The sequence below is a fragment of the Pollachius pollachius genome (genome assembly GCF_949987615.1).
Source record: "Pollachius pollachius genome assembly, chromosome: 13".
NCBI classification, from domain to species: domain Eukaryota; kingdom Metazoa; phylum Chordata; class Actinopteri; order Gadiformes; family Gadidae; genus Pollachius; species Pollachius pollachius.
Window position 1 is genome coordinate 15891045 of NC_136946.1, and position 137591 is coordinate 16028635.

A 137591-nucleotide genomic window follows, 5' to 3' on the forward strand; every position below is an offset into this window, starting at 1 on the left:
GTGTTTCTCTGACTTTGAAGTTAGAGACAACAATCTATGATCAACTGAGCGAGATATTATAAAATCTGACGACGAAATATTGCATTGTTGTGTACATCTGTCAGGGGGCACCCAGAGTTGACGTGGGGACCTCTTGATCTGCAGTCAAATGCTCTGCCACTGAGTTATACCCCCTTTCGACATGAGAGACTTTAAACTGAAAATTCCATGATGTTTTTCGGTCAAAACAGCATAGAATACACTTAACACAACTAAAGTCCTCGTGTTTCTCTGACTTTGAAGTTAGAGACAACAATCTATGATCAACTGAGCGAGATATTATAAAATCTGACGACTAAATATTGCATTGTTGTGTACATCTGTCAGGGGGCACCCAGAGTTGACGTGGGGACCTCTTGATCTGCAGTCAAATGCTCTGCCACTGAGTTATACCCCCTTTCGACATGAGAGACTTTAAACTGAAAATTCCATGATGTTTTTCGGTCAAAACAGCATAGAATACACTTAACACAAGCAAAGTCGCCGTGTTTCCCTGATTTTCAAGTTAGAGACAACAATCTATGATCACCAGAGCGAGATTTTATAAATTTTTACGACGTTATGTGTACATCTGTCAGGGGGCACCCAGAGTTGAACTGGGGACCTCTTGATCTGCAGTCAAATGCTCTGCCACTGAGCTATAGCCCCTTTTGATTTGAGTACCTTTTAACTGAAAATTTCATGATGTTTTTCTGTCAAAACAGCATAGAATAGAATTAAAACAAACAAAGTCGCCGTGTTTCGCTGACTTTCAAGTAACAGACAAGAATCTATGATCAACTGAGCGAGAAATTACATTAAAATTAGACGACTCTGTCTTTCACTTCGGTATACCACTTTCAGGGGTCACCCAGAGTTGAACTGGGGACCTCTTGATCTGCAGTCAAATGCTCTGCCACTGAGCTATCAACCTTACTTTCTGTCTGACTTTGAACTGAAAATTCCATGATGTTTTTCGGTCAAAACAGCATAAAATACACCTAACACGAACAAAGTCGCCGTGTTTCCCTGACTTTCAAGACAGAGACAACAATCGATGATCAACTGAGCGAGATATTATTATAAAATCTGAAGACTGAAAATCACATTTTTGTATACATCTGTTAAGGGGCACCCAGAGATGAACTGTGGACCTCTTGATCTGCAGTCAAATGCTCTGCAACTGAGTTGTACCCCGCTTCCATTTCAGGAATTTTACACTGAAACTACCATGATGTTTGTCAGTCTAACAGCATACGGTAGACTTAACACAAACAAAGACGCTGGGTTTTCCTGACCTTCAAGTTGGATACATTAATCATTGATCAACTGAGCTAGATATTACATGAATATAAGACTACTACTTACACTTTAATAAACTTCTTTCAGGGGAACCCAGATGTGTACTGGAGACCACTTGATCTGCAGTCAAATGCTCAGCCACTGAGTTATACCCCCTTTCGATATGATAGACTTTAAACTGAAAATTCCATGATGTTTTTCGGTCAAAACAGCATAGAATACACTTAACACAACTAAAGTCGCCGTGTTTCTCTGACTTTGAAGTTAGAGACAACAATCTATGATCAACTGAGCGAGATATTATAAAATCTAACGACGAAATATTGCATTGTTGTGTACATCTGTCAGGGGGCACCCAGAGTTGACGTGGGGACCTCTTGATCTGCAGTCAAATGCTCTGCCACTGAGTTATACCCCCTTTCGACATGAGAGACTTTAAACTGAAAATTCCATGATGTTTTTCGGTCAAAACAGCATAGAATACACTTAACACAAGCAAAGTCGCCGTGTTTCCCTGACTTTCAAGTTAGAGACAACAATCTATGATCACCGGAGCGAGATTTTATAAACTTTGACAACGTTTTGTGTACATCTGTAAGGTGGCACCCAGAGTTGAACTGGGGACCTCTTGATCTCTTGCAGTCAAATGCTCTGCCACTGAGCTATACCCGCTTTTGAATTGAGTACCTTTTAACTGAAAATTCAATGATGTTTTTCTGTCAAAACAGCATAGAATAGACTTAAAACAAACAAAGTCGCCGTGTTTCGCTGACTTTCAAGTAACAGAAAAGAATCTTTGATCAACTGAGCGAGAAATTACAGTAAAATTAGACGACTCTGTCTTTCACTATGGTATACCACTTTCAGGGGGCACCCAGAGTTTAACTGGTGACCTCTTGATCTGCAGTCAAATGCTCTGCCACTGCGCTATACACCCTTACTTTTTGACTGACTTTGAACTGAAAATTCCATGATGTTTTTCTGTCAAACAGCATAACATACACCTAACACAAACAAAGTCGCCGTGTTTCCCTGACTTCCAAGACAGAGACAACAATCTATGATCAACTGAGGGAGATATTATTATAAAATCTGATGACTAACAATTACATTTTTATATACATCTGTTAGGGGGCACCCAGAGATGAACTATTGACCTCTTGAACTGCAGTCAACTGCTCTGCAACTGAGTTGTACCCCCTTTCCATTTCAGGAGTTTTACACTGAAACTACCATGATGTTTTTCAGTCTAACAGCATACGGTAGAGTTAACACAAACAAAGTCGCTGGGTTTTCTTGACTTTCAAGTTGGATACATTAATCATTGATCAACTGAGCTAGATATTACATGAAAAAAAGACTACTACTTACACTTTAATAAACCTATTTCAGGGGAACCCAGAGTTGAACTGGAGACCTCTCGATCTGCAGTCAAATACTCTGCCACTGCGTTATACCCCCTTTCGATATGATACACTTTAAACTGAAAATTCCATGATGTTTTTCGGTCAAAACAGCATAGAATACAGTTAACACTAGCAAAGTCGCCGTGTTTCCCTGACTTTGAAGTTAGAGACAACAATCTATGATCAGCCTAGCGAGATATTATAAAATCTGACGATAACAGATTACAATTTTGTATTCATCTGTCAGGGGGCACCCAGAGTTGAACTGGGGACCTCTTGATCTGCAGTCAAATGCTCTGCCACTGAGCTATACCCCCTATCGATTTGCGTAACTTTAAACTGAAAATTCCATGATGTTTTTCGGTCAAAACAGCATAGAATACACTTAACACAAGCAAAGTCGCCGTGTTTCCCTGACTTTGAAGTAAGAGACATCAATCTATGATCAACTGAGCGAGATATTACAAAGTCAGACGACAACATATTACAATTTTGTATACATCTGTCAGGGGGCACCCAGAGTTGAACTGGGGACCTCTAGATCTGCAGTCAAATGCTCTGCCACTGAGCTATACCCCTTTTTGAATTGAGTGGCTTCAAACTGAAAATTCCATGATGTTTTTCTGTCAAAACAGCATAGAAGAGACTTAACACAAACAAAGTCGCCCTGTTTCGCTGACTTTCAAGTTACAGACAAGAATCTATGATCAACTGAGCGAGAAATTACATTTAAAAAAGATGACTCTGTCTTACACTTCGGTATACCTCTTTCAGGGGGCACCCAGAGTTGAAGTGGGGACCTTTTGATCTGCAGTCAAATGCTCTGCCACTGCGTTATACCCCCTTTCGATATAATCCACTTTAAATTGAAAATTCCATGATGTTTTTCGGTTAAAACAGCATAGAATACAGTTAACACTAGCAAAGACGCCGTGTTTCCCTGACTTTGAAGTTAGAGACAACAATCTATGATCAGCCTAGCGAGATATTATAAAATCTGACGACAACAGATTACAATTTTGTATTCGTCTATCAGGGGGCACCCAGAGTTGAACTGGGGACCTCTTGATCTGCAGTCAAAAGCTCTGCCACTGAGCTATAACCCCTTTTGAATTGAGTACCTTTTAACTGAAAATTCAATGATGTTTTTCTGTCAAAACAGCATAGAATAGACTTAAAACAAACAAAGTCGCCGTGTTTCGCTGACTTTCAAGTAACAGACAAGAATCTTTGATCAACTGAGCGAGAAATTACATTAAAATTAGACGACTCTGTCTTTCACTATGGTATACCACTTTCAGGGGGCACCCAGAGTTGAACTGGGGACCTCTTGATCTGCAGTCAAATGCTCTGCCACTGAGCTATACCCCCTTTATTTTTGACTGACTTTGAACTGAAAATTCCATGATGGTTTTCTGTCAAACAGCATAACATACAACTAACACAAACAAAGTCGCCGTGTTTCCCTGACTTTCAAGACAGAGACAACAATCTATGATCAACTGAGCGAGATATTATTATAAAATCTGATGACTAACAATTACATTTTTATATACATCTGTTAGGGGGCACCCAGAGATGAACTATTGACCTCTTGAACTGCAGTCAAATGCTCTGCAACTGAGTTGTACCCCCTTTCCATTTCAGGAGTTTTACACTGAAACTACCATGATGTTTTTCAGTCTAACAGCATACGAGAGACTTAACAGAAACAAAGTCGCTGGGTTTTCCTGACTTTCAAGTTGGATACATTAATGATTGATCAACTGAGCTAGATATTACATGAAAAAAAGACTACTACTTACACTTTAATAAACCTCTTCCAGGGGAACCCAGAGTTGAACTGGAGACCTCTCGATCTGCAGTCAAATGCTCTGCCACTGAGTTATACCCCCTTTCGACATGATAGACTTTAAATTGAAAATTCCATGATGTTTTTCGGTCAACACAGCATAGAATAGACTTAACACAAACAAAGTCGCCGTGTTTCGCTGACTTTCAAGTTACAGACAAGAATCTATCATCAACTGAGCGAGAAATTACATTAAAAAACGACGACTCCGTCTTAAGCTTCGGTATAGCTCTTTCAGGGGGCACCCAGAGTTGACGTGGGGACCTCTTGATCTGCAGTCAAATGCTCTGCCACTGAGTTATACCCCCTTTCGACATGAGAGACTTTAAACTGAAAATTCCATGATGTTTTTCGGTCAAAACAGCATAGAATACACTTAACACAACTAAAGTCCTCGTGTTTCTCTGACTTTGAAGTTAGAGACAACAATCTATGATCAACTGAGCGAGATATTATAAAATCTGACGACGAAATATTGCATTGTTGTGTACATCTGTCAGGGGGCACCCAGAGTTGACGTGGGGACCTCTTGATCTGCAGTCAAATGCTCTGCCACTGAGTTATACCCCCTTTCGACATGAGAGACTTTAAACTGAAAATTCCATGATGTTTTTCGGTCAAAACAGCATAGAATACACTTAACACAAGCAAAGTCGCCGTGTTTCCCTGACTTTCAAGTTAGAGACAACAACAACACCAGAGCGAGATTTTATAAATTTTTACGACGTTATGTGTACATCTGTCAGGGGGCACCCAGAGTTGAACTGGGGACCTCTTGATCTGCAGTCAAATGCTCTGCCACTGAGCTATAGCCCCTTTTGATTTGAGTACCTTTTAACTGAAAATTTCATGATGTTTTTCTGTCAAAACAGCATAGAATAGACTTAAAACAAACAAAGTCGCCGTGTTTCGCTGACTTTCAAGTAACAGACAAGAATCTATGATCAACTGAGCGAGAAATTACATTAAAATTAGACGACTCTGTCTTTCACTTCGGTATACCACTTTCAGGGGGCACCCAGAGTTGAACTGGGGACCTCTTGATCTGCAGTCAAATGCTCTGCCACTGAGCTATACCCCCTTACTTTCTGTCTGACTTTGAACTGAAAATTCCATGATGTTTTTCGGTCAAACCAGCATAAAATACACCTAACACGAACAAAGTCGCCGTGTTTCCCTGACTTTCAAGACAGAGACAACAATCGATGATCAACTGAGCGAGATATTATTATAAAATCTGAAGACTGAAAATCACATTTTTGTATACATCTGTTAAGGGGCACCCAGAGATGAACTGTGGACCTCTTGATCTGCAGTCAAATGCTCTGCAACTGAGTTGTACCCCGCTTCCATTTCAGGAATTTTACACTGAAACTACCATGATGTTTGTCAGTCTAACAGCATACGGTAGACTTAACACAAACAAAGACGCTGGGTTTTCCTGACCTTCAAGTTGGATACATTAATCATTGATCAACTGAGCTAGATATTACATGAATATAAGACTACTACTTACACTTTAATAAACTTCTTTCAGGGGAACCCAGATGTGTACTGGAGACCACTTGATCTGCAGTCAAATGCTCAGCCACTGAGTTATACCCCCTTTCGATATGATAGACTTTAAACTGAAAATTCCATGATGTTTTTCGGTCAAAACAGCATAGAATACACTTAACACAACTAAAGTCGCCGTGTTTCTCTGACTTTGAAGTTAGAGACAACAATCTATGATCAACTGAGCGAGATATTATAAAATCAAACGACGAAATATTGCATTGTTGTGTACATCTGTCAGGGGGCACCCAGAGTTGACGTGGGGACCTCTTGATCTGCAGTCAAATGCTCTGCCACTGAGTTATACCCCCTTTCGACATGAGAGACTTTAAACTGAAAATTCCATGATGTTTTTCGGTCAAAACAGCATAGAATACACTTAACACAAGCAAAGTCGCCGTGTTTCCCTGACTTTCAAGTTAGAGACAACAATCTATGATCACCGGAGCGAGATTTTTTAAACTTTGACAACGTTTTGTGTACATCTGTAAGGTGGCACCCAGAGTTGAACTGGGGACCTCTTGATCTCTTGCAGTCAAATGCTCTGCCACTGAGCTATACCCGCTTTTGAATTGAGTACCTTTTAACTGAAAATTCAATGATGTTTTTCTGTCAAAACAGCATAGAATAGACTTAAAACAAACAAAGTCGCCGTGTTTCGCTGACTTTCAAGTAACAGAAAAGAATCTTTGATCAACTGAGCGAGAAATTACAGTAAAATTAGACGACTCTGTCTTTCACTATGGTATACCACTTTCAGGGGGCACCCAGAGTTGAACTGGTGACCTCTTGATCTGCAGTCAAATGCTCTGCCACTGCGCTATACACCCTTACTTTTTGACTGACTTTGAACTGAAAATTCCATGATGTTTTTCTGTCAAACAGCATAACATACACCTAACACAAACAAAGTCGCCGTGTTTCCCTGACTTCCAAGACAGAGACAACAATCTATGATCAACTGAGGGAGATATTATTATAAAATCTGATGACTAACAATTACATTTTTATATACATCTGTTAGGGGGCACCCAGAGATGAACTATTGACCTCTTGAACTGCAGTCAACTGCTCTGCAACTGAGTTGTACCCCCTTTCCATTTCAGGAGTTTTACACTGAAACTACCATGATGTTTTTCAGTCTAACAGCATACGGTAGAGTTAACACAAACAAAGTCGCTGGGTTTTCTTGACTTTCAAGTTGGATACATTAATCATTGATCAACTGAGCTAGATATTACATGAAAAAAAGACTACTACTTACACTTTAATAAACCTATTTCAGGGGAACCCAGAGTTGAACTGGAGACCTCTCGATCTGCAGTCAAATACTCTGCCACTGCGTTATACCCCCTTTCGATATGATACACTTTTAACTGAAAATTCCATGATGTTTTTCGGTCAAAACAGCATAGAATACAGTTAACACTAGCAAAGTCACCGTGTTTCCCTGACTTTGAAGTTAGAGACAACAATCTATGATCAGCCTAGCGAGATATTATAAAATCTGACGATAACAGATTACAATTTTGTATTCATCTGTCAGGGGGCACCCAGAGTTGAACTGGGGACCTCTTGATCTGCAGTCAAATGCTCTGCCACTGAGCTATACCACCTATCGATTTGCGTAACTTTAAACTGAAAATTCCATGATGTTTTTCGGTCAAAACAGCATAGAATACACTTAACACAAGCAAAGTCGCCGTGTTTCCCTGACTTTGAAGTAAGAGACATCAATCTATGATCAACTGAGCGAAATATTACAAAGTCAGACGACAACATATTACAATTTTGTATACATCTGTCAGGGGGCACCCAGAGTTGAACTGGGGACCTCTAGATCTGCAGTCAAATGCTCTGCCACTGAGCTATACCCCTTTTTGAATTGAGTGTCTTCAAACTGAAAATTCCATGATGTTTTTCTGTCAAAACAGCATAGAAGAGACTTAACACAAACAAAGTCGCCCTGTTTCGCTGACTTTCAAGTTACAGACAAGAATCTATGATCAACTGAGCGAGAAATTACATTTAAAAAAGATGACTCTGTCTTACACTTCGGTATACCTCTTTCAGGGGGCACCCAGAGTTGAAGTGGGGACCTTTTGATCTGCAGTCAAATGCTCTGCCACTGCGTTATACCCCCTTTCGATATAATCCACTTTAAATTGAAAATTCCATGATGTTTTTCGGTTAAAACAGCATAGAATACAGTTAACACTAGCAAAGACGCCGTGTTTCCCTGACTTTGAAGTTAGAGACAACAATCTATGATCAGCCTAGCGAGATATTATAAAATCTGACGACAACAGATTACAATTTTGTATTCGTCTATCAGGGGGCACCCAGAGTTGAACTGGGGACCTCTTGATCTGCAGTCAAATGCTCTGCCACTGAGCTATACCCCCTTTTGAATTGAGTACCTTTTAACTGAAAATTCAATGATGTTTTTCTGTCAAAACAGCATAGAATAGACTTAAAACAAACAAAGTCGCCGTGTTTCGCTGACTTTCAAGTAACAGACAAGAATCTTTGATCAACTGAGCGAGAAATTACATTAAAATTAGACGACTCTGTCTTTCACTATGGTATACCACTTTCAGGGGGCACCCAGAGTTGAACTGGGGACCTCTTGATCTGCAGTCAAATGCTCTGCCACTGAGCTATACCCCCTTTATTTTTGACTGACTTTGAACTGAAAATTCCATGATGGTTTTCTGTCAAACAGCATAACATACAACTAACACAAACAAAGTCGCCGTGTTTCCCTGACTTTCAAGACAGAGACAACAATCTATGATCAACTGAGCGAGATATTATTATAAAATCTGATGACTAACAATTACATTTTTATATACATCTGTTAGGGGGCACCCAGAGATGAACTATTGACCTCTTGAACTGCAGTCAAATGCTCTGCAACTGAGTTGTACCCCCTTTCCATTTCAGGAGTTTTACACTGAAACTACCATGATGTTTTTCAGTCTAACAGCATACGAGAGACTTAACAGAAACAAAGTCGCTGGGTTTTCCTGACTTTCAAGTTGGATACATTAATGATTGATCAACTGAGCTAGATATTACATGAAAAAAAGACTACTACTTACACTTTAATAAACCTCTTCCAGGGGAACCCAGAGTTGAACTGGAGACCTCTCGATCTGCAGTCAAATGCTCTGCCACTGAGTTATACCCCCTTTCGACATGATAGACTTTAAATTGAAAATTCCATGATGTTTTTCGGTCAACACAGCATAGAATAGACTTAACACAAACAAAGTCGCCGTGTTTCGCTGACTTTCAAGTTACAGACAAGAATCTATCATCAACTGAGCGAGAAATTACATTAAAAAACGACGACTCCGTCTTAAGCTTCGGTATAGCTCTTTCAGGGGGCACCCAGAGTTGACGTGGGGACCTCTTGATCTGCAGTCAAATGCTCTGCCACTGAGTTATACCCCCTTTCGACATGAGAGACTTTAAACTGAAAATTCCATGATGTTTTTCGGTCAAAACAGCATAGAATACACTTAACACAACTAAAGTCCTCGTGTTTCTCTGACTTTGAAGTTAGAGACAACAATCTATGATCAACTGAGCGAGATATTATAAAATCTGACGACGAAATATTGCATTGTTGTGTACATCTGTCAGGGGGCACCCAGAGTTGACGTGGGGACCTCTTGATCTGCAGTCAAATGCTCTGCCACTGAGTTATACCCCCTTTCGACATGAGAGACTTTAAACTGAAAATTCCATGATGTTTTTCGGTCAAAACAGCATAGAATACACTTAACACAAGCAAAGTCGCCGTGTTTCCCTGACTTTCAAGTTAGAGACAACAATCTATGATCACCAGAGCGAGATTTTATAAATTTTTACGACGTTATGTGTACATCTGTCAGGGGGCACCCAGATTTGAACTGGGGACCTCTTGATCTGCAGTCAAATGCTCTGCCACTGAGCTATAGCCCCTTTTGATTTGAGTACCTTTTAACTGAAAATTTCATGATGTTTTTCTGTCAAAACAGCATAGAATAGACTTAAAACAAACAAAGTCGCCGTGTTTCGCTGACTTTCAAGTAACAGACAAGAATCTATGATCAACTGAGCGAGAAATTACATTAAAATTAGACGACTCTGTCTTTCACTTCGGTATACCACTTTCAGGGGGCACCCAGAGTTGAACTGGGGACCTCTTGATCTGCAGTCAAATGCTCTTCCACTGAGCTATACCCCCTTACTTTCTGTCTGACTTTGAACTGAAAATTCCATGATGTTTTTCGGTCAAAACAGCATAAAATACACCTAACACGAACAAAGTCGCCGTGTTTCCCTGACTTTCAAGACAGAGACAACAATCGATGATCAACTGAGCGAGATATTATTATAAAATCTGAAGACTGAAAATCACATTTTTGTATACATCTGTTAAGGGGCACCCAGAGATGAACTGTGGACCTCTTGATCTGCAGTCAAATGCTCTGCAACTGAGTTGTACCCCGCTTCCATTTCAGGAATTTTACACTGAAACTACCATGATGTTTGTCAGTCTAACAGCATACGGTAGACTTAACACAAACAAAGACGCTGGGTTTTCCTGACCTTCAAGTTGGATACATTAATCATTGATCAACTGAGCTAGATATTACATGAATATAAGACTACTACTTACACTTTAATAAACTTCTTTCAGGGGAACCCAGATGTGTACTGGAGACCACTTGATCTGCAGTCAAATGCTCAGCCACTGAGTTATACCCCCTTTCGATATGATAGACTTTAAACTGAAAATTCCATGATGTTTTTCGGTCAAAACAGCATAGAATACACTTAACACAACTAAAGTCGCCGTGTTTCTCTGACTTTGAAGTTAGAGACAACAATCTATGATCAACTGAGCGAGATATTATAAAATCAAACGACGAAATATTGCATTGTTGTGTACATCTGTCAGGGGGCACCCAGAGTTGACGTGGGGACCTCTTGATCTGCAGTCAAATGCTCTGCCACTGAGTTATACCCCCTTTCGACATGAGAGACTTTAAACTGAAAATTCCATGATGTTTTTCGGTCAAAACAGCATAGAATACACTTAACACAAGCAAAGTCGCCGTGTTTCCCTGACTTTCAAGTTAGAGACAACAATCTATGATCACCGGAGCGAGATTTTATAAACTTTGACAACGTTTTGTGTACATCTGTAAGGTGGCACCCAGAGTTGAACTGGGGACCTCTTGATCTCTTGCAGTCAAATGCTCTGCCACTGAGCTATACCCGCTTTTGAATTGAATACCTTTTAACTGAAAATTCAATGATGTTTTTCTGTCAAAACAGCATAGAATAGACTTAAAACAAACAAAGTCGCCGTGTTTCGCTGACTTTCAAGTAACAGAAAAGAATCTTTGATCAACTGAGCGAGAAATTACAGTAAAATTAGACGACTCTGTCTTTCACTATGGTATACCACTTTCAGGGGGCACCCAGAGTTGAACTGGTGACCTCTTGATCTGCAGTCAAATGCTCTGCCACTGCGCTATACACCCTTACTTTTTGACTGACTTTGAACTGAAAATTCCATGATGTTTTTCTGTCAAACAGCATAACATACACCTAACACAAACAAAGTCGCCGTGTTTCCCTGACTTCCAAGACAGAGACAACAATCTATGATCAACTGAGGGAGATATTATTATAAAATCTGATGACTAACAATTACATTTTTATATACATCTGTTAGGGGGCACCCAGAGATGAACTATTGCCCTCTTGAACTGCAGTCAACTGCTCTGCAACTGAGTTGTACCCCCTTTCCATTTCAGGAGTTTTACACTGAAACTACCATGATGTTTTTCAGTCTAACAGCATACGGTAGAGTTAACACAAACAAAGTCGCTGGGTTTTCTTGACTTTCAAGTTGGATACATTAATCATTGATCAACTGAGCTAGATATTACATGAAAAAAAGACTACTACTTACACTTTAATAAACCTATTTCAGGGGAACCCAGAGTTGAACTGGAGACCTCTCGATCTGCAGTCAAATACTCTGCCACTGCGTTATACCCCCTTTCGATATGATACACTTTTAACTGAAAATTCCATGATGTTTTTCGGTCAAAACAGCATAGAATACAGTTAACACTAGCAAAGTCGCCGTGTTTCCCTGACTTTGAAGTTAGAGACAACAATCTATGATCAGCCTAGCGAGATATTATAAAATCTGACGATAACAGATTACAATTTTGTATTCATCTGTCAGGGGGCACCCAGAGTTGAACTGGGGACCTCTTGATCTGCAGTCAAATGCTCTGCCACTGAGCTATACCCCCTATCGATTTGCGTAACTTTAAACTGAAAATTCCATGATGTTTTTCGGTCAAAACAGCATAGAATACACTTAACACAAGCAACGTCGCCGTGTTTCCCTGACTTTGAAGTAAGAGACATCAATCTATGATCAACTGAGCGAGATATTACAAAGTCAGACGACAACATATTACAATTTTGTATACATCTGTCAGGGGGCACCCAGAGTTGAACTGGGGACCTCTAGATCTGCAGTCAAATGCTCTGCCACTGAGCTATACCCCTTTTTGAATTGAGTGGCTTCAAACTGAAAATTCCATGATGTTTTTCTGTCAAAACAGCATAGAAGAGACTTAACACAAACAAAGTCGCCCTGTTTCGCTGACTTTCAAGTTACAGACAAGAATCTATGATCAACTGAGCGAGAAATTACATTTAAAAAAGATGACTCTGTCTTACACTTCGGTATACCTCTTTCAGGGGGCACCCAGAGTTGAAGTGGGGACCTTTTGATCTGCAGTCAAATGCTCTGCCACTGCGTTATACCCCCTTTCGATATAATCCACTTTAAATTGAAAATTCCATGATGTTTTTCGGTTAAAACAGCATAGAATACAGTTAACACTAGCAAAGACGCCGTGTTTCCCTGACTTTGAAGTTAGAGACAACAATCTATGATCAGCCTAGCGAGATATTATAAAATCTGACGACAACAGATTACAATTTTGTATTCGTCTATCAGGGGGCACCGAGAGTTGAACTGGGGACCTCTTGATCTGCAGTCAAATGCTCTGCCACTGAGCTATACCCCCTTTTGAATTGAGTACCTTTTAACTGAAAATTCAATGATGTTTTTATGTCAAAACAGCATAGAATAGACTTAAAACAAACAAAGTCGCCGTGTTTCGCTGACTTTCAAGTAACAGACAAGAATCTTTGATCAACTGAGCGAGAAATTACATTAAAATTAGACGACTCTGTCTTTCACTATGGTATACCACTTTCAGGGGGCACCCAGAGTTGAACTGGGGACCTCTTGATCTGCAGTCAAATGCTCTGCCACTGAGCTATACCCCCTTTATTTTTGACTGACTTTGAACTGAAAATTCCATGATGGTTTTCTGTCAAACAGCATAACATACAACTAACACAAACAAAGTCGCCGTGTTTCCCTGACTTTCAAGACAGAGACAACAATCTATGATCAACTGAGCGAGATATTATTATAAAATCTGATGACTAACAATTACATTTTTATATACATCTGTTAGGGGGCACCCAGAGATGAACTATTGACCTCTTGAACTGCAGTCAAATGCTCTGCAACTGAGTTGTACCCCCTTTCCATTTCAGGAGTTTTACACTGAAACTACCATGATGTTTTTCAGTCTAACAGCATACGAGAGACTTAACAGAAACAAAGTCGCTGGGTTTTCCTGACTTTCAAGTTGGATACATTAATGATTGATCAACTGAGCTAGATATTACATGAAAAAAAGACTACTACTTACACTTTAATAAACCTCTTCCAGGGGAACCCAGAGTTGAACTGGAGACCTCTCGATCTGCAGTCAAATGCTCTGCCACTGAGTTATACCCCCTTTCGACATGATAGACTTTAAATTGAAAATTCCATGATGTTTTTCGGTCAACACAGCATAGAATAGACTTAACACAAACAAAGTCGCCGTGTTTCGCTGACTTTCAAGTTACAGACAAGAATCTATCATCAACTGAGCGAGAAATTACATTAAAAAACGACGACTCCGTCTTAAGCTTCGGTATAGCTGTTTCAGGGGGCACCCAGAGTTGACGTGGGGACCTCTTGATCTGCAGTCAAATGCTCTGCCACTGAGTTATACCCCCTTTCGACATGAGAGACTTTAAACTGAAAATTCCATGATGTTTTTCGGTCAAAACAGCATAGAATACACTTAACACAACTAAAGTCCTCGTGTTTCTCTGACTTTGAAGTTAGAGACAACAATCTATGATCAACTGAGCGAGATATTATAAAATCTGACGACGAAATATTGCATTGTTGTGTACATCTGTCAGGGGGCACCCAGAGTTGACGTGGGGACCTCTTGATCTGCAGTCAAATGCTCTGCCACTGAGTTATACCCCCTTTCGACATGAGAGACTTTAAACTGAAAATTCCATGATGTTTTTCGGTCAAAACAGCATAGAATACACTTAACACAAGAAAAGTCGCCGTGTTTCCCTGACTTTCAAGTTAGAGACAACAATCTATGATCACCAGAGCGAGATTTTATAAATTTTTACGACGTTATGTGTACATCTGTCAGGGGGCACCCAGAGTTGAACTGGGGACCTCTTGATCTGCAGTCAAATGCTCTGCCACTGAGCTATAGCCCCTTTTGATTTGAGTACCTTTTAACTGAAAATTTCATGATGTTTTTCTGTCAAAACAGCATAGAATAGACTTAAAACAAACAAAGTCGCCGTGTTTCGCTGACTTTCAAGTAACAGACAAGAATCTATGATCAACTGAGCGAGAAATTACATTAAAATTAGACGACTCTGTCTTTCACTTCAGTATACCACTTTCAGGGGGCACCCAGAGTTGAACTGGGGACCTCTTGATCTGCAGTCAAATGCTCTGCCACTGAGCTATACCCCCTTACTTTCTGTCTGACTTTGAACTGAAAATTCCATGATGTTTTTCGGTCAAAACAGCATAAAATACACCTAACACGAACAAAGTCGCCGTGTTTCCCTGACTTTCAAGACAGAGACAACAATCGATGATCAACTGAGCGAGATATTATTATAAAATCTGAAGACTGAAAATCACATTTTTGTATACATCTGTTAAGGGACACCCAGAGATGAACTGTGGACCTCTTGATCTGCAGTCAAATGCTCTGCAACTGAGTTGTACCCCGTTTCCATTTCAGGAATTTTACACTGAAACTACCATGATGTTTGTCAGTCTAACAGCATACGGTAGACTTAACACAAACAAAGACGCTGGGTTTTCCTGACCTTCAAGTTGGATACATTAATCATTGATCAACTGAGCTAGATATTACATGAATATAAGACTACTACTTACACTTTAATAAACTTCTTTCAGGGGAACCCAGATGTGTACTGGAGACCACTTGATCTGCAGTCAAATGCTCAGCCACTGAGTTATACCCCCTTTCGATATGATAGACTTTAAACTGAAAATTCCATGATGTTTTTCGGTCAAAACAGCATAGAATACACTTAACACAACTAAAGTCGCCGTGTTTCTCTGACTTTGAAGTTAGAGACAACAATCTATGATCAACTGAGCGAGATATTATAAAATCTAACGACGAAATATTGCATTGTTGTGTACATCTGTCAGGGGGCACCCAGAGTTGACGTGGGGACCTCTTGATCTGCAGTCAAATGCTCTGCCACTGAGTTATACCCCCTTTCGACATGAGAGACTTTAAACTGAAAATTCCATGATGTTTTTCGGTCAAAACAGCATAGAATACACTTAACACAAGCAAAGTCGCCGTGTTTCCCTGACTTTCAAGTAACAGAAAAGAATCTTTGATCAACTGAGCGAGAAATTACAGTAAAATTAGACGACTCTGTCTTTCACTATGGTATACCACTTTCAGGGGGCACCCAGAGTTGAACTGGTGACCTCTTGATCTGCAGTCAAATGCTCTGCCACTGCGCTATACACCCTTACTTTTTCACTGACTTTGAACTGAAAATTCCATGATGTTTTTCTGTCAAACAGCATAACATACACCTAACACAAACAAAGTCGCCGTGTTTCCCTGACTTCCAAGACAGAGACAACAATCTATGATCAACTGAGGGAGATATTATTATAAAATCTGATGACTAACAATTACATTTTTATATACATCTGTTAGGGGGCACCCAGAGATGAACTATTGACCTCTTGAACTGCAGTCAACTGCTCTGCAACTGAGTTGTACCCCCTTTCCTTTTCAGGAGTTTTACACTGAAACTACCATGATGTTTTTCAGTCTAACAGCATACGGTAGAGTTAACACAAACAAAGTCGCTGGGTTTTCTTGACTTTCAAGTTGGATACATTAATCATTGATCAACTGAGCTAGATATTACATGAAAATAAGACTACTACTTACACTTTAATAAACCTATTTCAGGGGAACCCAGAGTTGAACTGGAGACCTCTCGATCTGCAGTCAAATACACTGCCACTGCGTTATACCCCCTTTCGATATGATACACTTTAAACTGAAAATTCCATGATGTTTTTCGGTCAAAACAGCATAGAATACAGTTAACACTAGCAAAGTCGCCGTGTTTCCCTGACTTTGAAGTTAGAGACAACAATCTATGATCAGCCTAGCGAGATATTATAAAATCTGACGATAACAGATTACAATTTTGTATTCATCTGTCAGGGGGCACCCAGAGTTGAACTGGGGACCTCTTGATCTGCAGTCAAATGCTCTGCCACTGAGCTATACCCCCTATCGATTTGCGTAACTTTAAACTGAAAATTCCATGATGTTTTTCGGTCAAAACAGCATAGAATACACTTAACACAAGCAAAGTCGCCGTGTTTCCCTGACTTTGAAGTAAGAGACATCAATCTATGATCAACTGAGCGAGATATTACAAAGTCAGACGACAACATATTACAATTTTGTATACATCAGTCAGGGGGCACCCAGAGTTGAACTGGGGACCTCTAGATCTGCAGTCAAATGCTCTGCCACTGAGCTATACCCCTTTTTGAATTGAGTTGCTTCAAACTGAAAATTCCATGATGTTTTTCTGTCAAAACAGCATAGAAGAGACTTAACACAAACAAAGTCGCCCTGTTTCGCTGACTTTCAAGTTACAGACAAGAATCTATGATCAACTGAGCGAGAAATTACATTTAAAAAAGATGACTCTGTCTTACACTTCGGTATACCTCTTTCAGGGGGCACCCAGAGTTGAAGTGGGGACCTTTTGATCTGCAGTCAAATGCTCTGCCACTGCGTTATACCCCCTTTCGATATAATCCACTTTAAATTGAAAATTCCATGATGTTTTTCGGTTAAAACAGCATAGAATACAGTTAACACTAGCAAAGACGCCGTGTTTCCCTGACTTTGAAGTTAGAGACAACAATCTATGATCAGCCTAGTGAGATATTATAAAATCTGACGACAACAGATTACAATTTTGTATTCGTCTATCAGGGGGCACCCAGAGTTGAACTTGGGACCTCTTGATCTGCAGTCAAATGCTCTGCCACTGAGCTATACCCCCTTTTGAATTGAGTACCTTTTAACTGAAAATTCAATGATGTTTTTCTGTCAAAACAGCATAGAATAGACTTAAAACAAACAAAGTCGCCGTGTTTCGCTGACTTTCAAGTAACAGACAAGAATCTTTGATCAACTGAGCGAGAAATTACATTAAAATTAGACGACTCTGTCTTTCACTATGGTATACCACTTTCAGGGGGCACCCAGAGTTGAACTGGGGACCTCTTGATCTGCAGTCAAATGCTCTGCCACTGAGCTATACCCCCTTTATTTTTGACTGACTTTGAACTGAAAATTCCATGATGGTTTTCTGTCAAACAGCATAACATACAACTAACACAAACAAAGTCGCCGTGTTTCCCTGACTTTCAAGACAGAGACAACAATCTATGATCAACTGAGCGAGATATTATTATAAAATCTGATGACTAACAATTACATTTTTATATACATCTGTTAGGGGGCACCCAGAGATGAACTATTGACCTCTTGAACTGCAGTCAAATGCTCTGCAACTGAGTTGTACCCCCTTTCCATTTCAGGAGTTTTACACTGAAACTACCATGATGTTTTTCAGTCTAACAGCATACGAGAGACTTAACAGAAAAAAAGTCGCTGGGTTTTCCTGACTTTCAAGTTGGATACATTAATGATTGATCAACTGAGCTAGATATTACATGAAAAAAAGACTACTACTTACACTTTAATAAACCTCTTCCAGGGGAACCCAGAGTTGAACTGGAGACCTCTCGATCTGCAGTCAAATGCTCTGCCACTGAGTTATACCCCCTTTCGACATGATAGACTTTAAATTGAAAATTCCATGATGTTTTTCGGTCAACACAGCATAGAATAGACTTAACACAAACAAAGTCGCCGTGTTTCGCTGACTTTCAAGTTACAGACAAGAATCTATCATCAACTGAGCGAGAAATTACATTAAAAAACGACGACTCCGTCTTAAGCTTCGGTATAGCTCTTTCAGGCGGCACCCAGAGTTGACGTGGGGACCTCTTGATCTGCAGTCAAATGCTCTGCCACTGAGTTATACCCCCTTTCGACATGAGAGACTTTAAACTGAAAATTCCATGATGTTTTTCGGTCAAAACAGCATAGAATACACTTAACACAACTAAAGTCCTCGTGTTTCTCTGACTTTGAAGTTAGAGACAACAATCTATGATCAACTGAGCGAGATATTATAAAATCTGACGACGAAATATTGCATTGTTGTGTACATCTGTCAGGGGGCACCCAGAGTTGACGTGGGGACCTCTTGATCTGCAGTCAAATGCTCTGCCACTGAGTTATACCCCCTTTCGACATGAGAGACTTTAAACTGAAAATTCCATGATGTTTTTCGGTCAAAACAGCATAGAATACACTTAACACAAGCAAAGTCGCCGTGTTTCCCTGACTTTCAAGTTAGAGACAACAATCTATGATCACCAGAGCGAGATTTTATAAATTTTTACGACGTTATGTGTACATCTGTCAGGGGGCACCCAGAGTTGAACTGGGGACCTCTTGATCTGCAGTCAAATGCTCTGCCACTGAGCTATAGCCCCTTTTGATTTGAGTACCTTTTAACTGAAAATTTCATGATGTTTTTCTGTCAAAACAGCATAGAATAGACTTAAAACAAACAAAGTCGCCGTGTTTCGCTGACTTTCAAGTAACAGACAAGAATCTATGATCAACTGAGCGAGAAATTACATTAAAATTAGACGACTCTGTCTTTCACTTCGGTATACCACTTTCAGGGGGCACCCAGAGTTGAACTGGGGACCTCTTGATCTGCAGTCAAATGCTCTGCCACTGAGCTATACCCCCTTACTCTCTGTCTGACTTTGAACTGAAAATTCCATGATGTTTTTCGGTCAAAACAGCATAAAATACACCTAACACGAACAAAGTCGCCGTGTTTCCCTGACTTTCAAGACAGAGACAACAATCGATGATCAACTGAGCGAGATATTATTATAAAATCTGAAGACTGAAAATCACATTTTTGTATACATCTGTTAAGGGGCACCCAGAGATGAACTGTGGACCTCTTGATCTGCAGTCAAATGCTCTGCAACTGAGTTGTACCCCGCTTCCATTTCAGGAATTTTACACTGAAACTACCATGATGTTTGTCAGTCTAACAGCATACGGTAGACTTAACACAAACAAAGACGCTGGGTTTTCCTGACCTTCAAGTTGGATACATTAATCATTGATCAACTGAGCTAGATATTACATGAATATAAGACTACTACTTACACTTTAATAAACTTCTTTCAGGGGAACCCAGATGTGTACTGGAGACCACTTGATCTGCAGTCAAATGCTCAGCCACTGAGTTATACCCCCTTTCGATATGATAGACTTTAAACTGAAAATTCCATGATGTTTTTCGGTCAAAACAGCATGGAATACACTTAACACAACTAAAGTCGCCGTGTTTCTCTGACTTTGAAGTTAGAGACAACAATCTATGATCAACTGAGCGAGATATTATAAAATCTAACGACGAAATATTGCATTGTTGTGTACATCTGTCAGGGGGCACCCAGAGTTGACGTGGGGACCTCTTGATCTGCAGTCAAATGCTCTGCCACTGAGTTATACCCCCTTTCGACATGAGAGACTTTAAACTGAAAATTCCATGATGTTTTTCGGTCAAAACAGCATAGAATACACTTAACACAAGCAAAGTCGCCGTGTTTCCCTGACTTTCAAGTTAGAGACAACAATCTATAATCACCGGAGCGAGATTTTATAAACTTTGACAACGTTTTGTGTACATCTGTAAGGTGGCACCCAGAGTTGAACTGGGGACCTCTTGATCTCTTCCAGTCAAATGCTCTGCCACTGAGCTATACCCGCTTTTGAATTGAGTACCTTTTAACTGAAAATTCAATGATGTTTTTCTGTCAAAACAGCATAGAATAGACTTAAAACAAACAAAGTCGCCGTGTTTCGCTGACTTTCAAGTAACAGAAAAGAATCTTTGATCAACTGAGCGAGAAATTACAGTAAAATTAGACGACTCTGTCTTTCACTATGGTATACCACTTTCAGGGGGCACCCAGAGTTGAACTGGTGACCTCTTGATCTGCAGTCAAATGCTCTGCCACTGCGCTATACACCCTTACTGTTTGACTGACTTTGAACTGAAAATTCCATGATGTTTTTCTGTCAAACAGCATAACATACACCTAACACAAACAAAGTCGCCGTGTTTCCCTGACTTCCAAGACAGAGACAACAATCTATGATCAACTGAGGGAGATATTATTATAAAATCTGATGACTAACAATTACATTTTTATATACATCTGTTAGGGGGCACCCAGAGATGAACTATTGACCTCTTGAACTGCAGTCAACTGCTCTGCAACTGAGTTGTACCCCCTTTCCATTTCAGGAGTTTTACACTGAAACTACCATGATGTTTTTCAGTCTAACAGCATACGGTAGAGTTAACACAAACAAAGTCGCTGGGTTTTCTTGACTTTCAAGTTGGATACATTAATCATTGATCAACTGAGCTAGATATTACATGAAAAAAAGACTACTACTTACACTTTAATAAACCTATTTCAGGGGAACCCAGAGTTGAACTCGAGACCTCTCGATCTACAGTCAAATACTCTGCCACTGCGTTATACCCCCTTTCGATATGATACACTTTAAACTGAAAATTCCATGATGTTTTTCAGTCAAAACAGCATAGAATACACTTAACACAAGCAAAGTCGCCGTGTTTCCCTGACTTTCAAGTTAGAGACAAAAATCTATGATCACCGGAGCGAGATTTTATAAACTTTGACGACGTTTTGTGTACATCTGTCAGGGGGCACCCAGAGTTGAACTGGGGACCTCTTGATCTGCAGTCAAATGCTCTGCCACTGAGCTATACCCCCTTTTGAATTGAGTACCTTTTAACTGAAAATTCAATGATGTTTTTCTATCAAAACAGCATAGAATAGACTTAAAACAAACAAAGTCGCCGTGTTTCGCTGACTTTCAAGTAACAGGCAAGAATCTTTGATCAACTGAGCGAGAAATTACATTAAAATTAGACGACTCTGTGTTTCACTACGGTATACCACTTTCAGGGGGCACCCAGAGTTGAACTGGGGAGCACTTGATCTGCAGTCAAATGCTCTGCCACTGAGCTATACACCCTTACTTTTTGACTGACTTTGAACTGAAAATTCCATGATGTTTTTCTGTCAAACAGCATAACATACACCTAACACAAACAAAGTCGCCGTGTTTCCCTGACTTCCAAGACAGAGACAACAATCTATGATCAACTGAGGGAGATATTATTATAAATTCTGATGACTAACAATTACATTTTTATATACATCTGTTAGGGGGCACCCAGAGATGAACTATTGACCTCTTGAACTGCAGTCAACTGCTCTGCAACTGAGTTGTACCCCCTTTCCATTTCAGGAGTTTTACACTGAAACTACCATGATGTTTTTCAGTCTAACAGCATACGGTAGAGTTAACACAAACAAAGTCGCTGGGTTTTCTTGACTTTCAAGTTGGATACATTAATCATTGATCAACTGAGCTAGATATTACATGAAAAAAAGACTACTACTTACACTTTAATAAACCTATTTCAGGGGAACCCAGAGTTGAACTGGAGACCTCTCGATCTGCAGTCAAATACTCTGCCACTGCGTTATACCCCCTTTTGATATGATACACTTTAAACTGAAAATTCCATGATGTTTTTCGGTCAAAACAGCATAGAATACAGTTAACACTAGCAAAGTCGCCGTGTTTCCCTGACTTTGAAGTTAGAGACAACAATCTATGATCAGCCTAGCGAGATATTATAAAATCTGACGATAACAGATTACAATTTTGTATTCATCTGTCAGGGGGCACCCAGAGTTGAACTGGGGACCTCTTGATCTGCAGTCAAATGCTCTGCCACTGAGCTATACCCCCTATCGATTTGCGTAACTTTAAACTGAAAATTCCATGATGTTTTTCGGTCAAAACAGCATAGAATACACTTAACACAAGCAAAGTCGCCGTGTTTCCCTGACTTTGAAGTAAGAGACATCAATCTATGATCAACTGAGCGAGATATTACAAAGTCAGACGACAACATATTACAATTTTGTATACATCTGTCAGGGGGCACCCAGAGTTGAACTGGGGACCTCTAGATCTGCAGTCAAATGCTCTACCACTGAGCTATACCCCTTTTTGAATTGAGTGGCTTCAAACTGAAAATTCCATGATGTTTTTCTGTCAAAACAGCATAGAATAGACTTAACACAAACAAAGTCGCCCTGTTTCGCTGACTTTCAAGTTACATACAAGAATCTATGATCAACTGAGCGAGAAATGACATTAAAAAATGATGACTCTGTCTTACACTTCGGTATACCTCTTTCAGGGGGCACCCAGAGTTGAAGTGGGGACCTCTTCATCTGCAGTCAAATGCTCTGCCACTGCGTTATACCCCCTTTCGATATGATGCACTTTAAATTGAAAATTCCATGATGTTTTTCGGTTAAAACAGCATAGAATACAGTTCACAATAGCAAAGACGCCGTGTTTCCCTGACTTTGAAGTTAGAGACAACAATCTATGATCAGCCTAGCGAGATATTATAAAATCTGACGACAACAGATTACAATTTTGTATTCTTCTATCAGGGGGCACCCAGAGTTGAACTGGGGACCTCTTGATCTGCAGACAAATGCTCTGCCACTGAGCTATACCCCCTTTTGATTTAAGTACCTTTTAACTGAAAATTCAATGATGTTTTTCTGTCAAAACAGCATAGAATAGACTTAAAACAAACAAAGTCGCCGTGTTTCGCTGACTTTCAAGTAACAGACAAGAATCTTTGATCAACTGAGCGAGAAATTACATTAAAATTAGACGACTCTGTCTTTCACTATGGTATACCACTTTCAGGGGGCACCCAGAGTTGAACTGGGGACCTCTTGATCTGCAGTCAAATGCTCTGCCACTGAGCTATACCCCCTTAATTTTTGACTGACTTTGAACTGAAAATTCCATGATGTTTTTCTGTCAAACAGCATAACATACACCTAACACAAACAAAGTCGCCGTGTTTCCCTGACTTTCAAGACAGAGACAACAATCTATGATCTGAGGGAGATATTATTATAAAATCTGATGACTAACAATTACATTTTTATATACATCTGTTAGGGGGCACCCAGAGATGAACTATTGACCTCTTGAACTGCAGTCAAATGCTCTGCAACTGAGTTGTACCCCCTTTCCATTTCAGGAGTTTTACACTGAAACTACCATGATGTTTTTCAGTCTAACAGCATACGAGAGACTTAACAGAAACAAAGTCGCTGGGTTTTCCTGACTTTCAAGTTGGATACATTAATGATTGATCAACTGAGCTAGATATTACATGAAAAAAGGACAACTACTTACACTTTAATAAACCTCTTTCAGGGGAACCCAGAGTTGAACTGGAGACCTCTCAATCTGCAGTCAAATGCTCTGCCACTGAGTTATACCCCCTTTCGACATGTTAGACTTTAAATTGAAAATTCCATGATGTTTTTCGGTCAACACCGCATAGAATAGACTTAACACAAACAAAGTGGCCGTGTTTCGCTGACTTTCAAGTTACAGACAAGAATCTATGATCAACTGAGCGAGAAATTACATTAAAAAACGACGACTCCGTCTTAAGCTTCGGTATAGCTCTTTCAGGGGGCACCCAGAGTTGACGTGGGGACCTCTTGATCTGCAGTCAAATGCTCTGCCACTGAGTTATACCCCCTTTCGACATGAGAGACTTTAAACTGAAAATTCCATGATGTTTTTCGGTCAAAACAGCACAGAATACACTTAACACAAGCAAAGTCGCCGTGTTTCCCTGACTTTCAAGTTAGAGACAACAATCTATGATCACCGGAGCGAGATTTTATAAACTTTGACGACGTTTTGTGTACATCTGTAAGGGCGCACCCAGAGTTGAACTGGTGACCTCTTGATCTCTTGCAGTCAAATGCTCTGCCACTAAGCTATACCCGCTTTTGAATTGAGTACCTTTTAACTGAAAATTCAATGATGTTTTTCTGTCAAAACAGCATAGAATAGACTTAAAACAAACAAAGTCGCTGTGTTTCGCTGACTTTCAAGTAACAGACAAGAATCTTTGATCAACTGAGCGAGAAATTACAGTAAAATTCGACGACTCTGTCTTTCACTATGGTATACCACTTTCAGGGGGCACCCAGAGTTGAACTGGGGACCTCTTGATCTGCAGTCAAATGCTCTGCCACTGAGCTATACACCCTTACTTTTTGACTGACTTTGAACTGAAAATTCCATGATGTTTTTCTGTCAAACAGCATAACATACACCTAACACAAACAAAGTCGCCGTGTTTCCCTGACTTCCAAGACAGAGACAACAATCTATGATCAACTGAGGGAGATATTATTATAAAATCTGATGACTAACAATTACATTTTTATATACATCTGTTAGGGGGCACCCAGAGATGAACTATTGACCTCTTGAACTGCAGTCAACTGCTCTGCAACTGAGTTGTACCCCCTTTCCATTTCAGGAGTTTTACACTGAAACTACCATGATGTTTTTCAGTCTAACAGCATACGGTAGAGTTAACACAAACAAAGTCGCTGGGTTTTCTTGACTTTCAAGTTGGATACATTAATCATTGATCAACTGAGCTAGATATTACATGAAAAAAAGACTACTACTTACACTTTAAAAAACCTATTTCAGGGGAACCCAGAGTTGAACTGGAGACCTCTCGATCTGCAGTCAAATACTCTGCCACTGCGTTATACCCCCTTTCGATATGATACACTTTAAACTGAAAATTCCATGATGTTTTTCGGTCAAAACAGCATAGAATACAGTTAACACTAGCAAAGTCGCCGTGTTTCCCTGACTTTGAAGTTAGAGACAACAATCTATGATCAGCCTAGCGAGATATTATAAAATCTGACGATAACAGATTACAATTTTGTATTCATCTGTCAGGGGGCACCCAGAGTTGAACTGGGGACCTCTTGATCTGCAGTCAAATGCTCTGCCACTGAGCTATACCCCCTATCGATTTGCGCAACTTTAAACTGAAAATTCCATGATGTTTTTCGGTCAAAACAGCATAGAATACACTTAACACAAGCAAAGTCGCCGTGTTTCCCTGACTTTGAAGTAAGAGACATCAATCTATGATCAACTGAGCGAGATATTACAAAGTCAGACGACAACATATTACAATTTTGTATACATCTGTCAGGGGGCACCCAGAGTTGAACTGGGGACCTCTAGATCTGCAGTCAAATGCTCTGCCACTGAGCTATACCCCTTTTTGAATTGAGTGGCTTCAAACTGAAAATTCCATGATGTTTTTCTGTCAAAACAGCATAGAATAGACTTAACACAAACAAAGTCGCCCTGTTTCGCTGACTTTCAAGTTACAGACAAGAATCTATGATCAACTGAACGAGAAATTACATTTAAAAAAGATGACTCTGTCTTACACTTCGGTATACCTCTTTCAGGGGGCACCCAGAGTTGAAGTGGGGACCTTTTGATCTGCAGTCAAATGCTCTGCCACTGCGTTATACCCCCTTTCGATATAATCCACTTTAAATTGAAAATTCCATGATGTTTTTCGGTTAAAACAGCATAGAATACAGTTAACACTAGCAAAGACGCCGTGTTTCCCTGACTTTGAAGTTAGAGACAACAATCTATGATCAGCCTAGCGAGATATTATAAAATCTGACGACAACAGATTACAATTTTGCATTCATCTATCAGGGGGCACCCAGAGTTGAACTGGGGACCTCTTGATCTGCAGTCAAATGCTCTGCCACTGAGCTATACCCCCTTTTGAATTGAGTACCTTTTAACTGAAAATTCAATGATGTTTTTCTGTCAAAACAGCATAGAATAGACTTAAAACAAACAAAGTCGCCGTGTTTCGCTGACTTTCAAGTAACAGACAAGAATCTTTGATCAACTGAGCGAGAAATTACATTAAAATTAGACGACTCTGTCTTTCACTATGGTATACCACTTTCAGGGGGCACCCAGAGTTGAACTGGGGACCTCTTGATCTGCAGTCAAATGCTCTGCCACTGAGCTATACCCCCTTTATTTTTGACTGACTTTGAACTGAAAATTCCATGATGTTTTTCTGTCAAACAGCATAACATACAACTAACACAAACAAAGTCGCCGTGTTTCCCTGACTTTCAAGACAGAGACAACAATCTATGATCAACTGAGCGAGATATTATTATAAAATCTGATGACTAACAATTACATTTTTATATACATCTGTTAGGGGGCACCCAGAGATGAACTATTGACTTCTTGAACTGCAGTCAAATGCTCTGCAACTGAGTTGTACCCCCTTTCCATTTCAGGAGTTTTACACTGAAACTACCATGATGTTTTTCAGTCTAACAGCATACGAGAGACTTAACAGAAACAAAGTCGCTGGGTTTTCCTGACTTTCAAGTTGGATACATTAATGATTGATCAACTGAGCTAGATATTACATGAAAAAAAGACTACTACTTACACTTTAATAAACCTCTTTCAGGGGAACCCAGAGTTGAACTGGAGACCTCTCGATCTGCAGTCAAATGCTCTGCCACTGAGTTATACCCCCTTTCGACATGATAGACTTTAAATTGAAAATTCCATGATGTTTTTCGGTCAACACAGCATAGAATAGACTTAACACAAACAAAGTCGCCGTGTTTCGCTGACTTTCAAGTTACAGACAAGAATCTATCATCAACTGAGCGAGAAATTACATTAAAAAACGACGACTCCGTCTTAAGCTTCAGTATAGCTCTTTCAGGGGGCACCCAGAGTTGACGTGGGGACCTCTTGATCTGCAGTCAAATGCTCTGCCACTGAGTTATACCCCCTTTCGACATGAGAGACTTTAAACTGAAAATTCCATGATGTTTTTCGGTCAAAACAGCATAGAATACACTTAACACAAGCAAAGTCGCCGTGTTTCCCTGACTTTCAAGTTAGAGACAACAATCTATGATCACCGGAGCGAGATTTTATAAACTTTGACGACGTTTTGTGTACATCTGTCAGGGGGCACCCAGAGTTGAACTGGGGACCTCTTAATCTGCAGTCAAATGCTCTGCCACTGAGCTATAGCCCCTTTTGAATTGAGTACCTTTTAACTGAAAATTCCATGATGTTTTTCTGTCAAAACAGCATAGAATAGAGTTAAAACAAACAAAGTCGCCGTGTTTCGCTGACTTTCAAGTAACAGACAAGAATCTATGATCAACTGAGCGAGAAATTACATTAAAATTAGACGACTCTGTCTTTCACTTCGGTATACCACTTTCAGGGGGCACCCAGAGTTGAACTGGGGACCTCTTGATCTGCAGTCAAACGCTCTGCCACTGAGCTATACCCCCTTACTTTTTGTCTGACTTTGAACTGAAAATTCCATGATGTTTTTCTGTCAAACAGCATAACATAGACCTAACACAAACAAAGTCGCCGTGTTTCCCTGACTTTAAAGACAGAGACAACAATCTATGATCAACTGAGCGAGATATTATTATAAAATCTGACGACTAACAATTACATTTTTATACACATCTGTTTGGGGGCAGCCAGAGATGAACTGTGGACCTCTTGATCTGCAGTCAAATACTCTGCAACTGAGTTGTACCCCTTTTCCATTTCAGGAGTTTTACACTGAAACTACCATGATGTTTTTCAGTCTAACAGCATACGGTAGACTTAACACAGAAAGATGCTGGGTTTTCCTGACTTTCAAGTTGGATACATTAATCATTGATCAACTGAGCTAGATATTACATGAATATAAGACTACTACTTACACCTTAATAAACCTCTTTCAGGGGAACCCAGAGTTGAACTGGAGACGTCTTGATCTGCAGTCAAATGCTCAGCCACTGAGTTATACCCCCTTTCGATGTGAGAGACTTTAAACTGAAAATTCCATGATGTTTTTCGGTCAAAACAGCATAGAATACACTTAACACAACTAAAGTCGCCGTGTTTCCCTGACTTTGAAGTTAGAGACAACAATCTATGATCAACTGAGCGAGAAATTACATTAAAATTAGACAATTCCGTCTTACACTTCAGTATTCGTCTTTCAGGGGGCACCCAGAGTTGAACTGGGGACCTCTTGATCTGCAGTCAAATGCTCTGCCACTGAGCTATACCCCCTTTTGATTTGAGTACCTTTAAACTGAAAATTCCATGATGTTTTTCCGTCAAAACAGCATAGAATAGAGTTAACACAAATAAAGTCGCCATGTTTATCTGACTTTCAAGTTAGAGACAACAAGCTACGATCAACTGAGCTAGATATTTTAAAATCTGACGAGGAAATATTACATTGTTGTATACATCTGTCAGGGGGCACCCAGAGTTGAACTGGGGACCTCTTGATCTGCAGTCAAATGCTCTGCCACTGAGCTATACCCGCTTTCTATTTGTCTGACTTTGAACTGAAAATTCCATGATGTTTTTCTGTCAAACAGCATAACATACACATAACACAAACAAAGTCGCCGTGTTTCCCTGACTTTCAAGTTAGAGACAACAATCTATGATCAACTGAGCGAGATATTATTATAAACTCTGATGACTAAAAAATTACAATGAGCTAATCCCAAATATTTCAAATGCTCTTGCCATTATTACTTGCCACTTAATGCATCAATAAGGTAATAGCAAAACAAAAAAGATTTTCAAAAGGCTAAATTATCAAGATGGGATCACAGTCCTACAGGAAGAGATGCAAACATACATGGGGGCACAGAATGACTCTCTGTCCTCTCACTCCTACACCCATTTCTGAGATTTCAACCTCTTCCCAGACCTACATATATATACACTTTATATATTTATATCTCTTATATACAGTATAAGGGGCATGGCGTGGTCCTCTTGTGAACTTTTAACACCGTAAAAAAAAAAACTTGTCATCAGCCAAGCTGTCTATAATACACGCTCTATGGAGACTTGAGAACCTTGTTCTTTAGGCTCATGTATTGCATTGCCTTGATTATGTTTTTTGAATCACTTCCTTTAGGGCTAGGGGCCCAAAATTTAACCTTGATCCCCTGATTAATAAAAGAGACCATGAGATCTCTATCTCACTCCCAAGTCTTTCTGTGCCCCCACAGGCAAAAAGCATTTGTGTCACATTGTATGTACGTCAATATACATTGAATTTCTACCCGTATGTTGATGTTTTGCCTGCCTTCATCTTTATTTATCGCATTTACGCTTCAAAAACACTTTAAGCGGAATTCATTCGTCATGATTTATTTGTTAAACAAAATGTATTTATAAAAGGAACCATTGGAAAGGATTTCTTTCGGCAGAAGTGAGGCTAAACACAAACTTCTGTTGCCCCCCCAAAAATACTTTTACCTAATCCGTCCCAAATTAGAACAAATAACGTCCCTTGGTCTCTTGTTTTAAAGAACATCATCAGCTACATAAAATAACACCAAACAGCTCAGCTGACGACGCAACAAAGACAGATTCAACACCCCACTCTGCAGAACGCAGGTGGCCTTCTTCTCTTAACGTCTAATTAACTTTTCCGAGCTAGTCTGACGTCACGACCAATGGGCAGCGGCGGCGCAGTTTGTGTGCTGTGGACGTGTGGAGCTCTGTCTTGGCAGCGCGGTGGACTGCGGTGTCCGAGAGAAAGTTTGACTTTTGTGACACTTGGAGTATAATGTTGTGTTCCTGAATCCTCGAAAGCCGGACTTCTGAGTCAAAAGTCGAAGATCTCCCAGCTTTCTTGCGGCATTTCTCGAAGGCACGCCCCCTTTTTGTCTTCATGTTTTGAAAATCTGAGAGTAGACCGAGAGCAGTGATGACGCTCTCAACAAAATGTGAAGAGATTATTAGGGGTCCGAGCAGCGAAGCTGCTTAGCCCCTATTGTTTCTGTAACGTTTTTTTTATCCCTCAAATTCTATAAAAGTCATACTGCAGCCTATACCAGCCTATAACTCTTGAAATTTTCAGGTATGGTTACCAATAACCCCCACTACCCATAAACACAAATTTGTGGTACTGCATCCAAAGGTGGCGCTATTGTAACAAATCATGAATTAGGCTTATTTCTCCTCACCAGATTGACCTGGACTCAAAATTCTTTCAGAATATTAATCTCTAGAATCAGACGCATTTACAAAATCCAAAAATGTATACCTTTTCCACAATTTCGTATTAAAGCTAAACATGATAAAAAGATTCACAGGCTACAAAAATAATCAAAAATTCACCAAAATCATCACATAAAATCTTTAGACCAAGCCTACCAAAAATCATTGAACAGAATTTGTTTTACTTAGTTCCATTTGAGAAATATTAGCCAATAGAGTTGGAGCAGTTAGCCCATTTTTCTTATATGACCATTTTGTTATTGTATATAAAAACATTTGACTATTATTAGGTGGATACCAATACCCCCGACTACTAATAAACCCAAATGGTGGTACTGCACCCAAAAGTGGCGCTATTTAAAGAAAAATATGAACTAGCCTTATTTCTCCTTACGAGATTGACCTGGACTCAAAATACTTCGATCATATTAATCTCTAAAATCAGATGCATCTTTTTCGCCCTGGTCCTCTGCTCTAAAAAGGTTTACTTTTCCCACAATTTCATAGAAAAGCCAAACATCAACAGTCTCAAACCATTTGCCTATATTACCATTTTGTTATTGTATAATTACCATACGGCTATCATTAGGTGGATACCAATAACAGTGCAAATTTTCTGATCTGTACTCTTTGAAGAAAGCCCTTAATTCTCTTGTGAAATGTGTACTTGGAGTTTTCTTGATGTTGTGTGCTTATCAATCGACATTTTCACCATCTGAATGAGGCTTGGTGTAGTTCAGGAATGTCAGGGGCTCAAAGGGATAATGACGTGTACTGGTGATCCTTCGGTTGAGAGTTCGAATCCTGATTAGAGCATTATGAACAAGCTGAACATGACATTCTGTCATTGCCACTCTTTAAGAACCACAACATTGAACAGCACCTGAAATTCATCAGCCAATCAACATTCCGGCTCATTTGTTTCCAAGAATCTGACTGCCAAGACACAGTATGGCATTAAAGGGAACTTCTTCGTTAACCATTTTTCCTTCATAATTAACTCTGTTATGTTTATATTTCTTCCGTTAGTATTCTTAACTACAAATGTTTAATTTCCCCAGAATTTCAAAGATTTTTCAGGTATTTGCTTTTAAGAAAGCCCTTAATTCACTTGAGAAATGTGTGCTTGGAGTTTTCTGGATGTTTCATGCTTATCAATAGAAATTTTGGAATGAGGTTACAGTGAATGAGGCTACAGTTCAGGTATATCAGTGGCTCAATGGGGTAATGCATTGTACACGTGATCCTTAGGTTGAGAGTTGGATTCCCGATCACAGCGTCATCAAGAAGCTCAACATGACATTCGGTCATTGCTTTGCAGCTAACTAGAAAGCCGAGGCACAGTATTGCATTAAGTGGAACATCTTCATCCACATCTTTCCTTCATAATTATATGTCGTATTTATATATCTTCCATTAGTGTGTTCTTGACTTTTAATTTTGATCGGACCCCGTTAATCACCGCTTGCGGTTATATTTTCTTTTGTATTTGTACCACGTAGGTCATTTTAATGTCGAATTTAAATGCTCTTACACACTTGATTACATTGCTACTTCATTCCGGTCACCAATTTATACATTGCATGATCTTAATGTGCGTGCATTACAATGTACAGTTGTGTTTTTTTTTTCGGGCTGGTTTGCTAAAGAGGCTAATGAATCTAACAATAAACAACGACTAGCCAATTTCATGCCCTAATCACTAAGACGAACAGGAACGCTATGAATGCTCCGAGACCGGCGACGTCAATCGTGCAACTCGGAAGGCTGGCGTCCGAGGATTCAGGAAAGCACCATAACGCCCCGGTTTGTGTGGATGGTGAAGCTCCGTCTGAGCAGCGATGTGTTTAATGTCCGCGTCCGAGTGAGGTAGGATTCCCTGATATCTATAGGCCTATAGATGTCACTACGCTACACGCTACGGTGAGTGTGTCGGATTTCATATATTTATTTATATTATAAGTAAAGCTGAGAACAGTTACACAACGACGGTTCTAAAAAAATATACATTTGGCGTGGGTCGTAACTCGTAACCAGTGGTTAAATTGGGATTTTATATGTGGGGGGGCTCTGATCCAGAGGGGCCGCCGCTCCCCATACGCAGAGTACGCAGAGCCAAAATTAAGGTTGCAAAAAAAAAATCCATGATAGTCGTTATATTAGTACATTAAAGAAATTAGCATTTTTTATATGTTGCTTAATATGTACACTGTAGATTTTGAGTGTGTTTGATGAGGTCACATTAAGAGCTGATTTTATTTTCACAAAAACAAACAACAAAAACAATATGTCTTTAAGGTACATTGACATGGATGAAAACAAACATTTGAACAAATAATGGGCAATGGTAATCCCTTTGTTACTACATTTTCTATTTACACTGCATCATGTGCATCTAATTCATCACCTCCCATATGGTCTGATATGGAGATACCACATCATTACTTTCCCTTTTCCTACAGGCCAAGTGATCAGCTGACCTTCTGGTTGCCACCCACTTTCTGACAAACCTGGTAGGCTTCCAAGATTTGAGAGGAGGGCCAACCAGCTTAATGAACATCAAAGCCGACACATTCTCCACATTCAATCTGGATCTCAATGGAGTCACAACATTATTCATCTCTGAAAACCCCCTCTCACACTCTGCACTGCTGACAGAAATGGTATTAACGGAATGTCTAAGTGTGAGAAGGGCCTTTTGCATTGTGTCTGGTTTGTTTTTGTACTCACGGTAAGCTTGTTTCACTCCAGTGAAACCAACTTTTACCTGGTCACAGAGTTCCCTCAACTCACTTTCCCCATACATCACAGGTAGAGGGCTCAGCCATGTTTCGGGATTCAAGATGTTAATCTTGGTGAAGAGAGACTCCTCTTCACTCCTCACCATTCTTTCCTTCATGCTCTGGCATAAGGCCTCATAAAACTTGGTTGGGTTGATGACCTTCTGCCCTCTATCACCATGAAGTGCTATGCCATTGAAAGACCCTTGCTGCACTGCCTCACATGCCTTTCTATAGAAGGGGCCATTTTCTGGATCCTCACTCATGGCGGTAAACACATCAGTCTGTCTTTTAATGAGGTTCACTGCTTGAGACAGTCTAATGTCTCTGGCCTGCAGGGCCTCAGACAGGTCTTTGAGTTCCTCCAGTGCATCCATCATTAGTCCCAGGTTCCTCAGAAATGCATCCGAACTCAATTTAACAGCTAGGCCCGAATACATAGATCTCTCACTTGATGTTCTGTTAACATCTTGACCTGCAGCTGTGAGATGACTGTGGAGTGCAGCATACATCATCCAAATGGCTTTCACTGTTCGGAAAGATGAAGCCACCCACCTTACCCCTAAGACTCTACCGATTCTCCTAAGACACACACCAACCTCAGAAGCTGCAGCATCAAGTTCTCTAAGGTTCTTGGGTGACTGATGGTATAGGCAGTACAACTTGTCAAGGAAAGCTGTAAAGTGGTTGGTCTCAGTGCATGTCTTCACAGCATCTGACACGGACAACTCCAACCTGTGGTTCAGACAGTGCCAACCAATGAGACCTGGGAACTTAGTTGTAAGTTGTGTGTACACTCCATTCTTTTTCCCCACCATTACGGCAGCTCCATCAGAGCAGAAACCCACCAGACATTCTTTTAGAAAATCCTCATGAAGACCATGATTTAAGAGGCATTTGAGTAATTCACCAGTGATTCCATCTGCTGTTGTACTTTCTAATTCAAGCAAATCTAAGAAGAACGTAAGAGGCTCAGAATCATGGACAGATGTTCTGAGGTACACAATGAGACACGATTTCTTACTGAATGAGGTGCTTTCATCCACAATAACTGTGAGCTTTGGCTGAGTCTGTTTAATACTATTCAGTAATGCCTGTCTCATCTCTACAGATATGAAATGCACTATGTCTGCACATGTGACATTGGAATGGAGTACACGGCCAACATTTGCACCATTCATCCTCTGTAGCTCTACTAGGTTAGGATGATCAGAGTAAGGCCTGTTGCCCTTTGCCAGGTAGTACGCTGTTCTAAAGACATTGTGAGTTGATGCTAAAATTTCACCTTGTGTTTTCAAAAAACTTGACTCAAGAGCTTGCTCACCTTGTTTTTTCAGTATATCTTCTGCAATTTTGTGACTTTGGGAGGCACTATGTTCATTTATTTTTTTTCTTAAAGATTTCATTTGCTTCTCTGTACTACTGCCATATGGACCTACTCTGCAGTTTTGCCATTCACTGGAAAATGTGTATCTGAGTTTACCTGTTCTCTCTGCCCCAAGTGATGATGCCGCACTGCATGTTTCACATCCCAATTTTTTATTTTTTGCCACAAGAAATGGGTAGGTTTTTTTAAAATAATCATATTGCTGTCTCTTCCAGCAGTCAGGGAAGTTGTCAGTTGCACCTACATGCTCATCTGCACCTGTCCCTCCCGGTCCATCCTCAGCTCCTCTGCCCTGTCCATCCTCAGCTCCTCTTCCCGGTCCATCCTCAGCTCCTCTGCCCTGTCCCGCCTCACCTCCTCTGCCCTCAGTGTCCTCATTTCTGCCCTGTCCATCCTCAGCTCCTCTGCCCTGTCCATCCTCAGCTCCTCTGCCCGGTCCATCCTCAGCTCCTCTGCCCTGTCCAGCCTCATCTCCTCTGCCCTCAGCTCCATCCTCATCCCTGTTCTGTTCAACTCTGCATTTTTAGTTTAGTGGAGGAAGAGACAGCACTCATGACAGACACACTATCAGGATGAAAAGATCTAGCAACAAATCACAGCTTGGTTACAGTGACTTCTGCACACAGGCCTAGCTTAATTATTTCAAAATTATGTCTTGGATAGCAGCTGCCCACCTTTTGAAGAAATCTGTAAGCTTCCTCCTTTTTGTTCCACTCATGTTTACCTTTTATCTCTGAAATGTTCACTTGTTGACTTTCACCCTAAGTTAAGAAGTAGATAGAATGTCTTTTAAAATGGTTCATATTATATAATGATGTAATCAAACGTTCTTTAAATAAAACACTTTTGAATGAATGAATGAATGAATGAAGCTATCTTTTTCTTAAAGGCTAGCCGATAGGCTACGTCACCATCATGTTTGGTGGCTTTTAAATCTAACCTGCTGTGTAGCCTATATGCAAACATTAAATCACAGGACCTACTGTACTCACAAATAAATAGCCTAGGCAATGCACTGCAATTCATAGATACAAATAAGTTTGAAATTCATCCAGCTAGGAATGAGAAATGTGATTCGGAGATCGCATAGACTACTTGCTAAATCATTTAGAATTAGCAGCATTGTTCTTTTTAACTAGCGCTTGCCATTTGACATACCAGTAGCAGGCTATCCCTGCATGTCAGCCTGCCACACACATAAAGATTTTATAAATCTCAACCGATTTTTTATCTGTGAGAGACCCCACACATGAAGATAAAAAATCTGTGATTTAACAGTTTTGATCGTATTGTGTGTGGTGTCCTGCGATATTCCAAACACAGCACACCACACACATTAGGATTTGTCCCGATTGTCGGCTTCCCCCCCACACAAGACGATTTGACACCACAACTTTCTCCGCCGACAATCGTAAATATTGAACATGTTTAATACTTACGATTATCGGCGCCGACTGATTTCGGAGCCGATTGTCGGCCGAATTTCACTCTTAACACATCACACACTACAAGAGAATCTTATAAAATAATCTTAAGAGTTTAAGATAATCGGGCGATGTCTGTCCGTGGTCGGAAGGGGGAAAATCGGGGCAAAATCAGCCCGATTATCTTTATGTGTGTGGCAGGCATAAGGTTAATTTTTCCTGCTTAATGAAAATGCAAGCCCATATCTAATGATATTAGCCTATTGGTTTAATTTCGTTTCTCTTACCTCGCCATTCACCTGTCTACTACGATAATTATGTCTGATGATGACCGTTAGAATGATTTGACGTTGTGTTGTCTGATCTGGGGGGAGGAGGAGCTGCTGCGCAAGTTTCGTGCGCGATATGCATAGGCGTAATTTACGGGGGGGTTAGAGGGGTTATAACCCCCTCAATAATCAGATCCAGCTAATATAACCCCCTCAATATCATCACACATAATTCAGATGAACAAAAAAATTAAATATTCTGAATTAATACCTTGTTTGTTTTCTTTATTAATTTAATTTGTCAGCAAGATAGTATCATGTTTTGATAATCTATAATGTACCCCCCCCCCCCAGCCCACCGACTACTTGGTATTACCCGAACTATTTCGCAAGGTCGCTGGGGTGAATATTAAGAGAAGACTAATGCTAACTATGAATGGATATGAAAAGGACACTGAAAGGCAGCCAGGGCCAGACAACAATTTTTAATTGTTGGTCGTCAAAGGAGCCAAAAGCCAAAAGGAGTAAAAATCCTGACGATAAGGAGGTAAATATCCGTATTGTTAAGTTAGGTGTTATCATCCACTCTATATTTTTTCACTACCTGGATAGTTTACGCCTCCATTTAAAGTGGAGAGGGACCTTCACTTTCCCCATAAACCCTCAAAATAAAGAGGTATCAGTGGAGAAACAAAATAATTTTCGATTGAGAGCATAATTTCACATTCAAACAGTATCGTTGGTGTGCTATGTGCAGTAAAACCAGACGATCTGAATAATTCCTGATTCATGCCAGATATTTATTTCCCGCTTTGTAAGAGCTAGCTAGCTAACTATGTGAACTTTATATGATTAGCATAGGCTACGTTGTAATGGCATCGATAGACGTCCTCAAACTAAGATTCTAGAACCCACTGCCTCAAACGTACTCGGTTACGGGTGGGTAAAATGCAATGTGAGTACAGAGACCAAATTGCTGTTTGCTCCCATACAGTCACACATACAGTTTTTTGGGGGAATGCATTAATTTACTTAGAGATGTCATCCATTGACAGCTAGCTCCTGTGGGCTAGTTCAGAGGTTACATCACTCCTTTTGAGCGTGCACTCCTGTACTGTACACACACATACACACACACACAACGGTTAATGACGGTGCATGTGAGTAGGCTTGCTCGTAGGAAACATTGAAACAGCATTATTGTTATTATTATTATTAATAATAATAATAATAATAATAATGGTATTATTATTATTATTATTTAATACAAAAATGTGTAGCAGTCTAAATGTGCTAGTAAGTGGGCAAAAGGAGTTTAAAATGCTTTACAACTTTTTGGTGAGGGAACACATATTCTCCAAAACTGATATCGATACCACCTCTCAACCCATTTAATATTTTTTTATATATCAGGAGAAGAGGGAAAGAGAGGGAAATGGCCAAGGAGGCGACAGAGGGTCAGGTGACCAGAAAGAGAGAGAAGAAGAAGACAGAGGAGGCAACAGAGCAATTGAAGGAGAGAGAGGAGGCGACAGAGGGACAGGTGACCAGAAAGAGAGAGAAGGCGACAGAGCAATTGAAGGAGAGCGAGGAGGCGACAGAGGGTCAGGTGACCAGAGAGAGAGAGAAGAAGGAGACAGAGGAGGTGACAGAGCAATTGAAGGAGAGCGAGGAGGAGACAGAGGGTCAGGTGACCAGAGAGAGAGAGAAGAAGAAGGAGACAGAGGAGGCGACAAAGGGTCAGATGGCCAAAGTGAGGGAGAGAGAGCACAGAGACAGGCAGCGCAGGAGGCCCAGATGACCAGGTAAGAGACCTCAAACAAAATTGTGCATGCCATACACTGTCAGAACACTGAACTGCATACTACTCTGTAGTATTCCATAAGAGTTTAAGGACTGAAACCACTTGATTCTCTACTATAGCACTTGGGGGGTTGTCAAACTCTAGGCATTGTTATAATAATAATATGAATAATAATTAATTTAATTTGTAACATACTCTTAATTCTGAGGAATCCCAGAATCCCAGTTACGGGTTTTAAGTGTAAATAAAACTGTAGATGCCCTTTCAAAAAGTGCTGACTTATCTTGACATTGCTCATTGTGCCTAGTATTTAGTTTTGAATGAGAGATCTTGTGTAAAGTAAGTAATTTGGTTGCTGTGGTTTCCCCACAGAGGGTCACATGATGAGGGCAGCAGTCAGGCAAATGAGCAGGTGAGAACACAAGGGAACATAATTTAGCTGTGAAGAGCATTATTGATCAATACATTCATTTAATAGGATTGTTATTTCAGAGAGTGACAAGTTTTCATGTCATATGTTACAGGATATTGAGCCCCAGGGATTTGATGTTTCAGACATCCTCACCTGCACAAAGCCTGCACAACCTGACCCTAAGCTTATAGTAGTGCAGAAGCGAGATAACTGTGTGTTGTCTTTTCAAGAGAAATGGTTCAAAACTTTTCCTTGGTTACATTACAGTGCCACTTTACAAGGAGTCATATGTTTTCACTGTGCCAAGGTTTTTTTGAATCAGCCAACATATGCAAGCAAGTGTGACCCTGCCTTTGTGAGTGTAGGCTTTAGAAATTGGAAAAAAGCTATCCAGAAGTTCTCACAACATGCAAAAAGTCAGTTGCATATCCATGCCGTGAACATCTATGCACAAAAAGGTAACACTATAGCTTCACAGCTTTCTTCAGCTGTTGCCAGACAACAGGAGGAAGCAAGGTATGGATTGATGAAGATTGTAGGCTCAATCAAATACTTAGCTAGGCAAGGTTTACCGCTACGAGGTCATGTGGAAGAGAAGGGTAATCTATCCCAACATCTGAAAGAAAAGGCAGAGGATGACCCTGCTTTTCAGAAGTGGTTAGAGACACGCAAGCAGGATTACACAAGTCCTCTCATTCAAAACGAGGTACTAGGCATAATGAGCAAAGACATTATAAGAGGAATAGCTGACACTATTAGATGCCTCCCAGTCACACAGTTTGCCTTGATTGTTGATGGGACACAAGACATATCAGGTCAAGAACAAGAATCTGTATGTCTTCGTTATGTGGATCATGACTTAAATCCTCATGAGGAATTCATTGGGATGTATTCAGTGCATGAGACCACAGGAGAATCTCTTGCAAATGTAGTATTAGATGTTATCTGCAGACTAAATTTGCCATTGTCAGCTCTGCGTGGGCAGACATATGATGGCGCAGCGAATATGTCTGGCAAATATTCTGGAACACAGGCTCACATTAGGAAGAAACAACCACTTGCTTTGTATGTGCACTGTGGAGCACACTGTGTTAATTTGATAGCACAGAAGGCATGCACAGCTTCTATAGTTGTGCGAGATGCCCTTGACTGGGTTCATCAATTAGGAGTTTTGTGTGGACAGTCTGGCAAATTCAAACATATGTTTCATACGATAGCGATATCTGACCACGGAACCTCAAGTGCCTTGAAACCACTTTGTGCTACTAGGTGGACCGTCAGACACGGTGCCATCCATTCTGTTTTAACACAGTATGACTCAATCCTCACTGCCTTAGAGGAAATGGCAGGGACTAACTTTCCCACTGCAACCACTGCAAATGGTCTATTTCAGCAGTTTATGAGAGGCAGCACTGTAGTTGGTCTTGTGATGGCACAAGCAGTTATTGGAGAGCTAGAGTGTCTCAACAGGTCTCTTCAGAGAAGGACAGAGACTGTTTCTGGTATGCGGGCTGCTGTTTGTAAGGTTCAGTCTACTCTCAATGGCAAGAGGAGTGATGAGGCCTTCCAACACCTTTTTGAGAGGGCATCTACAGTTGTGAATTCTGTAGACTTAGAACCCATAACAATGCCAAGAGTTCGACAACCACCCAAGTGCTATGGAGAATCAAGTGGATTCAGTCCTAAAACTCCTATAGAATATTACAGAGTTGAGTTTTATAAGGTACTTGATACCATTCACACACAGTTCACTGAACGTTTCCAGCAGGGTGGTCTTCTTACCCTCCAAAAGCTGGAGAACACCTTGCTTTCTGGAAATATTGATCCGGTGGTTCATGACTACCCAGAAATTAATGCCCCGCTGCTGGAAATCCAGCTACCGATGTTCAAACACAATTACATGTACCGTTCCTGTGGAGAGGCTACACACATTATCAGAGAGTTGCCAGCAGAGGTGCGAGGATTATTTACCGAAGTCGAAACTCTGATGAGATTACTCCTTGTGGTACCAGTCTCGTCCTCTGAGGCAGAGAGGAGCTTTAGTGCTCTTCGACGATTAAAAACTTGGTTACGCACAAGTATGTCACAGCAGAGGCTGAACCATGTTGCAGTGTGCAACATCCATCAGGACAAATTGGACCTCTTAACTAAGAAGTCAATTTGTGCACAGTTCATTTCTTTTACACCAAGACGCAAACAGGTGTTTGGTGCTTTTATGTGAAATGCTTTTATACTTCTTTTGTATTTACCTGCTTTTGTTTAGATGTTGATAGTTTGAGCTGGTGATGCCCGACAATATGTTTATTGAATTGTGCATTTGTATTGAATTGTGTGAATTTGCTGGTTGTAGGTGTCAATAATACAGTGATGCAATTGATTAATCTTTAAGTTCTTGCGTGTTTTTTCATAAGATAGACACACACAAAATCAATTAAGTGGAAGCTGCCACTGCTGACTAATGCTTAAACACTGAATTTTACTACTGTGTCATTATGGCATAAATAGTCAAAAAGAAGCCAAAATCAGTAAAGGTATCGCAATGTATTTCTAATACAGGAACGGCAAATTGGCATGTTACCTTTTACACAAGAAGATGATTGATTAAATAAATATGCCGCGAGTTTAACCCCCCCAAAGGTAGACCCAAAGTTACGCCCTTGGCGATATGCCTACTTCTCAAACTTGCTCCAGATGTCTAGGCCAGCCTATCCCTACTCCATTATTTAGAATTGTGTTTTAAAACAACATAGATTTGCAATGGAAAAGTTGTAAATGAGTAGGACAACATTGCTCGTGATGGACTAGGCAGACTGCCAAAATCGGCTGGAGCTGATCTGCTGCGCAGAACTCCAGACCCGGCCGCTTATGTGCCGGGGCTCCGCCCCGGACAGCCCCGGCCCAATTTAACCTCTGCTCGTAACCATAATAAATAATAATAACATGCCCCCCTCTTTCCTAGAACTCTCTGCCCTAAACGCTTCTTTTTTAAATCAAAGGGTTCATACATGACCTATTGCAATTTCCTCGATCAATCAATAGGGGGTTAAAACGTTCAAAATGGTCGTTTTGAAGACCTACTGTGGCAACCCGTCTCCGGAACAGCGCCCCTGGAAGCCCAGGGGACGGGTTGTAGAGCAAGTCTACCACCCATTTCCCCCAGATGGCGCCAGTAAGGACATTGGAGCTGCTGCCAATTAAGGAAATGCGCAGCACCTCAGGAGCAGGTGGAGAAGCAGGGCTGAAATAGCCTGCTTCTCCACTCATTCAGAGCATGTAGCTCGTGTAAGCTTACTGTAGGATACAGCATGGGTATTTGATGCCATTGCCAAAGAAACGTTAGCATTTCAAAATCATCTGTGCCTGAAATTCTACTGTGTGGTTAACATTCAAAGTCAACACCAAGTTTTAATTCTTTTATTTATTAAAAAACATACCCATGGGGTTTTATACAAAATAGGATATGTCCATGTACCAATATATATTGTATCTCAATCCCGGGGTTACATTGAACAAAAATATCGGATCAAACCCACTGAGAAATGTCTCTTGGACAAAATAGATTTACACAAAACGTTTTCATTGAAAGTGCATTGCCTGATAAGAGCATAATAAAGCAATAGTATGAGCTGGAACTGTGGGGGCATATCAGGTGATGTATTATTGGTCTTGAATAGAATCCCACAAAACCTGTGCCTACTGGTCGGCAGTAGTAGAGCAAAGTACATTTATCAAAAGTGCTACAGCATATAAAACAAACTTCGCTTAAAAATAAACAGCAACCATGAGTCTCCTGACAATATGTCGGATCATAGCAAGAAGATTAACAGATATAAATCATTTATAAAACTCAACAATTTAGCTTTCTTATTCTGAACATAAAAAATGAAAGACGGTTTTGTTGAACGGCCATTTGAAAAGCAAAAGAAATCTAAAACCAACTGTTCTTTTAGCTCATTAGTTCATGTTGGATATCATCATTCTTATAATCTATTCTGGTGATTGCATGTTTTCAATAGTTCAACCACCAAGAACATCCAAGGCATGTCAATGCTCAGAAACACCATCAAATCCATTGTTTACTTGTCACATGTCCAGTTTACCTGCTCTATTCGGAAAAAAAAGGTGGCTTGTAATGGCTTTGTTCTTGGCGTTCAGCAGACTTGTAGCATTTGTGTGTTGCCATTGTACCCTTCTTCGACCTATGACCAAAAATGAAGGGGAGAATATGAGAGGAGAATATGCAGATGTATACATGAACACATCCTACCGTGAATTCAAGATGATCACTGAATGGCCTCATACTTACTTCAGTGTATACTGGTGGCGGTTGGAACTGGAATGCTGGTGCAGTGATATACATTGGGCTGTCATCCTCGTCAAAGTCGTCCAGCAATGGTGTGAGAGGGGTATCAAGGTCACAATAGGTGGGTGGCACTGATGGCATCCTCAAGGACACCCAGCTCATAGAGGCGTTGCTCACAGAGCTATCCTGACTGCTCATGCTGTTGGTGCGACTGCCTAGGCCAGATGTTCCGATGACCAAGGGCAGCTCCAGGATCAGTTTCTCACTGCCTGGGATGTGGACCGAGATCTAGAGGAAAACAAGTGGATCAAGGTCAGGGTCTCCCTTTGGGCTCCATGGCTTCTAATAAGATTGTTTTGTTACTTGTTATTCGAAATCCAATGCGCACTGCTAAAGCTATGAAGTCAACTGTTAAGATATTTCAAGACATCTCAATCTACTTGCTACCTGTGGCAAGTACGTCACTAACACAACTCTGATCCAACACCCCCCCCCCCCCCCAAAGTCCTAGCCCACCCTATTTTGTCCTCATAATAAACAACACCAATATTGATCATAAATAATATGGATTGTTCCCCGCCTCTCTGCGGATAAATGTACGACTAACTGCCAAAATGCAAACAAAGCATATCAAGAAACCTCACCATGAGGGCATACTCCACACGGATGATATCACAGCCCAGGATGGATGGCTTGAGCTTGGGGACTCGGATGGACTTCCCTTGCCAGGCATCACACATGCCTGAAATAACGTGGTTCCCTCGAACTGAGGAAAGCTTCTTGAGGAAGACTTTGGTGCGACCGTCGGCCTGGTAGATGTGTTTGGCGTAAATGGCTGCTTTGGGAACCACAATGCGGGAGCAGGTATTCTCAAACTTGGCATTGATGCAGATGTCCTCTCCCTCGCAGAAGCCTCTCCTGTCAATTTTGGCACTGAGTGATACCTGGCCGTCTGGAATGAACAGGCAGGTCACCTTCTTCTCCTTTGTACCGCCTGTTGGAGACTGAAATAAAGAGCTGGCTTAAGACATATCAATATGCCTCTCATCAATCCACAAATATTGGAATTTTGTAATAAGGGTACCAACGTTTGGTAGCGATGTGCCCCCAGGGGGGCGCTATAACCTAAACTGCCTAAAATTAAGCACTTCCATAGACTAACATTGCTGTCACGTCAAAGATATCAGGTCACATCTTGATGAATAATAACTCACCAACAGATCTGGGGTGCAGACATCGAGGGGTTCCTCCACCTCGAAAGTCTTCTTGCACTCGAGTACAGGCAGGCCCGTCCTCTCCATGGAGGCTTCGACATAGTACTGGACACAGCCAAACTTCCCCTTGTAGGAGGACACCAGCTGCCTGTGACGAAAAGAGGAATCAACACTTAAACACTCTTTCAGACATGTTGAGTATGATATTAGTCAATGTTTAATTAACTGAAGGGACACAACATACCCTTCCTGGGGGAGCTCAAATCCAAATCTGTATTCATATGTATTGCCCGGCCTCAATATTACCGATCCGTCAGCATCTGTTAAAGAAAAAAAAAATATGTTAAAATTCGATCTCTTATGAGGAAAAATATAAAAACATTTTCATTACCTAGGTAGTACATTACACAAGCAAAAATATGAACACTTTGTAACCAAGTAATCTACAGCGTGGCGATCGGGGGCCCATACGTCCCTGTGGGTAATGTTTGCCAATTTTAACGTTATCTCGGACCAGCAGCTAGTCTGAATCACTCTGAGGGGTAAACCGAAAAGCCCAACATGAGACGGACTCAGAATTGTACAGAGGATGTTTGACATGTCTGAATGTATAATAATGCCGACTATTTCCTCGTTGGGCTATGTTCAACTAACTATGCATGTTACAAACATGCTAAAAGTGGTTTAAAAGGTTTCTCTTCGATGCATTAACCGAAGGCAGAGGAATTCTGAAACCCATATGGTCCCCAAACTAATGCCATGTCTTACCGATCGGCTGGTCGTCCAGCAAAACCACCTGCTCGTACTTGAGGTACTCGGTCTCCTGTCTGCAGCGCTGCTTGCCCTTGGAGTACTGCACCTTAGCACAGCCCACCCCGCGGACCCGCATGGACGAGACCCGGGTCGCCTGGCTCACTTCCACGACTATCCTCCCTGCTACTTTGTCTCCGCTGCAGTAAAAAGTTTTGCTCGGATCGTTGAAAAGGACATCCAAAGTTTTCACGCCCTTCGTCATCGCCACCATGGCTGCCTAGGCATATATCCCCTTAAACTTAAAATATCGAGTGAAACAAAATCGCAAAAAATGGATTTACTATTTTACTATCTGCAATGATTAACGAAAAGTTCGATTTAGGTCCTCTTGACTCGGTAACCAATTTCCACGCAGTTTGAAATAAGAAGCCGATGAGGTGCATGCTTCGAGTAAAGGACACACACACCTAGAACTGACGACGGGGTTGTTATTGCAAGCCCTTGTAGACATCAGAAACAAGCGTGGTTCAGCGCATGCACATGGATGCCATTGGTCGAGAAAAGTTGTTTGCGTCAGCCTCAGCCAATCGGCTCTCAAACAGGACGCGTGGACACTGCGTGGCGAGGCGCGCATAGCTTGTGCTTGACTGGTGCCCCTCTGAGAAAGAACACACGAGTTGCGTGTGGAAACCTATTTCCGAAATATTTGATTTATGGCTATGAAATAAATTCTGAAATAAAGAAATGAGGCAATACATAAATAAAAGTAAATTTTAATATATAAGTATAATAGTATCAATATAGTTCAATAAATGAATAAATAAAAAAGGATAGGAAAATGAAGGTCCTTTTTATCTTAAGGTACCTAACGACTTAGGGGCATACAAAAGCGATAAATACTGATGGAAATGTGCGTGGGTGGATGGGGATTGTGATATGTTTTACTGCAGGTCTGAACGTCAAATGGCGGCTGGTGATGTTGAAATTTCTGTAAACAACTGTTGCAAGCCCAACCCCAGAAGGTCCTGTACTTTTGGAAAGTACTCCCCCAGTGCCCCCCTTCTGAGCTCTGCATCTCGGTGGCAGTTAGCGGAATTACAGCATTTCTTAGAAATATTATTTCTGTTGATTCTTTTTTTAGACGGAGGGGGGGGGGGGGGGGGGGGGGGCTTGATATGCACCTTTTGTAGGGGTTCAATGGTGACTGTACTTGAATACACTCATTGTCAGGCTGTGTTCTGTCTCGGTGCTCTGTCAAATGAAATTAATGTTGAATGTTATCTAAAATATATGTATATAATTATAAAGCTGTGAGGAAGTTTGGCTCCCCTGTTGTTTTTGTTGCAGGTGATCAGTTAACCCTTACGATATCTTTATCTCAGATCCGTGGTTCTGGATCAAACAAAAATACTCGGGCGAGCGTATACATGTAAGTGACGCAAAACGTCAACAGCGCAAATATGAATAAACTATTTAAATAAGACGCATGCATAAGCAGTGCTCATATGAGCACGCTAACTGGGGGTGTCTGTGGACGATGCCTGGTTGAAGCAGCCTCACCTGGCCGAGTCGTCTGATTAGACTGGGGCTGGGTGAGGCTGCACACCTGTTGCACATTGAGCAATCAGTGTGCACAGGTTAAACCAGCCATGTACACACACACACACACACACACACACACACACACACACACACACACACACACACACACACACGTAGAGTCCTCCTCTGTGGCAACATGGAGCACCCGACCATGTATCATAATCGCTGAACTTCTACAATAAACCGGTCTTTTAACGTCGCCACACTGCGTCTTTGGTCTGGAGCAGCCCAATAAAAGTCACCTGGCTCGGGTGGGGCAGACAGCTAGGTGGCATGCAGCACAGGCATTGCTACACTAACACGTTTATATAAACAGCAGAGAAATGGGATCACATCAAGAAGGCAGCACTGCCCTCTGCTGGCCGATACTTTATGGGCTGGACATCATCACTGTGGTTAGGCTAAATGCCTTCGCTCTTGACTAGAGGAATTTACATCTCTGTGTAATGACTAAATAGAAGAAAAATATCTGCACTGGAGGTGCTTTGAACTTTGTCTCTTTTATTTTACTTAGTCTTTTTCAATTTCATCTACCTTAGTTTAAATAATAATTATAATTTTTTTGAGTCTTACTGTAAAACTTAACAGAACACCGAATAAAATGAATAGCAATGAAGCTACTGGTATAGCAGGTCTCAAAGAACTGCTATACCCCCACTGGCAAACCCTGGCGGACGGAACCACGTCCGGACCGCAGTGGACTCGGTCTTTGGGCCTTGGCGTTGAGCGTGGGATCGATTCTTTGCACAGCTGCGGCGCACCTCAGATACAGTAGTGCGCCACAGCAGAACATGTGACCCATCATCACGTGGTCACCCGTATCAGCGCACTAACGCCACAACACCGCGGGATTCCGACTCCCCGAAAAATAGCATAGCAGCGATTTAGTCTGCTGGATATCTGGTGGACGTCCTCTGTGAGTTGGCCTAGTTCAGAGTAACCATTGGAATCAGTGTAGATTTACCTGTGAACTGGGGCTATGTGCAATGGCCCATGTGCATACTTAAAATGATATCCTTTTAATGTAGATATCTAACCATATGATCAGACAGGGACGTGAAGATTTCCATAGGGGCAAGGCCTCAATCAATGCTATAGGGATTGATATTTTAATGTCTTAACCAGAAATCTATGAGGTTAGCTCAATTAAGATTTTAAAAAGATCTCCAGTGCTGACCAGTTCACCCCCGACAACCAAACACCAGTATTGGACGTTTCATTTGTAGGTCCCACTCCTATTCCTTCAAAGCTGTAACTAATTTGGCTGCCTTTTCAGTGCTATGCTTAACTTCAAATTTTCTTTTACACCCAAACCAAATGTTATTTTTCACAGTAATGATACAGTTCAAACAGTTCGAACAGTTCAAAGATAATCAGTATAAGGAATATATTTCATTTGGGATTTTTTTTGTTTGTTGTATATTTGAATACTGTTGTTTCAAATGTACCAAACGTAGCTTTACATTAGTTCAATATAAATACATTTATATAATATACCAAATACGTCATTTGATATAACATGTTAAATACCAAACATGTATATACTATTCTCAGGTGACAGCAAATGTACTGCTATCACTTCCTCGTGAGAGTGCCTTGTGCCGTGTTTTGGAGTACATATTTTAAGTAACCATTTTAATGCATATGTTCTCTTAACAAGACCAACATAAGTGGCTCCATTTTAAAAAATAACTACAATTAATTTGTAGCAAGGATTTTAAGTGTAATATGAAAATTTCAGCGGTTACATATGTCACACTGCATAACAGAATTGTTTCAACCTTTATTAAACATAGCTTGCAAGAGATAAATATTACAAAGTTTTTCCTTCAAAATTAGCTTATTTTTTTCAGTCAATGCATAATTTTTTTCAATCAATTGGCAGTATTTAAACAGCTAATCTAAATTTATTTTCTGAAGACATTTAAATATCAAGGATGTGCAAAAGGTAAGGATTAATGTCATGAGCAAAATACAAACTGATTTATTAAATATCAGATTAAATTTACTTAACTAATATTGTCATTCATTCTCCTGATGTCAAATTTTAATCGATAACATTAATATTCCCTGCATTTTCAACAGCAACTAATGTGACAATAGAACAGATTTCTATTCATATTGTATTTTCCAGCTCCTAGGAAAAGTGATCACTTTTGTTATATGGTTTACAATATTTAAAATAGAGAGGATTGCCTTGACCTTTTTAATGCTAGAGTATTTAAGCAAAAGCATTTCATTCAGTATTACCTTCTTATGCTTTAGAAGAGCAATTTGTTGCCAAGAATATACATTTAATTGAGATCATGTAAAAATACTGAATGCATCTATACCAAGATCAGCTTATTTGTATCCCGAAACAGAATTGGTTTGACATTATTGAGGTAATGTTGGTACACAACTACTCACACCTGAACCCCAAGTAGGAGAGGCATTTCACTTTACATGCCCAGTTAAAGAAATATGGTGCATATTCTTTCTACAAAGAACTTGGGATGGATGGGGTGCATGGGACTCTCGATACCAGAACCAAATGCTATTACATCTCCCCTGTAAACCAATGACCACTTTCCTCCCAAAACAATACAAAAGGAAACACATTCTGGGAGATCTACAACAAGAGTTAAATCTCATACATTTTGCACATTTGTAACACAATAATATACGGGGAAATCACAAAACGAAATGACAAGCTTCACAATATTCATGGCTTTTTGTTTGCGTTTTTACACAATATACAACCATTTAAATTGATTCCTTTTTTAGTACAAGGGAGGAAAAAAGCTTATTTACATTAAGTCATTACTTCCAACATAGCAAATATTGTTCCATTTTATAGTCAATACATTTGTTTTTGATTTTTTTACTTCACCATGGGATGTTAACAAAAAGAATGGTTTTGGCAAGCTTATGAATGTACCTTAAAAAAAAATCTAGATACAAAGTTATCTGGACGTTTTTACAGTTGGAAGAGAGGGCAAGTGGGAGACACTGTTTTTAAACCATTAACATTTTTTACATGACACACAAAAACAAATTATTTAAAATGTAAACTTCAATGTATGTATTGCACTGATTAATTAAATCCTAGGTAGTTTCAAGGCTATAGGGCTATGAGTGCAGCTCGTTCTCATTTCAATGCGTTTCATCATGTACAAAAACAGCATAATACTCTTAAAAACATATCAGTCCGGCTGTCCAGACCAGGGGATGGGCGTTAACAACTCTAATTGCAATTTTTGGAAGCCCAGAAAATTGTTCTCATAACAGATCTTATTCCCATTTTAAAGGGTTATGAGACCAAGAAACAAAACAAGGCTTAAGAAAACATGATACTTGGATTTGTCTACAGAAATATTTCTAAAATAGGTCTGTTTGTGTTAATGAAAAAATGTATGATATTAGCTAATTCTGATGCATTACACATTGAAATACATAAGGGACAGAAAAGAGTGTTGAAGAGCTTGCCAAATGAAAGCCCTGTGTGATCGGTAACTCCTACCGTTTTCCACTATGGAGTTTGAAGCTCTCTTGTGGTCATCTCAACTTCAGAATAATACTTTAAATCGACTAAACACTGCTCAAATATTTGGACCGCTGAGAACACAGGAGTGTATATGACTCCACAAGAAACAAATTCAAGTGCTTTGTGGAAAACAGCACAAGATGTAAATCATTGGACTTGAAGAAAGCTAAACACTTTATCCAAGAAAGGCAAAGAATACTATAACAAAATAACTGACTTAATAAGTGATGTATACACTAAAATGACAAACAACATACAGTAATCTCCCGCGACACTCTCTCACAAACAATAAGATATTATCCAATCCATCTAATGTCTTGAAATTGTACGACTTTTCCATTAAAATAAGTCTTTTCAATAGGAAATATGAAAAGTGCTCCTCCAGAGTGAGGCGAACTGTGTGCGATCACACAATGATTAATCCAAGTCTCTCTTGCATTGGATAAGATCCATATCCATTTTTTCCCTCTCGAGCCAGGCATCTATATATATTCAATATAGATATCGTTTGATTATCGTCTCCAAGTGGCCTTCGTACCTCTCAGGTACAACACCATTTTATTCAGGAGACGTTAGAAAAACATTTTTCACAACGCGAAAATAGCAATCAGAATACACTAATACAACAGGAAAAAGAAGAAAACTGTCCCGAAAAAGAAGAAAAAAATGTCTCTAGGTAGAAAGGCTATTTCTTAAGCGACACAAGCATATTTTTCCACCTTCAAATTCAAGTTTATGTCAAGTTTGAAAGTAACACATGGTACCACAAGTAACTAGCGAGTTGAAACGTCTGCATACTGGACCACAAAGGACATGGAGGCTGTTGATGCACTACTTAGTATTGGATCAATAGTTTTGGCCACGGGTCGGTTGACAGGAGTACTGATCCCAGGTTTCCTCTTAATATTACGACTGCACCATTCTCAGTTTTCTGGTTACATCTAATAAATTGTTGTGCCTTCGGTTTATATTTTTCTTTTCCCAAGGGCCTGTTCGTTCATCGGTGTTCTTGAAGAAGGCATGCTTGGAGTCTGTACTAGGCTCTTGGTTATTGCAAATTCTTCTCAATATGGCACAGATAAATGTCAAACAATGTGTTCTTGTATTGAATTGGTCACTCTATGAAAAGAAGTGATTCCAATTATAAAACAATCAAACTGAAAAAAGACAATCCCACAATGCGTATCCTAAAAATAACTATGTGCCGACGCGTCTAAATATTCACACGTGAAAAAATATAGACTACTACTATTACTAATACTACTACAACTACCACCACTACTATCACCACCACTAATAATACTACTGGTACTACGACTACTAAGCACAATAAAAGAAGAAAGTCTAACAGTCTGGCTAGCGGTCTTCATGGAAATCATTCTCACCATTGCACGTTTACATCTACCTAATTATGTTCTGCAGTATGTCCATTTTTGTCGCTGTACCACAAATAATAAGATGTGAATATTGTGCCAATATTAAAAACAAAATACTTTTAACAAAAACTAAATAAATCCAAAAATTCAGCCCCACAAGTTAGCACTCTCCAAACGTTCTTCTGGTAATGAGAGTTTTCCACTCTCCAAACAGATGACATGGGGAGAAATAAAAAATTAAGATTACAAAGCAAATGCAAATTCGGAACTGGGGCCTAAATAATTCCTTCCACTATTCCTACCAGATTGTAATGCAAGGGAGTGAGTAATAAGCCTATTGTGAGCAGTGTCGAAACCAGCATTTGAATTCTGATGAAGCGCTTGCACTACGCATACAACTAGTTCTAACAAATAACCACACGCAGGGGGGAAGGAGGCAAGGCAGGCAAGCGTTCTCAAACTCTTCAGTGAAACACTTGTACGACATTAAACGCAATTTAAAATGAACAACATGAATCCACACACCATGTTAACCCTCTAGGGCTCTGAACGAGAACTCTAAAGGCAGCATCCTGCCCTCAATGCGGTGGAAGTGCACCACACCGAATGCTCAAATTAAATATTGACTTACTGCTGGCGTTCAATTCTTTGCTGACTGCATCTTTCTAATTTGTTCTCATCGCCCATTATTGCAGACATTTAATTGAGTTTTTAGTAGCCGTCACTACCATATGAACGACAGAATAGTCAGAATCACATTAGGTCTTGACCAACTATTTTAATAGCAATTAAATTATCTATGTCATTCATTATATTTGCACTATAGTTGATTGAAATTGGTCAAGAATTTTACTGCTAAATAAAACGGGGACGATGTGTCTTTTCTACAGATTTATGTCTTTGTTGATCTATAAATGCCTCTGAACCATGACTATTCTGAGATGGTGACTGTGAGCAGAGCAAGTGTTGTTGTCTGTCTTCTCGGCCACAGGCTGAATTTGACTGCCCAGGTGCTTTTATGGGTTGTCCATCAAAAATGGCGTGTACCATAGTGGCTAGAGGCTTCCGTACAATCTCTGCAAGGAAATATGCATAATCTCATTTTTGCTGTATTAAAATGTTGAAATAATTGATACCAATTGTATTATTTTACAAGCTTATCGATTTATCACACAGATAATGTGCAACCACGAAAAAAAAAGACTATCACGAACACTTGCGCAGACCAGAGACCATAGGCATGGACTTTAATCGTCGTTAATCGTTGATGTGTATAACTTGTGTAGCAGTGTATAGCTTTGTTAAATGCATGTTTTTAATAGCATTATATAGCTCTAAAAAACGAACGGTCTGAATAGCCGTAGTATTACTTCGAGACGCTGCCAGTGCCATTTATGTTGAAAAATATGCGGAAAAAACGACGAGAGTGAAGTTGTTAGCAATCAATATTCACTCAATCCCATCCTGTTGACCTATTGGTAGAATGTATGACTTTAGTGGAGAGAACCCACCCACATTCACAAGTAAGGTTTGATAACATGTTTAGTCTCTTTAGAAGATTCCCATCATGCATGGAGGTGAACTGAACCAAACAACGGAAGGTATAATGACGGCCACAAACGCCATACGCGCTCTACAGCTGTGAACACAAAGACAAAATGAAGGATCTTCTATATGAAGAGCAACAAATCAAATTGACATAATCTGCCAAGGCTTGGATTCTTCTGCGTTCGTTAATGCTACAACAATTAGATGCTACAGTTAGATAAGGGATACAACAGAAATGTAAAAGCTGTTAATCGCTGGCTTCACTCTGCACTTGAGTGTGTGGCTCTCTGAAGAATGGCGAATATATTTCAAGGTGGTGTGTGGGTAAGCCTGTGTGTGCTGTCCCTGACCTGCCCGGTTTCCAGAAGCCAGAACGCATAAACATTCATCCCTCCAGTCCTAACTTGCAAACTGACTAGTTCAGGCTCATGTACTCACATCAATGCAAAAACAATCTATCTAACATCCTATTTTGTGTAGATGATATGGCTAAAATGAGCTCATTTGTGTTGTTCAACTAAATATTGACATGCACCAAATAATTTATCCTTAAGTCATTAGGTTGTGTAAGTATAAAAAGATCTGTTTCATATTTTAAACCGTATGGTACACGTTATTCTGCAACACTAGCTTTTAATTTCGAGCTCAATGGATTTCAGAATGAACTCCAAAAGTCAGACTAACACTGAGAAATGCTTTGTGTGCCCCGGTCAGGAGCGCTCGTAAACACACCGCCAACTCATCGCGTCCCTACCAACAGCTTCCTGGGAGCCTCCCTGTACGAGCACCCGTGTGATCAAAGCGGTGAACAGGGTGGCCAACTGACCGACTAGCCTAGCCACCGCCAAAGCCATCCATAAGAGTCCCGGCAAACAGGGCTGAAAAGCAAAATAACAACGCCAACAAAAGGAACGTGGCTGTGATACTTATAGAAAACACAGCATAGAATAATCACAACAGGTTCATAATTTAACAACCTTGTCAAACAATTATAAAGTAAGACATTTTGGGTGGACCGACAAGTTTGGTGTATTTGTCTTGCTGATTGCTGTTCTCTGGGGTTAGTTTAAGGTAGGCACATGAACAGGCACTGCATGCTATGGGTAGGGACAAGTTGATTGAGGGAAGAGTGCTGTGTCAGGGTGGTTTTTAAAGGAGTTAGTGGGAGGGGGCGAGAGGACTATTTCTGTCCAGAGATGGACTGTGAGATGGAGCGAGGTGGGATCATGTCCAAAAGGTACTCCCTTTGCCGGTCTGCTAAGCTGGGAGTCTTGTGGCTTCCAACAGCGGCTGGGTTCAGGTAGGCGATATTTAACCCTGAGACACAAAGAGGGAAAAAAAAAAACAATCAAATATTCGGTGACCGATCTCTCATCAGCATCATCAGAAGAAGGTGACCTGTGTGAACCACGACGGCTCTCTCGCCCGCTGACCAGGGATGTTGTAGATCTGGCGCCGGCTGTCGTGCTGGAGCCGGTTGCTGCTGCTGCTGCTGCTGCTGCTGCCGCCCCCGGCACCGCCGTTGCCGCCGCCGCTGGCGCACCGCTTCGCACTTGTCATGCCCATCAGACTGGTGGCCACCGACAGCTGGGAGGCCTGGGCGAAGTTGGACAGGACGCCGCGCGCCGAGCTGGACATCCCCCGCTGCATCTGGGCCTGGGGCTGTGGCGCCTGGGCAGACACATGGGGTTGGGTTCCTCTTTGGCATGGCTTCGTCAGTGTTGGGAACGTTACTTTGAAAAAGTACTTAGTTACTTAGTTACTCACTACTTGTTCCAAAATGTAACTGAGTTAGCAACTGAATTACTCTATAATAAAAGTGAATAAAAGTGGGAAAGTAACTATTTGCGTTACTGTAAAAAAAAAGAAAGTTGCTATATGTTAAAGATTTTTGGACTTTTCTGAGCAGTTTTCATTTGGCCTTAATGTGTTAAATGGTTGAACTGCCCATTCAAGGCCCTGATATACTTCCAATTGAATTTTAATTTGCTTGGTTGCAAAGGCTGTGGAACATCTGCCAAACACTACAGAAAATGCCAACTTTTCATCGGATTGCTCCGGAGTCGCCATTTCTGCCGCTTCATCAAATCTGTTTTGTGTGTGTGTGTGTGTGTGCGTGCGTGTGCGTGTGCGTGTGCGTGTGCGTGTGCGTGTGCGTGTGCGTGTGTGTGTGTGTGTGTGTGGGGCCTGGCTTTTGTGTAAAAATACTGGCTCCGATTGGCTACCATGGAACATGACTCTGCCTTAGCCAATCATAATCGCTTATCTCGTTGTTAACCCACCCGGTCTCCTGGCTAGCTGTTTGTGTTTGGAGCCAGGGGTGCGTTCGGATTACGCAGTTTATTCAATCAATTAATAGTAACGCACCGCATTTAACGTACAGTAACGGTAACGGCGTTGTAACAACGAAAACAGTAATTAGCTAGATTACCCCGTTGCTGAAAAAATAATAACGCCGTTCTTTTAAACTGTGTTATTACAAACACTGGTCGTCATGCATCGTCAATCCTCTGATTAGGATTGGGCGGGTTCATGTTCCTTACTTTGGTGGATTAAACTAGGGATGAACGATTAATGTAATTCAAACCGACATCGCGATGTAATAGAACGCGATATGCAAATCACAAAGGCTGCGATATATATTTTTTATAATAAAGTTAAATAAAGAGGTTATAATATCAAAATAAAGAGCAGTTTATATGTTGACTGCTTCCAATGTTGTGTTTGTCATGCTAAAGAATGATTTATTGCTTGTTTAGTGAATAATACAGAACATAAGGAAATTTAAAAAATGAAAAAAATCACATATTAAATCGCAATATTGGTCGAAATAATCGCAATTAGATAATTTCCCCAAATCGTTCAGCCCTGCACAGAATGATGCTTTGACTGGCGGGTCCTACACAGGGTCAACATTGCTGACACCGATGGCTGGACTTGCTTGTGAGACTTAAGACCGAGATATTTGCCAGATGAGGTTGCCAGTGTTGAATTTGGTTTGTGGTGTTTACCGTGTTCTCCATCTCCTCCTGGCTGCTCAGGGGAGCAGTATCCCTGACAGCCAGGAGGAGGAATGCGGCCAGCCAGCCTGCGCTCATCCCTTACGAAAACACTACGGTTCTCTCTTTCCATGGTGTGATACAGGAGAATGTCTCCCTGATGTAAATAGGGCCACTTGCTGAACATGTTCTCAATTCACCAAGAGACACAATATCAAGTGTGTACACTTTTAGTAAAGAGCGTCAATTTGCATTAAAAAAAATGCTGAGTTCTTATGTTATGTTATAGATGCTTCTGGGGGTTTCTGAAACGTTAAACTCAAAAAGAACCCATTGGAAACGTACCTGACGGAGAGCATGATGTCGTATCATGGACTCTGGCTTGCTGGCGTTCTGCCCCGTGTTCTGGGCTGTGCTGGGGGACAGGGCGGCCTGCTGCTGCAGCCTCTGCTCGATCTCCTGCCGTCGAGACACAGACACAGGTCAGACACAGGCACGCTCACCCACTCGCCCGCTGGGACTCGGTGGCTGGGACAGGGTGGCTGGGACCGGGGCTGACCTGCTCCTGCTGCAGGGCCTTGACGAAGGCGTTTTTCAGGCGGTTGGTGTGCTCCGCCTTCAGAGCCTTCTTCTGGTTGGAGGTCATGCACTGCTCGCAGAGGATCCGCCCGCTCTTCTCCTGCTTCCAGTGGGGGGTGAAGTCGGTCCTGCACTGGGCGCAGTAGAAGGGCTCCATGCGGGACAGCGTCCCCCGCAGCTTCCCTGAGGGGAGGGGCGCACCGTGGTGAGTGGGGAGCACTGCTGGGGAAGGCCACTGCGTGGATGGAAGCTCTTCAACGGTTGTGGCTTTTGGCGTTTGTTTGTCAGTTTTGTTTTGGCAGTTGTAGGGTTTGCCGTTGATGACAAAAAGGATCCCCGCTGCTAAACAGCGCTCTCTAGGAAAAGAGGTGCTTAACCTCAATGAAACGTCAAATACTCATACTTAAAAGAATCGTGTGTCGAAGTCAGGACTTGCTTAGTGTATTGTCCCAACACACACACAACGCACAGTCCAACCTTCTGCCAAAAAGACGGTGGCAGTTTAACCGTACACCCTAAACATCCAATAGGACATTAACAGATTGGTCGACTGTAGCAAAGACTAGTTCTAAGAAGTGGTTATTCTGATTGTAGACCACGCAGGTCTTTCTCAAGCACTTTAGCCTAGCACTTCTAGCATGAAAAAAGCAGGTACACCGAGTGCCATGTCCCACCCGTCCTTCAACCTGAAAGGTTTCTGGTTCTAAAAAGTGACATTGCAAGTGTACATCACGGATACATTTTTGAACTCAAGTACACCGGGTGTTTACAGTGTGCTGCAGCCCAAATTCACAATAGCCAGACTCAAAGCTCACGCCCGTGGCCAGATTCAGGAATCTGGAACCAACAGGACCACAAGTCGAGCGCTGCAGTAAATTATGAGATGAGAGCATGTCTATATTTTGACATAACAAGCGACGACAAGTCTGGCAAGTTCATCAGCTAATGTATACGGTACATGTGCAATGTTTATCTGCATTCCACAACCTGCCCCTCCCCTGCTCACCCTGGCTGTCGATGACGCTCTGCACCACCTCCTCCAGCCCCACCATGTAGATGAACTCGCTGTTGGCGGCCGACGGCAGGAAGTGGAGCAGTGGTGCCGGGGGTTTGGGCGGAGGGATCTCCAGCAGCGTCTTCTCCAGCTGCTTGCGCAGGGCCAGCTTGGCAGCCGCCTGGCTGCTGGCCTGGTCGGCGATGGAGTTCACCCCGCTTCCGGTGGCGCTGGGCATCGATGAGGGGCTGATGGCGGCCCCCCCGGCGGCGCTGCTGGCCCCGGCGGCGGCGGCGGCGGCGGCAGCGGCCTGCATCTGGGCCAGGTTCATGTACATGGCGTTGGAGCCGGTGCGCTGGGAGGCGGCCACCTGCTGACTGGTAGCCTGGGATACGAGGAGCATCAGGAGGGGTTAGGAGCCGTCGCAGTCAAAGGACCTTTCCCACCGGAGACGCTGACTCACGGACTGGACTCACTCAAGATGTTGTAGCAAGTCGAGGACAAACCAGCACGGCGTTTCTGAATGATACAATTAACGCATTCAGGAGGAAAATCTTACTTTGAACGCAGGTCAGAAATGGGCCGGATAGATATATGTTTTCCGAGATGGACCAATTCATGAAGGACTCTCAGAGTGGCCTTCTACGAAACTGAACCCAGACCTGCTGTGCTCCAAACACTTAGTCCAGCCATCTCATCGTTGCCCATCCCTAGTAATTACTAGGGATGGGCAACGATCGTTGAATAGTTGGGAGTCACGTAGAAAATCGAATATTGAATGCAACTATCGTTATTTATTACACGGCTCTTCTCAATGCTGTTGAACTCTCCGTTCACTTGCATGGGCCTTCACAACTTCCGGTGGTGAATAATTTTTTGATAATTCTTCGTTGCTAAGCATATAATGACCGCTGTCAAGGAAAGTGGATTTTTTTTTTTTTTCAGTCGTATCACTCCGCAAGTAGTCCGGTAACTTCAACCCCAGCATCCTCGGTTGCTAAGCGACATCAAAGTCTTTGGCAGACTATTTCTCTGCTGATCCACACTACGAATGCTGGTAAAAAATAAATTGTAAAAAGACACTAAGTAATTTTTTTGGCCATAGTTTCCATATGCTAAAGACGTGTCTAGTTCACCGTCATGCAGGCTGTGTTCAGTAAAATAAATAGCGAGCTGTTTTCGGCGCATGTAGGTCTATCTGCCTAAGCCCACGTAGAAATCATTTTGATGTTGAATGTTGATGGCGCAGTTGTTGAAATAAACAGATTGATTTCATACAAATCATAGAAGCCTCTCCCTGTGTCATTGTGTGTGCGTGTATACGAGGTGTGTGTGTGCGTGTATACGAGGTGTGTGTGTGCGTGTATACGAGGTGTGTGTGTGCGTGCGTGGGGGGGTTCTTGATTGACAGATTTTCTCAGCGAATATCGAATAGTATTTTTGCCAGAAATGCATATCCCTAGTAATTACTATACGGCCCAAAATCAATACAATCAACTAAAGCGGTATGATGATGGTCTCACGGCTGTTCTTTTGTATCATCAAAGCGATGTGTCTGTGTTTGAACAGGCCTGTTGCTTTGTGTGTGCGCAAACATCGTCCTGCCTCAATCCCCACCGGGCATCCACAGATTTTACCCTAGTTTAGCTCCATATTCATTTTATCTGCAGAAAAAAAAACTTTTGAGAATTACAGCCCCCCACGAAAAAAAATAAAGATATATTTGTTTTGCAGATCTACATGTTACACACTATTTTGTATTCAAAACGGCAAATCATTCCGAAAACGACGACCTAAAACTAGGTCTGCGAGAAGTCACAAAAGGAGTCCACAGCCCACGCATAGCCGATCCCTTTTCACGCCAATCATGGGGCCAGGCTTTACTCCCAGCCCCAACTACCCCTCTGACAGGAGCGGGCCTTCGTTGTTCAGCACTGCGTCTTTTTGGACTCTGGAAGGGCTTTTGAAAACGGTTGTGCTATTGGGGGCTGAGCTTTAAGCGGCACCAACCCAAAATAATAAATAAACCCAGACAATAACATCAGGTCTCCACAGATACACTGTGAACACCTCATTAAAAGACTGTAAGCAGACCACAATGCATCTAGTCCAATGGACTGAGAAGCTCAACACCACTGACTAACGGAGGTCCTTCCCCCTTGAGGTCCTACCTGCTGGTAGCCCACAGAGTTGTTCATGCTGCCTGAGCTGCTGCGGACCATGCCCGGCTTCCCCATCAGCCGCTGACCCTGCAGCTGGGTGGGGTTGGGGGCCAGGACCCTCTGGGACATCACCATCTGGGGCATGTTGCTGGCGTTGGCTGCTGACCTGATGACTGAGTGACCCTGTGTAGCGAAAGAGAGGTTAGGGGGATTTGAGGATAACGTTAAAGACAAATATCACCGTCAGATTCCAGAATTGCGGAGGTTATCAGATTCCAGAATTGCGGAGGTTATCAGATTCCAGAATTGCGGAGGTTATCAGATTCCAGAATTGCGGAGGTTATCAGATTCCAGAATTGCGGAGGTTATCAGATTCCTACAACCCGTTTTGAACCAGATAATAAAAGCAATCTGTTTACATGAAAGGCACGACTCGCTCACAGCTACCTCAGCAAATTTCTAGCTAGGACAGTGTACGAGAGATCCCTACTTGATGTGCGCATGAATGCCATCGACATGCTTGCTCTGACGCATTTCAGAAGATAACACTCCAACAGGAAACAAGGGCTCACAAACAGTAGGTATGTAAATACACACACACACACACACACACACCTGCACATTGCGTAGATTTTGGGGCTCGGCGGCATTGAGGCCGGGTCGAACAGGCAGCTTCCCCATCCCCTGAGAACTGTGAATGGGTGTTGGCTGCAGAGAGGAGGCATTCTGCACCACTGGGACCTGGAACACGGGAACGGAACCTCAGAACACACCCAGACATTTAGCGAATCATTCCCTCTATGGCTATAGGTCAATATGAGGGCAAATAAACAATGGATACTAAAAAAAAAAAAAAAAACTGCTTGCAAAATCAGTACACAAGTTATCTTTGACATTTAGACCGTGCAATCGATTGATAATTCTTGCATCCTTAGCAAGTACTCTAGCGGAGTATTCCACACCAGTCTGTTACTGAGAAATGCTTGTTCTGGCCAATAACTTGAGATTCCAGTTATGTAATATATTAAGCTGATTCATTGTGGTCGATTAATGATTCATTTCAATAAACCCTCCATGTATTGTGGACAGCCCCATTGCTCCTCCGTGCACAAGGTGACTTGTAGGTAGGGCCACAGGGTGGACCGGGCCGGGGATCATTTAGGACCTTCGCATGCAGAGAGGGCTTTGAGGGCTGACCTTCTGAACCACGTTCTCCTTCTGCATCTGGCTCTGACGCAGCTTCTTCAGCAGCACCAGGCGCGCCTCCTCCAGACGCAGCTCCTCCCGCAACACCTTTATCATCTGCTGCCTCTCCACACCCGTCTTCCCCTGGACACACACACACACACACACAGTCAGTAAGAAGTAACCTTCTAGCCCAGAACTCTGATTAATCTGAAGAACAGCCATTACAGTCCTAACACATCCATAGAGTTCATTCCCAGTGCTCTAATGTCCCCTGGTCTGCGTGTGGAGACCCCTTGGGGCTGGGCTCACCCTGAAGATCTCCCTGTTGGCCTGGTGCAGTCTCTCCTCGGGGTGGGGGGTGCTCCTGGGACTGGTGGCCTCGTTGTCAGACAGGACGATCACGTCTGGGGAGAGGGAGCGCCTCTCGCAGGCCGTCTCGCTGGCGATGAGGAGACACAAACAAGAGACCATGGGAAACAAGAACGCTCCAGGCTCGGAGAAGAACCAGGGGAGGTTATAGGACAGGAAGCCAGGCCCCCCTGGTGTAAAAGGCGCTACAGGCGTTCGGATAGTAAGCTAGCAGAACAGAACCTATCCCAGAATAACTCTGGAAACGCCAGTACCAGACTCTAGAAGCCATTTGGAGTATGAACAGACTCCCTGACAGCGTGGCACTATTTGTTAAGTCACTTTTAAATGATCACATGCCTATACCCACTTCAGTTGGAGTATATCCAGCGGTGAGAGCAGGCAAGCGGTCCTTATAAGATTGGAATGTTGCGCATTCCCAGGCCTTCTGAAAGACACACTTTTTTTAATTCTTATAAAAACATAACCTTTTTCTATGCATTAGATTTATTTGTGGAAAACATTCCAATATTGCTATTTTGTTCTTCAAATAGTTATATTCAAAAGGGCAATTCCTGGAGTTGTTGCGCTGGGTTTTCCATTGCCACCTTAAAAGGTGACATATTATACCACTAGGTGTGAGTGTGATTAGCCATTACAAGCCGTTTTGAAAATGTGCAGCTTCTGACATCAAAGGTGGGCTTGTCCACCTGTGATGTGTGCTGTATAGATCAGTCTACCAGCCTACCCAGTGGACTGTAGCAAACGCTGCTCATCTATCCGTCACACATCTTGTTGGACACCCCACCTGTGATGTTAGAAGCTGCACATTTTCAAAACAGCTTGTAATTGCTAATCAAACTCAAACCTGGTGGTATAATATGTCCCCTTTAAAGTGAGTCGATGCTGGTAACAGGGTAATCCAGCTCTTCAGCTCATGCTCTCTGTTCCATCTCCGCATTCATGAGGGAGGGGCACACATCACTGAGCATTGAGGAAAGCTGTATCCCTGCAGCTTTTAATCACAGCACAACACCACCCTCTGGTGACTCAGCCAGGTTACACATGTGAAAACCTCACCTTCCTAGCCTGACTATTACCAGACCAAGCCAATCGTTGGTCTGGGGAAGCTGCCGTCATTTTCTTCAGCACAAGAGGCGTGATCAACGGCCCAGTTCAAACGATTCTGTACGCAATTGGCTGCTTGCCGTCGCTTTGCTGTCGTCATTGTGTTAAACCAGCCAATAGGGCGCCAGGGGGAAACGCCAGCTTGGTGATTGTCTCCCGCAAAAATGTATCGGAAGCAGAAAGAAATGTATTGCTCTTCTCCAGACCCTTGTGCAGGGCGAACTTAATTTGCCGGAAGAATGGGCGGGGCTTTCCCTCACCAGTCACATGATTAGAAACACAATTTTGAACTCTGAGCCAAAAGCAACAGAAACAACAACTTGCGTTTGAGAGAGAGGGTTGTTGTAGAGGGTCGGGTTAGTGTGTGGCATATTTTAATTGTTTATTGGCGTTACAGGGTGTTCGACAAATCAATTAGGTTCTAGTTTTGGCAACCATTGACAAAACAGGTAGGTTCATGTGGAGTGTGTTTGGTTGAAGGCTGCTTAAAGCAGACTCACCTGGCCAGACTCAGAACATGATGGGGGGCTGTTCCTGTCTGTAATGATGGCCCGATGCACTCAAAGTGTGTGGGCTCAACTAGCAGCAGGGTCTAATCAGTCTGACTGGGGCCAGGCGATCAACCAAACGCACCCCATGTTCGTGCACTTCAATAAAATGTTTAAAACAGAAAAAGCAGTGAGCTAAATGCCGCTTCTTCTTGAGACCAGCATCAGGCTGGTTTGTTTACTTACTTCCTCACACAAGTTGCGTGACGTGACTAACACACGACAATATCCCACACACACATTTTTTTGTCAGCCTAATATCCACTACATTATGCATTACGTACAATTCCACCGAGTGTACACCGGTGTAAATGTGAATTGCCCAAAATATATGAATCATAACAAAAGTATTTGCTTTGAGGCCTACTAGTATGCTGCACCCCCTGGGCAGAAGACCAGTCCCCACTCACCACCTCCGGCTGGCGCTCATGTCCACCGGCTCGTCCATCATGTTCTCCTTCCCGTTCTTGCTGAGCTCCCCGTGGCCGCTCGCTCGCAGGCTGCCGTTCAGCTTCTCCTCGTAGGCCGCGCTGGCGCCCATGATGCTCTGATGCTGCTGCTGCTGCTGCTGCTGGTGGTGGTGTTGGTGGTGGTGGTGCTGGCTGCTGATCCCAGGCCCCTTCCCGTCCCCCAGGGACCCGGCCGCCGCCGCCGCCGCCGCCCCCTCCAGAGCCGCCAGGTCGGCCAGGTCCTTGCGCTTGAGCAGGGCGAGCATCTTGAGGCGCTCCATGGCCTCGTGGCCCTCCATCTTGAGGCGCTTGGCCAGGGCCTCCTCGCGCTCAGCAGACGTCTCCAGGCCGCGCTTCAGCAGGTTCAGGCGCAGGGCCTCTTCGGACATCCGCTCCATCCTGACGGAGGGGGGGGGGAAGACATGGGGGAGATTCAGCTGGTGTTCAGGTTGAAAAGGAGCTGAGCGCACGCTTTGAGAGTTTGGTCGAAAAACTGAAGCGCAACCCAGAATAACCACCGACTGATTCAGTTTCATTAATGCTGCATGAGCAAACCCAGAATAGGGTGGTTTATTAATGGTAATGCTGCATCAATAAACCGTGGGTTGTGCAGCAACCTGTCAAACCTGCTGTATAGGAACAGCACTACATTCCTCGAATGAGAAACAAATACCTCATGGGAAAACCTCTAAACCTAGTTGTTTTAGTATCAGCAATACTGCAATAAAACCATTACTCAAATGTACTGCAGTGTCCGTCTCGCCAACGTCCTCTCATTGAAGTGTGGCCAGCTGGTTCTGTGCTGCTGCCCTAGAGTCGGCGCTCTATCCCGCCTCTTGCACAGGATTGGACTAAATCAATTGGTCCGACAAATTCCATTAGCCAATTAGAGGAGGTCTTGACACTCAGACAGCTGGGGAGTCGAAACTATTGTGTATTACGTCTGTTATGGCATTTGTACTACATTTAATAAAAACACAAACGATAAATCCAATCTCCAACGCATCTTTTTTGTTTCACCACGACCCATCTCCTAATCCACCTCCCTCCTCTCACCCCAAAAATCAAATTCCCCCATACGGCCTGAACCATGCCAGTCATGGTAGGTGTGCTTAATGTCGTCGTCCCCCCCCCCCCCCCCCCCCCCCCCCCCCTCATTTTGCAGACATAACTACCTGAAGGCCGCTCAAGAGTTCTGGGGTTTCCCTCATTGTGTTTGTCAGGCACTGTGTGCATATAGACACCAGGCACTGAAGAGGCCCATTGTTCTCTGCACAAACCCATCGTATTGACTCAGGGAGCTGCGGTGACTGAGTGATGGAGGCTGTGAAATGTATAGAGAAAATATATATATCTTTAAAACATCACCGTTATCGACGAAGATATGAATCGTAATAGGTATTACTATTTAGTAAGGGTCCAATCCTAGCTGTATCTTACAGAAATAGAGATCCATGCAAACTATAAAACAAGCAATTGTCCGATTTGCAGAAGGACAGCAGCTAAATCAGTGATCAGCCGATCCAACGGACCTGTAGTCCCAGTCGCCATGGCGCCATAGGGCTAGAGGTGTTAGCTGCGGGAACCTCACCAGGTTTCACCCCAGTTTAAGGCCATTGTTTCTACGTTTCTGTTTTCATTTACCAGCACTAGACTTGGGCCGCTGTTTCCTATTTGTTCCCCACTGAAGATCTCTTTATTGCGGAGCGTGATTCTAGAGTAAACATGAACAGCTCGCAGCTCTCGCAGCACTCTCCAACTCTCAAACCTCGCCTCCCATCCCCTTTTATTCATTTTCTCCAAAGCCATTATTGTTTGAGGGAGAGTATTTGAGTCGACTCGGAATGAGGATTCCACTATTTAAAATGTTATGTGCAGCGGAGGCACCCCCTCCACAAAAATATATTTTTGCTTGCTTCAGTATTTTGGCGTCTGAAACACCAGTGACCAACAAAAGCAGGTACTGTAAGGAACTAGTCATGGATCGATTGCATCCCTTCTGATGCAACACAACAAATCTATTCCCACATTTTAAGAATCACCAAGGACAACTATATAATTAGTGTTTAGCCAAAGAGTCTCACAATGAGCTTGTGGTCCCTTACAATTATGCCAACCCTAACTTCAACCTTCACTTCCCTCCCTAGAAATAAAAACAAAAACACTGTCACAGACACAGTGACACACATACGCTATTACACAGCACGCAGAGTGCTGCACAAGATGGGGAAGCAAAAATAAAACGGTTGGAAGGATCCTGGAGCAAAGCAAGGCCCTGACTTGTTGTCTTCTGACTGAAAAACAGGCCATTGTGTCCCCTGTCAAACACGGGTGTTAGAACCTCTGCATGAAGCAGTGCATCCTCTCCTAGAACTCACTGGGGAACCATGTCCGTTTGCCCGTGCTCCGCCTTCTATGACCACAATTCCTTGCAGTGGTACCATAAAAAGTGCACTACGTCGAGGGCCAATATGAAAGAAGAAAGAAAGAAAGAAAGGTTTTTGCATGCTTTAACCATTTTACGGCCAGGTTATTTTGTTTCATTAAAGATTGGCCCACAGAAAGCCATCGAGCGCAGAGCTAGCAGACGCAGCGACCAACATGGACGCTGACTTTACAACAACGGATGTCCTTGATGCAGTTTGAGACGCTGTATTGACAAAAATATTCACTATCTATGCACTTTCACACGACAAACACACACGTTTAAGATCATACGTCAGAGAGAGGAACAAATTCCAGGACTCAATGAGACAACGCCCGCATAGGGGGTAGACCTACGGAAGATTTGTCTCATTTCTGAAGGCCTAGTAGAGTAAATCCTACAGCTAGAGGGGTGTATGCTTTACTCAAATCATGGGATCAAAGTAAAGCAAAAATGGTTATTGATGCAGTAAATCAATACATCCCATATGTATTTTGTTTATGCCATGTAGGGCTGACCCGAATACATTATTTAAGGGTTCTGAAGTGGAACCTTTAAATTGTGCGAAATATTGATTCATCGCTACATATTGATACTGAATATTTTTTAACCATTTCAATACAAATTTCCCACAAAAAAAATAAATGAATTAAGAACCAACTTTGCCATAAACGGATGATCCAGTGTTTGGGCACCATTTTGCAACTAAACATGCTGTTGACAATCAATGGATCATAGCCAAGAGGTCGTTGTAGAGGAAATAAGGGAACTGCCTTCAATCTGAACACATGATCTTTGTGTCCTCAATTCTATTTACCAAAATCATGTAAAAAGTGTATATTGTGTTCTCAAGATATCTATCGGTTTTTGTTTCATAAAGCTTATACTGTCGTACTTGCATTGGTTCTATTGATTCCTTTCGCCTAAACCTACCTCTGCTAAAATCTCTCTATTCTAGCTCTACTTCACTTTATTGGCATCAAATATCACCCCAGGTACTCATGAGATGTTGTGATGCGGCCCTATCGGGTTATCAACTGGCAGTACTTGGTGATATTCAATCTAAAACCTTACATTTATTTTGGCAGATATATAATCTTCCACTTATGCTGTGGTCTAGTTTTATTCTTTAACCACGTTGATTATTTCACTTGCACAACATTCTCCCAGGTGCCATCTTTCATTTGTTACCAACAATTAATATTATAACCCTTGCCGTTTTGGAGAAATACCTAATTTACTTTGGGTATGTTATTTTCAGAAAATAACTCAGGAATAGGGCTAGTGATGTCGTCCTGTTGTTGACCCAACAGCCATTTGTAATTCTCCAAACTAATCTAATCCCCTCAGAGCCATCAGAACTGAGGAAACTCAAACAGCAGAGTCTGAGTTGATAGGAAATACATTCTCTATGGTCAGAAGTAAATTAACCTGGAAGTTGTTGTCTCACACACACACACACACACACACACACACACACACACACACACACACACACACACACACACACACACACACACACACACACACACACACACACACACACACACACTAAACTGCGTAAAAGTGTGATATTGTCTAACAGTACCAGAGAGCAGCTTTGGAGAATCGACCTGCGGTGCGAACGACACCTTACTCTTTCAACAGTATTTGAACAACAAAGAAAGTATGATCGCAACTCAAATTCAGCTAAGAAACTGAACAGGGCTGTAACAGAGTACATATGCATGGATCAGGTCACTGTGCATATTTCTGAGAAACCCGGGTTAAGAAAACTCCTTCAACAGTGACATAACAGGTATTCCTTCACAGAATTACTTCATGTATCCTGAAATCCCTGCCCTCTGCAACATACAAAAGATCTGATCATGGAGAAACTTGGGGGAAACCCTTATTTTCATGCACCACTGACCTCTGGACCAGCAGGGCCACATCAACATTCAGGACAGTAACTGCAATTCATATCAGAATCCTGGGGGATGCAGACCTGGTGTCTGAGCACCAGCTGGAGGGAGATGTTGGAGAAGTGGGTACACCAAACATGGAAGCAGGGCACGTCCAATATGGCTGGTACCACCACTGATAACGCCTCAAACTACAAGCATTTCAGCAAGTCTTCATGTGGGTTCTCTGCTGTGGGCACAACCTGCACCTCGCCATTAGCAAGGGCCTGGCTATAGACCGTGTCTGGAGCACTGTCGAGGTGGACCAGACAGCATCTGCTTTCAGAAGGTCACCAAGCATGTTCAGACAGCGGAAGAAGAAGCAAAAAGATTTGCGGGAGCCCGAACAAAGACTGATCCATGATGAGCCGACGGCCGACACTCTGGGACTCAGTGTATGAAATGGTGGAGAGAGTTCTAGAACAGCAACAAGCAGTCTGTGGGAAGGAATGGCACCTCATGCCTAGAGATTACCACATTACAGTTCTTGAGGCTGTAAAAGAGGAATGGAGCCCTGTCAGCTCTTTCAGGGATGCCCTTCCTGGTGGAAAACACACCACTCTTGTCTCTGTCCTGCCCCTAAGTTGGAAGGTATTTTCTACTTAGACAGTTGAGGAAAGTGACAGCAACCTAAAACGTAAACTGAAAGAAAATATAAGAGTAGATCTCAGATGAAAGTATGAGGACAGACATCTGCAGCTGTTACTGAACACAGCCGTGATTCTTGACCCAAGTTTCAAGGACAGGGTTGTTACCTTAAGAGGAGGTTAAACAAAGCCTTATGATCTGTGACGTCCATGTAGCGGAAATAGGAGGCCAAAGTTGCCTTCCCCCTCTCCAGACGGCAAGCAACCAACAACGTAAGCTAAAACAGATCTGAAGGGACGGTTAACAAGCATACAGGGGAACAGAAAGACACATGGAGAGGATGCATCAGAAGGGGATGCAGGCACAGTGGCCAAACTCAAAACGGAGATAGATGGTATTGAATATCGATATCTTTCAAGGTATTGTACATTTGTGTAACGTGACTAACACTAGTTCAGATGATTGTTAGTTTTTTTGGAACTATTTATTCAGTATTTAACAGTCTGTATAGTCACCTCCATGAGGAACCGTACTTCAGAATCTTGCTTTTATGAACTGATCGTTTTTGCTTTTATGAACTGAACGTTTAGTATGACACCACGGTGTGGGATTTGTGGAGCTCGATGTGGACAGCCGTAGATTTCGATGACGGTGTACGTGAGAGTTGTGCTTCCCGGACAATTACGGCATAATGCTACGTGCGTGTGGATGAGTGGAGCGCCGTCTGAGCAGTGATTGATTATGATGTCCACGTCAGAGGGAGGGTGAAGCGCAGTTCATATACAACGTTACTCATTATAAAGCTCATATACAATGACGTTCCAAAAAAATAGGGCTGCACTGATTCCAATTTCAAACGTATAAGAACTTACAGTTGGCTACTTGCTGATCCTAGTACCAATACGAGTACTTCTACAATTTTAAAGAGTTTAAAGAGCCAGTTTAATCGCAGCCACAGCCGTAGAATTATTACTATACGTGTCCGGGAAGCCCAACCCTCTCTCAAACGTGGACATGAAATTAACCGCTGGTCAGACAGAGCTTCACCATCCACACACACCGTGGCGGTATACAAGACGTTTTCAGACTACCATGGAAAACGCAGTCTGACATTGCAAAAAGAACACCACCTGTGTTTGCCACAGAGTGGTTGACATACTGTTTTGGGAAGAACAGATTTTACCCCTTTTACCCTTTGTTCTCTCATTTGGGGACTTATTTCAGAAACGTGATAAAATGGCATAGATTGCTTGGATTAATTATGTTGACGATCATATAAGACAAATTACCACGTTTAAACGTTACGCTACGTTGCATAAAGTGGTATGGGGGGGGTTGTATTGGAGAAGTTTTACGAGTACACTAGCACAGTATCAGGCCGAGGCTGAGTGCTGCCATCGGTACATCCCTACTAAAAAAGGATCACAAAGTTGCTGTGGGTCGCAACACGGTTATCCTTCCTAGAGGTACCCTATTTTAAAAAGTGTTTCAATCTCAACTGAGGGGGGGGGGGGGGGGGGGGGGGGGGGGGGGGCTTGTTTCTTGCTCTTTAAGGCAAACCAAATCTGTGGAGGTTTGGCTGAAACGGTATTGCGGTTCAGACATGTCACACAGCGTAGGAAAGTAAAAATGCAAATGAATAAATTAAACCGAACTTGCATTCAGAATTGCTTGGTCTTTGGTTGTTGAATGTCTTTTACACAGTCAAATGTTGCTGTGAAGTCTATAATAATAATAATAATAATAATAATAATAATAACAAGTATTTAGAAAAATCTATAAATTAGAACATGATGGTAATGGGGGTAAAGGAATGAGGTTATGGAGTGCATTCCCATAGATCTGTCAGTGCATTCACTAATAATCTGTCATGAAGGTTGTATGGCTTGGCTATATTGGCTGTCGTTATATCAATAGATGCAATTGCATCGTCTGTGTTTCGCTGATCATATCATTTATTTTCTTTTGTATCATATTGTTTAGTAACTTACTTTAGTAACTTGGGTCCTAGCCATCGATTCTATACATAAAAATAGGTTTACCTCAAATATGTCGACTTCACTCAAGCCTTTGTTTACACAAATATGACAAGGCCTATATGAGAGATATTCCCCACTATCGACATAAATACTGTGTGAGTGCTCACCCTATAGTTCTGAATGACTTTCTGGCCACTTCGGGCATCAGCTTAGCCAAGGCTTACTTCCAACTGTGGCAGATCTGCTGTTGTAGTTTTTTTGAAGGACAGTACAGTAGTCCCGTAGTTGAGACTTAAAACATCATCTTGGACTAAATATACCAAGAAAGGCCCCTTATTGTCTAACATGTTGAGACACATAGGTACAGAGTTACCTGTCAAGGGTTTAAGTATAAGATATTCTGGAAACATGCACATGTTGTGAAATGATTAGTTAATAATGGGCCTTTTGCACTAACAGTTGAACCACATGAAATGTATTTTCTTCCAACATTTTTATGGGGTGGAGCTTTTGTGTAAATATGCAACATCTACAAATATTACCCAACTATACAACCCAAAACGTATCTTGGCAAACAGAGTGAAATGTTATTATGCATGTATTATTCATTCCGAATTTTAGGAAGCATAGTGAGATTCGGCCCGGAGTCGACTGAAGGCTTTTTTTTAAGCAACCCATTACGCTCACCCTGCGTTAGAAACGGAATAAACATGCTCATGTGCAGATTAAGACAAAGAGCTACGTGAATCCATTACTGTAATGGGCCAAAGACGTTCTGCAACAACCTGCAAACCATAGTGGTGCCGTGAGAACTATACGTCTATATTTACAAATGAATAAACTGATAAATGACAAATAGCACATTCTTCGGCAGAAAACCAGACAAACATCGATCTGGTCCAGGATGCCAGTACCAAACGGTGTGGGCAAGAGTAGGGAAATGTGTCAGTGACGGGCCCGCTGCCACCAACATAAAGAGCCGGGCAGAAAACGCTCTATAAACAGCCACCATCTGCAAGACCCCGAGAAACCAATGCACTTCTTCTGCGTGAAGGAGGCCATTTACACCAAGTTCAGACAACGTCTACACTCACGTCAATGGCTGATGCGTTTTCCCATTTTTATGCTTCTAATTGAAAACAGCCCCTAACGACGCCAGCCACTCGCAGACCACCGTCGCGTTTAGACCTCCTATCACCACGTCGCTAATCATCTTATTGTGGTTGTAAATAATCTCATCGTGTGGTTATTAAGCACCGATATATGCACATCGGTTGGTTTTTAGCGGTGTATACCTTCAGCATAGCTGGTCGCACGCAATCCGAGTTAACCCCTGGAGACTCGGGGGTACAACAATGAAACACATTTTAGTCATTTGCCAAAATATTTCAAACAACCGCGATTAAACATTACAATTGGCAACCCGTATTTTGACAAAGATGCATTTGGATGCCAACACATTCCCGTTTACGATTGTTTTGCTGCGTTTCCAAGACCTTATATTTGATTCATGCATTTGAAGCGATTACTGCTGGCTAACATGTCCATTTTGGTCCACATATTGACGGCAAAGCTCTGCGATCTCATTGTCTGTGACGCGAAACAACATCGCCCGTCTCTAGTTATCAAGTCCGCACGACGACTACCCGCTCAGCTGTCTCAATATGCCGCTGCGGGTTCAAATCGACCCCGATGTCGGCTAGGCCTCACGCATGTCCTCGGGCTCACCTGTCTCGCCTTTACCCCTCGGTTTCCACAGGCTCCCGGTTTACTGTCAAATCCTGAAGCGCTGCAATTGCTCCTCACAACCAGTCTCCGGCACCGGCAAACAACACAAAGGCGCTGATTGGGCCTCGACAAGCGTTCATCCCCTCGGTGCTAGCTCAGACAGAGACGGGTTATTGGTCGGTGGCTGTGTCGGAGACGCGCCCCTATTAAGGTATGTTGTTGTCTCTGTCTAGAAGGGAGGGGACGTGCGCCGTGCTGGCAGCACGAGGCAAACCTCCAACCATTGACAGTATTAAATAGCCTCCGACACCGAAAGATGAATGCTGGTCAGCCATATCAGCTCAAATGACATTCTAAACGACTATCAAGGATCTAACGGGAACGTGGGCTTCTCCTTGCGATCGACATAATATTTTATAATATTTTTGTAGGGTTTTGTTGAATATGTGTATGTATATATTATATTATATTATATTATATTATAGCCTACATTACATGATATATATATATCGTAATAACTAGTTACATATGTTTTTATTTATTTGTGTATTTTATTAAATTTTTACTTCCAAGTGATGGAGCACATTGCTTTAGATACAATGACCAGCGCAGATTCAACGGAGAGCGAATAGGCTTTGTATCCAATCCATTGTTACTATACAAAATGGAATATTCTATCAATATTCAGCTGCTTGATGAACTCAAAGTGAACTTAAATTTATTAATCAGAATTACACACACACACGCACGCACGCACACACACACACACACACACACACACACACACACACACACACACACACACACACACACCTACACACACACACACACACACACACACACAAACACACAGAAATGTTACACTCCTTACAGGTTTAAAAAGAGTGCCAAGGTTATGAATGTAATAAATACATGAATGCACACAAAAGACAGGTTTACACAATGTGAGCAATGTTGGAAAACTCCAAGGGAAATATATCAGCGGGTCACACTGCAATGGTAATGCACACCATCATGGCAAGCAGCAGTGCACTACTGATGCAACCGGTATATATAAGGCACTGCAAAAGCACTGCAAACTGGGGATACCATTGAGATATCTGTGGCTGCTGCCACTTGCAGATGGGGAAAATTATCATAAATGCCTTGCATCTGACACATACGCGCGCGCGCACACACACACACACACACACACACACACACACACACACACACACACACACACACACACACACACACACCATTGGGTCTAGGTTCACACCTGAATATGTGAATAGGGTCTGGTTGCAGCCCGCAATCTGAGGACGACCTCAGCAATGAGTAAACTGCAGTCTCAGGCAAGGAAGTTATGGCACAGAAAGGTATTTGCATCACATTCATCGAGAGCAAAGATGATGGATCTGGGTATATAGAGCTGGATGACATGTCATGTATTCTCTCTTCCTGCTGCCATGCAGGTGATATCTCCTAGCAGATGTCAATAACTTGAGATTAAATTTTCTCTGCCCTTTCTTCTATTCTCAGGGATTGAGTCAGAGACGCCATCTGCCCTTGTATCGGTCTACGTCGTTCTGGTTTGCATAAAAAAAAGAAATACTTAAAAGGTCTGCTTGTAACTACTGTAATACTACTCTGCATTCCTTCTCAAGATATCTTGAAATTGATTTTACTTGACACAAAGGAAGCTCCAAGAAAACTTTAACTCACATGGTCGCCTCCACTTTAAAATGCTTCTGTTTGGAATTAGCTCAGTGCTAGCAATATCCCAACATAAAAAATGCAGGATATTCTCCAAGGTTAAGAATGTCCTTTATTATATGGTTTAGATACTGGCTCTCTGAGCAACAGAAGAAGACCACGACAGCCCCCGGCATAAGGTCATGGATACAATCAGAGACGTCTGAAATTAAATATACAGAAATGTTCAATTGCATGTGATGGGTTATGACAGATGATGGAGTAGCTCCATGCCAAAGGAAGGTTCACTGGCAGCCTTCACTGCCTTGAACCACCAGCACATGGTACATAGTAAAATAGGAGACCAGGCCTGGTGAACTACATGGATAGATAAGATCTTTCACACATATACTGCATCCGCTCAAACAGATGTTGAAATCAACGTGTTGGGGAGGGGCAGGAGGCTTCAAGAAAAAAAAAAAAAAATCTCCTCCGCACCCATATTACAGTACTTTGATCTGGAGAGAGCATCTGTGGTAAGCACCAACGCACACAGCGTGGGTTGAGTATCGCTGCAGGACCAGGCTAGAAAACGGAAACCTCTGGCCTTTAGTTTTTGTACTGTTACCAACGTCGAAAGGAAATATGAGAAAATCTGAAAATTACTTTACTTCTTAGAGTCTTCTAAGAGGTCTTACCAGTACATGCTTCTGACCAATGTTTTTATTGTTGCCATTGTTGCTTCAATTACTATTTGTCCTAAATATATACAATTAAATAAAAGAAAACTTCTGCTAACCCTGATAAACCATCAAGATCCCGACCAAACACTTTTAAGATATCCAAGGCTGTTGATTAGACCTAGTTGTAGAGTGTGTTCCAGGAACAGGGACAGACTGGCTAATCTCTGTGGAGCAGTAGAACTGGCCCTCAATGTCTGCATGCATAGTGCTCGCCAATTAATTACTAAATTTATTTAGATAAATTTAAATGACTGCCGAATGTGTCAGGCCTGCGGCCGACGACCTATCAGCCATTCTGCAATTCCCCCGAACTAACAGATGGCGAGTGCGCCCCTGTCCATGACAGAACCATTATTTCCAATGTATTGTCCAGACATCCAGAACCAGATACAGAACAGGGCTAGAAGCCATCATTCAGGCCAATATATACTCAATTCAATTGTGAAACATTTGTTGTAGAAAAAAGGATAAAGACTGAAAGTGAAAGAGATAATCCACCAAAGATAGTATAACAGCATATCAGAAATGGCTGGCCAACATAACAAAAGATCTCACCAAGCTGTCTTGGACTTATTTGAGGAGAGAAGTTGCCTTATTGAACATAATGGACTTTTGAGGAAAGGATATTGAAGAGTGCTCCCTCAAAACATGAAATCAGAAATGCTGCAAAATAACCATTATGGACATTTGGGATTAAGAAATGTAAAAAATAAGTATTACAGCGATGCCTATGATCTACGTGCAGTAGGCCTACATAAAAAAGTAATTCTTCTTCAAAACCATTTATGTATTCCTAGTAGATCCTAAATCCTTGAATTTTAAAATGAGTGATTGAAATCGATTGAGGAATGTTAACGTCAAAGTGCGTTTTATCTAAGAACCGCAGTTCCTATCGTCTCATTGTATTTGTGTACAGGTCGGTCTTCAGTTTATTACAATCTACAACCTCACCGCTAGATGGCACTACATCCTAACCACTGTACCTTTAAGTATGTAGGCTATAGACACCTACACACCAAAGGCTATAGGGTTTTGGTGTGTATTGGTGTAAACAAAAAAAATATTTATAGCAGCATAGCATTTTAGTTAACATAGTGTTGCTCAAATGCAGTGTTGCTTGATTAACTAGATTAGGCCTATGTGTGTATGAGCTCTGATTACAGTAATGTAACAGAAAATGCTCCTTGTATACCAACATTGTAGTTAGTATATAGGAACAGTATAATTGTATATCCCAGTTCTTGAGTATTTTGTGCCACTTCATGTATATTTAAGTAAATTCTGTCAGTTTAGGTTATACATTTTTCCAGGTGTATAATTATGTTGCAAACGGTTTGGTCTATATTGTTAACTGTAGCCTTCTTAACAATGCAGTTATTTTGGCCAGTTCATTTTACACATTGTATTTAATAAGGCTGAACACACCAGTGAAACAATGTCATAAAAAAAGTTATTGTTTCATTGAATTGATAATGCAAAGTTTTGGAATGTTAATTATTGTTACCGGATAGTAGTTTCAAATCCAAGGAGAATGAATTGAAACAAATCGCATGTTGTTCTTGTGATCGCCATCATATTGAAAAATTTAAAATCAAATAATTTGTGGATCTTTGACTTCTGTCCGGATAACAGTATATTTATAACAATTAGTTTAATTATCGTAACTTCACTTTTTTTATTAAGTTGACTGGTTAGTCCCCAATAATAACAATAGCAACAAAAATGATACAACTAATTATATAAATCAATTCTGAGTTAAGAAGTCATTTAAATAGAGATGAATAAAGATTCTCAACAAATAAATCAAGCAACAAATCAAGCATAAGATATTTACTCAGCTACACAATTAAAACTTCATGTAAAAACCCCTTTTTTATTCATGTACATATTTGGTATCAAGTCTGTTTTGTAACTCCTTGAACATTTATGATAACCATATGGAAAGAAAAAAAATCTTTTCTGGATCTTCATGTTTTCATAGTTTTTCTGTGGTTCTAAGGAGATGGCTTAACCTTATGATAATGGATGAAATACACATCTTTGTAATTTAATTCTTTGGTTAATCTGGCATTATGGGTAAGGCAATACAGTAGCTTTAAAATACATTCAAGGCTACTGTACATATGTATAAAATGTTTACATACAAAGCTTTAGTATTTTCTGTTTTTTTAGATGGTTATCATATGTATGATGCGTGTGACTCATGGTGGAAGCTTTGGGCAATTGTAAGGGGGAGACATTTCAACATCTAGACTTCTCTAGCTAGTTATTTAGCAAATGACATCTAAAGGAAAAGCACTTAATTTTTGAATAAACATAGAAATCGTATTAAAATATGTCATTTTCATTGGTACCTTTGAAAAACATTCCATTATTCAAGAAAAGAAAAAAGCTAGACTGGACATTTTTTGGCTTGGTTTCAGTTAAAGCACTTTTTTCGTAACCCCTTTAAAACAAGAACATTGTGAAATCAAAGACACTAACAATTATAAACAGCATCATATTTGGAAATACAAATAGTTACATCTTTGGATACAATAAAGCTTGTTTTTCTAGTTTGGATAGGCTTTAGGAGGGGCTCCTCACAATGTTTGATCTGCAAGCCTGTCTTAAAAAATCTTATTCGAGATTGACTGATCTCTTCAGGAAGAACCGTATTGGGAGTTGCCCACGATGGTATTTCAAGGCAATTGCTTGTTCTTACGTTTCAACAAAAACGGTAGCTGATCTGTATCAGGAGTTATGCAGAAAATGCAATACACCCAATACAGACAAACAGCCCAAAAAGAGAAGGTATGCAGAACTGAACGGGTGCAAGTGAGCACACAAACTCAAGGTGTTCAAATTGACACATTCTCTCACATAACATTTTCTCAATCACCATGGCCATCATCCGGATAGGCACACTCAAAATAGTGTAAAAGGCAGCTGGCATGGCACACTGGCACAAGTCCAACGAAGTAAGGTATTAGGTTTCATAAGGGATCAACACTATTTGACTGAGGTAAGACAAGCAGCATTAACAGGCGTAATCAATATTGGCTATGAGGTTCTTATCACACTGAGGTAGTTCTCTTTGGGCCTGCACAGCTATTTGATCAAAGGGTATAAAAGTATTTGCCGTACAGGATCACTTTGTTACAATCTTCCTTCACTTCAGCTTGCCAAGAGACTAGCTTGGTTATAGACAATCATTTCAACGTTTTATAGACGCACATCAGTGTGCATTCAGGCTATGGCTAAGGCCGCTGTGTTGCTTAAGGAACTTTATGTGCCAAAAAACCAGCAGGTCTCTTGACAGATAAAACATTATATTTGGTATCGTATGGTCGCACAGCTCTTGGTGTGTAAGCTTCCACAAGTATGGGAATAGGTCTTTTGGTTTTTGGTTTTGCGCAAAAATACTTTGTTGGGCACATATCAACCCTCATATCTCAACAGCACCCTTGAGTCCTGAGAAAGACGGTCTCTCACACACACACACGCACGCACGCACGCACACACGCACGCACGCACGCACACACACAGGAAAGAGTGCAAGATATCGATACAAGAAAGCTTTGGCTTTGTGGGGGCTTGGTGTTTGTACTGCCCCCTATAGGTGAGCAGAAGCGATGCGGTCCGATAAGGCGGTATGGGTCTTGCGGCTGGTATGAGTGGCTTGTTGAAAGTTAAGCAGTGTCCAAACCAGGCACACAGGATGGGTCTTGCTCAATATTGACCGGACATTGGCTTGTCGTTCCTCCTACCTGTAAGGCAGAGATTAAGTAAGGAAGTAGAACCAATAATGAATATATGGTTATATGGTAAACATTAAAAGAGGTGTGTATGTTGTGAAGGAAATACGTCTGGTTATATCTGGTTAATTCCTTACACTATTAAGATACATTACAATAGTGCGGCTTAATTTACAACCACACTCATCAAATCAAATAGCACGTGACAAATTAAGCTCTCCTTTTGTTTCTTTGTGGCAGGGTAACCAAAAAAAAAGGCAATTCATAGGGTTCACATTCTTTAAAGTTGCTAAATAAAGAACAATACATTTTGAAACCGTACCTTAGAACCTTGTCCACTTCTCAGTTGAGATGTGCCATCTTTGGGGGTTACATTATGACCATTATGCTCCCTTGGGACGGACCAGCCTTCATGGGTCTCTTTTCTGCAAAACAGGCTGTGAACCATGTTTAGGATGTTATGAGTCATATCACACAACAGCATGTAAAAGTGTCTTGAATCACTGTGTGAACAACAGGCTTGGAGAGTGTCTTTACTGATTTTTGAAACAACTTATGTTTGATATGTTTATGTTCCCCTAAACACATTTAAGGAATTATATCATTGTGTCCATGCTTTTTGGGGGATTTGGTAACACTTTCCAATAAGGATACAATAATTAACCATTATTTAACAATAGTTAATGCAGTAATAAGCGGTGACTAACAATTAATTAACAGTTAATTAACAGGTAACCTATGATCTAGAAATAATTTACTAATGATGTTCATGTTGACTTATGGTGTTCATGTTAAACTTGTTACATTACATGAATCAATAGGGGTTAACCCTAACCCCTATTAAATCATTTAAAGATGAATACCGTAGTTAACACCATTATTAAAGGATTATTATAAGACCATAATTTACTATTCGGTAATTAATAATAATGTTAACACAATGTTAATCATTGTTATAATGTTAACACAATGTTAATCATTGTACCCCTATTGTAAAGTATCACCAGGGGTTCTCACCTTCGCCGGTATCCAAACATGAGGAAGAGGACACAGAAGATGATGCAGGCCATGGCGATGTGGATGCCCACGATGACGCCGCCCATAGTCCCCTCGCCATCCCTGCACTGACAGGCCAGCTTCCCTCCTGTGGCAGCAGAAAACAAGGCCCGCAGCGTCAGCCATGTGACACAAACATATCTGTTCCCCTGAATGACCTGGATGTCTAGGGACGCGGCCCTGCAGACGGAGTGTTCCAGTGACTACAAGATGAGAACAAGGTGAATAAGAGAAACACCACCATCAGTCCAAAAAAATCACATCAGATCACAACGATGTAACCAATCTGTGAGCAAGCGATGAAAGGCAGGGGTAGATGTAATTCATATTCAGCTCAACTCTATGTAGTATGTTTGAGTTGCATGTGGTTGTAGACATGGTAGAAAGAGGGTTTAGGTAGAAGTTACCAGTGCTATGCACGCTCTCTTCTGCCAGCGACACGAGCCTGTTGGAGGAGTCGCTCTCCCCGTTACCGTTGTAAGCCACGAGTTTCACCTCGTACACGGACCCCGCTTCTAAACGAGCCAAACAAAGTGGTGGTCAGTTATACATGTTGTTGAATCTCTGAATTCAGCAGTGTTGGGAGATTCCAGGTTAAGAAAGTGTTGCAATGCCATGGAGTCCCCCTTCACTGAGCCAGCTGATCCAACTCATACATTGTCCCTCTTAGCTTTACTACTTACAGAATACTCGTAGAGTCCATTTGGCTCTCATATCTCAAACAGTCAAACTTATTTCAGTAATTATTCTATTTTTCTATGGTGCCTCATTGAAGATCATAAGAGAGAAGGAAAATGTTTGCAATGTACCTTTGTAAATATAACCAATGCAGATTAGTTATAGTGTACACCCACACACGCACACACACACACACACACATGCACACACATGCACACACACACACACACACACACACATGCACACACATGCACACACATGCACACACACACACACACACACGCACACACACACACACACACACACACACACACACACAAACAAATGCAGGCTTACCGAGGAACGAGATGGTGTGGGTATTGATGTGGAACGGCAGCTGGATTGGCCCCCCAAAACCTTCATGTGGAATTCTGCGGTAGGAAAGCCGGAAGCCCTCTGCCTGACCGGCCCTACTGGGAAGCTCCCAGTGGACCTGAACGGCACTGGAGTTGACCACCTTGGTGAAGAAGTTTGGTGGGGTGGGCACTAGAAATGTGACAAAGCATGTGAAAAATTAGAATTTCTAATGGAAACAATAAGGGAAGAATAATAATAACAGGGAAACCGTAGGTGGGATCTGGATAAAGCATACAACAATAAAACACAATTTTATTGCATTTTTTTTTCCACTTCCAAAATCGGTGCAATGTTTTACAGAGCAGGGTTTCTCCTACTATCGGCCAGAGAAAGGCACCATAGAGCAAGGACTGATGGGCCACACTCCAGACGTAGCTATATCATATTATTAACTGTTTATACGCACACTGTATGTTTGTTGATAGGTTGACCAAATACTATTTGACCCGTCACACCACTGAAGGGGTCGTCAACCAATCACATTGCTCACAATCAATGATTGAAAACCGACACCCACATTATGTTTCATCTTCATAAGTGTTGAGTGGAAAGTTTGCTATATATTCAGGGTTTTCTACATAAGGATGAAAATACTGGTTTGTGCTCCTTACCGCCCCCTAGTGTGGTGGCCACCACAGCTCCAGAGTGCTGGCTCTCCCCCAGAGGGGAGTAGGATTTCAGGGAGATGGAGTAGGTGGTGGAAGGCTCTAGCTTGGTGAAGTCGTGTTGGTAGATGGTCTTGCTGATGGCTTCCTGTAGCTCCTGGCTCTCCGTCTCTAATGACATCAGCAGGAGATCAACGTTTAATGCAAATGGCTTTCAGCATTTTGCGTTCACCGTAATGAAAACTGAAGATATGCGTAGCATATCATTTGAAGTCCTTCTGCTCGAAGCGAGAATTGAACACAAACTCACCGCCCATCTTACGAATCTGCAGCACATAGCCAATGATGGTGTCGGTGACCTCTGCTGTGGGCCGGCTCCAGGTGATGTGAAGAGCCACGTTGGACACAGCAGTCGCCCGGAGACCCTGGGGGGAGACAGGGAGGTCCTGCACGCGGGCCACAGCCAGCCGCGCACTCGCCTGGTTGGTGCCCGCGCTGTTCTCCGCGATGCACTGATAGATGGCCTCGTCCTCGAACGTGATGCGAGTCACAGCCAGGGTGCTGGAGGAGAGAAGAACGCGGGCGACTTAACAACGATCCGTTCAAACATTTCTTGATGTAGTAAGGACAATGCATGATTCCAGTAAAGCAGAGTAACCAACCCTACAGCCTCACAATCCACTTCCATTGACTCGCAACAAATACTCAGATAACAGAAGACGACTACTTTGAGATCAAAAGGTTGAGAAACCTGGAGAACCATCGCAAATGCAAAAAGCACAACATTTAATGGTTGATTTGTTTGCGCTTAACTTATATAGCAGATCACTAATAACAGAATCATGAAGGTTTTCAAACAATTGAATGAGTTTCTCTTCAGTAAACATACAAAACATAGTTTACATTTTGCCTCAACGTCAACCATAGAAAAATGACTTCTGTGTGTTGCCTACCTGTTGTTGTTGGTGAGTTTGAGATTATCTCCAGCGAAGAGCACCTTGCCATTCTTCAGCCATATGAGGTGGGGTTCTGGGACGCCTTGAGCCACGCAGGTGAACACAGCACTGCCCCCTACTGGCTTTGAAATGGACTGCGGCCACTGCAGGAACTCAGGAGGGGCTGGGGAGACGAACACAGAGTACCAGCCAACAGGGGGGATGCATTAGTACACAAAGTGATCAGGGAGACTGGTTTATCGAAAGCAACCTGCAGTGCATTCAGAAACATGTTGTTTAGAGGCGGTGATGCATATTGTACAAGGACACATGTTAGGCTGCAGAGATTTTAATCTTTAATCTTCTTTACATTGAATACCTTTCTTCACCTCACATGGACAGCTGAAATAGACATGAAAATATAAAGAATGAAATAAACCACACCCATTTCATCACGAAAAAAGTTATAAGATTGACTCAATCTTATAACTATATTCATGATGAAATGGGTGGATACTAAATCAGAGTATCCAGTTATTACAAATATTTTACATTTCAAAGAGCTATTATTCTCATTATAACAAACCTCTCACCATGGTGCGTCATTTCCTCTGATCAACTGTTCAACAATGTTTACCGTAAAATGAAACCAAACTAATCTTATTAGAGACATAAGAGCTGAAACAGCAAGTTGGAGTGTTCTGTCGCTATGGCAATATTCTGAAAGACACAATCACATTCCTGCTGCACTAATTCACAGTTTTACATAAAAATAGATCATATAACTACAAACAATCAATATTAATTATATTTCATGACAGTTGTGTTAGTGTGTACCAGACATATTGGCAACCTTCAGCTCATTATTTCAATAGCTTTCCAATCGAGACCAGCAAACTGAGAACTTAAACAATGTGCTCTTCTCTCCCTTATTTGAAAGCATATTCATACTGGCTTGAGCCAAGTCTTTGTCATGCACATTGTGAAAGGACAGTGGGGCTGATATTAAGACAGGGATGTTGCTGAGCATATGTTACGTGTGAATCTGATCTGTCCTCTCTACTCAGTTTAGGTGGAAAATTGCTGAAGCTCTAAAGCTTCCAGTTGACCGTTCATCTGAAACCCAGATTGACCATATAATGATTAACCATATTTAAAGTCATTGGTGTGTCCTTGTAGTTTCTACCTCAGTTGGAAACCAGTTTTTTATATTCATTAGTTTTTCCTCATCTTTTTTATTATCATAAAATACCATAGATGAATCCCTGCTTAAGGTCTTTGCATTCACATTATGTGATTCCTGAGGTGTTTTTCTCTCTTTACGTCCCCTTTGTGGTGAGGGTCCCCTGTGGGGGGGGGGGTCTCCCCTCGGCCATCATTCATCTCTCCAATCAAATCTGCCTCCACAGGGCTTCCTCCTTCAGCCCTCCCCCACGTCGGACCGTTCCCAACCCCTTTTCCCTTCTCATTGAATGACCGTTTCCATGGAGACTCCTCCTCCAAAAGCCCAGGTCAATGTCAGAGGTCAGGGGTCAGGGGTCTGCGGGGTCACTGCCTAACCCCAGAAACCTGAACCACACTTAACATTGAACATCTTGCTCCCCCCCCCTGCCCGTCCCCTGCCCACCCTGACTCTTTGTCTGGCCCTCTTTGTCTCCCCTCCATCAGCCCAGCGGACCGCGGAGAGACAAAGCCTGGGGAGAAGTCACGTTCTGGGTGCCCTTCAGCCCATTCCCGAGGAAAATGAATAAGCAAGTTCACACACTCACCCACATCCACACACACACAAACCCACATTTGGATATATATATATCATGTTATAAAGCATGTTTACTGAAATAACATTTCAGAGACTTCATGCAACACTGACCTTATCTGGAGAAAAGTGCATAAGCAAGTTCACACACACACACACACACACACACACACACACACACACACACACACACACACACACACACACACACACACAAAACAGATTTGATGAAGCAGCAGAAATGGCGACTCCGGAGCAATCCGATGAAAAGTTGGCATTTTTTGTAGTATTTGGCAGATGTTCCAACAACAACACCCATTTGTATATATATATATATATATATATATATATATATATATATATATATATATATATATATATATATATAACATGTTAAAAAACATGTTGGCTGAAATAACATTTCAGAGACTACATGAACAGCTGACCTTATCAGAGCACAAAGAAAGCCGTTCACTAACCACCTTTGGGGAAGATCAATAAATTAATGAATATATTAAAGATCAGTTGCAGAACCCCCTCCCTGCCAGGAGGATTGTCAATCCACTTGTGAAAGACAGATAGGGAGAGCGTATTGATTGTTCTGAAACAGTCTAACACAATGGGGGATGGATGGACGGATGAATGAATGGACAGATGAATGAATGGATGGATGGATGTAGAGATGAGAGGAGGGATCATAAAGGCCTGGGAGTTGGATAGACATCACATGAACGAGCTTCATGTGATGTTAATTCTCATTTAAGGTTATTCTCTCACTATATCTGTTGACATAAATAACAAGCGGGCCTTGTGTGCAAACATTCTGTCTTCTTCTTCCAAATGACCACATGAATTGCAATTTTAATTGCCCAATTTCAATAAGGAATGAATGAAAATGAGGTGTTCATTCAACTGTGTGCATCAATGGTTTAATAAAAAAAAACAAATGCAAAACGAAGTCAGTGATATAGCACAAAACGCTTTTGTTCCCTGTCAATTATCACAATATAGATGAAGGGATCTCATTCCACCTGTTTGTGTGATTGTAGCGAGCTCATAGAGGCCTTCCAACATGTTTGTGATGATCTAACTGTTTGTATTGGTATTGGTGATGCCTGTTCCAAATCAAGATGAACCAATGAAACATTGGTGCTGTGCATGCTGATAGTTTCTATCTTCTTCTGTTCATTAACAAAAAATTTAATCATGATGGCGATTTCGCCATCAGAAAATTCAATGAAAGGTTTGGGCTGATCGTACTGAGAAATTTGCGAAATTTCCCCCCAACACACACACACACAGACACACACAGACACACTCACTCACACATACACACACACACACACACACACACACACACACACACACACACACACACATACATACACACATACATACACATATGCAATAGTATTGTTACCTCATTATCAAGCAAGCAGCTGAGAGGAGAGGATAATTTGCATTTGCGTGTTTCAGGATTGATGGAGGGGGATATGACCCCATATCCCCCTCCATCAATATCTCTTTACAAATTTCTAAATTTGAGTGTGCAACTGCAAACTATATCATAAATGGCATTAGTTTCCTCACACTCTGGGCATGACCATCAAATGAAATTATTTATTAGAATAGGAATAGAATTTCGTTTTTGATTTTTTTTTGACAGCCAATCGAATAAGTCCAATGGCTGCTCTATAAATAAAGAACAGTCACAAAGGTAAATGGATTGCATTCCTGTATCGCTTGCACCCACTACGTTTTCACAAATCATTAGACAATGAGCAGCATTGCCATGCGCTCGCCTAGACATTCACACCCTCATGGAGGTGATCGGTGGAATCAGTGATAGACAAGTCTAAATTACCTCTCTAGATAGACCAGTCTGAGTGACCTCTCTAGATAGACCAGTCTGAGTGACCTCTCTAGATAGACCAGTCTGAGTGACCTCTCTAGATAGACCAGTCTAAGTGACCTCTCTAGATAGACCAGTCTGAGTTACCTCTCTAGACACACAGCTCTATGTTACCTCTCTAGATACACAGCTCTACGTTACCTCTCTAGATACACAGCTCTACGTTACCTCTCTAGAAACACAGCTCTACGTTACCTCTCTAGATACACAGCTCTATGTTACCTCTCTAGAAACAGCTCTATGTTACCTCTCTAGATACACAGCTCTACGTTACCTCTCTAGAAACAGCTAATTGTTACCTCTCTAGACCCACAGCTCTACATTACCTCTCTAGAAACAGCTCTACGTTACCTCTCTAGACCCACAGCTCTACATTACCTCTCTAGAAACAGCTCTACGTTACCTCTCTAGACCCACAGCTCTACGTTACCTCTCTAGAAACAGCTCTACGTTACCTCTCTAGACACACAGCTCTACGTTACCTTGTACCACCAGCCTGCCGAGCGCCGTCCTCCTCATGCGGGTGCCGGGCCGGTTGGCGGCGCACACGTACACCCCGGAGTGCTGCAGGGACACGTCTGAGATCATCAGGTTCCCCGTCCCCAGGACCTGGATGCCCTCCACGCCGATGGAGCGCCCGTCTGGGGGGGGGGGGGGGGGGGGAGAGGAACGCAGGAGATCAATTGGTTTGTTTGAACGAGCACAGAGAACGCGTCACGTAGACTATACAGTACATCCTCCTGTCAAATCGTTGTCGGTTCACTCGGTGTTGCAGTGTCCTGTCTTTGAAGCTGTGTCTTTAATAAGGTCAGACTTTACTTAACTTTTTTATTTTTTACGTTTTGAATTTTATTATTACAAACATTTAAAATCGTATTTTAAGGCACTCATTTTTCCGCTCATTGACTACGACCTCTTTGATAAATATATATTTTAAACGGTGGTGGTACCATTTGCGAAAATGTTTGAAGTCAAAATACTCAGACCATTGACTTAAGGAAGTGATACAAAACATTCATTGGTGGCAACTTCAGTCAGTCATTCAGTCATTGGTGGCAACTATTATAAACTAAATCTAATTTCACCGATGACATTAGAATGTTGCAGAATATGACTTTCCCACTACCCCAACAGGAGCTTCTATGTGTGAAATGCAGAAACCAAAGGGTCCTCCTGTACCTAGCCGGCTCCAGGAGACGATGGGTCTGGGATTGCCAGTAGCAATGCACTCCAGGATAGCAGTCTGGTGGACGGTGATGGTGAGATTCTGAGGTCCAGACAGGATGAAGGGTTCCCTGTAAATCCTGGATGCACCACCTAGGGAGAGACAGAGAAGTGTGAATAAAAGGGGCTCTGATCGTCTCCACTCCTGGAACACTGAAACCATAATCTCCGGACGGCTCTTTCTGCTGACATTCTGGATGCAGCGTATTTCTTTTAATGAACATCGACAATTGATCTGAGAACATTGTGTATTTTTGGAATTAGGAACATTGTGGAATTAGGTTGGAATTGTACTGCACTGTAATGCCGCAAAGTACATTAAAGATATCTATCTTGCATTCATGAGTTTGCATTGATGACTCAGAGCGTAGTCCACAGAGTGTGCCTAGTTCAGCGACACCCGGGGACTTTTCTGATGCGCAGATGACGGTGTAATACAAACGTATGAGTCACAATCACAAACAAAGAGATAAACCATCAGCAAACACACACATAGGGCGGGGTGCACCTTAAGTTCAGTGTAAGGCCCGCTGCTTACCCTGGTAGGCACACAACATTACATCCGGTTACGATCATTTCCGACGTGGATTTCAGCAGGTAACCCAAAGTCTGCCTACCGGTGACATTGAGCGTAGCCTCGCGGCTGAAGCGCGTGTTGGCGATGTTGGAGGCCACACAGCGATAGACACCGGCGTCCTCCCTGGTCACCCCGGTCACCTGCAGAATCCCCATCGGCAGCAGAGTGTACCTGGGAGCCAACGATAGGATCCATCGTCATTTCATCCTTTACTAATGGTGTTCACGTAACGGTGTTTGTGTTTGCTACGACATTCATTGATACATTATATGATAGGGTTAGCGTTAAAGGGTTAACCCCCACCCTAACCAACTACTCCTAACCATATCCCCAATGTTAATGCGTATTACTGCGTTAACTAATGTTGATTAATGGTTGATTAATGGTTATGGCTAATTGCTGTTGAGGAACCAAGCCTAATCATTTTTCTCTTGTGAACGTGTACAATTATATGTAATAAAAGTAATTCTGATTCTGATTCTGATTCTGATTCTGACTGGTAATGAACGCTCCCACTACAATCATTGCTACACTGAGCCACTGACGCGTCCCTCTATGAATAAACTGTGTGTTTTCGAAGAAAATACACATGTGCGTGTGTCAATAATTGAGTTATATGAGCCTAGACATTGCTTATACAAGGAACATTTAAAGATAGACGCCATTTGAAGGACAATCAGTGCTGTCATTGGAGCAGACAAATGTTACCTTTTCTCTGAAGTGCTGAGCTGAATATGGTTCCTCTCCCAGGTGATGTTGGCCTCTGGGATACTCTGGATCTGACACTGGAACCGGGCGACCCCTCCCTCGTCCACTGCCATGGACTCTGGGTGGGTGTGGAACTTGGGAAGTGCTGAGAAAGATGTTGGCAGTCGATATGTTAGCATTTTCAGAACAAGTTAATTTCAAAGCAATTCCAAAACCAATTCGGGCATCAGGCGGTCAAATCTTAATGAGTGTGAAGACGGTGCTGGAAAATCAGTATAACTGAGTAAATCTGAACCATCATTCAGTATATATACAGAACATGCTGTTTGAGAGAAAGATGAAACTACGTGCTTCCAGTTGCATAGTTGCATTCTTCATCTTTAGAAACATCGAATAGAGCATAGCTTTATAACCTGTAGAACCTACATATCAATTTACAACTTACATTCAGTTTGAAATTAATTGCCAAAAAATATTGCTGTGTTTATCGTATGGTTCCGCAATATTAATAAAAAAACAACAACTTATAAATATGTTCATGTTAAAGTAACCAGGAGCAGCAGAACATTTCAAACTGCAGTAACCACCTCAGTACATGGAGTCTGGTGTATAATGCGGGCACACTTACAGGCCAGCTGGACCCGGGCCTTGCGGCTGACCAGCATGCCGTAGCGGTTCCGGGCCGCGCAGTCGTACTCGCCCACGTCCCCGTCGCTCCGCTCCCGTCTCTTCTGGAAGCTCTGGATGAGCAGCGTTCCGTTGGCCAGGACTTGAACCCGCTGGCTGGCTTCTACCGGGGCCCCGTTTCGCCGCCACGTGATCAGGATAGGGCCCTCGCCCTGGACCTGACAGTCCAGCAGGAGCATCTTGTCTCTGACCGCGTTGACGTCGCTGGGCTCCAGCAGGAAGGAGAGCTCCGTGGCGCTGCATCCACCTGAGAGAGAGAGAGAGCAAAGGGATTGAGTACACTGGAAAGAGAGGAGGTGGAACGGTTTGGTGGAAGTATCGTTGGATGCTAGCAAAAAGCTAAAACAGGATCATTTAGAATATTTTTTATGAAAACCATGCTATGCCCATGCCGTGTCATTTGTAATCTCTCAGCAAATTCAGCAGATGGTGGTAGAGTAGCTTAAAAAGGAAGTACAAATAACTTACTTTTAATTAGTGTACAGTGTACCTTAATTGATGCCATCATTTGAACAATATGGTCAATTATCAGGAAAGAAGATCACCATCCAGTTGGTAAAACTCAATTAAGTTGAAATGATTATAGCCAACCAGGAGACATTGAAATCAGGTAACCCTTGGAATGGCTGATATAGTCCTTGCATGGCAACTATCTCGCTGCACGTAACAAAACTGAGGAGGAAATAGAAAGATGGATTTGAATTCCTTGCTTTAGTCTAAGCCAACAATTGAATGCATTAACATGATTATAATGCCTAGACCAATATATATATATTTATTTTTATATCTTTATTATAACTATGATTATTATTTCGCACCACAGATGAGACCTATGACATGCAGGTTTAACCATTCGGATAATTCTCAATGGAAAAATAATTAATTAAATAAGAAATACATCCCATTCCAATGCAGGCAATCAGAGCTGATAATAACTTAAAAAGTCGCACAAATTCTACAAACCATGGGTGAAATGTACTCTTAAATTATTATAAAAGAATATCAACTAGAGGTAGATATTGTACTCTTAAATGGTGCATTTGACTCCAGATTGTCCACCTTATAAAAAGGGTTCTAGAAGGACTGGACAGTTGAGGAAAAACACTTCTATGCAATTTAAGAAAGATGGAACACTGCTCAGCATTGAAATGCTTGAAAATGAAATTGTTTACTAAAACCAAGACTTTAATTGGTATCTGCAGATGCAGCATATGTTAATATAATACAACAGGATAATTACATCTGAAGAGCTCAACTTTAAATACATGGTTGGTGAAGATAGCAGCCTCATTTGAGAATTTTGCGTCGCATTGGAGAAATTGGGTTTACTTTGTAACGATGAAGTGCCCTATAGACTTGATTTTCACAAATACTGTTATAATACATAGTTAACTAAAATTATATTTGTAATTTATTTTGTTTACTCTTCTGAAAAGTGAGATTGTGATGCTTGGGAAACTTCTTCCATAAATATATTTGATGGAAATGTTTGTTTGATTCTGAACGGAAATACAAATTTAAAGAAATTATTTATATTCTAAAAGTGCTTTCTATATTCACCAACAGTAGTAAGGTCTTCCTGGAAGAGGAGAGTCAGAGGAATCCTCTCTTATTCGTGTGAATCTACTTATTTGTACTTATGACTGTTGATTACCATCTGGTACGCTGACATTACTGACAACAAGGAAAAACTTTAACGTTTCTTGGCACATCCAAGGGAAAGTGAACAAATGTTAAAACACAACTAGATTTGACTTGACCATGGACCGAATTGACATCTGGCTGGATTTCAGAATATTCAACAACCCAAAGGATTGCATACGCACGGGGTCATATTCTGACACCCTCTATGGAGCCTGCAGTGAAGGATGACAATAGTGTTGGTGCTCTGCTTCCCAGCACCCTGCCCCCAGCCGCGCTACAATGCACCCCCCCCTCTGAAGAGCGCCATATGCCTTCTCCTTTGCATACGCTTAGCTCCACTTCTTTCAGTCCTATCTCTGAGGTGACTTTCCCATGCCACTGGCTGGCTCTATGCTTAGTTAATCCCGGTTGACATTGACCTTAGTGACACACGCTGGACCTGCTATTATATTGAGGGGTGACGACCACGCGAATGGGGGTTCCCCCCTTCTGATCCGCTGAACCGGCGACTGTGTCTCCGTAACACTAGAGCGGGTAGATAGTGACCTTGATGGTGAAGTTCCCAAGGTTCAACATCAGCGTGTCCAGCTGCTCTCTTGTCTTCCGCTCTTTGGGCTGTTTCACATGTGGGCAAGTGTGTATGTGTGTATGCAAAAAGGGCATCCAATTTCACAAGAGATGTAATTATTTCCTGTGCGAGGTGGAAGAACTCCCCATGTGGCTGCAGTTTGGCGGGTTTTCAGCACACAATCTAACAAACATTCTTATTTCAATTTGCATAAGAAAGATGGCAAAAATATATTCACTTTGAGGCTGTATTATAATATTATGAATCTTCAGCGCTTCCCATTTTCATTTTTAAATCTGCTCTATGTTATTAATATTTTATTTATATTTCTGCGTTGTATTGAGTGAGATTCCCCGCCCCAATACAGATACAGCAAGCAGGGATCGCTAGCCGATTGCTGGTCACTCTGTTCCAGTTATATAATCCCACACCTGCCCCCAGCGTTTTACCTTGGGGAGGTGTTAATTCAATTCAGTGGTAACATATATTGGTAACATAAACCTGTATCTTTTAAGGAAAGGTGACTCATGAGGGGCGTGATGTTTGGAGCCATGAGCCCCATCCAGCCTTCTTTCCCCCAGCCAATGGTTAAGCAGGGCTGGTTCAACATGGTGTTGGCCTACAGAAGCACACCCTATGGTCCCCACAGTCCAGAATAAGACATGTGTTACATTATTGGTACCTCTGTCAGCACCTGTGATGCGGGCCCCTACAACTAATTTTGCTTAGTTGGTCAAGGCCGGTACATAACAGGGCAATATCATACCATGAACCCATACCCTCTTTCAGTGGTTGGGGCTTTAAGTAATGGTATCACTTAAATCCACATGTCAGTGGGGAACCCGATTACGATATGGATACGATAGAGCTATCCATGCTGTGGAGAACACAGGTCCAGCTGAAGTATTGTTCCCACTGTGGATTAAGCCACCCGGGGTCACTATTGGTGTGTGTGTGTCTGTGTGTGTGTGTGTTTGTGTGTGTTTGTGCGTATGTATATGTGTGCGTGTTTGTTTGTGTGTTTCTGTATGTTTGTGTGTATGTATGTGTGTTTCTGTGTGTGTGTGTTTGTGTGTGTTTGTGTGTATGTATATTTGTGTGTTTGTTTGTGTGTTTCTGTGTATGTGTGTGTGTGTTTAAGTATATGCGTGTGTGTTTCTGTGTGTGTTTCTGTGTATGACGTGTGTGAGAGACACTGAGAGGGGAAACCAACGAACATGGAAAAAGCCACATTGAGAGAAGGGGGGCTGGATGCACTCCCTGGAGCCCCACATCCACCCACCCACCACACAACACACGCACACACACACACACACACACACACACCACACCCTCCACACACACACACACACACACAGGGTGTGAGGGTCAGGTCACTGAAAAGACGGGTGCAGCAAACATTAACGTTCACCGCCCGGGTCTCAATGTGCAGTCACAGTGGGGTGGGGTGTGTGTGTGTGTGTGTGTGTGTGTGGGGGGGGGGTTATTGGCAATAAGGAATATGGAGATGAGGGTGTGAGGGTCAGGTCACAGACAGAGAGGGGGTACTGCGGACACTATTGACCTGATAGCTTGATCCCTATCCACTGCCAGCTGTGGCAAATACAATGGTGAGGTTGAGATTGTTCCCTCAAATACACACGTCACATCTCAGCCACAAGCTCCCCTTAAAAAGTTCATCCTATAGGCCCTTAACTATGAACTGATTGCTCTGTTTCCTTGACCGATATGGAGAAGTTTCTCATGTCTCCTTCTCTTCTTATTTCCTTAAGCTATTCATGCTTTGACGCAAAGTAGTCCTATATCCAGAATTCTCCTGAACTTTTATTTCCATCAGAAATTAAGCCTATAGTCTATTTGTTGTTATAGGGCCTATTCAACCATCTGAATAAAAAACCCTCGTGAAACATGTAGTAGACCTTAATACATCAAACTAATCATTTATGCCTATAGTTAAAATTACCCTGAAGAAATACCACAGAGTCAGGAATATCCTAGCACATGGCAATGAAGGGCCTTCCATTTTTGTTCAGAGGGATATCTCTATTATATTGTCATTTATTATTATTCAAGGGGATTCAGGATACAGTAGGCCTATTTGGCTTAGACGTTAAATTACAATTAATTAAAATCTATTTTTCTCAGTCAAATCTGACAGTTCAATGAATGTGTAGACCTAGACCTTCTTAAGTTGACTAGTTATACAAATAGACAATACTATAATAAGGTTATTATGAAAATGTAGCCGGTTCACTTTTGCCAACAGGCCTATCCTCTGATAAATCAACTTCGCAAAGATGAATGTTCAGTGTTATTTCTAGGCAACAGATTACATTATTTCAAACTACTTAAAATCATACTTACACAAGCAGAATATGGCAAAGGAGAGAAGTGCAATTCTTAGTATCATTTCGGACGTCCAAAAATCCTTTAAGTCTTAGGTGTGAAACTTTGTCCCCCAGGTCCAGCAAGTTATTGAAAACAGGCTATATAAATAATATATATTATTTATAGATTCCTCTTGTTTGAATTGTTAACAATCCTCTGCTTCGGCAATGCTCGATGTTGGATCTTCAGTTAAACGTAGTTATTCGTGATAGTGTCCTGCACGAGTCCGGTAACCTTCAATCTTGACGCCATTTAGTTGTACGATGTCTCACGACGGATGATGACCGCCTGGGGAGCGCTTGTAAACTGTTCACACTCCTGTCGCCAAAACGATCCGCCCGGTCAGTGAGAGGGTGTGGTCACCGACGGTTCGCTCGGACATTGGCAGCAGGTCGCTTCCGATCAACCAACCACAACCAGGCGGGGAGGGGCGGTGTGGCTTCAACGCCTGATTGGTGTATTGAACTCGCAAAGGAAACGTATTTAAATCTCTGATTGCTACGTATTGGCAATGCTTCTCTCCAAATCTGCCTTGTCAGATAGGCCTATCAGTCACAATATTGCATAGCGGACACAAATATTTAAAACAGCACACTTGAGATCATTTGGATCTTCTGACCCATCTCAGTATATCGTGTCTTCTTGATGATGACAGGCTTTCATTAAAGGCTTTCATTATAGGCTATAGCCTATATGACTCAAACTCTCCAAACTCTCTGAACTCTATAGTTCAAATCTATTCGAATGTTCATATTTCCTTTTTGTTGGAGTCAAATGTTATTGATTTAATATAATGGAATAATATGATTTAACATTTTGATTAAAGAAGCTCAAACTATTCATATTTTAATGTTTCATTTGTATTATCCGAATAAGACAAGTGTAGTTAAAAGAAGTAGCGCATTATTATTATCATTATTATCATTATCATTATCATTCATTATTATCAAATGGGGGATTGAAAAGTATGCTTCTTTTCAGAGAGGTCACGTGATCATGTGATCAGATGTTTACACCTGGTCACAGCACATTCACTGAGGAAAACACATTAACAGTATGTGTCGTTTCTCCACACACTTGTTCACCTTGGTGCCATGCCCTCAGTAAACCTTCAAAAATGATTGAAAGCACCATATCATATATAATATACAACAAAGTGATAGCTTTAGAGATTTTATTTTTGACTGTTGCCCATCAATGGAAGGACCAATGATTCAGTAAAGCATACCAGGGACTCCGTTTACTTGGTGAAATGAGAAAGAAAATATATTTGACATCATACTTTCTAGTAATTTTAATGTGGTATGATGAAGGAATGTTGTTTATAAAAACAAATCAAATTCCTTTTAAAGAAATCACTCACCATGCACACTATTGCCATTCTTCCATACCATTCTTCCATATGATATCAAATCACGCTATTTCATCTGCAAATAATGGCTAGGATCACACAATATAGATGGATCAAAAACACCACAAAAAAAATATACCCCATCCCATCTGCAATAACACCACTCATGCAATCCACTGATCTCATGGTTATTGAGAGGTACAAAAATTAAGAGGTATACACATCCTAAGATGCTCTGCTCTTTAGGAAAGGACACAAGAAAAGAAGGAACAGTTATCAGTTTTTGAAGTAAGAATACATTAAATATAAATGTGCTCATTAGTGACATAATACACACACAGACACACACATACACACACACACACACGCACACTGGGAAGCATGCAGACACAGATAGATGTCTTTGCCAGCCTTAACAAATTCAATCCCTACATGCCGGGTCTAGAATACTGGGTGGGTTTGCTAAGGTAGTTAGCCAGAGGCGCCTCCATGTTTTAACACTGGTCACAGCAGTGACTGCAGACTGGACCTTTATACTACACCTACACAGCAATGTGGTGCTGCTCCATACTGTCTTGAGGTGAGGTGCCTGCAGGCAAAGGCAGACGCAAATCTGCAAAAATCTCATTACAATTTCGTCAACTTCCTCTTCCTCAGAGTGGTGAACGACCTCCCTCTGATATTAAAAAATCGGAAAAGCTCAAAATAGGATTCATAAATATCAGATCCCTGTAAACTAAAGCGCACTTGGTCCAGGATCTAATCATTGAAAATAAGAAAGATACCCTGGGCCAATGTGAAACCTATTCTGTTGAGTTGCTTATTGGGTATTTTAACATTTGGGTGAATAACTTGTCTAATTCTCTCTACTTTCTGTCCATTTCAGACACGCTTGGCTTCAAATAGCTCGCCCAGCACCTCACAATGGTGGCAATATGTTGGATCTAGTCTTGAGCCGTGCAGTTTGAATGTCTGACCTCATGTCTTAGCTATAACTGACCGCTTTCTGCTCACTTTTCAGGTAGTGGTATCCCCCCCCCATCATCTGCATGTGCCATTGACTCTGCTGCTTCTCTGATACTTGAAAACCGAAGCAGGAAAGACCAGCGCCATGGTTCACTGAAGACACTTGCAGTGAAGCCAAGTCTATCAATGCTTCAATCCTCAGCTGAAACACCTACTTCTCCAGTGTCATTCATTTAAACAAAAATCTTCAATTGTAAAAAGTCTGACGGTGAATAACATCAGAAAGTGGGCTCCTCCCCCTCGGCCAGCAACTTCATGGAATTATTGGAGAACAAAATGAAATTAATTTGAAAGAAATGTGTGCTTCCTCCAAGGGCGTAGGAACCGGGGGGGACAGAGGGGACGTGTCCCCTCCAATATTGGAGACAGGTGCATATGTCCCACCTAAAAATTATACCAGAATTTTTTATTTTTTTATTTTGAAAGTGCAACACAGCGTCTTGTCACCGCTTCTTATTCTAAAAAACTGGATTATTGAGCGTGCAATTAAAGAATAGATTTGATATTTACCAGTTCATTACTGCCATTCAAAATGTGTTTTCCTTTACATTTACAAATGTATATTTTTAGTAGAATAAAATATATTTGTGAATTTTTTCAGTGTTTTTAATTTATGACTAATTTCTGTTCAAACCATTAACGGATCTGTCAGGTTTCCGATATGTGTCCCCCCCAATGTTAAACTCATTCCTACGCCCCTGGCTTCCTCTACTCTACATCTTGAACATCCTGCAGCAGGGCACCAAGTGAACCCTCTGAAACAACCTTCCTACAGTTCACTATAATCTTCCTTGATGAACTGTCTAACACAGGCTAACTAACACAGGCATTGAATCCCACGACCAGTGTGCTAGATCCTCTCCCTACCAAACTTCTGAAAGATCTCTTCCAAAATTAATTCTCTTCCCAAAATCAATTGGATAAATATAGCCATTTATATGTAAATTAGAAGACTACAGAAATAACCCGGTCAATACAAACTTTTGCAAATTAAGATGAATATATTACTAATTTGAGTTATATCATTCATGCATTTATTTATTCCTTTCATATGCAAGTTTGAGAAAGGTTGAGCGGCAGTAAACAATATCGGCGTAATGACCACATCTCCAAACCACTAGCGGCGCTGTTTTTCGCCTTGAAAACCAATATCTTGATCCCTAGCCAATGACAGCTGTGGCAAACAGAATGATGAAATGTAGATAGTCCACTCAAAACAACACACAGCATCGAAGTACCGTGGCTAGTACTCCTCATTGTTTTCTCCAGGTTTCCTTGACCAATATGGAGAAGCATTGCAATCCACTCATCGCATTGTGGATATGTATCCTTCTAAGCCAAATAGGCCTACTGTATCCTGAATCCCCTTGAATAATAATAAATTACAATATAATAGAGATATCCCTCTGAACAAAAATGGAAGGCCCTTCATTGCCATGTGCTAGGATATTCCTGACTCTGTGGTATTTCTTCAGGGTAGGCTATCGCCTATTTGTTGTTGTAGAAAATTAGTCAACCATCTGAATAAAAAAAACTATGGGAACATATAGCAGACGTAAAAACATCAAACTAAACATTCATGCCATTACAAAGTTAAATGCATTGAATAACAATACAATGAATATGCCTTAACATTGTAAAATCCGCTCCTTCACTGAATTGTGTAGGGCCACTTATATTAACTACTATCAACTATAATATCCAATATATCGATATTTTCAAAAAGTCTGCCGGTGGATGTCTGTGAGTCAAGGGTCTTCACATTGTGGCAATGACAAAGACTAAATTGTCATTGAGGTGTAAGGGCCCCGTCTCCAGGGCACTGGGGGCGCTGTTTCGGCCTTGGAGACGTTCTGCGTTTTCCACGTCAGCCTAGACAGGGGATGTAGCGTTGTACGCATGCGCCGGTTTAGTTCTTCTCAGATTTGACTGAAAGGAAGAGCCTTCGTGAACGGTATGTATATCTAAGAGTGGGCTTGAATATAATGTATTAGTCTGTGGTTGAAATGTTAGCAATGTTTGGCATTGGGTCGAAATAACGAACAGGAATATGTGTGGAAGGTTGTTGTGTATTATCTATTTTGGATTAGAAGGAGAGCGGTCAGTGTAGGCCAGTCTTGTACACGTAAGCGTAGTGACCAAGCTTGAGTGTGACATGGATAAGAAACAAAAACAATCCTCATAATAGTCGTGCTTTTCTTTAAGATGTATTCAGTTTGGAAGTCACGCTGCATTTGATTAAAAATAAAACTTCAGACCAACTGGTTGACTTTAGTGACTTGGTACGTACCGGTATGTACACGTACTCCTCCGAGTTCACGGGTCAACTCAGATTGAAAAACCTTCCACATGATTAATGTTGAGTGTGGTTTGAGTAAGACAACGTGAAACAAGAATTTAGATGCTTTTTCTTTGTCGATTATAATGTGATTCGATTGAATCCCGTCGTTTACAAAACGTGTCATCCATATGTCCCACTACAGATGAAGTCACTGTGCATCTTTGCCCTGCTGGCCGTGCTCGGCCTCGGGACCGGGGAGGAGGGTGCCCGGCTCCTGGCGTCCAAGTCGCTGCTGAACCGCTACGCTGTGGAGGGCAGAGACCTGACTCTGCAGTACAACATCTTCAACGTTGGCACAAGGTAACAACGTTGGTAAATGGGCCGTCTTCCAGCTCGTTAGTTTAGCGTGGTCCCAACAGCGTTACAGATTTGATGGTTGAGTTTCACTTGTTTTTCCGATTTTTGCTAAAATAAAATCCCCCAAATCAAGGCTAAACCATTAGGCTTGTTTATTGTTGGACAAAATATATATATTAATCTTGACGTGTAACCAATCGTTGGCCAATATACGCCCAATGCACTTGATCGGCTGATCAATTTGAAATTTAGCCAGACGATTGCAGCCAAAGTACTTTAATGCCAACACAGTGACGCAAAGGCTTTCTTGAAATCAAGACTTTATAAAAGTGCTTTCTACTGTTGTTTATAATCCCAATAAACAATGAATGAAACCAATATGCTACCTTTGACGAATGAAACCAATATACTACTATGTTGATTAACAGTTGCATGGGCTGGAGTCATCAAACTGAAAGCCTTTTACCTAAAATCCTAATGCAAGACCTGCAGACTTTAAAGTGATACCCTATTAGCATCGTGTGTGTCTGGTTAATATGCCTACGCCACATCACAGGAGGCAAGAAGTACAAATTTCAGCATCTCCCATGTACACATGTATGTTGGCCATCGCACCGTTGTCATCAACAGCCCAGACACGCACTGTAAATCAGTTCAACCATTAAGCCCATTAACACATACGATAATGAACGTGGGACGGTCCAACTCATTATTTGTTGTTCACAGCTTGGTCACCACAAACACTTCCTCCCGGTAGAGGACCGAGAAAGGCCTAAGTGTCCTTTTCTCCTTTTGTGCAGATTTTTATCATAGGCAAAACTATTACATTTGATTAATTGTTGGATTCAATCAGGGGTGGCTTATCTATACAGTCAATGATATCTGTTTGACCTCTTTCCCTAAGTAAACAGAAATGTATTTATTCAGCGTGCTTTTACGACTTAATTTACTGACACGGTCAGAAAACTGTGGCGCCACTATTTAGCAGTCCAAACTAAACTCCTTAGTGCTCTGTGTTTACATGGTCTTTTATTTTAGAGGAACAACGCCGTCTCCTTTGGCTCAACAAATGAACAAAGTCGACATATATCGATCAAATTACGAACCCTTATATTATCTGCACACAATGATTCTCCAAATTCCACATTAATAAATATTTCGCCATTAGAAGAAATCGGTGATGGCTAGGGGCTTATAACAACCTGATGGTTGCAGCCCTACTTTAATCCAGGTGACTTGTGAATACAGATACAGGTCATCGACGTGCAGCCGTGGGATATTTGGGGAGCCGACCCAGAACCTTCTCCCCAGGGGTTATCGTTTACACCCCCAGAATAATTATTCTATCCACTAGCCCAACCACGCCGCTCTTCTCTGCGGGTGTAAAGTGAGTGTGTGTTTAAAGGTTATCCCAAGGCGAACGCCTTGGGATAACCTTTAAACACACACTCACTTTACACCACTCCCTCCCATGTCTAGCGATCCGATATGTGTGTCGTTTGACCTGCTTTGAACCAATCAGACGGCGGCTGTGTTCCAACTCCGTCCTCCGGCTACACGTCTCACCTGTCCTGTGCTTGTGTATCTCCAGTGCTGCCCTGGAGGTCGAGCTCTCCGACGACTCTTTCCCCCCTGAGGACTTCGGGATCGTCTCTGGGATGCTGAATGTCAAATGGGACCGGATTGCTCCGTATCCTTGAAATTACTCAAATGGACGTCCCTACAATATTAACAGGATTAATTAGACGGTGGCGGCTGGCCAGCGTTGGCTTGTGCCTGGATTCGTAGCACTCTTGTTTTAGTGGAATATCATTCATGTTTCTAGTGTTTGCCACTGCTGCTCTGTAGCGGTAACCTGAACCAAAAAAAATAGAAACCAGAGGTGAAATTAATTACGCTTTTATATTGCCACTTGTCAGGTTATCCGTAATGCTTGAAAGTTATACTTCTGGGCCTAATAGTCAACGTTCTAGTACGTTTTATATGGTAATTAATGATTATTCCATTAAGGGTGTGTGATAAAAATGCAGTATTTTGTTATGTGGCACATTTTACACATTGACAGTGTTGCGACCTTAACGCTTGGGATCCCAGAGCTAGCAATGTCTCTCACACCGTGGTGCTGCGGCCCCTGAAGGCTGGATATTTCAACTTCACATCAGCAACCGTGAGCTACCTGGCCCAGGAGGGAGGACAAGTTGTGGTAAGCTCAGTGTATTTGAGATGAGTTATTCTGTGGGACCGGACCCACCTCTTTATAGGACTATTTGGATGGAGACTGTCTAACCTCTACTCATCAGGGTATCGCACCGGGTCTAGGGAAACCACCTGGTCGCTCAATAATGTGTTCAGACAGCGTTCTGGGGATTGTATCTCAACCTTGAATAGGATTGGCTCTCAGCAAATGTGGTTCCTCATGCTTGTTTTGGAGCCGGTTCAGGTGAACTTTAGTAATCTCCCTGATATAGCTGTTCCGACAGAAACAAATGTGGACATTCCCGTTCAATATGTTCACTGCTCACATTACAGAACGTTTTCATATTAGATATTAGAAATTTGCTATGTAGTTAAAGCAACAAGTTGGCTTTTCCCAAGCTCTGAATAACCAAAAGTATATGCTACACAAATATGCTACACAAGCAGGCCTCTCCTCCGCCTCCTGTTCGGGAGCGGTGAGGGCAACGGGTAAACAGAGAGCTCCTTTTGAGGAGAGGAGATCTTTTGGTCGATGGCAGTGGTGACGGTTAGGGGATTGTGACCGTGGATCACCACCAGTCAGGCAATAATTACAAAACCGGCACAGCCCTACTGCCAAGTTCTGGTGAGCTTTAATTAGAAAATATCAGCGGCACATTAATGAGACATTACTGTTTGATTTTACAGCAACGTTTTCTGTGTTTGCTTTGTCGTTTTGGAAGGACGGAAAAGTTTGTGGGTAGTAGAATAGGCTTTTTGCCATGCGTGGCTGCAAAGAAAACAAGATTCACTTGTTTTCTATTTCTGTCGGGGGAACATCTGGTATACTGATAGGAAAGATCATCAATAGCTGATCAGGGGTCAGCATGCTCTTTGGCTGTAGCCAGAACAAACTCCCTTCTTCAGCCATTCCTTTGACATTTTGGATATAGCGCTTGCATATTATAGCTGTTGCAGTCACTGCGGTATTCACATACATTTTATACAGGCGCACAAAATCAAGTTTCAACATGCCGTCGCAGAAAGACAAACCGGAATTTGGGGATTTCCTATGAAGGAAAAGCGTTTTTAAAACTAAGGGTTAAGTCTATATTTTTCACTGATTTGAGTACAGTCTAAAAATGAAACCTGTATAATAAAAATATCAAAATCATGCATACATTAACAACGTTACGTCCACCTCTCCAAAACTGATGTTCAGAATAGGTGGACATTTAAAACGCCTTATTGTGACGTGTGGTGTATTTTGTGTCTCCATAACCTGGCCTTGCTTAGTGACAAGACACACTCACATACAAACTTAATGGGCAATTGGAACAGAGTGTTTGAGCAGAGCCCCTGCTGGGCCTCATGTTTGGGGTTGGTCTTTAACCCCGTCTCCCCTGGTCCTCCTCCCTCTTAGGTGGGCTACACCAGCGCCCCGGGACAGGGGGGCATCCTGGCTCAGAGGGAGTTTGACAGGCGCTTCTCCCCTCACTATGTAAGTGGTGCATTGTCAACGCGTGGTCATCAGTGTGGCGGCTCCATCACCTGCTATCATCCAGCTCATGGTCTGATTCCGGTGTTTGCTCTCCAGATGGACTGGGCTGCGTTCGGCGTGATGACCCTTCCCTCCATCGGCATCCCCCTGCTCCTCTGGTACTCCAGCAAGAGGAAGTACGACTCCCCCAAGTCCAAGAAGAACTGAGCGCGCTGCAGGGGTGGGGATGGGGGCTGGAGGGGTCGGGATGGGGTTGGGATGGGGTTGGGATTGGGGATACAGATCTTAAGGCTTCAATGTTTGTTTTTTTTTCATTTCTAATTTACCCATATTGGGGTTTAAACAAAAAAGTGATTCAACATTCAGAGAGCATCAGGTTTTAGACTTTATGATAGGGAAGTTGTGTATGAGCTTACAATAGCACACGGAACAAGCACGTTTTACATCTTCACAAGTAGGAAAATGGTTCACTTTTCCTAACTGTTATTGTGGTGACCTCCCGGAAACCCATCAACATCCAGAAGCTATCAGGATATTGGGCTGGCCTTCACCTTTGCAATTCACATTTCAACGCTACATTGACATTAGTATACTTTTTGAACTCTGGTTATTTCTTGTACAGGATTTTCTGTGTGAAATGAAACCTCAAGAGAATTAAAGTTGTTTTTTTGGAAGAAAAGGTATTCGACTTGTATGTTTCTTGAACCAAACGATTGGCAGTGAGTTGGTGATGGGTACAGAGAACCACTTTTGTTTCTAGATTGCAATGGAACTAATAAGGTCAAAGGGAGATTCGGTCAAGTGGGCTTACATTTGATTTGGCATAAAATAAATGCATCGTACCCTAATATAATGGCTAAGTAGTAGTCTTTAGTTTATTTTCTTGCACACTTGTGAATGGCATTCTGAAACCTACTTAGGTGGCGTTGTGTCCACATTAACTATGAACCAATCGAAAACCGCATTCCATTAGTAACACCATCGTGATAATTCCGTGGCGGGCGTTGAGCCATGGGTTTCCAAACAGGTTTGTTCCGAGGACAACCAGTCTACGTCACTGGAGAAGTTAGATGCTGCCTATGAAGGGGAGGTTCCTTTAGAGAAGCGATTGCTGCATGTTATAAACTGGAAGGCTGTTTTCTCGGACCACATCCTTTCCGCATTCCACCTAGGACTTAATATTTGTATATTTTAAGTAACGACGAACCGATCAGGACCAGATCCGAGGTGCGTGTACTGAAGCGTGACGACTTTGTGAGTGGAAGAGGATCTGACACGATGCAGTGAGGACCGCATCACCTGCAGTCATGCATTCCGGCGAGTCGTGCTGTTGGTGAGTACGATCTCTCTCCGTGGACTGTTTTCTCAGCTGGGGTCACTTCAGGGCAGACTGTTGCATTCGCCTCATCGCATGGCATGGTGATTATGCGGTTCAGCAGATAGCGTAAGATCTAAGATCTGGATCGTGCGCCTCCATAATCTTGGGAAATGTTTCAACGGCGGAGACGCTTTGCAAGTCCAGACCAGTCGGGGGACTTCCTGTACCGCTCACACCTACACTTCTTTACCATGTCTACCTACAATAGTTGTGTTCATATTACCCACTCTGGCACAACAAGGTTTAAGACTGAAGACACGTTGAGATTAGCCCTATTTCACCAGCACTCTGTTATGTCACGTCGCAGCTGATCTCTTTCAAAACAGTCAGGCAATTCAGGATATTTTTGATATTCCCCCGATCTGCCTTGATGCCCTTAGTTTAACCTGTATGTTATCCGGGTAGGGCCCTGCCACCAAAATCCACATGAACACGATTTTTGTACTACATTTTAAACATGTATTTGTACAGTATCTCTTCCTTACGCCGCTGTTACTCATCTTAAGAAAGTGTAATGACGCTGTGCGCCGCTGGGGGGCGCAGAACACAGGCGCTCATGGCATTTTAGATATCCTTTACCTGAGTTTACTATCATTGTGCACGAGAATCCATTCGTCTCAAATATTTGTAAAAAATCTTTGCATTTATTGACATTAAATATATTGCCACATTTTGTATTTGCTCTCTAAAGTCTTTGTCGGTATACGTGCTAAAAAGGGATGGACGTACTGTCAGTGTCGCACCTGTTGGTACATCACACAAGTGATGAACTGTTTTAATCGGTCGTGTATACACAAGACGGAACCAAGCTATATTAAGACCTATAGTTCCTATAACATATTCATTGTGTAGATTGGTCTTCTGTGTCATTTCTCTAGTTAAGGAGGAGTCACCTCCTGACAATGGCTGGCCTTACTCCTAAATATGCAAGGCAGTCATGCAAAACAGCTTTAGGGTGTTCAATCCAATAGTTATTGTTTGTGTTTATATAAACCACAGCATAGTAGCAGGAGTTGGGCCACATCGAGTGACACTTGGTAGGATCACAGATCATACATTAACTCCAGTGGAATACATACAGGGCACATGAGAGACCCTTCTCCATGTGCCATGGATAAGGTCCTGTATGGACAGTTTAAATTAGTTGATTCTGGGATACAGAACACACCCACTAAAAGGTGGCTCAGTACACAAAACGCCCAACGTATCTCACAACAGAGCCATTGACTTAAGGGCTTAGTTTCACAGTCAGCCAAATGCTCTCAACTTTCCATCCTCTACTCTGGCTCTTTGCTTTCCCGGCCTTTCCTTTCTTTCCCGGCCTTTCTTCTTTATTTCTCTCCTCTTTTTCCTCTCCTTTCTAGCTCATCTGAAGGATTGTTTTCAGGAAAACGATTATAGTTATGCATACACCCACACACTTCAAACGTGTTTAGATATGTTTAAGAACATTTGACCTATTTTAGAATGTACTACCTTTTGGTTTAGGACCCCATAACTAAAGGAAAGTGGATAATATATTTTTTTCTTTCTGGTGCTGGCACACAATAACGAAAGTGGCAGCCATTTCACCTCGAACCATCCCTGGAAGGAGGGATCCCCACTTTTTGATCCTTCTCAAGGTTTCTTCATGGATAATATAAATCACAATGTGTAACATTTCAACTCATAGCTTAAATAACCTGGAAATATCGGGAGTCAATGCTTATCGGTAGGGATTTAAATAATAATATTAATAAAATCACCTTCTATAACACATAATACATTGTGCTGGCCAGCCCATATCTTTTTTTTCCTTTTGTTTTCAATAATTTTGCCATCCCCGCTCCCTAAAGCCCTTTCTCACGCCCCCCAGCCAGCTGAGCTAAGGTAGTTTGCTTTGCACATTTATTTTAACTATTTCTAGCTAGGAGGGGCTCCATCTTACATACTGTGATTTTAAAGTTTGTTTCAAACTTTCCCTTTTGGGTTTAGGGTGAAGGCGTTTCATAAGTATATGATCAACAAAAATGATGTATGGTGTGTGCAGTTTCAGTTTCAGTCACGCAAAGATACAGCATACCGCAAAACATTGTTTAAAGGTGATAGCCATGACTGCCTGTGTGTGAAGCTCAAACCGAACTGCACCTGGCAGTTCCTCTTAACAAGTTCACGAAGGGGGTTTGTTTAATTCTCGCAATACGAAGCCATTCATGCTTTCCTTCATTAGGTGAGGATGAGGATCTCAGTCGCTAGTTAGTGGCTCTTCAGATTATGTATTTTCGGAGGTCCTGGTTGACATTATGTTTAATAAAAAAGTTATCAAAGGTCCCTGCCGTTGGTTATATTGGATACCTTATTAAAATAGGAGCATCTCCATAAGCATCAGGGCATAGTATAAACCCTCTAGTTTTGAAAACATCAACGTTTTCTCTCATCTCTAAATGTTAGGGAGGCAAAACTCAAATGCTGGATGTGCGTAGACAGGGAAGAGCTCAATTTAAATATAGATATTTTTTGTGTGAAATCCTTGGCACCTTTCACTGCCAAATGTTTACTGGTCAGATTCAATTTGAATCAGCCGCGCCGGCTACGGCCTGACATTGAAGTAGTACTGACATACACAGTCCCAAAACAAAAATAAAATGGAAATACATTAAAGATAGAAAGTGATTAAAAGGATGTGGCCTAGGGTCCACATGGGGTCAGACGCCGCCCTGGCTGAACACTCACTGTGGGAACCCCGTGGATATGCACTCGCCTTCAGTTCAGTCAGTCTAATAAGAAAGGAGTGGTTATGTCAGTAGTGGCCGACTAGGAAGATGTGGACATAGTCTCTGTTACGTCACACAACCATTTTAATGGTCTGCTTTAGCCTTCAACAGAGTTAAATACACATCAATAGGATAGATACAGGTGTCAGGCAGGAAGGGGGATTAATAAAAGAATAAGGGTGAATACACATAGATCCACTGAAAGTGGGGGACAGGGAAGAGCTGTCATCAACTTACAGCGGGGCGGAGCCCAGGCCTGTGGCCCTCTGGGGGACATGTTGGGCTGTGAGGCAAGGGAAGGGCGGCGGGCCATATGATGCTAACACCAAGCCCTCAGTGGTCTGTGAGTGGTTGGTATTGGCCTCATATGGCCCTTGCCTTGCCTCACAGCTTTCATCCCAGTTGGAAGTTGGAAGAAGGCCTACTCTCATCATTTGGAATCTGTGCGTGTTCGGAAACCTTTAGGATGCATGAAGCTCTGCCGTAACCAAGTCGATCTCGGAATGATGAGTGGATCCAAATGCCACTGATGTGTTGTTTAGCAATTTTTTAATTTGATTTATTTGTTTTACCAATTTAACCAATTTACAAAAGGATCAGTTGATGAAAACAAGATTTTGCAGCAGTGGGCGCCTGCCACGTTTAAAGGCAGTGAAATATATCCACTATTAATTGAGCTATATACAGTATACTGTATATGTTATTATTTTTTTTATTTTTTTCCCAAGTGGCATAAAACATGGACCTCTTCCAAGACATGGTAAATCCAAGAATCCAAGCTTTATACGACCATAACATGACCGGTTTTTGACTTATTTTGTGAACCTTGACATCATCATGACAATCATTTTGGGGTTACTGTCGATGTAGAAATGAAACACTCTTTATATCAGAGAAATAATGTGTCTTCTCAGTCAGCACCTTTTTATTTAATTTCAAATGATAGCTTCTTAAAGCTTCTGACAAGGCAATATCGTGTTTTTGTTGAACAATGTAAATTGGGAGATTTATACATTTTAAAGAGCATTAGAACAGGCATGGAAATTAGTTGATTGTCTAAATCTGGACTACCTATTTTTCATGTGCTACCTGATCGAATCAAATATGGTAAATATGGTTCTGATATCGGGAGCAAATATAATTGCGGTGATGATACATATGGGTGTTTGACAAAAACGTGTGTAACAATGTTTAATCATGCAGTATTACCATTTCTAAACTACTGTTGAGTTTACTCATGCAGTATAAGGGGAACCAAACCAAATGTTCACAAAGATTAGAACTAAAATGATCTGGCATTTATAGAAGACTAAGATAAAAAACTTTTAAGGAAGCTACAAAATGATAGCGACTCGCCGGTGGTAAGAAGTGTCTGCAAACCAACAGTCTCTGTTACATGAGAGAGTGCCCTTGTCTGTTATCAGCTGTTTGTGTTGCATACTGACTAAATTTCAAAGTGGTGATATATATATACCTTTAATGTATTTGTTTTCTAATTTAATTCTAGTTATAATTCGGTGTGCAAGGCATACCAAAAAACTAGGTGAATAAACGGTTAAATCTAAATGGGTAAGCTCTTCTGTTTAAAGAGTCTTTCTATTTTAAACAGTCTATGTGTCTTAACACCCACAGCAACGCAAACAGGGCCCAAATACCACGCCTCAGACAAATTAGACTACAATTTCTGTCGAACAATCACTTGCATTATAGAAAAAATAAGCAGGATATAGGGACTTAAATTGGCAATCTGTATGATTTTCATTTTAATTAATGTTTGTTAAAGGTGTACTACGACCTATCTGTAAATTGCCATTTTTCTGTCTTTCCCAGAATCTGACGAGATGTTAATTCCATATTCATAACTTTGCCTCCTGAAGGAAACCCGCTGGGTTTAGCACTTTCTTTACGTTAGCCTCTTCTATTGACTAGCAGGGAGAGTAGCCTAGCTCCTGTTCATGTGAGGGGAATACACTGTTCATTTGATTTCCAATGTATTCCGAATACTTGCTTTTTCAAAATGAGTGCCAGTAACTACACAAGATTGTAGTTTCTCTGCAAACAAAGATATTTCAGCCCTATGTATATCTATAGGTTACCATTCGCAAGGACTAACCAGCAAGAAGCAGCGGATAATATAATTTCGCCTGTGAAGCAAGTAATGAAAACTGTATCACCCTTACATGGAGCTAGGCTACTAGCAGTCACTCTGCAAGTCAACGGAAGCGGCTAACGGAAGCAAAAGCTAACTGAGCAAATTCCCCTTCTGGACTCAAAATGATGAATTGTTCCCTTTTTTACCTAGTTATTATAATTATTGTTATTATAGTGCAAAAAAGTTGTTTGACAGAGAATTTGAGTCGACTTTATGGTACAGCTGTAGTATCTCCCATTAAATTGCAAGAATTTGAAGACGTCTTGCTTCTGTTGATTTACGTATTATTCTCTCTCTTTCAGAGGTTGGATGTTTGCTGGAATTCAAGAAACTGTACAGTCTACTTCATCAACACTTATACCAGAGAAAGTGTGAACTCAAGGTAAAACCAAGTGCATCTCCATTAGGTTGGCAAGTAAGGCGATAGACAGTATGATATTGTTTGGATCTGGTTGGTTAATAACCACATTTCCCTCCCTGTTAAAATAAAGGCTAAGATATGAGAATTATTATTATAACATATTAACAAATATATAAGAAAACTAGTCAATTACGGAAAAGAAGAAAGAGTTGCTTGTGGTAAATGTATGAAGTTCAAGGCAAGGCCTCTAATGTTATGGGATAAAATGATGACCTTGTCATTCAATAAGTATGAATTTATTTTTCATTACATAAAAAGGAGGAAGCAGAGCAGCATTCTCCTGTAGCGTGCATTTAGGATGCAGCAATTAACGGGTTTCATTATTAACCGGTTTCACTATTAACAGTGCTATGTAAGCGTCATGGTTTGTAACCGTTGGAACGAGTTCTGCATTACGTCCTGGAACACTCAATCTAATGCTTTAGGAAGAGCTAGATCGCCTACATTTAATCTCTGAACAGGAACATTTCCAAAATACCAGTAACCAGTCTGATTTCATTTACCTCACTAGCAATATCCTTTAAAACAGCCACAGAAAATTATAAAACATTACATTTATTTAGCAGAAGCTTTTTGTACAAGGTGACAGTAAGCCTGGCCAACATTGAGGATGCACCACAAAAAAGTGGAAGCGCAACTTCAAGAAATTGGCAAAGCCACTGCTTTTAAGTGCTACGACATAAAAACGCAAGAAAACAATGAGAGAGGGAGATGGAGAGATAAGATTTGTTTTTCATTCACTAAGATGCAGTCCAACCAGATGAGTTTTCAGCCTGCGTGGAAGACGGGGTAGGGTAGGGATTGAGCCGCCCAGGGGTCAGCGGGGAGCTCGTTCCATCATTGTGGAGCCAGGGCCGCACACTATGGGGCTCTAGTGGAGCGCCTGCTGGGGTTCCCACGTATCGAGGGAGTAGCGAGCCATCGGGCAGGCATGCAGTTCAAACCAGCCAGAAGGGAGTTGCAGCAGTCAAGCTGTGAGATGACCAGAGCCTGGACCGTACCCTGAGCTGCCTTCTGGCTGAGCAACATCCTCATGATGTTGAGCAGCTTGTGACTTTCGGAACGGGTGGTCGCTGTGAGGTTGGCAGCAAAGGGCAGCTGGTATACCAGAGTTATCAATACTGATCAAGCGCTTGTGGAAGGGAGATACCTTTCCTTGAGCAGCTTAGTGTGGTCCAGATGGAGCTTTAGGTGTCCATAGATGTCCGCCAGACACGCAGAGATATGTGCTTCTACCTGGGTTTAAGACCAGGTGAAAGACAGTTAGTTGTGTGTCATCTGCAGAGCTGCAGTAGGAAAGGCCACCTGAGGTCCATGAGGTAGGATAGAGTACTGGAGCCGGAAGGGCATCCAAAGTCCAGCTCCAGGGGTGGCCTCCCAGCAAAAGTCCAGGGGAACCACAAACTACAGGTGGTGCATAGATATATATAATGTAATTAGTATATAATTAAATATTAATATTAACGATAACATACTCGCACACACGCACACACACATCTTCATGGTCCATTTCCTGCTTTCCAGGGCTTTGGCATGCATTTCCACATGCTCTGCATATGTCGTAAATGTTTTCTAGGACAATAAAACAATAAAGCAATAGAGAACAATAGACACTCAACTGTGTCAGTTGAGTCCCTTACAACATGCCTTATAAGGTAATAATAATCTTTACAATACGAAAAGCTAACCTGATATTCTTGCTAGTTGCCAAGCAATCTCCATGCGCAATGTTTTATTTTTATTTAGTATTTATCCACATTTGTGCTGACATTCAGCCCTCCCCCAGTTAGAAATAGCTCTGCAAACTACAGAATATAGTCCAATCCGTACAGGGCCATAGCTGTCACACAAAGTCAGAGTCAAGGGATCCATTGCACATATACCTTGCAAACAAGTGGCCCACAGGATGTAGAGTTTTGCTGACAGAATGGTGCCACAGGTCTGTCTGGAAATATGGCTGACTCTGTTTTCTGAGAGCTCTCTAAAATGGAGAAAGAAGTTTAGGTGATAATTCGCTGTTGTGGCATTATCCTCATTGCTATAGAATATTTAAGTAACATCCCTGCATTTTTTTTAATCTTATCTGGTGTCGCATCAAAAAAGGTTTTCTCTATAGTGCCCTTGTTTCTTGAAAATAAATAACATTCTGTGATTAGTATTATGCCAAGGAAAAACATGTATTCAATTGTGTTATGATTTGCTACAATATCTCTCAACAAGCGTTCTGTGAGGTTTGTCAGATGAGAACATCATAAGCCATAGGATCAAGCTCAAAAGTCAGTTTAGACAAAGATGATCTTCACTGGGATTCAATATGCAGCACTCTGGAAATACTTCATTTACTCAATCCCCTGAATGATACATTCCACACCGCTGTCATTAGGAAGTCCAACAGATAAAAAGGGGTTCTGATGCCCTGCTGAGCCTGCCAATCTCCAAGTAGATGCTAGAGGCATTTAAGCCCGCACGCACAAATGATTGTGTTACTTTGGCCAAACGGAAACACTTTAACATGCACACCCACCTCACTCTCTCCCTCCCTAAAGAGCTTGTATGGCCCGCCTTGCTCCATAGCACACCCTGTCTCCTCCCCGACCAGATGGCAGCCATTACTGAAATCAGGAAGCCACATAAGTCCTTTGTTAGGGTCCATTGTAACTGAAGACAAATAGCAAATCAGTTATCATAATAATTCTAAAGATATTTTACTCTTTTTTCACCAGGTTTTCACAAGCTCTTTTCTCAACATTTCAAATTGATGGATATTGGGTCTTCTGAGATGACGCAGGCTTGAAGAGGCCCATTGGGGGTGGGTGAGCGAAGGGAGGGGTTTGGTGGCAGCAGGATGACAGGAGGGGGGAGATGGGACGTGGCCTTTCTTCCAGTGTTTGTGATATTTGTTTATGGTTTTCATTGTGGCTTTCAAGTATTTCTTTGGCCACAATGACCAGGCCATGTAGCATGATCAACAAAGCTTCACGATAAACCGTATCCAACATCACCACCCTGTGTCCTTTGTCTGGAAGAGCCCAATAGAATTCACCTGGGCTGAGGGTGGGGATGTTGAATCCGGTTTGCTGATGATGTGATGGTGAATCCGGTTTTGATTGATTTGATTTGAGTCCAATCGGACGCTGAAATCGAACTTTGGTTGTGGGGAAGCCTTCCTCAACTGGGCGGCGATGATGTTGGATCGATCCCATCCAGCGCATGGCCTTATTGTTTATGCTCACTATCTGTGATGTAGAGGTTTTTAATGTGGATGTCATAAGAAATCTCTACAAGTCAAAGCATTGGAGCGAGGAGTGGGTGTTTCAGGCTGTGATGCAGAACTCGATCAAAGCGGGATGTTTTGACCATATGGCCAATATGTTGGACTTTCAAGGCCAAATTGGGTTGGCAAATACGAAGGTAACCAGTTGTCTTCAACCAGCCGTAATCTAAATGATCTCTGGATAGTGAAGTAATGGATTAGGTATTCACGGTTGTTACATTGTAGTGCCACGGGTGGCGTGAGGTATGTGTATCAGAAAGCGTGATCAAATCCAATTATTTTGATGAGTAAGGAGACGTGGATTTAAAAGATCATTGCTAGGGTTGTATATATGAAAAAATAGAAATGTTGTGGTGAACACAATAAAACCTATAATTAAAGAATGCTCATGTGATTTAATACATCCGTAGTGTTGTGAAATAAATGAATGCATAATACTGGTCAAATCCTCAAAGCGTGGTTATTTCTCAGACTGTTATCATACCATCAGAATCTATAATCGTTGCTTCCCTAGCACGGACCCTTGAGGTTCTTAATACACTGTGAGTGAGAGGACAGAGTGCAACCTGAGTAGGATGTTGATGTCCTACTCATATATTATGGCATGAAACCTGTGACTTCATTAGTGATTGCATTGTATGCATGAGTTAGTGGCTTTACATGCTCTTTCCACTTTCACTTTGGTAGGGCGCCAAGAAAGCCTAGAGAGATCCATTGAAACACTTGAGATGTTTTGAAGGTATGGACTCACCTTACCTTAGCAAGCTAAAGCACGTAGCTCCTTGATAGTGTGGGATTTGAAATCACAGCCTTGATCGATATTGATGCGGTACAAATGGGATTTGGCCACTGGGCTGGCGTTTTTATCTCTCATTTGCATGACAAACTTGGTTTGTAAAGCGGTCCGTGATTACCAGGATATCTGTGTTGTGACTGTCCAGTCTCATAGAAAGTCCTCAGGAATTGCAGTTCCATAGGTTGGATGGTTTGGATGATTCCCAAAGCAGGGTATATGTACATGAATCAGGGTTATTGTTGATACTTGGATCAGTACTGGATCTGCTCTGTCACTCTTCTTGAGAATGGCAAGGAATTGCCTTGATGGCTCAACCAAGCGAGCAGTTGATAGGCCTCCAGTCACTGTGTGACAGGAATCAGGATGCTTCCTGAGAGTGGTATCGACAGTTTCTACAGAAAGGGAGGACTGTTGCCAGATGGGGAGATGAGGATGAATGGTTTCTAGAGCTCTCTGCTTGGAGTTAGTGTCTCCATCATCTCTCCAGTTGGCCCTCGTGATATACCATCTGCATCTTGATTCTGTTAGCCAGATTGAAAGCTTCATAGTTGCTACCCTACATGTAATTATAAAATGTCTTCTTATTGCCGTTTATAAAGGCTTTATTTAAATGGTGATGAGAAAGCAGCTCTGGCTTGTCATTTAAGGAAAAGACAAGCATATACATATTTTCTATAATTAATAGGTATAAGTAATAATAAGTAGCAATGTTTATTAGATGTCTTCACCTCTGACTCCTCAGATACCATGCTTAAAACAGAATTAAAATGATGGGTGTGGCAAAGCTGCTCTCAGAGGATCTGACACTTCCTACCTCATCAACTGTCAAAATCCAAACGTTATCAACGGCAGCAGGAGTTATTAAATACGGATAGGATAGAAGAAAGTTTGAGAAAAGGAACCAACCTTTCAAATTCACATCCATTTAAAAGTTAGAATAAACCCAAGCCATGCGATTCAAACATGAATAATGTCAGGTCTTCACTTTGTTGCTAGACTATCACGATAGGTCAAATGAGTAGTAATAGGTCAAATGAGTAGTCTTGGACAAATCATCTAGACTCGTATGACCATCTAGATATTTAATTTTGTGTTTTGAATATAACAGTCTGATTGTGCTTTTTGAGCAATTGATTTCAAAATATGCACTGTTCCAAAATCTAAAGTCAGTCAGATTAAAACCTGCCGTGAAAATTGCTGTTAATCTTTTAACAGTTATTCGCTTTGTTTCATATAAGATGGTTACGGTTGCTCCTTCTATTGCTACGCTCTCTGTGTTAACTCTACATTCATACTATTGAAGTTATTGTTGCATAACTTGTTTCATGTTGTTGTTGTTTTATGTACTGACATATTTCCCTTGAAGATGGGTATTTTGTGTGCATCTCTTGACTTATAAAAATGGCTTCGGTTTTTCTAGGTGCAAGATTGATGGGTGCTAAGTTAGAAGTTTCTTAAAGTCTACCAAAGATCAGCGGCAGTCGGAACAAGCGGCGTCAGCATGGCGTTCAAACATGAGAATGTTGAAGACCTTTATGAGATCGGCGTTGTTCTTGGCAGGTAACGTGAATGTTGGCGTGCATGAAAATATGTTCCTCCAACAACATTCTTTAGAACAACGTTTCCTTATTGGGAACTATGGCTCATGGATGACCAACAACCCCTTCTATAATATTATCAAATATAAAGAAAACAGTAAAAAAAGCTTATTTTGTCTCCTTGAACAAAAATATGCCCTTGCAACCCATCAATATCAGCGTCACTATTATACAGATGTTGTTTTCCCTCATAACTTCTGCATTTACTACTTAAGCATTGTGTCACACATCACAGAAATTGATCTTCTCTCACGTTGCCCAACAACGCTCCAATCTGACAGTCATGGACAAACAGTCTTGTGTCTACGGACACGTTCAGTAACCGTACTGATGCTCTCTGGCTGCACCCCACCTAGTGGACACTTTGGGCAGGTGCGACAGGTGACCGAGCGGTCCACGGGAACTCAGTGGGCCGGGAAGTTCATCAAGACCCGCAAGAGCGCATGCAGTCGGCTGGGCGTGGAGCGGAGCGCGGTGGAGCGCGAGGTGGAGCTGCTTCAGGCCCTGACGCACCCCAGCATCATGGCCCTCAAGGACGTGTTCGAGTGCCGCGCAGAGATGGTGCTCATCGTGGAGCTGTGAGTCTGTGGGATTGCGCGAAATGGGGATGTTTGACGATCGCTGTTGTTTTCATCCAATTTCACCATTATCATTACGATTTTGCTTATCAACTCTTTCATTTGATACGCAACCGTAAGAATGGTGCGTCACAAGCGGCTACATTCTCACACGCTGTTATTTGAATGGGAAAAAAAGGACATGGTCAGACAAAAGGTAACGTCACCACGTCTTCTGTTGCTGTGTCTACACATCTGTCACTGCGATCATGCATTAAAGCCTTTGAAAATATTAGATCTGTAATGAAAAACGCGCGTTTGTTTTGGATCTGTTGTGTCCTTCAAGCAGCAGCTCCACTCTCAGGGCGCTGGAGAGAGAGCACACTGATTACAGATTACAGATTACTTATTGCACTACACTACACTGTATGAACTGTGTCTGAATTATGTATGTGGGTGGCTGAGAGAAAATGGTATATTCTAATAAACTAATATTAACAATTGCATTTAACTGTTTTTCTGTAGTCTGCTACTGTAGTTTGTCAACGTCATGTTTAATGATATAAGTTGTGAAGTATTATGCTTCTTATCTTCTTAATAATGCTTTTTGTTAGGATGCTTTGCAGTGTATCAATGAATAGCTATGAAATAATAGACATGCTTTCAGAGCAAAGTGAAAAACTCCATCACAACAATTGTCTTTGGTGGTTTAAAACCAAAAGGATTATTTTTTGTTACCAATGTCTGATTTCTTATGACTATGGTTGATTTTGCAACACAGCACATCTTTTTCTTGTCACATTCTTTCCTTTCCTGTAAGATCCCTGTATTCTGTCATATATAATTGAAATCTAACATGTATTTAATTCCATCTCTTCTGTTGTGCCTTTAGAGACACAAGGACAACACGTTTTTAATGATGGATCGATTTCTTCTGTTCCATCTCTTCAGCATCAGTGGTGGGGAGCTTTTCGACTTCATCGCAGCCAAGGACAACGTGACGGAGAGCGAGGCCATCGCCTTCCTGAAGCAGATCCTGGAGGGGGTGGGCTTCATGCACAGCAAACACATCGCTCACTTTGACCTCAAGGTGAGCCAATGGAAATGTCCAGCTGGTTTTGCACACAACGAGCTCCGAACGTCGTGGTGATTCACGTTCAATTTCTTGACGTTGGTATATTCACATCCAGGTGTCTGTATTCTGAGAGGTTAGTTATTAGTGACTCAGAGAAGGGACTACCTAATATCTATTTGATGTGTCCCCCTGAATATGTATTGTTCTGTCCACACAGCCGGAGAACATCATGCTGTCAGACAAAGATGCTGTAAACCCAATTATCAAGCTCATTGATTTTGGATTGGCCCACCGGTTCAAGCAAGGAGAAGAGTACAAGAGTATGTGTGGAACCCCACAATACATCCGTAAGTGTCAATACTATTTTGGTGGGGGTGGTATGATTGACTTTACATGTTCACCAAAAGCTGCAATGACCAGTAAACAATTAACAATTAAATCAATCATTTTCAATTTCAATCTCAAGTCAGTTTGATTCCAAATGTGGACTATGCTTTTAAAACATTGGGCGTTGAGTTTTTTGGACCAGGATCAATCAATATCACTGCTTTGTAACCAAATACTTAACTTTCCATCTAATATAGGTTGTTTAGGGTTTGGCTTTACTTGAACTTGAGGAAAGCTGGCACAGGCATTCAAGCCTAGTCAAGATTTTATTCTTTAAAAGAGAGGGCAGAAGAGATGGTTTTTGGAATTAGGGAAAATCGAAACATATATATATATATATATATATATATATACTTGTATAATATATAGGTTTAGGGGCATCTGTAGGAAGACGACATTTTGAAAAGCTTTACCCTCTCTCGGACACGACCAGAAAGAATTCCACACATCCACACACACACCTTGCTGTGTGTGAAAAAGGCACTTTGACGGTTCAAATCAATGCCTCCTCTGTTCGGAGCAGAGTGGAACGTTAGGAAACTGTCTTGCAGACAAGTTGGGCAAACTTAGGATTGTACTCTTCTAGTTCTTTCTCTATTTGAGTAACTGATAAAATGGCCTAGATTACTATGTTGTTGATCGTATAAGACCACGTTTAAAACAAAACAAAACTGATTTTGGGTTACCTGCTTTAGGACACAGCTTGACCTCCAGAAAAAAACCTCTAGAATGTAGAAATGTCAGGTAGTGCAGCTTTAACATAGTAAGAAGATTTCTGTTTATCAGGTTGAATAACTGACTCGTTTGGAAATGTGTCAGGAAATTGCTTCAGAAGACATATACATGTATCAGTCTATTTCTAAAGCCCCTGTTGTATTCTCTTCACAGCCCCCGAGGTGATAAACTACAGTCCTCTGAGCACGGCGACGGACATGTGGTAAAATAATTATCCTTCTATGTAATGCTTCGGCAGTTAAGTGCATGATATCACTTCCCTAACCCTTTCTATTTCAGCAGCAGTCCTGACAGCCTAACAATGTTATTTGTCATTCTCAGCTCATTTCTAATCATTTCTGATATGATTTTCTCAAGCTCACAAAAAAACAGTGTGGGTGTGCCAAAACATATATTCTTAGTACTATTATTTTACAGCAGTTTGGTGCCAGTAGAACTATATGTTTATTCTTTATTTCACAGTGAAGGCGAAATTGCTCATGAACATTTGTCTCTTTTCTTGTAGGAGCATTGGCGTGATTACTTACATACTGTAAGTTGTTACTTTGCACACTAACACATACATTCTAGTACCATTAAAGCTATACATAACGGTGAGTCAGATAGGTCATGAAATGTGTTGCTCTTAAATTGGTATTGTTCAACTAGCAGATTTAATGCACCTGGCCTGTAGGTGATTAAATTGGTATTGTTCAAAACGTTCGCCTGCATTTCCTTTTTTTAGTTGATGTCGAGCAGCGGATATTTCTTTTCAACTCAAACCCAACCGAAATGTAGTGACTGAAGAAACCATTCTGAATTTTTCTAGGCAGTTTCACTCATTCATTAATTCTTGGTTTTTCTTCTTCTTGCTCACTAGATTAAGTGGTCTGTCACCATTTCAAGATATCACAGATGAGGAGACTCTGAAGAACATCATCGCCATGAAGTTTGAGTTTCCCGAGCACGTTTTCAGCATGACGAGTGAATCGGCCAAAGATTTCATCAAGAAACTTTTGGTAAAGGATCCAATGTAAGTCACATTTTCCATATGTAGAGTGGACACAACGTGAAGCTTGAAACAAACTTTTATGAGTCTGCTGTCAATGTTAAACTCACTTCAGATGTAACGGATGGTGGGCAGAGTTGCACTGATGCTGGCAAACTACAGAGTTCACAACCATGGGACTCAAACTCTGGTCCTGGTATTTTTTGGTGCTACTTGAGTTCCTTGCAACCATGTCTCACATTGATGTTGTATTTTCCCTAACCTTTGGCCATTCGTAGAACTTGACAATGAGTGCCTCGAAGTCACACATTCATACACCGATTCTGACCCCAGTGAGAGAACTCATAAGGGTAAGGTGTATTGCTCAGGGACAACCTGACACAGGGACAACCTGATGCTAGGAGGAACAAGGGATCTAACCAGCAGATTTCCAATGGCAAAACAGCACAATGTGATAATGTGATAAAACTGTAGTAGAAAAAATGTATCTTTTCACTCTTCACTAATAAAATAAATAGTACAATAATCATTATAAAAGCACATTCATCATTATGAAACATCATCAAAGTTCATGTTCTATCTATCATACCTAACCCTAACCCTATCTATTATATAACCATGACACATTGTTTTACTTTTTTTTGTCTTTTTCTGACGGTTCATTGCAGTGAAAGAATGACAGCTGAAGAGTGTCTAATTCATCAGTGGATTAAGGTAAAAATTGACCTCATTTATTCCTATGGGGTTAAATGAATTACCACAAACAAACTAATTACATTGAGTGCATACAGGGTTTTGGTATTGACTGCTTGATCTTTAATGTCATAACAATGTAATTTACATGTAAGCCGACATGAACCACCAACATAACTCTCTTTTCCAGCCTATGACACGAAAGCAGATGGCTAATAGAAATCGCTCCTCGATAAACATGAAGAACTTCAAGAAGTTCAACGCCAAGAGGAAATGGAAAGTGAGTGGTATCACGTGTAGAGAGACTTTCAGCTATTGTTTTTCAAGAACTATTCTCGCCAGTGCAATCATAATTAATTTCTTAACTATTAAAACATGTTGAAATATTGACCTGACCTTGAAACATTGATACTGAAATGGTCAGTGTTTCTCATTACAAGCAAGAACTTCTCCTAGTGATTTGTGAAATGATTGCGTTGAAACATTTGTTTACTTCCTGATATATGTCATATCTGGCTTCAATGCGTCTTTTTCGCTTTCCCAGGCGCCAGTTGGTACAACATGGTCGGAGAAAAAGTACAACCCTCTTCTACTCTCAATAAACTCTTTGACTTTGTCTCTTTATATCACTCTCACTATTTCTCTAGATGTCGTACAACATGGTGTGGATGTGCAACCGTTTTATGCGCTTGCAACTTCTAAGTTCAGCGGCAAATGCAGAACTGGTGAGTATTTGATGCTATCTGTTATTGATCAGATCAGATGATTATCCCTTAATAGATTTTTTTTTTATCAAGGAATTATGCAGTTAATAATTGATTTGTATGACGTAGTGTATACCACAAATTGTGCGAGACCATATGTCGTTGTCTGATACTCTATTATACTATTATACATTGGATTTTATACATGTTATTGTCTACGCACAATAGCTAGGATCACAAGACGTTGGAAGCACTGGAGACATTCTTTCACTCGAGTTTTTTGTCGTAATGTTTGCAACATCAAAAAATATTTCTGTACCTTTCTCTACCTTGTGTATCAAACTGGATAGTAGGTGTCTTATGTGGTAATGTTTTGTTGAACGCGCCATACTGAGAATGCCTTATCTCCTTTTCCACAGAGGGACTGTGAGAGTGACTCTGAAGACACGGAGAGCAAGCCAGCCTCTCTCATGCGTCGCAGGCTCAGTAGCAGTTCATAAGGCTGATGAGAACTACTTGGAGTTGCCCATGTATAGCGATGGTTACACTGCAGTGAGAAAGTACAGCATTTCTTTCATGTGCTCACAATGCTTTGAAAGATACTAAATTCAACAATGAGTCAAATATTGAGTTCTGGCAACTGCTGGAACTTGGATTTTGATGGACTTTTTTTTATTTTTTGGATTATGCCATTAATTGTATTAACACGGACAAATCTTGATGATGGTTGGTATAATGCAATTGTGGGTTTATAGGAATGGACGTTGAGTGGGTATGCTGCAAATAAAGGCTAGGGTTTGGACATTTTTTGGAAACATCGTTACTCAAATGTAGTAGACTTGGAATGTGGCCAGGGGACGATATCCACCCAGGGTTTACAAAGGCTCCCATCAGCAGAGCACAGCTGAAGATAGTGAAACAGTTAACTGGGTCGGAGTGGGGTCATCAGAAGGTTTAGTGACTAAAGAACAACAAATGTTTACAAGGTGCAAGCAACATTACTTTACTGGAATGGGATGTGAACTGATCAGCATCAATGTTCAGATAACGGTTACATTGCTACATTTTTATATAAAATTATAGAAAATGCATGATTTACTGTGACATCACCTTGCCATTTGGTCAGAATAAGGAGGATACAGTTGAGCTCCAGATGAGGAATTATATTTGTTTTATCCCAGTTTGTAATCAAAAATAAGAAAATGGTAACCTAAAAAACAATAAAAAATATATTCACCAAGTACTCAACTCCGGTTTTAACTTCTAGCTTTCAGAACACAAACCGTCCCTGTTGGCATATCGTCCGGCAAAACCAAATGCCCAACCACAATTCATATTTAGTGTCCTTTTCTACACATCTACCAATGGTCCAGACTATTGGTGTTCCACAGGTGAGTCAAACAAAATCACCTACGCACAGGTAAAATAAATAAATAATTAATTTCAGACAAATGCATTAATAATTGAATAAACATAAGTCACAATCCCAATAACCATAGTAACAAAAAAAAGCGATATGATTTAATTACTTGGAAGAAACGAAACTCATTGTAGCGCACCCCTTCAATTTGATTCGCTCGGTGACGTCTTCGCTCTGTATGCGAAACTATCGGGCGCTGCTTCCTACAAAGTGCATTCATGAACCAAACAACCAGGTAATGTCTGCCAGTAGATTGCGATTATAAAAGGTTTGAACATTATTTCTGTCAGGCAAAAATAATAATTGACACAAGTAATCGTTTATAATTATTTGACCGGAAGTAAGTCGTTGTTCTGCAGATGGTACCAATGTCAAGATGAAAAGTAGAAAAGAGTCCGTGTTTCCCTCTTGGTCACATCCCTCACATCCCAACCCCTAGTGCATTGGTCGAGGGCCCTGGTAGGATGATTAACCTAACATCGAGGTCTTTGGGTGTGGGAGGAAAGCCTCGTGAACACAGGGAGAGCATACCAGCCCACACTGGGTACCTTGCGGCATAGTCACAAACTACAAGAAGATATATTTGCCTTGCGCTACTGCTTTCCAGAGAGCCATGGCCATTGCTATTTGTATAAAGGGGTGTACATTATCGGCATGCTGATTAAAGAAGCTCTGTCTCCCTCTACATGGGGTGGTGGACAGGACCTACAATATTGCGGGGCTGCAATGTCTGCATACTGTTGAGGCCATTTAAACTTACAGATTATTTTGGAGAAGGTTGTTGCCCTTAATGACCTGCCTAGGCTACAGAATGGCTTAAATAAAGGACTGTGGATTTCAAACGATGGGGACCTGGTAATTAGATGGAACAATGGCTCCCTCTTCATTACAAACCTTTCCCAGCCTCTAACCTCTTCTATCTTTGCCTCAGAGACACCTAAAGCCGACATGCTAAAGGGATCTATCCTGATTCTGAAGCCCTACAAAATTGCTTGGGACAATAAATAGCTTTGTTGCCTTTGGTTCTGGTATAAAAACAGAAACAGAAAAAATGAAATCCTAGTTCCTCCTACCATGTCTTTCTTCCTCTCCCTTATTCTCTTCCTTATGTCTGACTCCGGCTTTAATAATGAGTCAGTGAACCCAAAACCTTTCACTTTTGTTTTAAACATGGTTATTTGTCTTATATGACCGTGAACAGTTATCTATGCTATTTTATCACTGTTACTGAAATAAATACACAATTTAGAGAAATAAAGGGTTAAATCCTTAGATTTTGCGATTCTCCCCAAAACACTAGGTGATTGTTCCATTCTGCAGAACGCAGGTGGCGTTCTGTTCGTGACGCCAGACCTTTTCAGAGGTAGTCTGACGGAGGTGCGGTTTGTGTGGACGTGTTGAGCTCTGTCTGGGCGGTGTGTGTAGACCTGTGGAGATCTGTCTGGGCGGTGTGTGTAGACTTGTGGAGCTCTGTCTGGGCGGTGTGTGTAGACCTGTGGAGATCTGTCTGGGTGGTGTGTGTAGACTTGTGGAGCTCTGTCTGGGCGGTGTGTGTAGACTTGTGGAGCTCTGTCTGGGCGGTGTGTGTAGACCTGTGGAGATCTGTCTGGGCGGTGTGTGTAGACTTGTGAAGCTCCGTCTGAGCAGCGGTTTATGTACCCGTCCAGGTGAGGGTTAGGCTTGCTAGGGGTGTGGGTTAGGCTTGCTAGGGGTGTGGCGGATTTCATATGCAACATCGCTCATCATAAAACTTGTTACACAACGACGGTACTAAAAAAGTATCATAAAGTTGGTGTGGTTCGTTACATGGGGATAACATACCCCACGGAGGCCTGGGTCCTCTCCTGATGTGGGCCATGCTGTAACGACGCTGTCATTTCAGCTGCATGTTGTGGGGCTATCCTCCAAGATCCATCACATGACATCTCCCACCTCTTTTTTGGGTTTCTTCTTGGGCAACATTCACCCTTCAAACAAGTCTTTAAGCCTGGCCACCCCACAGCTCCTTTGGAGTCTGGTCATCACCTACAGGACAGGTGCATCACGTACAGGCCAGGTTCATCCCCTCCAGGACAGGTGGATCACCTACAGGACAGGTGCATCCCCTACAGGAGAGGTGCATCCCCTACAGGACAGGTTCATCCCCTCCAGGACAGGTGGATCACCTACAGGACAGGTTCATCCCCTCCAGGACAGGTGCATCCCCTGCAGGACAGGTTCATCCCCTCCAGGACAGGTGGATCACCTACAGGACAGGTGCATCCCCTACAGGAGAGGTGCATCCCCTACAGGACAGGTGCATCCCCTACAGGAGAGGTGCATCCCCTACAGGAGAGGTGTATCCCCTACAGGACAGGTGCATCCCCTACAGGAGGGGTGCATCAGCTACAGGACAGGTGGATCATCTACAGGAGAGGTGCATCCCCTACAGGAGAGGTACATCCCCTAGAGGACAGGTGCATCCCCTACAGGACAGGTGCATCCCCTACAGGAGGGGTGCATCCCCTACAGGAGAGGTGCATCCCCTACAGGAGAGGTACATCCCCTACAGGACAGGTGCATCCCCTACAGGACAGGTGCATCCCCTACAGGAGAGGTGCATCCCCTACAGGACAGGTGCATCCCCTACAGGAGGGGTGCATCAACTAAAGCTACTAGGTTTGAATGTTTCTAGGACTGCATTTCACCTTTGAACAGTTCATAGCTTCCTAGCATCATGTCCACGGTGATGAAGGCTAACCATGCTTTCCCAGTGAGGAGAGGGATGAGATAAAGTCCCCATTCCCTCTGTGGCCAGTGACATGCCCATGCTATTCGCTCAAGTATTGTAAAATAGTGTTCGATGTTTTCACGCTTCTGGAAAGGCTGTAACCCGCTCCATGGCTTGATAGCTGCTCTGAATGGGTCCTCGCTGGCCCATCAGTATTTGCTTGATCCCTCCTGAAATCCTTCTTGGGTTGCTCTGCTGCGAGGGGTCAAGGGTCAGTCATTTCACCTTCCAATGGCTGTGAGTAGACTCGCCCATCCTGCCAAACTTCCTGCTGAAGCTGGGTGAAATGGTGCTGTACTCTTCTCCAGGTTTCTTCATGGCGTTTCATCCCCTTTACCAATCTGGTTTCCTGTCAGACTGCCTCGCAATAGATCAGCAATAGACCATGGCTCCCTCAGTCTCTGTAGGTTGACCCACTGCTGCCCCCTGCTGGACCGCCGCGGTTTCTTTTTCTTCCTCTGGTAATTATTCCTTGATTACTTTATGCAGCCCAACAGCTACCAATACCACCAATTGTGAGATCGTCTTGCCTTGTGGTGGAAATAAGAAGTATATAATGCCCCTATGGTTAACATGTGCGCCCCGAGTCCATCCAAACCAAATGCCCAACCACAATGATTTTATGTTGTCAGTCTACATCTCCACCAATGCTCCAAACAGGTGAGTCAAACTTCTTCACCAATGCACAAGTAAGTATAAATTAACTATTAAATTCAAGAAAATGCAATTATAGAAACAATATGATATAATTTATTGCAATTTATTGCAAATATGCAGAACTATCGGGGATCGCTTTCCGCACATTTTTAGTGAACCGAAAGCCCATTCGATGTTGGCAAGTAATTGTGAATATATAATGTGTAACCATGATTTCTGTAAAATATATTTTTTTTATCGTTATTATGCAGCTGGAAGCATGGTCATGGAAGTCCCGCCCAGATACACACTTTTTTAATATTTATCTAGAAGCGAATAGTATAGATTTACTATCAAATAATAGTCAGACCCTTCTGTTCTGTTTCAGTATCTCGCTGGTTTGATTCTGAATGAGCGAAAGGGCCTTCTGATAGATCTAGTGTAGGGCCTTTGTCTTTATTTCCCTGAAAATTTGGTTAAATCAAAATAGGGAGTTCCATCACCATCTTAGTAACTATATCACCAGTCATAGATCTATGCCAGAATAACACTAATACAGACCGTGAGAATAAGGAACAAATATAAAGGTTTGTATTTATTTAGAGCTGATGATAGCATTTATATATATTTAAACCTGCCTACAAGATTCACACATGCACAAGCATAACCACACACACACACACACACACACACACACACACACACACACACACACACACACACACACATTCTTTCACTGGAGCTGTAACCAATGGCAACGCTGCAATGACTCTGCTTTTGCAGAATAACACCATCACATAACACAAGCAAACGACAGCCTGTGGCTCATTGGTGATTCCCCAAAAATATAAGCTCATGGTAGTCCTACGATTCATATGTATGCAGCTTTTATTGTTAAGGTTTAATAGTTTGAAGTTTGATGCTTAACAAAACTCAACAGATGATCTCAGCTCTAAATAAATCCAAACCTATATTTTTTCTTTATTCTCATAGATTGCTGTGTCTTTGTCTGTCTGTACTAGTGACATTCTGACCTACATCTATGACTGGTGATGTAGAGTAAATATATTCTATTTGCTTCTAGATAAATCTTTTAAAAAGTGTATATCTGACGTAGGATGTCTAGTGTACAAATACTACATATGTTTCAAAACGTTTTCAGACGCGATTTTTGACATGTGTGGCTTTGTAAAATCAAATGTAAAAATGCAGCACTTTTAAAAACAACTAGCCTTTACCAAAGTGCTGTTAAAGTTCACAGTTAAGATAGCAACAAACAAACAAAACCAGAAAATATTTAACCTGAAGATGTTCATACGTACAACAGGCATATAGAAGCAGATCAAACAGTGTAAAATGCTATTGAAGAGAAATGCGTTTTGAGAGGAGTTTTCAATATACTAATCGTAGTGACGGATGTGATGGAGGAGGGGAGAGAGTCTAGGAGCTGCAAATCTAGAATCCCTTCAGCTTCAATCTAGACTGCGGAACAGACATTAGTGTTTATTCAGATAATCTGAGGTATCTACAGCTGGACAGAGGGCATGAGAGCTCAGCTATGGACTAGGCGGGCAGACCAGTCCAGGCCTCATGACACAAGAGTCCCATAACATCATTCAGGAGTTTATCACCAGACATTGAAGAGCGGCCAACACAGGGGAAATGTGGTCTCTCTTTTTTGTGCCAGTCAATAGTGGGGATGGGTCATGATTTTCAAATTTTCGTTGTTGAATTATAAAATGTTTAATAAATTATGAGACCACCATCTTGTCTTGAAAAGTACATTCTCTTGTTTTTACAGGCGCTAGTCGGGGCGGGACCACTAAAGCATTTGCTACAGCGCAGTGGTGTGGGCTAGCTAAATGCTACTATACAAACAGCAAAAACATGCCTTGACTACTACATCCACCACAAGGTTCTGTTCTTATTAGCAAGATCTTTTTATTTCGCATTTTCTTTTAAAACAGCACTGCCCGTTAGAGTTTATTCTTCTCCACCTCCTCGATTATCCTCCTCAAGGCTAAGATAGGGACTACGATGGTTTCTCTCTCTTGAAAGACATTTTGGTTCCATCTCAGATGGGGGTTAATTGCCCACTGTGGTTGCATCGTGTGGTTGTTCCTCATTGCCATCATACATTGCAGACTGATTCCATGGTAGTGGTCCAGTTTCTCCATATTTGGGCATTAGGATATATTTTTAGATTATGTTTGGCTTATTGCAACACCATAACGATTTTGCAGATCTCCAGGGAGATCTAAAGATAGCTGTTCTTATACAACTCTGGCCTGGCCCTTTATGTGTCAAACCACACAGTGTGAAACCACACAGTCTGAAGGACACAGAAGGGCTGTCCTCGGACAGCCCTTCTGTGTTCATCACTCTTTGGAGAGGCCCCCCCGTTGGGCTCCACCGTCGCAATGGTGACCATTCTACACGCCACCTAGGGGGCGGCCATACTCCTCTAGGGGGCGGCAATACCCCACTAGGGGGCTGCCATACCCCACTAGGGGGCGGCCATACTCCTCTAGGGGGCGGCCATACTCCTCTAGGGGGCTGCCATACCCCACTAGGGGGCGGCCATACTCCTCTAGGGGGCGGCCATACTCCTCTAGGGGGCGGCCATACTCCACTAGGGGGCGGCCATACCCCACCTAGGGGGCTGCCATACCCCACTAGGGGGCGGCCATACTCCACTAGAGGGCTGCTATACTCCACCTATTGAGCTGCCATACTGCACTATGGAGCTGCTATACTCCCCCTAGCAGGCTGCCATACTAGGGCGGAGGGGGTTGATGTTCAAAGCCATTTTTGGAAGTTTGCAGACAATGATACGTGAAGATGGTGATCTATGCCGCCATGGTGGAGATCTGAGTGTGTGTGGTGAGGGCTACATTGATTGCATGTACAACAGGAACGTAAACGGGTGGGCTTAGCACAGGAGGTACAATGGATTGCAACAATAGCATCAGTACATTAAGCTAGAAAGGAAGGATTAAGGGTTTAAGCTGTGGACATATTTTATCTTGGAGGTAGACTAATAATGTAGTAGTGTGTTAACATTACGTATAAATTATACATTCTTAGTTCCTTTTATTCACGCCTGGTCTCTCAAGAGAATATATATGGTTATGTTAACTAACACGTTGGTTTAATTACCATGTTAACGGCAAAGTGCCTGATCAAATTATAGTGTTCGTTTTAATATTAGACATGAAACCTGGCTACATATTGTAGATTCGGAGAGCATTTGGAATGGAGCGAGCTCTACTCCCACTCGACTCAGAGAGAGAGAGAGAGAGAGAGAGAGAGAGAGAGAGAGGAGGGGGGGGTAGGGAGAGCGAGAGAGAGCGAAAGAGAGCGAGAGAGAGAGAGAGAGAGAGAGAGAGAGGGGGGGGAAGAGCGAGAGAGAGAGAGGGGGGGAGGGAGGGAGAGAGAGAGAGAGAGAGAGAGGGGGAGGGAGAGCGAGAGAGAGAGAGAGAGAGAGAGAGAGAGAGAGAGATCTGAGTAGGAGGGTCAATATTCTAAGCGAACGTCCTCCCGTGGGCGCGGTGATAAATTCAACCGCTTCTCATTTACGTTATACGAATCACTGCCACCTATGTAGAAGTAGCTTACTTTTATGACAGGAAATCTTAAATTGTCGGGGTCCGTTTGTTCTTTTCTTTAACAAATTAGAATTCAGTGGTCTAACTACCACGGAAAGGTGTTTGGTTTATTTATAACGGAATCTTGACAGTTCACCGACATGTCTAGAGTTGCTGATGTTTCCAAAATCCGGCAGGAGAGAATGAGGGAGATCAGTTTGCGGGTGAGTTGCTCTCTGATAAACCAAACATTCGGGCTTAAATGCGTGATAGTTATTATCAAGGTATTAATTGGCGAATTTCGGGGCAGGGGTGCAGGTAGGCCCGTGCGCACGTTAAGCTGCGTGCGGATGTGTTAGGGGTGCTGGAGCGCGTGTGTACAACACTCCCTTCGAGCTTCTTCCTCTTTGAAACGTTTTCTTTCCATTTCGGGGCTCTGAGTCACACTGAAACTTTCCAGTGTGCGTGTGTGTGTGTGTGTGTGTGTGCGCGTGCCACACACTTATTTATTCAAAGTTGTGCTTGTGCTTAGGATGTGCGTTTTATTGTGGAAGAAAGATGTATTTGCATACCTTGTCTATACTTCAGAAAAAAACACAATACTAAAAACTATTCAAATGGAAATGCAGAGCCAGCTGTATTTCTTGTTGCTGATAACTCTGGATTTGATCTACTGCTATGTAATATTGTGATGTGTGTGTGTGTTTGTTTGGGGTGTGTGTGGTTGTGGTGTTCGTGTGTGTGTGTTTCTGTGTTTCTGTGGTTGTGGTGTTTGTGTGTATGTGTGTGTGTGTGTGTGCGTGCGTGTGCGTGTGTGTGTGTGGGTGTGCGTGTGTGAGTGTGTGTGTGTGTGTGTGTGTGTGTGAATGTGCCGTGATGGTGAGATATATGTGTGTGTACATCATGCTATATGATCAAAATAGTCCCATGTTGCATTACATAACTTTATATGTATATATATATATATATATATATATATATATATATAATATTGCCCAGCTGTCGAAACTGCAGAATATTTAACTATCCAAGCGTTGCCATAGAAATGTGTGTGGGTTGGTGTTACCTCGCAGTTGTTATATTGTCCCGAATAGAGTGGAAGATTTAGAATTCAACCTCAGAAAAGTCCTGCAGACCATCTATTCCATCTGTCCCTTTCTGCCGTCTCCCTCTGTCAGACCACAATGTATTGTCCAATTACGGTCGTTTACAATAAAGTAACAGTCAAAACGTTTTGATTCACATTTTTATTTCATTCACATTTTACATTTCACATTAAATGACTACATCTAGCAGTGATACGTTACACATGCATTTAGCAGTGATACGTTACACATGCATCTAGCAGTGATGCTTTACACATTCATCTAGCAGCGATCATGTACACATATAGAAACTCAGTGATGATCTGGGCCAACAGCACAGGGCCTGCATACAGCCCACGTGCGTAACACCCACACTGGAGCTTGGCTGGTCACAACGTTTTTCCCCAGTTTTTTTTACTGTTGTGGAGCAGAAAGGAACATTTGATACAGCAGTTTTACTACCAACACCAAACTAACATTTCAAATGCTCCTATGCTTCATTTCGATGGGACCAGGCGATGTACAAGTTCTCTTGTTGAGGGCAGGGTAGTATACGTATGTATTTCGACCAGGGTAGAGATATTGACCAAAGATGGCTGTACAGGGAGGATGGCTGCTGCCTGGAAGCCCTGTCTCTGGGGCAGGCCTACACATAACACCAATAGCAGTCGTGAATGGCTTTAATGTGTGCTATTCGCCCAGTAGCAACTATGTTTAGCCAGGAATGATTTGTGTTTAAAGAGCCAATGATTACTATGGCCCACATTTCTTAGCCAGACTAACTTCTCCTTTTATAATAGTTCATGTGATGATCACAAGATTCACGGCCAGACGGCTGAATGGTAGCCTTCATCCCAGAAGAAAAACAGAAAAACATCTATTGTGAATGGAGAGTGGAAATGTTTATGCACATTATCTTCTGTTGACAAGGGGTGGGTTAATTCATTTGGAGATGTATTTTTATGATTCGCAAACTTTTGAGTCAGATACACTATAATCTAGTCATCTATAGTCGAGACATTTTAAACATGTTTGCTGTTGTTGATGAATTTATCAAGCCATTTCAGATTGTGCAACAGCCCATTGTGTGTACATTTGTCTGCTTGTGGTACATCCCTCCCTTTTCGTGTTGCCTTGGTAACAACTTCCTTCCTACTGCCGCTTTGAAAAGAGGAAGTCTTAGCCGGCTACTTCCTCTGCAGGATACAAACAAAGAGTCAGCTGTCAATGCTATATAATTTACTTAGTGTGTGTGGATGTGTGTATATATATATATATATATATATATATATATATATATATATATATATATATATATATATCATAATTTTAACTTTCAAAATGCCTCACTCGTTGCCATACAATTACGATTATTGATCATAGATGTGAACATTTTGTACCAAAAAAATTTTGGCTGATAAAATCTAATCTTATCTTATCTAATATATCATCTATCAGTAAGGACACGATGGGCAGGTCCGACTTTGGACCCACAGGAGGTAATGGAGCCTTATGGACTGACTACGTCTAGCTGCTGGCAGGGTCATGTCCAGAAACATTAAGGCACAGTCAGGAACAGCAGGCTGATCCAGAAACATTAAGCCACAGTCAGGAACAGCAGGCTGATCCAGAAACATTAAGTCAGTAACAGGAGGCCTGATCCAGAAACATTAAGTCAGGAACAAGAGGCTGATCCAGAAACATTAAGGCACAGTCAGGAACAGGAGGCTGATCCAGAAACATTAAGTCAGTAACAGGAGGCCTGATCCAGAAACATTAAGTCAGGAACAGGAGGCTGATCCAGAAACATTAAGCCACAGTCAGGTACAGCAGGCTGATCCAGAAACATTAAGCCACAGTCAGGAACAGCAGGCTGATCCAGAAACATTAAGCCACAGTCAGGAACAGCAGGCTGATCCAGAAACATTAAGTCAGTAACAGGAGGCCTGATCCCGAAACATTAAGTCAGGAACAGGAGGCTGATCCAGAAACATTAAGTCAGGAACAGGAGGCTGATCCAGAAACATTAAGTCAGTAACAGGAGGCTGATCCAGAAACATTAAGGCACAGTCAGGAACAGTAGGCCTGGTCCACAAACATTGAGTCAGGAACAGGAGGCTGATCCACAAACATTAAGTCAGGAACAGGAGGCTGATCCAGAAACATTAAGTCAGGAACAGGAGGCTGATCAAGAAACATTAAGTCAGGAACAGGAGGCTGATCCAGAAACATTAAGTCAGGAACAGGAGGCTGATACAGAAACATTAAGTCAGGAACAGGAGGCTGATCCAGAAACATTAAGTCAGGAACAGGAGGCTGATACAGAAACATTAAGTCAGGAACAGGAGGCCAGCGTCCAAGGATTCAGCGTCTCAATAGACTATCAGGGACCCAAACAACACATTGAAACAGAGATGAGTGAAGGGAAGCAAATGAGTTTCTGAAATATATATATTTACATTTGTGTAGGTGCTACACCATGTATAGCTTAAAAGAATGATTGGGAGCCAATGATGTAAAGGAGAATGTACTTAATTATCCAGGCTGGACAATGGACCATTAGAGTAATGTGTCCTACACTAAACAAATACATGTTTTAATAATGAGATGTTGATAGCAGTGGTTGAAAAGGCCACCCGATGCAAACGGATGATTCACTATTCCTTTGTATGTAATTAAGGGCTATACATATTTGAATCATATGCGAATAGCTGTGTGTGTCACCTGCTACAGCAACAGATCGATTCCATAGCGAGACTAGAAGGATTTAAATGCGATTGTTTCTCAAATGGCTTGGTTATTTGTTGTCTGTATAAATCCTCACGCTTGTCATTCCTGTGCCAGAGAGCTGAACACCTTTTTTTCTTCTAGAATAAGGAGAAGGAGCGCATGAGGGAGCGAGAGATCGAGGCACGCGAGCGAGAGTCCCGCTACAGCAACGGCCACCTGTTCACCTCGCTCATGGTCTCAGGCACCACCCTCTGCTCCGCCTGCAACAAAAGTATAACGGCCAAGGAGGCCCTGAGCTGCCCAAGTGAGTAACACCGCTTCCTCGTTACCGTGTGTCTTGCGCAATGCGTGTTCATGTTCTACCCTGAACCATGGAGTGGCATTGCGATTGCGCCAACTAAGCCGTTCATGTTTTACTGCTGAGTGTCTAAAGGACGAGCTGATGTATCCATCTGAGGTCAATCTGAAGGGGGGTTTGGATCTCCGACCTCAACCGCAGAAAAGGGTTGCTGGTCCAACACCCCTGTCTGCTGGTCGAATAAACCAGCAATACTTCAAGTTTCTGGTTTCTGCAAAAGCGAAATGGATGACATTGACTTCTGCCTCAGTGAAAAATGTTAATTTGAAGATAGCTTTTGGCATTAAAAGACCTGGGTCTGTTTTATATGACAGAGGGCCGCAATGACATTTAGGATTATCAAGTTGTTCGCTATATCACTACAGGAAGTTATCAGTAGATTTACGGTGGCCTAAGTTGACTTGGGAGTAAGCTAGCTCTCTCTTGGCTGTACTTGACCCTTAGGTTATCTGCTAATTAGATCACTTTCTGTAGGGCTACACCCCCGGGGTTGATCATTTAGGTAGTCTTTAATGCCCTCCTTCATACAAATACAGAGGTCTCTAGCTTGCTCGCAAGTGTCAACAACCCTTAGGTCACAAATTGCATCTCTTTCTGTAGGGCTACGACCCCCATGCTGAGCATTTTAGGAGTCCTTTCAAGATCCCTTTGTCCACCTTTTACTAATGATTCCATTCATGCTTAAAAAATATGAATGTTCAAAAGAGTGCAGAGCAATAGTAAGAACAGTTTTACTACAGTAAAACTTGTATGAAATATGTTTATATTTTGAAATGGCTTTGTTAGCTTTTCTTTCTTAAGAAATGTTGAGAAAGATATTTCTGAAAGACACAAAAACAAAGCAAAGAAAGCTTCAAGCTTGTCGTTCCTGTGTTTCTTTTCTTTTCTTTCCAAGCATGCAACGTCACCATCCACAACCGCTGTAGAGACACCCTGCTCAACTGTGTCAAAATGAAACAGCGGGTATGAGACAATGCAAATGATCAACCTTGAGCTCTGCTCAACTGCTTCTCTTCCACCAGTAAACTCGTCTCACTTTTTCGTCTTCATCATCTTGCTGATGTTTTATGAAAGTTAATAATCTCTGTCAACACGGAGTCTGTGTTGCATAACACTTCCTGTGATGTGTCTGTTATCACATTGCAGCAGCAGAAGATGGTACAGACGCGAAATAACTCATCCATGCAGAACGTCAACCTACGCACCAAAAGTGAGTCCTTTTTGACACATAGCATTCACGCACACCTGCCTAACATTTACAGGGGACGCTATACCGCCCAGTTCCTTTAAACTGTCACCATAGCTGATTCCACATTCGCGGCGACCATCTTTACGGTCATCGTATCACGTCCACGAACTACAGCAAGTTATATATAATAAAATAGAATAATATTCTATATTAGACCGGGCAGTCAGACCCACTGACTGCCCGGTCTGGGGCCCCCGGGCAGTCAGGGTGCCCAAGATTTCCCCGGGAAAGTGAAGTCTTGGGCCCCCTGCTGGAACTGCTGGCCCCGCGACCCGACCCCCGGATAAGCGGTTTGAAGATGAGGATGATGATGAGGAAAATACAGTAGAAGCAACACGGAAAGAAACTCCCCTCTGTGTTCCTCCGCAGCCACGGTGAGGCGGGAGCGGCCCAGCTCAGCCATCTACCATTCCGACAGCATCCGGCAGTCGCTGCTGGGCTCGCGAAGGGGCCGCTCCACCCTCTCTCTGGCGAAGAGCGTGTCCAGCAACAACATCGCCGGGTGAGTCCTGCTTTGGGCAGCTCCAGTGGGCCTTTTAAATGTTACTCCTGATACTGACGCTATAAGGAAAACAGAGCATAGCATAGAATCAAATAATTGTCTTGGGCACATGGCGGTATCGATCTGAAGGTTGATTTCAGGCATCTCTGAATGTTGTGTGTGTGTGTGTGTGTGTGTGCGCGCTTTGGCTGTAGGAACCTGAATGAGGACTCTCCGATGGGCTTCCGCAGGATACTGTCCCAGTCCACCGACTCGCTGAACTTCAGGAACAGGGCCGTCTCTATGGAGTCACTGAATGACGAGGGTAGGTGATAAGACTGCTGCCACCTTTACCAAGGACTACACATGAGAAACCCCTCAAACAGTCCAATGAACAGACAGCGGACCCAGTGTATACTGTACCTGCGGGCCACAAACAGTGGTATGTAATGCCGGGTTAGAGGATGTATGTCCTTCATCGGTATCCCATCAACACACGGCCAGAGGGCAGAGTCACAGTCAGTTCCCAAACCGCCGAGCAACGGCCATTCTAGAGGGTGGGGAGAGTGGAACAGATCTGATTGGTCGATGTTCAATCAACTGTGCATGGAGGCAATATTTCATGTTTTTATGATTTATGTAGATTTTTATTGTGATTTGTAATATATTAAAGAAACAATCAATAAATGCAGACTTCAAAGGGATCCCTGGGGAGCTTACATGCATAAAGTATATCGCGCTTTAAACTACGAAGAATGATTGACATTCATAGACGCTATGGCGGCATTTGGTAAAAAATAAGTATATATGTATCTGCAGTTGTAGCAATAAGCGGTGAAGCGCTTTCAATAGCATTAACAGACCAAACATAACCAAAGGTAAGCTGCAGAGGGTCCTGCTGAAGCATTGGATCTCAAGTGACATCATTTTAGAATAAAGAGCTTGAATCTCGGATCGAGCACTCTGCTATGTTATCGCAGAACTTGTGTGGGGCAAGTCCTGAAAGGGGTGGAGCTACACGTTGTATCCTTGTACCCACCTGTATCAGACTTTAGATTAATAATGGAAAGTCTGATTTGAGAGACGAATGGAGTAAGACCTTGAAGCCTTGAACCTAAATACATGTGAGCAGAGGGAGCCAGAGAACCTGAGGACAATAAGGAAACCCATCTGAGCCCTAATGCCATCAAGGTGACTGACTTGAAGATCCGCGTGAATGCAGGAGAGAGGAAGGCGAGGTACAAGAAAGGACGTGCTCTCCAAGCGATTAACATGGGGGTACTAACACATAGCAAGGTGTGAATAGTGACTCATACATTTTTCTTATTGCAATCCAATGCACCTGGCTAGAAGTTACATCACTCAGCATTGGATGAGACCACCAACGTTTCGAAAGGAAAAACACTTGTTATCACAAGTTTGTAGATCTTTTGCTATTAGTCAACCTGACCGAAGACCAGCAATAATATACAATAAACACAGGTTAATAAAAACATAAAAATACAGCAGAATATAAAAACAAATGTTAACAACAGCAATATGCAAAATGGCCAGACAGTCAGGGTATCCTGAGCTTATCCTTTTCATATTGTTCACATGTTTCACCGACCAAGTGTTCTGCCATGGTGGGGGCCCTCACAGTGGAAGATATGTGCTCTGCTGGTCCCCTGGGATCCAGACCCACCGTGATAGTTAACGGGGTTCCTGTCTGATGGCGGATCCCCAGTGATGAAGTCAAGGACATGTTGGCAGATGGTCATTGGAGACACTGAGGAATGTGACAAGTGTCCGTACTTTGCAGAGTAGCATCCCCACGCGATGCAGGCTGTAGTACATCCCAGCACAACTAAAATACACTTAGAGCGTTACACCTTAACTTACTGTAAATATGGCTGCAAAATAAGTGATTACTTGACTCTCAGTATCCGCCTCAGGCTCAAGTAGTTACTGCTGACCCATGACATTTTTACAGACAATGTTTGCAGTGGCTTGGGACTCATGGGCATGAGATGTCCAACATTCATTGAGCGGTTGACCAGTCACAACAGAGTGGGCCTTCTGACCGATCAGAGAAGACCGCGCTTTTCGTAAGGCGGGCCTTAAAGAGACAGGAACCAAAACTCAGTGTCTCCTACAAAGTATGAAAGAGTTTGCTGCAGCAATGTTCAGTGGGAGAATAATAAGGTGTATTTTTAACATAAAATTGTATTAAAAATCATATTGCAAAACATGACCCCTTCAATATACATCTCCGACCCGGCTAATAAACTTGGTCTTGAAAGACTGAGGGTAGGGGTTTGGTTTGATTCACTACCCCCGTGTCGTGTTGGATGCTGCATACTTCCTCAAAGTCTTTAACAGTGACAGTTGCTGTCGTGTGTGTGGCCTGGCTGCCACGTGAGTGTACAGTTATCAGAGGTTATCAGAGGTTATCAGAGGTAGCTAGAAGGGAAAGCAGACAACCTGTTGAATCTGCTCCAAGGAGTCGAAGATAATCGATTATGTGAGACACAATCCATGGCACATAATTGTCTGATGCCTAATACACATTGAGAACCCTTAATAACATCAATATGAGTAAATCAAGAATTGCTTGATATAAAAACGAGCACTGGTTTTGCAGTGTAACACATGGTTTCCGGCGACGTGTTTCCATGGCAGTACTCCTGTTCTTCAGGAGAGGCCTACTACGTGTCAATGCTGGAGGAGCTGGACATCGAAGAGCGAGACTTCGAGGCTGACTCCTGGAGCATGGCGGTGGACACCAGCTACCTGCAGGCCCACCGCAAAGACGTGATCAAGAGGCAGGATGTGATCTACGGTGAGAGCAACGTTTCCCCCCTCTGCTTCTCGCTGTTTCTTTGAATGCGTGTGGCACATGCTGGCTATGATTACAAACGGAGAGGACCTCATGTGTTGATCTCCTCAGAGCTCATCCAGACGGAGCTGCACCACATGCGCACCCTGCGCATCATGGACCACGTGTTCCGCCAGGGCATGCTGGAGGACGTGGGGCTCGACCCGGGAACCGTGCACGTCCTCTTCCCCTGCCTGGACCAGTTGCTGCTGCTGCACTCACGCTTCCTGGCGCAGCTCATCCTGCGTCGCAACTACAGCCTTCAAGCCGGCTCCACCTACAACTTCACCATCCTGCAGCTGGGCGACGTGCTGCTGGAGCAGGTGAGGGACCAGGGGCAACAATAAAAAGCTTGCCTTTCCAGCGGTTATGTATGTATGCATGGATGGAAGATGTTTTGAGCGTTATTGGAGCGCTACTACGCTAAATCCAACCTCATCTGAAGTGTGTGTGCGTGTTTGTGTGCGTGTGTGTGTGTGTGTGTGTGTGTGTTTGTTTGTATGTGTGTGTATACGTTTTTGTGTGGGTGTGTGTGTGTGT

General features: G+C 42.0%; 6 protein-coding genes across 6 annotated transcripts in view; 3 read left to right on the forward strand and 3 right to left on the reverse strand.

Moving 5' to 3' along the window:
* Positions 1–42403: 42403 nt before the first annotated feature.
* On the reverse strand, positions 42404–45750 carry txnipa (thioredoxin interacting protein a). The gene is made up of 6 exons (XM_079748940.1): positions 45291–45750; positions 44767–44842; positions 44523–44670; positions 43953–44312; positions 43312–43596; positions 42404–43204 (listed from the first exon to the last, which is right to left on the reverse strand). The coding sequence occupies exons 1-6, from the start codon at positions 45544–45546 to the stop codon at positions 43157–43159; spliced, it is 1173 nt and encodes a 390-aa protein (XP_079605066.1). The 5' UTR covers positions 45547–45750; the 3' UTR covers positions 42404–43156.
* A 2932-nt stretch (positions 45751–48682) lies between these two features.
* gatad2b (GATA zinc finger domain containing 2B) lies at positions 48683–72483 on the reverse strand. The gene is given in 13 exon segments (XM_079748901.1): positions 48683–54644; positions 54761–54797; positions 54799–54845; positions 54848–54998; positions 56672–56785; positions 56886–57088; positions 57912–58284; positions 60071–60244; positions 60677–60802; positions 61259–61390; positions 61559–61688; positions 63684–64121; positions 72386–72483. Coding segments are annotated over 12 exon segments (2061 nt in total). The 5' UTR covers position 64121; positions 72386–72483; the 3' UTR covers positions 48683–54507.
* On the reverse strand, positions 65854–95070 carry LOC307084888 (immunoglobulin superfamily DCC subclass member 3; the record flags this gene model as incomplete). The annotated part of the gene is made up of 14 exons (XM_079749394.1): positions 65854–65865; positions 78865–78979; positions 79560–79686; positions 80006–80113; positions 80613–80801; positions 81284–81448; positions 81588–81838; positions 82231–82396; positions 86363–86521; positions 87060–87197; positions 87722–87852; positions 88390–88534; positions 89018–89323; positions 95040–95070. 14 exons carry the CDS (start codon positions 95068–95070, stop codon positions 65854–65856), a joined length of 2043 nt encoding a protein of 680 aa, XP_079605520.1.
* A 2869-nt stretch (positions 95071–97939) lies between these two features.
* Positions 97940–102603, forward strand: ssr2 (signal sequence receptor, beta). Its single transcript, XM_079749121.1, has 6 exons — positions 97940–98007; positions 98537–98694; positions 100283–100381; positions 100786–100894; positions 102290–102367; positions 102464–102603. The coding sequence occupies exons 2-6, from the start codon at positions 98537–98539 to the stop codon at positions 102572–102574; spliced, it is 555 nt and encodes a 184-aa protein (XP_079605247.1). The 5' UTR covers positions 97940–98007; the 3' UTR covers positions 102575–102603.
* Positions 102604–103479: 876 nt separating this feature from the next.
* On the forward strand, positions 103480–120685 carry LOC307085336 (death-associated protein kinase 2). Its single transcript, XM_079750111.1, has 13 exons — positions 103480–103700; positions 108953–109032; positions 114562–114701; positions 115096–115317; positions 116248–116386; positions 116589–116718; positions 117647–117695; positions 117999–118025; positions 118353–118505; positions 119150–119195; positions 119365–119454; positions 119822–119899; positions 120298–120685. Exons 3-13 carry the CDS (start codon positions 114643–114645, stop codon positions 120376–120378), a joined length of 1074 nt encoding a protein of 357 aa, XP_079606237.1. The 5' UTR covers positions 103480–103700; positions 108953–109032; positions 114562–114642; the 3' UTR covers positions 120379–120685.
* A 7595-nt stretch (positions 120686–128280) lies between these two features.
* arhgef2a (Rho guanine nucleotide exchange factor (GEF) 2a) overlaps positions 128281–137591 on the forward strand; it is a 22271-nt gene continuing 12960 nt past the window's right edge. Inside the window, exons 1-8 of the mRNA XM_079749266.1 lie at positions 128281–128515; positions 132248–132410; positions 133360–133427; positions 133611–133674; positions 134083–134215; positions 134410–134519; positions 136872–137015; positions 137124–137374. Of these exons, the coding sequence (XP_079605392.1) occupies positions 128453–128515; positions 132248–132410; positions 133360–133427; positions 133611–133674; positions 134083–134215; positions 134410–134519; positions 136872–137015; positions 137124–137374 (996 nt within the window). The 5' untranslated portion in view covers positions 128281–128452. The remainder of the gene's footprint in view (positions 128516–132247; positions 132411–133359; positions 133428–133610; positions 133675–134082; positions 134216–134409; positions 134520–136871; positions 137016–137123; positions 137375–137591) is intronic.

Coding starts and splice junctions, on each gene's coding strand:
- ssr2 (XM_079749121.1), top strand. CDS start 98,537: ATGAAGTCACTGTGCATCTTTGCCCTGCTGGCCGTGCTCGGCCTCGGG. Junction 98,695..100,282: donor ATCTTCAACGTTGGCACAAG/GTAACAACGTTG, acceptor GTGTATCTCCAG/TGCTGCCCTGGAGGTCGAGC. Junction 102,368..102,463: donor GGCGCTTCTCCCCTCACTAT/GTAAGTGGTGCA, acceptor TTTGCTCTCCAG/ATGGACTGGGCTGCGTTCGG.
- txnipa (XM_079748940.1), bottom strand. CDS start 45,546: ATGGTGGCGATGACGAAGGGCGTGAAAACTTTGGATGTCCTTTTCAAC. Junction 44,843..45,290: donor GCTGGACGACCAGCCGATCG/GTAAGACATGGC, acceptor TTTCTTTAACAG/ATGCTGACGGATCGGTAATA. Junction 43,597..43,952: donor GTGTGGAGTATGCCCTCATG/GTGAGGTTTCTT, acceptor GTTTTCCTCTAG/ATCTCGGTCCACATCCCAGG.
- LOC307085336 (XM_079750111.1), top strand. CDS start 114,643: ATGGCGTTCAAACATGAGAATGTTGAAGACCTTTATGAGATCGGCGTT. Junction 117,696..117,998: donor AGCACGGCGACGGACATGTG/GTAAAATAATTA, acceptor CTTTTCTTGTAG/GAGCATTGGCGTGATTACTT. Junction 119,455..119,821: donor ACGCCAAGAGGAAATGGAAA/GTGAGTGGTATC, acceptor CTATTTCTCTAG/ATGTCGTACAACATGGTGTG.